The sequence below is a fragment of the Aulonocara stuartgranti genome, assembly GCF_965226115.1.
Source record: "Aulonocara stuartgranti genome assembly, chromosome: 2".
Classification (NCBI taxonomy): Eukaryota; Metazoa; Chordata; class Actinopteri; order Cichliformes; family Cichlidae; genus Aulonocara; species Aulonocara stuartgranti.
This window is the reverse complement of record NC_138940.1, coordinates 27,893,081-28,014,976: the sequence shown is the minus strand read 5'-3', so window position 1 is coordinate 28,014,976 and position 121,896 is coordinate 27,893,081. Positions and strand designations below refer to the sequence as shown.

Sequence of the window (121,896 nt, the reverse complement as noted above, 5' to 3'; positions counted from 1 at the left end):
TCTGTCATGGTTTGGGTTGCATTTCAGCCAGTAGTGCTGGAGATCTTGCAAAACACTGATTCATTTTTCAGTATGAAAATGATCCCAAATACACAGCTGTAAAAGGGTACCCGGAAAAGCCCTATGCAACACTATCATCAGCCATGGATTGGCCTCCCCAGAGTCCAGACCTCAACAAGCAGTGTGGGATTATAATGACAGAGAATGGAACAAAAAGGCAGCCGACATTCAGAGAAGAGCTTTGAGTGTCCTTCAAGAAATCTAGATAGCTATTCCTGAAAACTACTTAAAGAATTTACAAGAAATCTGCCTACAAGAGTTCAGGCTGTTTTGAAGAATAAAGGTGATCACACCAAATATTTAGTTTCAAGCTTGTTAGAATATAAAATATAATTCCATTTGTATTACCTATTAGCCATTTTGCTAGGAAAATATACAGAACCGAGGGTTGGCTCAAGCATTTTGCACAGTACTGTTTATAATAACAGCTGTATGAGCATCTCTGTTTATGATGAGAATTGAACAGGAAAATGCAAAAATTTAAGAGTCAATAAGTTTAATTTCACAAAGTAGACTTCACTCTGCTTTGTGCATTAAATAAGAATGTAACAGCGCTTTGTGTAAAAAAAAAAAAGAAAGAAAAGTTTTTACTGTTGAACTCGGTCTAAATTTATAACAAATCTGTTACACCAAGTAAACATCCTGAATTGGCTTTTGGCATATTGTAGATTTTTCGTCATTAATATGATATAAAGATTTTAGTTGGAAAGCAAAATCGCCGTGAGTCTCTTTTGTTTGTATGCAATTTGTCATTTATTTCAAATTTTACAAACCAGTTTATGGCACAAAACAGTTTCTACACATTCAATTATTTAATTAATTCATGATATAGAGTTAAAGGAATTTAAACACAGCAAGTTATGTCAAAAAATGACAGAAATGTGATAAATATATCAATAATCTGAAATTTGATTTGATTATAAAACTTAAACATTTGCTTTAACAACACATTATATTTCTGTAACATATATTAACTCCTGGTCTTGCAAATTGGACTGTAGTCACATGAATACTTATATTCATGTGCTTTTGTTGGAGAAATGATTGAATGCGTCTGTCCCGCTGACCAACTTTGTTGCATGAAACTTCCTTGGACGATCAGGATCCTAAGAAACAGAAGTAAAATAAGTAAGTAAAACAGTAAAACAGAAAAATACAAGAGGAAACTCTGATTCTTTCAAAACAGGGAAAAACGTCGGCCTTACCTCTGTGGGGTAAGCACAGGTGGGAACGTAACGGATCACAAACCCACAGCGTCTCTTTTGTGATGTGTTGGCATCACTTGCATGCACAAGGAGTCCATCATGAATCTATATGTTAAAGAAACAAAAGGTCATTCATTCAACATACAATGTCTTTATCCTCATTTACAGCCTTTTAAGTTAAGAATAAAACCGAACTCACAGACATCTGTCCAGCTAACAGAGGGCATAACACAGCTTCCTCCACCTGCACCAGCTCCTCTGGGATCTCCTGGTTCACTGACAGCATGTTCCCAGGGCGGAGGGCTTGGCGATGGGGCAACATGCCTGAGCAGTGGCTGCCTACAGGAGGCAAAGCTCAACACTGTGAGTAAGACTGCTGATTTTAGAAAGCACATTTTATAGCAAGTTGTATAAAAGAAAAACAAAACACTAAAGCAGATGAAATACCTGGGATAACCCGCAGGGCACCGTTTTCTTTTAGTGAGTCATCCAAAGCAAGCCACACAGAAAGAACAGGGCCGCCAGTGATACCCCAGTACCTGAACAAACAATTAGAGTTAGGCATAGGAAAGCAAAACAAACACGTGTTTGCTTCTTTGTCTGTTGAGTAAAATTTACCTCATGTCCTGATGCCAGGCCACGTATGGAAGTTCATCTTTTTCAGCGTGCCCATTGCTTTGGGCAATTGTTTCCTCCTTGGCTGGTTTGACCGATGCTGGGTATTTGCAGATGAAGCGGGAATCCAGCAGGATCACATCTGGGCCCAAGACGGCTGTGATCACTTGCAGGATGTGAGGGTGCTTGGTCAGGTTCATCACCCATGGATACTGGAGGTGAGCATTGTGAAGGCTGTACTGCGTGTACTCAGTACCTGGATATATGTATAAACATAACACAGCTTTCCTTAGAAAAAACAGGGCAAAATTTAGTCTACTAGTTTTAATTACTTTTATGCATATTCGTACTTTTAGAAGATAAATTCAACTCATTAATGATCTGTTGCTACTTTTTCCTCAACTGTCTTTTCTGCACTAGCATTGTCTTGTTACCCATCTCTCTTCATCGCTGTGTGCTACTTACCAAATTCCATCTCCAACTTAGAAAAGGCATCTCTTGCTTCCCTCAGCTCTGTCTCATTCAGCACAGGCAGTGCCGAGAGGAAGCCCTGCTGGTTGTAGCTCTCTCGCAGTTTCTCTGTGGATGCAGTCATCTCTGCAGGACTTGTCTCACAGACGATGGCTAAGGCTTTTTCAGAATTTATAATGTAGAAGCTGTTTGTTGAGGTGGTATTTAAGGGGTAGAGAAGATATAGAAAAGTTGGTAAGGCAAAACAGTTCCTGTTTTCCTTCGTGTTTTCAGCGACATAAAAATAAAAAAGTCCTGCCCACTTGCCATGATGGGTGAAAATAAACCATATAAACAATGTTTGTTCTGTGGACTAAAGCAAATTAAGAAAACACCCTACAGAGATGCAAAACTGACTTATTTTTCTGGAGTGGCAAAACCACAGTAAAAAACAAGTAAAATAAGAAATGTATAACTTGGTGAAATGTGGAGAATATACCACAGGGAATACAGCTGTTATTATTAACCATAACTGCTGGAGTAAATGTGTTAATAGCATCACACCTGTGCACTGTTCAGTCTTCAGTTGGTGTCTCTCCAAGTCTGGATCCTGGATGCTCTCCAATGCTTCTGCTGCACAGATTTATATAGTGTACAACCCACCTTCCAAGGACCTCCTCTCTGTGTCATCGTAAAACGTCTTTGATTTGAAATTGTGCCACACAGTGATTGTCACATTCCATCCTTTTGAGGTCAATGAATACCAGAGCAGTGAACGATTTTACCATCAGGAAAAAGAAATTGTATCTTAAAGGTGTGACATGTTGTGAAACAAAAACCTTTCAAGCAACATGAATTCATTGACTAAATGCCCTCGCTCATCACAACCTTTTGTTCAACACGTTCTTTTCCTTGTCAGGAATTTACAGAATGAGGAACCGATGAGAAAAAGACATACTTCATATTGTGCATAATGATGGTGTGAAGATGTTTTATTTTTCTCTGTCCTTTCCTATTATATCAGTGGTGCTGTGTAAAAGTTTTGAACCAAGCCTCTTCTGTCCTTAAACAATAGGTAAAAATCCATGAAAGATTTGAGACAAGATTTCAAGAATACATCTGGTGCTTCAGTTAAACCATCTGCTCTTCACTGAAGCCTCATCAGAAATGGTCTCTGTGAAGGGTGGCTGTCAAGAAGCTATTCATAATGAAGGGAAAGAGGGAGAAAAGGGTAAGATATCCCGAATTATATAAGAACTGGACTGACAGCTATGCCCATATGTAAACTTCTGAGCACATCTGTGGGCAGCAGGTCAAGATAGACGTAAAACAGTGAGTTTCTACAGCAATCTGTAACACACGGTGAAGGCTCCGTCATGGTTTGGGGCTGCATTTCAGCCACTGGTGTTTGGGCTCTTGTCCAGATTGATGTCAGTACCTCTTTTGATCCACCGTAAAACACCATCTGGAAAGCACCTGGTTGCGAACGGCTTAATTATTCACCATGGCAAAAAATCCCAAACACAGTGCCAATGCAATAAAAGCATAACCTTGTAACCATAACCATAACTTGTGTCATTATATTTCAATGATAAAAGCTGATAAAAAGACCAAACTAGAGTCAAGGTCTTGTGGGAAAATTAATAACAATATATTTTATTCATAAACTGGAAAACAGGGATAAATGAGCAGCGTAGAAGCAACCCATCAGTTTGAGGATGCAGATCGGTTTCAGTGTGACAAAGAGCAGCTTCCACAGTGACTTCCTTCTATCACTTTGGTGCTGACAAGCAATTGTCCTTTTAAATATATCTGTGAAAATCAATTAATCAGTGACCAAATAAACGTAACGACCCTTTAATACAAAGACAGGCAACCTTTCACAGTCTGTTACAAAAACCTAGAAGTATGCAGTGGAAAATCTTGTTTAGGAAAACCCCTCCAGTCACTCTTTCTGGTTTCAGTGACGACAAAGACCACTTAGCAGTAAAAACGTGCAGCAGCCCTAACTGCTTCCTTCAGACTGCAAAGATATTAATCTCTGAGGAAAAAAACCCACTCAACCTTCCTTGTACAACTTTCTGAAATTGCAAATAGGTTTGATGGTTCAGTGCAATGCGTCCACTGAAGAACCACATAAACGGCACAGCTGTGTTGGTATTCTGAATCAATGCGAATACATGTATTAAAATTGATCATCAAATCATGCTTTATTTTATAATGTTTACTAATTGGCTAATAACTGCTTTGTATATTAGCCAATTAGTATCTATGAACATTACACAGATAGCTTAATAAAGCCACAACTGTCATTTATGAATCCATATGAGAATAAATAATTTGTAATGCATATATAAGCATTATTATGATGACTAGTATGACGCTAAACCTTATGTTAATAACATAACATAACACCTTGTCTGTGTTTGTGAGATGTCAGGAATGATCATTGATCAGTAAAAGCATGAATGTACTACAAAACCACCAACACCATGGTATATGCAATATATGCCATTTAAACAATCTTTAATTACACAAACTAATAAAAATATAATTGTTAGTGATATTAATTATCTGTATCTTTAATTAAACATTATAGATATTAAATGACCTTTTACAAAAAAGGGTTACACAAAAGTGTTGCAATGAAGTGAAAGATTCAAAAGGCAACTTAAATATGTTAATCCTAATAAAAGCATATTTACACTTTATCGGAAACATGAAACGATGCAAGTGTGATGAACTACACTCATAAATCATGCCTGATTTTGACTAAACTATCTATACAGGCACATCTTCAATCAATATCAGTCCCGCATTGCTAAATTATTAAGTTATAAGTTAAGTTATGTGGGTAAGTGATCGAGTTAGCACAGCTGAAAACTGTCATGTTAAGTAACAACGTCATTATAGTTTCAAAATATTCCTTAAAAATAAAAGAAAGAACCTTCTTCTGAAACTTGTCTGGTTATGTTTGTTCTAAGTGATGATGTCATATGTACAGCAGTGTGTAGCTACTTCCTTTCACAAACCAGCACATTCGTGCACAAACAGTGAAGCTGTCAGCTGAGGATCTGTGATCTTTGTTTAGCTCAAACTACAGTTTTTGGTTCACTCATCTTCTCGCTCAGTTCTGGTCTCCTACTTCTCTTTCTGTTCTTTTTGTTTCAGTTTCTCTTCGGCTGTGAAGGGAATATTTCATAAGGTTGTTCTTTTTACACTATAAGGAAACTTCAAACTTGCAGCAGTGAGAGTTATGTACACACTGGCAAATGTTTGTGCTGAAGTGCTTAAAAAATTACATGAAGAGTTTTACTTTGTCTAATGATGCTTTTCCAGACGAGACTTAGTACTCAAGATCCTTTGCGAGCTGCTGACACATTTAGTGAGTCTGATGTTACCAGGCACTCATTTTCTGTAAACATGGCTCACTTTCCCTCTAAGTGTCACACTGACTCTTTGTCCCTGTTTGGGTGCTTTGGGCAGAGTGGGTGGTGCTGTTTCCTTTTCTCTCCATTTTGTGGTCTCTTGTCGCCCCCTAGCAGCTGCTGCTCATTATTACAGCGGTGGATGAGCACAGGGTTTTTGTTTTCAGACGTCTTCTGTAACAGCAGCCTCTGCAGCATCTGTTTGTCCGACCGCTCCCGTCTGAAGTCATCCTCATATATCTTAAGCTGATGAGAAAAACACACGAGATTCCAGTGACAAACACATCTTTAAGACATTCAGGTCGAAGCTGAAAGGGGTTTAATCCGTATATTGTTTTATTTGGAGCAGCTGTGGATTAATCATATATGCCTACTACAATATGTTTAAACATATTACATAAATAAAAATATGGCATTAAAGTCTCTAGTTTGACACTATAAGCCAAAAGAAATAACCAGTCACTGCATGAATTTTCTGTTTGTTCACATTTATTTTGCAAGGTTTGCATCAAGATCAGACAGCAGGCAGGTTTCATAATCTTTGCTTAAGGGATTTAAGTATGAATGTGGGTGTGTTCGCCTGTGTGAGTGTGTACTCTTGTGCATAGACAAAAACACTACCTGTTCTTGCAGTAGTGCCACCTGTTGGCGCATCTCCTCTCTCTTCTTCCTCAGCCTTCGGTTCTCCTGCAGCGTGTGCTTGTGGTCGTTGTGCTCTGTCTGATATTCTGCCTCATATATCTCAGTCTGCTGACACAAGACAAAAACACGGCAGCGAGCCATCGTTAAAGCCGTATTTTGCAATCTGCGGACGCTTATTATTATGAATGTCTGCGCGGCACAGAGCCACCACTTGGTGGTGCCGTTCACCGCTTCATTGAAGTCTCTTTCAGCATTAAGCAAATCTTTCCCTGGCAACAGTGAGTCGACATCAATTCTGCTCTCCTCTCATTAGAAACAGACACATTTCTGGAAGCTGTGCAGAAGAGAGCAGCCCACCTGACATCTCAGTGCCTCCAGCTGCTCTTTTAAATCATGCACTTCTTGCTTGGAGTTTTCCAGCACTCCTAGTGGGGAACTGCTGGCCTGGCCTTTTCGCTGATACTCAGCCTCTGGGCTGGTAGAAGCTGGGAAAAAGGAGGGTGAAGGGTTTTGCGCAGAGCCGCAAGACAGGTCAGGATGACTTCCGGGGCCCAGAGCTGGACCTCGCATCACAGTAGTAAAGCTTCCCTTTGATGAAAAAAAAAAAGACAAAGAGATGAGCAACACTGTGATCATACAACTGAAAAAAAGAAAAGAAAATGCACAATGCGATCAGGTACAGGTGAGACCCTCTGACAGGAGCAATACCGGTTTGGCAGGTGTGAAGTCTCTCCCTGGGTGGTGCAACCTGCTCTCCAGCAGCCTGATATATTCTTGCAGCTCTTGGTTCTTCTTTAGCTCCTGCATCAATGCTTGCTCATAGTACTCCTTTGCACTCTGCAATCCCAAATATAGCAATAAATATCACACATGCAAACCACATCTATTATCGATGGCTATTTAAAACAGCTGCAAGATAACTGTTTAGGAATCCCCTCGTCTACGACACCCACTTCTCAGTATATAAGCAAATGCCCGGAATAAGTTGTGCGGTGGTGGTGTGTTAGCGCTTGCATTTACCTGCTGATGTTCAACTTTGAGGAGCAGTCTGTTGTTTAGCTGTTTGATTGCGCTGTTCTCCAGCTCCAAAGCCTCCAGCCTGTGCTGTAGACGCAGCGTGGCACTGCGGTACACCTGGTCCCAGTCCTCGTTCAGCTTCATCAGCTGTGACACATCATCATGACCATCATCATCACACAACAGTCATTACTGCCAAGGCCTCCACTGCAGTAATCAATAGCTTCGTTCATTTAATCTTTACTGCCGTCACTCTGTCTGTCGTCACAACAATGCTGGCATCACAAACTGAAGCCGGGCACTTCATTCTTACTCTAAATGCATTAGTTACCCCCCCCCCTCGGTTTCCTTTTTTTTATTAAGAAGCAACTAATTAAAATCAGGAAGCCCTGGTTGTATAATAGTGAAAAATTGAACTCAAATGATGGTTCTTCACAGCTTTGCAGCAATTTTCACACAACACCCACAGTTCTCCTCTGGTTTTCAGAGAGAACTAAATGTAATTGCCAACATCAGCAATAAAATGCGGGCCAGTGGAGAATATGTGCCGGTTTTAATGCGATGCTGTACCTCCTTGTTGACTCTGCGGAGCTCAGTGTTCTTGTTGAGCAGCAGCAGCTTTTCCTGGTCAGTCGAGGTGACTGTCAGACTCTCTGTGATCAGAGTCACCTGCTCCTCTGTGGACAGCAGCCTGTCAGCCACGGGACTCTCCTCCTGCACCCTGCACACCGACACACAGATGCTGTTTACACATGCATACATACCAGAGGAGGATATGGAGTTTGCCTTAAATAAAATCACGATCAAGAACATCAGAAAAGGATTTCCATTAATAAGCCAGCACATGTACACTTAAAAAAAAGTCAAGGTACTTTTGAACGCCCACTCCCGTAGAGTGCACTTACAGGGAATCGAATAGGAGCCATTATGCACACCCACGCACACGCACACACACACACACACACACACACACACACAAATGCATAGTCACATTATGTACTCAAAATACTCAGGCACACACACACACACAGAGCGATGTTCTTCTCAGTGTCTCTCCTGGCATATCAAAGTTTGTTTACTATCCGATGTATCTGCGCATTGATAGCCCATGGAAACAACGTGGGTGATGATCCCTGGAAAATGCACTTTTCTATTGAACTGCACGCAGGAACGAAAAATATTTGCAAGGTCTAATTAGTCAAACTAGCTTCCTTTCTACCAGCTCTGATAGGAGCTCTACTTAAAAAGAAACAGCTAAGCAGTCAAAAGGGGGAGAAGAAGCCCGAGGGTGGGGAGGTGGGGTATCTGCTCACAGAGGAACACACAAAACAGTGAACGCAGGCCGCAGGGCTTCTTAACACAAAAATACTGCCGCAACCTCACAGAGCTAAGTACAACAAAGAATAACAATTTGCGATCATACCTCATTCCCCTCAAGGCTAAACTCCTCCGCAAACACATGCTTTCATCCACTTATGTTCAGTGTCCTGCTATGTGAAAATCTGTGTTACACAATTTCAGAAAGCAGCAAGGCAATAGCCACAAATAGGAACAAGGAAGTCTAAACATGAGCAAAATGGCACAATGGGTTAACTTTTGAATCAGAATCAGAATCAGAATCAGAATACTTTATTGATCCCTGGGGGAAATTATTTTTTGTTACAGTGCTCCATTTTAAACCAACATTAAGACAAGACAGACAATACGCTAACTAAGAATAGTACAATATATACATATATATACATACATACATACATAAGTCACTTATAAATAAATATTTGGAAAAGAAACATGTGTAGTTGTAGCAGCAAACAGTGTGTTAAGTGGATGCGTTGTACAGGGAGATGGCCACAGGCAGGAATGATTTCCTGTGTCGTTCAGTGGTGCTTTTCGGTAATCTCAGTCTCTCACTGAACGAGCTCCTGTGACTGACCAACATGTCATGGAGTGGGTGGGAGGTGTTATCCAACATTGTCTTTATCTTGGACAGCATCCGCCTCTCCGACATCACCTTGAGGGAGTCCAGCTCCATCCCCACAACATTGCTGGCCTTACGGATCAGTTTATTAAGTCTGTTGGCATCTGCGACCCTCAGCCTGCTCCCCCAGCATGCAACAGCATAGAGGATCGCACTGGCCACCACAGACTCATAGAAAATCCTCAGCATTTTCTGGCAGATGTTGAAGGACCTCAGTCGCCTCAAAAAATAGAGACGACTCTGGCCCTTCCTGTAAAGTGCTGTGGTAAAGTGAAGCTATTACTATTATTACTATTGCTACAAAGACTCTTTTTATATATAAATGTGATGTAATCTGTTAAAATAAATAAACCATACATCCATTTTCTTCCATTATCCATTTCAGGGTTGCTGAAGCTAGTGCTGTGCAATACTGCACACATGGTATCAAACTGATACCAAGTAAATACAGGGCCAGTGTTGCTGATACAGTACTGATACCTGTGAAGACGGCGTATGCAGGAGAGAGCAGTGTAGTTCTCTTCTCGTGTCTAGTCTGTTCCTTGGTTTCGTCTCTGCCTTGTCATCAGTGCCTCTTGTTTTCGTCTGTCTCCGAGTTTTGTTATCCTTTATCTCCCTGGTCATGTCCCCGTGTTTGTCTGATTTCCCTCTGCTTTCATGTTTATTCATCTGTGGTCCAGTACTATGTGAAATTCATGTGTCTCGGTCTTGATCGAGTGTGCTGTTTCCTGTTTTACTTTGGTAGCCTCCTGCCTGTGTACTGTCTCCCTTTGTTCTTTGCCGTGTTCTCCCTCATGATGTATGAGTTTACATCCATGCGTACATCCCTACAGTAGTTTAGTTAGTCGTTGTTCTCTGTTGTTTTTTAAGTGTTGAGTAAAGCTGTGATTTTTACTTTACTTTTGTCTTCCTAGTTCTGCATTTGGGTGACAGAAACTGGGATTTCTGGAGATTTTGGTGATCTGGAATGCAAATGTACCTTTCTCTAAAGCACTTTGGGTTGGCTTCTCTTGTTTAAAGCTGTAAATCTGCTATAGGCCATAAATAACATGTGTTATGTTTGTGGTATATTTCTTTTAATTTCCAAAAAATGATTATCTGGTTCGATCTGCCCACCTCTAGCTGAAGCCTATCTCAGCTGTCAGAGGTTGAGAGGGCGTAGTCAGGGCTGATAGAGATAGGACAGTGGGAATCCCCCCAAACCTGGCTACCAGGAAGTCAAAGTACATGTAAAAAGGCCCCAGCTACCAGATTCAAACCCTACTTGGACCTACTACTAACCTTTATTTAAATAGATAACTTTGCTGTCAGGTAAATCAGCTTCTCTAATGGGACTATACATTCTGTGTCCTCTCGTGATTATAGGAACAGTATTAAGGGAAGTTTTTTTTTTTTTATTATTTTCATTCTATGTCCAGTGTTACTAATTTTGGGCACCAGCAACATTTTAGTTTAGCTTAGCAACGACAAAACAAACCTCAAAAGTTCCTCCAAATACACCAGTGCCCTGTATAACCTCTCTTAGTAATCAAAGTTCATTTAAAAACTATGCTTTTCTAAGAACTGCTGAAAGCTCTGGATAACAAAATAAATGTTGTTAACAACACTCAGAACAGTGACTTTTCCCTTGTTCTCTGAAAAGGTGATATTTTCAAAAAACATTGAGGAAATTCTGCAAAAGTTCCTTTGGTACGTTTAAAATGCTCAAAGCCTGTTCTGAGATTTGAAACGGTTATTATACAAAAAGCAAGTGTATCCATGGTTAAAACTGCTTGTCTAATTTTACACTGTGCCATCTGTCATATTTCTGGGCTCAACGAGAGCACAAAGGGCTTTAGCACAGACTGTTTATGGTCACTAATAGGGAAATCAGCTACAATGAACCCTCTGCTCTGCAGTTTGGGAGGTGCAGTATGAGGGAAGAAGCTGTAAAGAAACACAATGAAATGAAACAGAGCCTAACTTTAGTGGCCACTGCGGCATTAAATACAAATGCACCCATGCCAAAAACCCTGTCTTGGCAAGCTAACACTGTGTATTCAGCCATCCCACTGAAGCAACTATGCTCCATGTCTCCCTGATACAGAGCTTTTTCTCTTCCAGCTTTGACAGTCGATACACACTCCGTGACCCAGTTTCACTAAGTTTTCAATCATATGCCATCTCGGAAGGACACCAAAATGCTACTGCCTTCTGCGGCAATATGGTAATTTACTGTCATGGCATATAATAAAGAGGTAGACAGAAAAAAATCTTTCCTTCTTGCTGGTAACCCTGACAAATATCACTCTACTTGTGCGTGGGGTGGCCACAGTTAAAGCCCCACAGGAGGAGGCGGACGAGGCTGATTTTAAGACTCATCATATGGGTAAATACTGTGATAAAGTGTACCCACCCCCCATTGAGAAGAAAGAATATTAGTCACACGCATATGTTTTATATGTACCATGAAATAAGTGTAAGAAACATAAAAGACACTTAAATGATACTTTTTAAAAGTTTGATTTCTTGACATTAAGCAAGAAATGACATTTTGGTGGTATTTCTATTTAAACCAAGTCTTGCGAAACAGTGAACTGAAGCCTACGTTTTTTTGGTGATCTCATGGGAAACTCCGCAGTTACTCTTTATTCCTCCTCTCGCTGAGGGGAACTTCCTCGTAAAACTACACAAATATCTTTAAAAACATGTCACTTAAAAGGTTTTTATCTACAATGGGACTTTGAGTCTTTTTAAAGCATTTCTAAAATTTATTGTATACCTCGGGGTCTGAAACTATGTACTTTTTTTTAGGTGGACAGAAACTCAGCACCCCTTGGACACTATAGGTAGCCATCTATGCAATCCTGCCTACATAAATCTTACCATGAGTGGATTTGAGGCTGTGATTGATAAGATAAGATAAGATAAGCTTTATTAGTCCCACATGTGGGAAATTTGTTGATTATGATTTACCGCATATTTTCCTGTTTTTGTTTCTATTTCATACGTAGAAATACACACACACGCACTCACACACACTTACACACTCACCATAACTCTTCTTCAGCTGATTTGGGTTCCTGTTGGCTCTGAGGAAGGCTGCTGTCACTTTTAGGTGAAGCATCTTTCTGTCCTCCTGTTGGTTCTCCTTCTGCTGCTGAAGATGATAACGAGGAGGAAGATGACAAAGACAGCAGATCTCCGTCCATTATAAATCGAATATGTAAATCGTCATGAAGTCCTCAAACTAGTTGTTCTTCATACAGCCTCCCCGGCGCGTGTGGTGGAAAGTAAATACTGTCGTCTAGTATTGATACGTAGTGAAAAGAGGAAGTAGCCGAGACCATGAGCCACATGATGCAACGAATAGGAAGTGACAAGCTGTTCCAGCTCTTTGCTGAGGAGGGTCTGTCCCACCGTACTTTAGCTGTTGAAAGTATTGTAACCCCCCACATGTGACCACACATTATTCAAATGTTTTCTCAGTTGGCCTTTTTGGTTTAGATCATTTGGAGAATTTGGGAAACTCCAGTTAGTGTCGATTGTGTGAGTCTGTGCATGTGGGTCAGTGTTGGGGACTGCGTGCCCGTTAGCTGAGCTGTTTCTGAATAAGCAATTCAGAAAAGAGCTAATAGGTGAGGAGCTGAATAGATATGCATAATTTATGCATGATTATGTATTGTAGGACATGTAATTGATAATAATGGTAATGCATACATTTATTCATAACGCATAATGACAGAGTCAGGCTGATTGCATTCACCAGTCTGCTCATTACTGGGACTGAGGGAAATTGGCTGCAACAGGTTAATTAGTAAATCACAAGTTCATCCAAGGGACAATCAAGTAAATTAAAGGATTTTTGTTAATTATGTTCCTCTTAGTCAGGCTAAGCTGTCTTTTATTAACACTAAGGAAATTAATTTGACAACCTAGTTTGCTACACACTGTTTCCCATCGTGTCCGAGAGATTCGAGGCCAGTCGTGGTAAAAAAATGAATTCCTGAGAAACATTTTACGTACATACCAAACTGCAAATATAGTATTTTAGCATTTTAAGCATTCAAAGGTCAATGGAAATAAATCTCCTGATCTTTTACCGTTAACTCATTAACTGATGACTACTTCCCAACTTCCTTTTTCCTTGTGACCAATAAATATTTTGTAACCACAAGAACAGTAGTGGCTCAAAGAGAGGCAGTTTCAGACTGTTTGTGTGACATTTTGGTCAAAGGCAATAAATCTCAGCAGCAACTTTTTGGCTAGAATGGGTCCCCCAAACATTTCATACACACACACACCGTGGTTCAGTATGAAAACTGTAAACTACTCTTTAAGATAATTTGGATACATTTAGATGAGTCTGTGCTTGAATAACTGCACAGCTCGTGGGATTCTCACTCAGTGTTTGTTTAGAGCTAGATATAGAGATATATATATACACATACAACACATGCCAGATCTGTGCCAGCTTGCTCGAGGATTCTGACTATAGTGTCTGACCCGTTTGTACACAGATTGCCTTCCTGTCCACACGGTAAGTTATTTCCTTGTAAAGCATGACTTTATAGCTGATGGTTAAGGTCTGGGCGCCTGATAACTCTTTAATGTTTTTAATACCTTTTCAAATGTCAATTTCCGGTCTCATTAGTACTCATTTCAACTCATTTCAAAAAACAGAAAAAAGTTTAACACGGGACCCAACCACTTTGCGTCACCAGTAGTTATTTTGGCCATTGTCACTCGAATGTTGTGGCTGTAGACCGCTGATAGCCGTTTCCATGGTGAATACCCCATAACTTCTGTGGCATTTTTTATTGTTGCACTTAAAAAAATACCAAAACCAGGAAACAGGAAATAACACTTCATACATCACAAGTTATTGTTCAACATTTTACTGTTACAAACATCTGTCTTTGTATATGTCGCAGTAAGTAATTCTGTTTAGCTGACTTTACGTTTAGTGACTATGCTGACATGAACCTAAACTATTGTTTCATTCCTAAACCTTTTAAACTACTTGTCTTAGTGTTACTTTGGTTTTAGTCATTACACGTGTAACTCAACCTAAGTATGGACCGGAATACTTAATTGTGTGATATGACCAAAATCTCATATCCCGATATAAGACATCTATCGTCCTGATAACGATATAAATCACAAAAATTTTACATTTTCTGTACATTCTGAGAATCGCGGGCAGCTCGACTTGCGTAAAGTGTTTCCAGCTGGGCGTCGTGTATCTGGAGTCGAGTGTTTTAACCAAAGCATGAAACTATACATTTTTAGACATAAGTTGTAACGGCCGCCGTTTTCTTTGTGAGTATTTATTACACGGCGTGCTGCGGGGAAAAGCCTGTTCTAACGTTTGAATCTAAGGTTTATTTTTTAGCACCTGGCAGCTCTTTTTTGCTTCTCATCCGTAAGTACTCTGCATACTCTTTTACATGATTACGTTTATTTTGAAAAGTCTCAACAGGATCTTGAGCTTTATTGTGAAAGGTTTATGTGGAAGATAAACAAGCGGACACGCGATAGATTTTGGTAGCCCGACTGGAAAAATTTGCAAGCCCTGTGTTACAGGCATGGCCCTTTAAGGATGAAGCCTGATGGGAAATGTATTCGGGATGTGTGTAGCGGGACTGCCTGGTGTGTGTGTGAAGAGAGAGAGCGGAGATGGGGAAAAAGTAACGGTTAGCTACAGAAGAGACGACAAGAAAATAAATAAAAGGAATATAATAACTCCCTCGACAGCCAGGGTTGTGTCGGCGATGCTCGCTGTGAGTAAACTGTTTCAGCCCACTGTACGCGGTGTTCGTGCCTTAGAGAAGAAATAAAGTTCGGTGAAGCAGTTTCCTACGCCTCCTTCGATCTTTTTGCTTGCGGAGTTGACCTGTATAGTAAGCTGTTGCCGGTGTTGTGCCAAAAAGTGATTGTCTGCCAAAAAGTGATTTCCGGTATTTGCCAAAAATTGATTGCTTGTATTTAAACTGCTATAAGTAACTTGTTGGGCTATAATATATGAAACAGATGTCAAATGCACCCCTCATGGATTACATATAGTCATCTTGAGCCACAAACAACATCCGTGTAACAAGGTAGAAGCCACAATCAGTTTTTGGCAGTGACTTTTATATAACCTTTATTTTTGCAGTTAAAAACAATCTCATTAACATTAAAAATGTCTTTCTATATATAACCCCTTTGTAAACCCTGTTCACCGAAGTCTATTTACGAACATACGTAAAGATATTACACATAAAAAAATACACGGAAACATTGGAAATCAGTTTTTGGCAGACAATCACTTTTTGGCCTACGAGTCAGTTACGGAACCTTCAAGTAACTGCCAGAGGTTTCCTTACTACGGTTCGGGGCCGCGGATCTGGCGCGGTAACACCTGTATCTGATTGAGGAATCACTCATCTTTGGAAAGGAGAGTTTATTACAGAGAAATGGCTCTTTCCAAAATAAAAGCTATACTATACGCTTCTTCTGGGCTATATTCTCAGCAGCATATTGTAGCGGGTCAGGGCTGTTCGGGGTTCTGTTTGTACAGTTATGTTTTGTTTATGTTGCCATAGTGACGGGTGACGCCTTCTCGCTGCGACGGTGTGTCCTTCCGGGGTCAGAGGGTGCCCTGTGTGGTGTTGTTGTTGTTGCTGTGCGGTTGCCGCGCTGAGCAGTTAGCTAGCGGCAGTGTTCTTCTGCAGATGTCAATAAACGGCTGTGCTCCCTGGCTAGCTCACGGGAAGCGAGACCAAACGATACCTCCGTCTCCTCCTTGTCTGAGCTCGCCACAATATTAAACATATCAGGTCCCCATAAGGAGAATCATGTGCTAACGGCTGTCTAAATGACTCGGGTAAAGTTTGTAGCAAGCATGCTTGTTGTTTTTGTCTGCTTCCACTTGTCTTTGCACTAGGATGATGTCGGCGTAAATGTGCAGTCATATTCGTTGTGTTCCCACTAGTGCTGTCAGCGTTAATCTCGTTGAAATGACGTTAACGCCACAACACAGCAAATCTCCGTTAACGAGCTACCCCTGCGTGGGGCTAGACGGCCAACACGTCAACGAGCTAACTGCGCTAACACACTAGTTCCCACCCATGTAATTGAGCATTGCGTGGCACATCCAACATACTGTTTTACTTTAGTCCATGACGCGCTTACCTTCAGGGTCATACCTCACATGAAAACCAAAATAATTCCAAACGCCAGATCTGAATGAGGGTGGGGGAGGTTCAATTTGCCATGTTGCCAGGAGAGCTTAACTTCTGTCTCGCTAGCTTGCCCTGCGCTCTTCCTTCTGCTATTTGTGTTGAACGCTCAGTGGATCTGCGCTCGACAGTGCAGCCTAGGCGGAGTAGTCGAACGCAGATTCACTGAGCGCTCAACACAGACAGCATCATCAGAAGGAAAGTTGATAAAATAAATTACACATTTTGTATTGTTCGATACATATGCGTACCGAACCGAAAGCACTGTATCGAACGGTTCAATATCGATACGAGTATCGTTGCACCCCTAACACATATGTATACATATATACACACATTTGGAGGTAAAGACCCTATAATTATTGAAGGAAACGACAAAAATCATACTACTTGCTAAGCAAGCCCTTGGAGACAGCAGAAAGGAAAAACTCCCCTTTAACAGGAACTTCTTATTAAAAAGGAAAGTTTTAAGCCTAATCCTGAGAGTACAGAGTGTCAGTCTCCAGAATCCAAACTGGGAGCTGGTTATTCTCTTGTGTAGCAACCCGTGTATTCCTAGAGGGTAACAAAAGCCCCTGCAAACAGCTTTTGGGTGGTTTACAGTATAAGCAGCCCTTTTAGCATTTGATGTGTTACCCTGATATAAAAGGGGGAGAGCAAGAAAATATGTCAGTGGTGCCCAGTAGCTCTGATTTGCTCCAGTGATTCCATTCACATGTCTGTGCCATCTATCATGAACTCCAGTCAGAGTATTGCTGTGCCAAGCAGAGGTTTCGCTGGGAGGCCAAACGAGGGAGAAGCGGTGCGGTGCCATTTATTGACCCACGCCACTATCAAAGCCAAGGACAAATGGGCTGCTACTCCACGATGGGATTGATTTTTAGTCTAACAAGAGATCGTAGAGAGGAACAGAGAGTGTCCCATAGAGTGAGGACGACCGAGGAGTGGATAGTTCTCCTGCTATGCGGCGGCCTCTATATGCATGTATGTGTGGGCTGAATTCTTTATAACCTGTAGAAAAAAGTCTGGCTCTAAAAATGGACTGGAACGAATTGGGCTCTTTAGCAACATGTCTCTCTAAAATATCCACTTTATAACCATAACAATTGCTTCACCTGTTTAATCACTCATTTAGTCTCCAGCTATCAAAATAAATGAGCTCTGATGTGTATGTCTCAGCAGCATGACTCTGGGGAGTGGAAAGGCTAAAAGTCCAGGAGAACTTCTGCTTAAATGTGGCAATTTGGTGTTGTCACAGTTCAATAGAAGGGGGAATGACACGTCGGGACGACGTCCCCCAGGCTGCCTGTTATTTATTTATTTTTCTTGGTTTTGTGTTGGAGGTGGGAGGAGCGGTATCGGAGAGTCCAGGGAGAAGAGAGACCTGACATCACTTCTGTGATTGCTATGGCAGGGTTCCGTCTTTAGTTCCCTCCTCACTATTTTCTAAATTATTTTATTTACATATTTTTTAATTACTAAGCTCCTTTGTGTTGTTCTTTATCTATTTTTTCCAATTTATTGAGCTCCCCTCTTGTCTGCATTTTTCTTACCTTATTTAAATATTTGTTTTGTTATATAGCATTTTAATTACTGAGAAAACTGTCAAGGTTGTGTTTAACAAACATTGGAAAACAAAAAGTATATCTTATCTCATCTTGCCAAGCATGAGCACTGCTTAGTATGTGGTTCCACTTTGCGTTGTATTATTTTATCTTTATTATCCTGTATAAATTTTTCCTTAACTTACCTTATCAAAGCACTCACAACACTACTTTCCCCCCTCCTTATATTTTTTCACAGTAATATTATTTTAATTAATTCAATTTGAATTCAATTTAAGATTATCAGTGTGGTATTCATTATTTGACTGAACTATGAGCCAGTTCCAGTTCAACCTGGAATACTGCATTCACTCACACTGATGCACACTCATTAAATGAACCAAAACAATGATTAATGAGTTTGGTCTACTGGCTTTGTGATGCAACCATAAGGTAGCTCTTAAATATTGAGAGTGAATTCTTTACAGAGCCACAAAAAACAGTTTTATCTAACAAAGTTACTTCATATGGGCGACACAATGTCACATCAATTTCATTTGCAACACAGAAAGCATTACCACTGATTAATGTGCTTCCCATTAAAACCGAAAGAAGCAACGGCAGACGGGGATATGGCATAAATCATTTGGATTCATCAAAGAAAAAGACATGTTAGCATGCCGATTTGAAACAGTTTAGGGTCATAATACAAATGGCTTTTTAATTAGGCATCAGATGCATCGCATGCTAGCTTTTCCCCGTTTATTACGCAGACGTGAAAAGAAAACCTCGCAAATGGGAAAGAAGTCGACGTTTAAAAGCTCCAGCCAAATTTTCCTCTGTTATGATTTTCAAAAACTCTTCTCTAATGCCAGGGCAACAATCTCCTGCAGAGGGTTGCATCAGCAAACACAAACCGGCGCCGTCATTCTGAACTGATATCGAGCACACAGATTGATGCACCTTGCGTTAAACAGTCCGCACAGGCCTTTGAAGAGTTACAGACGTGAAAAAATAACAAACGGCTGCAGGGTCAGAGACGAAAGAAATCAAGTGTTGTTGTTAAAGATAAAGCTTGAGGTTTGAATCGGGTGGGCAGGACATCGCTCTCTGTCAGTCTAACAGCTGACAGAGAGAAATTGGCTCTTGTGTGTTTTGTGCTCTCTACTTTGCAGAACAATGAAGGTTGAATTTAAAATTTTAAAACACCAACGGTAACAGAAAAAAAGCTCTATTTTCACCTGTTTGAGTCAAAGTTTGTGAGAATGAACTATAAAGGTGTCAATCTCCTCAGCACAACCTGACAGACTTCCTGTTGAGCCACACACAGTGCAGGAAAATTGGACAGTATTGAGAGGTGGACTATGAATGATTGCTTATGGGTTGTTTTTTCTTTCTACACTTTTCATGGCAAAAAGCCGAATGACACCATTCTCTCCCTGCAAAGCCTTCGAGTTGTTTGTTTTCTCTTGGGGATTTTCTTACTGCAGATCCAGAATACACTCTGATGCAATTCGCAAAGCCCTGCTCGCTACAGAAAGGCCGGCACACAGAGTTCAGCAAAGTTTAAATGTGACACTTGCTATTAATTTGGCCAGTTAATCACAAATGCTCACTATTCTCCATTAACTAAGCTTTTAATGCCCCCATTAAGAATTAATGTCAGCCTATTTTGCACTTCAACATGGGTGAGCTCATTAGAGACAATCGCTGAACATGGCTCTTCTCTGGCTGGCCATGACATAATACATTAAAGCCCTGCGTTCACAGTCTAGATTATAGTGTTGGCGAGTAAATCTAATCTGGTTCATTTAAGTCTGTAGCACAGGCAGGTCTATCGTTATATCCCTGTGCAGTTTAGCCCTCGGTTTCAGCTTCCACCATGCTCTTTTCTTTCCTTTCATTTGTCCTCTCTCTGTCCTCTCTTTTCTTTTTCTCCTCCAGCACGACAGAGCACTTTACATATCTAGTCTAGACCAATTCCAGGTAGCCTTGACCCCTATTTATCAGATGCAGGAATTATAACAGGTGTCAAAATGATAGGGCAGTGCGGAGTTCCTCGGTTGCTTACACTGTGAATCACAATCACAGCACGATCTGAGAATTACAGAGAAATGCTGCCTGGATCTCTTTTCGTTTAATTAGAAATGCTTGGGAGCCGAAGTCGAGCTGCCTATCACAACATCCATCAGCGCTAGAAAGTGTCGAGTGTGTGCTTACAATAAATATTGTAAAGGTGAAAGGGTGTGCGTAGGTGTGAGGGCAGCAGAACTTTGCAATATCACAGCAGGCTGCTTCCAAAAGATTTCATTTTCCACATCTCCCAGCACCCTAATCTAGGCGCAGGGTAGAGCTGCAGAGCCGAATTCACCGAGAGAAAGAAGGATTATATGGAACATGCAAAACGTTGTACCTGAAAGGATGTCAGGGGAAGGAATCTAGCAGAAATAGACTTTTGTAAAGATGAATTGCTGCACCACGAGGTACATTTGGCCCATTTCACTCCACCGCGTTCTGCTATACTCTGCCATTTAGAAAGTATGGTGATAAAACACTCCAATCATGATCTCATGCAAATTTGAGCTTTAATTCTGTACTTCCCCTGTAATACTTGTACGGGGAGCGGGGGGGTGTCAAAGAACACAGCTGATCTGACTCAGACAGTTTGAATCTAACACCAGGCGATAATAAGCCCGGCTGGGACAATCAGTCACTGTCACTCACGTGCTTATAACTGGACCATAATGTGACCGAGCCAAGACAGTAAGTACTCTCATAACTCTATACTGCTGTTGCTTCTGCTTAGCCAATCTCACAGCACTGTGAGGTGACTGTATATGACATTTCATACATCTTGGCCAGCCCCTTATTGTATTACAATTGCTTAGCTGTATGAATGAGCATACAGAGCAGCACATACTTGCTGAGAAAACAGAAATTCTCATTATAGTTATTTCAAAACAGCATGTGGTCATTACGGGGCCGGAGAGAAGCAAATAGAAATTCCACGACCTGTGAAATATGTATTTATAAGCCACACCTTGATTATGCGAAAAGCTCTGTGTGTACGTGCGTGTTGGCTAACGGAAAATGAACTGAGGTGAAATGTGTGCTGAAGGGGGCGGGGAGGCAGAGAGTCTGTAGGCTCTGGATCGGCCTGACAGAATCAATGGGGTCAATTAACATAAGGAGAGTACAGAAAGCAAACACAATATCAGATCTATCTGCAATCCACTGCGTGTTTCTTCTTTGTGTGTATGTGTGTGTGTGTGCGTGCTCTGACAGGCACATCAGAATGCAGCAACAGTCTGCATAACATATGCACTGGAGGAGAAAGTGAAAAAAGGTCATTTCCCCTTACTGGCTTAGAACAAGTCTGAGGTGAAATGTAAAAGAAAAAAAAAAAGAAAAAGAAAGAAAGAAAGAAAGTATTTCTAAAACTCATAATGCTGAGCTTGTGGAAAAAAGAAGAAGAGTTTTTTTCTTGTTGAAATAATTTATTATCTGCATCTTTATGTGGTGGACTGAAATCCAGATTGGTAGATGATAAAGAGATTAAGAAAAAACACATTACTTTATATAAGACTAAAAAAGGTGAATAAAGCCCTGATTGTTCAGTGCTAATTTTACTTCATAATCATTCTGTATTTTGCTTTTTGACTTCCCTAGGAATTCTTGTTTTTTCCTGTTCCCCAGTAGCTCCATGTCAACGCACCATTCAACTACCAACCCTGCTTATCCCGCTAACTGAACTCAAAGTGCCCGCCAGGCTTTCTGCTGTACAAGCCTCCTTCAGCTCATCCTATCCTTCCTAGCCTCACTACCTCTACTAGCCCCAGCTCACCATGAGCTGCCAGCTAGCTTAATATTGTTGAAAGTTCTTCTAAAAGCAAGAAGTTGTTGTATTTAGGCACTCTGTTTTAAACATGTGTCTAGAGCACATGTGTCAAAGTCAAGGCCCGCGGGCCACATCCGGCCCGGCGTACATTTATATCCGGCCCGCGAGATCATTTTATATAGATTTATTATTATTGTTATGCATGGCCCGGCGATATGAAGCGCTAATAACACACAAACTACAGATAATGCAGCGCTGCAGCCTCCTTGCCGAACGCTAGGCTACCTGGGAACATTCCTGCGTCAATTAAGTCAAACTTCTGTTACCTAGCCCCTCACAATGGCAAAGAGAAAAGCTGATTCTGAAAACAGAGCCTTTCAGCACCAGCGCAGGAGGCTGAATATATGTTTACAAACATTGCTGGTAAACTCGTATCTTATTTGTGGAGCTAATGTGGCTGTAATTAAAGAATTTAATTTAAGACGGCACTACGAGTCAAAACATAAGCTGAAAAACTGAAATGCAGAGCAGAAACTACAGAGAGTAGAAGAGCTAAAGAAGAATCTGACATTTCAACAGAAGATTTTCACCAGAGCAAAATCACAAAGTGAAACCGTTGTGAAAGCAAGTTTTATTGTAGCAGAGGAGACAGCCAAATCAGCCCGGTACCACTCTGAAGAGCTGCACGATAAAGGTGTACGGCATCTTGTGTCCAGACAAAATGCAGATTTTGGCAAATGTGAGCCTGATTTAAGAACACAGTTGTGTGTTCTTAAATTACATACTCTCTTGCTGTGGATGAAAGTACATACATGATGGACATTGCACAGCTGACCATCTTCATCCATGAAGAGGAAATATTGGAAATTAAATCGATGCACGGGACAACGACAGGAAAAGACATTTTTGAAAACGTATTTCAAAGTGTAACCGACATGAAACTGCCCTGGGACAACAGATGGAGCGCTGGTGTTGTGCAGGATGTAGGATCTAGTAAAGATGCAGGAGGAGAAATGTACCAGTGAGTTAACAGCAGATCACTGCATCACACACCAGGAAACGCTGTGTGGTAAAGTCCTAAAAATGGAGCATGTAATGACACCCCTGGTCTAGAGAAAGACACATGGTGTCTAATCAGATACTTACTTTGGCGTTACCTCTGCCTCCAGTGACACTGTGAGCAATCTTGGAGTCATTTATGATCAGGATTCGTAAACAGAGAGGTTCTTATATTTTCTATACAACATGGCTTTTATACAACTTGCCTCCTTACCCATTCACACCAGCACTTTCTTTTTTATATGCTTTTCCTGTGTAAGTGCTTTCTATCTAACATTGACACATCTGAACAACTTGGGGTTAGTATGCAGACTGGAGCACATGGGGACTGGACCGCCAATGTTCCAATTAGTAGGTGAACTGCTCTACCGCCTGAGCCACAGCCACCTTATATGCCCTGTAGCACGCACATTAAACAAACATATTAGGCCCGCCTTCATTCAGTTGCGCAATGTTGCTAAAATTACAAACATCACTCTCAGAATGAAGTTGAAAATCTAGTTCACGTGTTCTCGGCTCAACTATTGAAATTCATTACTATCAGGTTGCTCTAAAGGCTCGCTGAAGAGTCTTCAGTTGACCCAAAATGCTGCAGTAAGAGTACAGACAGGGTCTAGAAAGTCACTAGACTACATGCTTACTTATGGTTCCTACACAAGCCTCACGAACTACACAATCCTAGTTTGTTGTGCTGCACAACAAACATTAATTACATTTTTAAGGAGGTGTAGTCCTAGAGTGGTCTGATGTATTGGGTTAATTCCCCTTGCCTCTCAAAACCTGTACAAATTGTAGTCTCCAAAACTAAAATATCTGTGAGAACCCAAACAACCCTCGACTGTGATGATTAACTTTGACTTTCTTAAATCGGTAGGTTGTCCCCTTAAGGCCCGGCTGGACTGAACCAGTTCAATAAACCGAGATGTGTTAAATCGATAACAACCTTCAGTCAGTCATGTGGAAGAAACTGTAAAAGCAGCCATTTTGTGTATATCCATGGGTCTCATCGCATTAACACTTTTGAAGGTAACCTGGCGGAGAATGAGATAATGATACTCTGAGATAAATACCTGCTTTGGACCCGTTATAGTAAATGGTGGCATTATGCTTCCCAGGTTCCAGACAGTTAGTTCTGCCTTTGCCTTCTTCTCATTTGCTCAAATCCAATAGCACTATATATGCGGGGTGCTGGGAAATGATAAATAATAGGATGCTGCCTAATAAATATGAAATCCCTGGATCATTAGCTGGATTAGATTGAAGGGGAAAGTGCATAATCAGCCTATGGTTGCACTACAGGCGGGCAGTCATCGATGTTATGGCATCAGCTCCCCAAAGAGTCAGACAGAGATAGAGCGACAGTTAGAGACGGTTAGGGGTATAAGAGAGAGAAAAAAGGCCGTCTGAAAGGATTAATTCAGTAATAGAGAGCAGCTAGAAGCCATTACAGAATATGAGCATCTATTTAGTATTCAAATAGGCACTGTTATTACCATGGAAGAGCAGTTCTTTAGTCTTGGACCTTGAAGAACGCTGCAGGATGTGAAGTGGGGAATAGCTGGAGATTAAAAGATAAAAGTTCCCTGTCAGTAATACTACACAACAGCGAGAGGAGGTAAAACAGTGGAGATGAAGACATGATTTTGTGTTTTCAAATATACTGTGCTGACATCACTTCACACCCAGCGCTGCTTTTGACTTTTAGCCTCCAACTAAGGCTCAGAGATGGTGGAGAAGTGGTTCCATAGAATCCTGCAGCGGGCCATCCCTCCAGCCCGCTGACAGGCCAGTCGATGTGTTTAATCAACCAAAGACACGCTGTAGCGAAACAGGCCTTGCATCAAAGAAGTGCTGACACATTAATTCACCTCTCCTCCAGACATAACAGCACACTGCCTGAACTGGGGCAGCTGAGTGCACGCTCACATTTACAGTCATTATTACAGAGATGGAAAAATAACCTGAAAGGCAAAAATAATACTGAACAGGAAGCGAGGGTGCTCACCAACAGAAGATCAATACGGTATTCAAGTACTGCTGTGTTTTAACATCACATAGAGATGAACTCACACCATCAGTTTTGTACCAAAAGTGCAAATGTTGCACTACAACTGACTGTGTTGTTTAGAAATGATTTTTATTTGCATTTTTCTCCCAAGATCTAGTCATGAAATCTATACTGTTTTCAGTATCTTTAGTTTCACGTCTTTCATTATATATACAAAGTGGGACTACAAATAAATACAAAACTACTGCCCCAATTTGCAGTTTTTTTACAGTGTTGCTGATCACAGAGTAAACAAGAGTCTTCTGGATAAATACACAACACAAACACCTGTTTGCTGTTGTCTGCATTTCCTCATTAATACTGCAGAATCTCAAGGGGGCGTGCTGGGGAATTTCCATATTTGTAGAAGCTTAAGACCGTTAGCAGAAACACCACAGCGCTCTGTCATGCCAAGTTGTGTTTGTGCCATGATGAGCGCAGTTCAGCAGCTCCAGTTGTGTTTTATCTGCCTTCACGTTAGATTAGCAAAGGTGGGTTGCTGAATTTGTCAGCAGAGATGGGTGTCATCAAAGTGATGCTTTGCATGCTGTCAAAACTAAGCTCTTAAGTAAAGCACTGGTGTGTTGCTGATTTCTGTTGAGATTTTTGACATTTGACATTTCTTTAGTCATTCAGTCATCGCATATTACAGAAACTACACAAAACAATGAATATAAGCTCCATAGCTAAAGCATTGCTTATATTCATGTCTGACTTGGAATCTTATCATTGAAGGTACCCTACCTTTCAAGCAGGCAAAGGAAATAACATCAACAAACAGATAAGAAACCATATTTTCACCTGTTTTTGGTAGTGTTTGCCCTTTGTGCCTTTCTGTCTGTAAACTCAATAGCTTGAAAAGTTTTGAATCGGATTGTGATCAAACTGTGTAGGGCTGTAGGGTGGGTTCATGTTAACAGTCCATTAAGATTTGGCTCATTTCCACCAGAGTCTTCAAGGTCAGCGTAATGACTTATTGGCCAAAAATGGACAAAAAGTCTTATAAGACAGACACGATGCTTACAAGTGTGGTGTGTGTTGTCAACATACAGAAGGTATCGTATACAGATTTCAAATATCATGTCACATTTGACCTCTGACCTCTCTTTCAAGGTTAATAGACTGATCTTGATAATAATGTTTTATAGAGCTATTTAAAATTATGCTTTTTACTGCCATTGTTAGTAATGACAGCAAATAGGCAGCACATAGGGGACAAAATATGTGGATTCCAAATATCACATTAATTTGAACCTCTGACCCTAACCCTACATGGTCAAATATGGTCAAATTGCCTTTCTCTTGGAAAATGCCAAAAATTTACTACCTTTGTTTGTTTTGGCAACATTCAGGAAATGATGTAGGTATATGTAGATTTTTTATATCACACTATATTTCATATCTACATTTGACAGCTTTTACTTTCTTTTAAGTTGACCCCAAAGGACTTTTAGGACTTTTTACAGTAACATGTTAAAATCGTTTAAATGATAGCAATATGACAATTTCAACACATCTACAATATTCCTGAATAAGTCATAGTTTTTCTGAACACAAAAATAAACTTGTACAATAATATTCTTTTATATACTTAAACACTGCCCAGAGAGTGAGCTACCTTGGTGGAGGTTTGTGGTCTCAAAGTGTTTTTTGCCAAAAATATTGGTGTGTCACTTGGATATTACTCTCAGCTTAAATCCCAGTCAAAGTGCTATAAAAATAAATGTTAAGCTGCAATAAAAATAGATATCTGGAGCTGTTAAATGAGCTCTAACAGTTAAAAATATAATCAGAGAATTACTACAATTAATTAAGCTTACATGAGAAGAATATATCTTCACCAACTTTTTAGCAGTGTATGGAATATATAGCAAAAAAGCTTGATAGGCTGCAATGCTGACTGTGAAGTTCCTCTCATCTCCTAATTCCCATTTACATTTGGAAGCCCTTCACCAAATCATAAAGTTGACATATTACTCCTCAATGCACAGGCTCCATTTCACTTCCACTGTCTCCTTCTGGGGTTGTAAAAATGAGCAATAGGCAGTGTCATTCATGGGACAGTGACTTCTCCCAAGCAGCTTTCTTTAAGTAATAAAAGTCTTGAAATCTCTGAAGTAAATCTGCACTTACACCCTCATACAGCCCCTTTAAGCCTTATCTCAGGTCTAATTCACTTTACAGTAAGGTTATCATTCATCACATGAAAAGTGCTCACCTGCCATCAGGACTAACCTGGGGTGTAAGCATTTCACTAAAGGACACGCGTGTCAGAGGCCCGGGGATCAAACTCCCAACAGCGTGACTAGCATGAAATCCACTCTACCACATGAGCCACGGATGTCACGTTGTGTAAAATGATGTACAAGTATGAGCGACCAGATGTCCCTCTTTAAATGATGGCTGTACAGCATTTTTACGCCTTGTCCTGCGGTCCCCGTCTCTGCAGGACATGCACTTTCCTAAGTCTGGCTTTTAATCAATGCATGTAAGGGAAACTTTACAGTCAAATGAAGGTTAGCCTGTCTCGCGTTATGGCCATTAGTGAATGTTACACATTAACAGAAAGTCTTAAGCTTAAGTAAATAGGTAAATATGATGGAAACTACCACAAAGAAAATGAAGCAGCCAGTATATTCTAACAAACAGAGTTTTTGTCTTTTTTGCTAGACTCACTTTTCAACTTCGCTGAGGGGGAAAATATAATGCAAAGCAACACACAGTATGTGTCATAATTGGCTAAAATTGTCAAGTATAACTCAAAATAATAGGTATACCAATTTTTGGATGCATCCCTGCTGAAACCCAAAGACTGTTACTAGATGCAACAGCAGGTGAAATAACAGTGAGATAACAGAGAATACAGGACGGCATAAAGACTCGCATGAGACCATATTTAAAAACTTTTATTCTTATTGTGTTTACTTAGCAAAAGAGTTGGAAAAGTTACATTCAAATACAATACATCTGACTACTTCCCAGCATTGTATCCCACATTTAGTTTGTTGGGATGTGGTGGCCCAACAAACTAAGGCTTTACAGATCTTTGTCACACACTCATATTCCATCACATATACCTATCACAAGGTTTATTTCAGGTAAAACTCTGAATGCCATCATAGGAAATTGGTTCTCTAAAGCATCTCTCTCTTGATCCTGTGACACAGGCCTTCTTTTATATCTGCATTTCACACAAGCCTTTATTTTTTGTTTCATATACTCAAAGAGACTTCAGCAAATGCAGTTTTTTCTTTGAGGATATGTCCTGTAAGATTACATTTCCTCTTACATCATCCTTTTCCATCTGGTCTCTACCCTCCTCACAAAAAAGAAAAAAAATATGAGATGATGGAGCCCTCTAGGTTTCCTTATGCATTTCACTGCCCCTCTGCCTCAGCCCGGCATCGTTAGCTCACTGCAGGCCTAATTGGGCTGCGTCTAATAACAGCAGTCCCCAGGGTGTGCTCTAATGAACAGAGAATATAATTAATGCCATGGTGACGGATATTGGCTCTTGGCCCTCAGGCAGGACCTGCTCAGCATTCAACTTCTTCACCAACCTGTCTCTCTCAGTCTCACCATTCAGTCCACTGAGTCACATCCACCAGAGCCTATTCACCCAGGTTTCACCGAAAGGGCTCCGCTCCAGAGTTAACTGTTCTGAAAAAGCTACAGATGCATTAACTTCCATTTCCATATTAATCCCATTGTAAACAGCTTTTCGATTTGCAGGGCTTACTGTGAATTTTAAACATGTTTGTGTGTGTGCGTGCGATAAGCCAAGGGTGAATGCGCGATTGCGTTTGTGGGTGCCGGTGCTGTGTCAGCGCCGTGTGTCAATGGAGCGTCCAGGTGAATCCAACGAAAAAAAAAAAAAAGAGTGAACAGCCAGCTGCTCTGCCAGTCACTGAGCACGCCTACGGGCATCCATCTAGCTGCCTGCGACTCTGTCACGCCTCACAGGAAGACGCTGATTGATTCACCCTCGATCCTGCCCTTTCTCCTCTCTTGCGACGTCTCTCGTTTTTGCCCGCCCTCCTCCATCTGTCTACCATCTGCTCCATCCTTCTAAGTCTTTTCTCCCATATGTACAGTTTAATTTCACTCTTCCTGCATAGCCTCTTCACTTACATGGTCACACATGTTTGGGCTACATGATTTTACTTTTGGGTGGGGGGGCTCAGGAGGAACACTTGAAAGTAAAGTAGGGTTGAAAAAGCAAATTCTTTACGGCACAATATCACCCCTTGGTGGTAGCTTGCCGTAACTACACCAACACAGGTACAAGTACTTCCACTGGCCAGGCATTTGTCCAGAGTAAGCTGTTTAATGAGCCTCCGGGAAGGAACTAAATGAGATGAGAGCCGAGGTATTAGGTGGAAGGAGAAGGAGATAGAAGGAGAGAAAAAAAGGTTGGCAGGATTGAGAGCTGCAGTAAGTGGGGGTAAAAAAAAAATGATAACAAGGTGTCACTTCAATTGGCTTGGTGTTAAGCTAGGCTAGTAAGTAAGGCTTTGGCAGGGTTAAAGCAATACGTGCACACTGAGAGTCACCACAATAATGACCATGCCAGAAACTGACGGACAAATGACTGCACAGATCCGTGTATGACTGTTTCTAGGTGACGGCATACCTTTTGTTTTTTTTGTTTTTACGTGTGTTCAGGACATATTTGTTTGTCTGCGGTTGCTTTTGCCCTGCTTCTCCTTGACTGACAGGTCATTAATGCACATGGAAGCCCACATATCTATCTGGCTGACAGAGTAAAACCAAACCATTATGTTAAAACCATTAGCAGGAGGCAGATTTCATGACACGCATGGTTTCCACGCCAGATGACTAAAATAGCTATAAATGGATTAAATTAAATATGCACAGATCCTGACTGACACAGACAAAAAATGCTCCTACATTTATGATTTCAGCGCTGTAATACTGTGGGACGATAATAACGTCTTTGTTTTAATAAAAAATGAAGATTTCCTCTCCCTGTTGCGTGCTATCGTGGGTATTTGTGTGTGCACCGGCGCTGAGTAGGACAATTATGCTATAAAAGTGCTCATTCGACATCTTAACATCACAGTGCATTGCACTCCATTGCACTGACCTTGGCTGTAATTGCAGCAGGACCTTTTCTTTTATGCATTGGACACCAGGATAGAGAAATTAAATGTCAACCAAGCCTGAGGGAGGAAGAAGCAAGGTATTGCACTGTATCGGATTGGAAGCCATCCAAAATGTCCGACATTCAGTCCCACTGTTCTCTCTGCTTCCCTCAAGAGAGCTCCAGTCTTGTACACACACACACACACACACACACACACACACCATCAAGTACTTGGAAAGATGTCAGAAACAGTAAAACCGTACACTGAAATAGATACTAATGGAATTCTATGAGAGTCTATTTAACTGAGTACACACATCTATTCATTCAAGCAGACAAGCACAGAACTGCAAGACAACTGCATAAACAGAGTACACTCTACACACACACACACACGCAGCCACACACACACCTGTCCCTAAACTATATAGAAGACAGAGGGATGGAGAGTATTCACATTTGGAGGGGAAATAGAGCATGTGGTGACAGCAGAGTGGTGGGAGCGTCCAGAGGGAGTCAGTGATGTGCAGCTGAGAGGAACCGCTTTGAGTCAAGGTTTCTCGGAGTCACAGGGGGAGGAGCACAACACCAGGCTTTTAAAAATATTTTTTTACGATTCAAAAAGTGCTCACTTACTTTTTCCCCCCCCCTTTTGGGTACACATCATCGTCACACTTCAAGCGTTTAGGGACCAGAAATGGAGTAAAATATGATTCTTTCCTTAGATTAAGCACATTTCGAATATGCCAGCATACACTTAACTCTCATTTAGATAATGCAAAACAAAGTCATTTATTTTATATTACCATCCTCTCTGTGTCTATTTGTCATGCCACATGCAGAACATCACACATTTTTTGTCGTTAATCTTGTTCTACTTCATTCTTTTCCCAGTCCCATTTGGGATCACCATTACAAAAAACAGGCACTATTTGATATTCACTTGAAACTGATCACTCTTAGACTGCTCTTCAGGAAGTGGTGCAGCTGAAAGCTCCAGACCCCACGGCGGCCGTAGGGTGGTGAGGTGGTGGGTAGAAGAATATCTGAGAGGATAAATGGGCAGTTCAGCAAGGTACTGCGAAACGAGGTTGTGGATTGCCTTAAAGGTGAGGAGCAGAATCTTGAAATCAACACGATATTTAACTAGAACCGAATGGAGCTTCTGAAGGATGGGTGTGATTTAACTAAAGCAGAACAAGAATGGCAGTACTGTTAGGTGAGAGAGATGGACGGAGGCAATTAAAGTTCTGAAAACAGAAGTATGAGGACCTAGTGATGTTACTAATTTAAACTGATAATAGTTCTCTTTGCAAAAACACTATTTAATAGCATAACTTTTTAGATTTAGCTCAAAAGTAATTTATTTTAATAATTTATTTAAAGTAAGAGGACATTGGATAAATGAATGAAACAAAATGTCATCTTGGCTTGGTAAAAACTTTAAAAAGATCACTGTAAACGATGTGTAATATGCTCTTTTGCTATTATCACTACTTGGCAAAACACCACATGAGACTCAGTGGTTAGAAAGGCTCTTTCAAGGCTCCTCATCACATGTAAATGTCAAAATCCTGGGTATTATTCACAGACTGGTATTATATGATGAGTCATCATCCATATCTGAAGTGGGGAACTGAGTTTGCCCTTAAATTCCCACCAGACCTCTGAAGAAAGTTAATTCCATTGAACATGGCACTAGTTCATATTTCCACCATGCAAAGGCAGCAAACATTCATAATACCCCAGTGCAAACTTCCAATCCCTTATATAAGATCTCCAGCTGCATGAACACGCTTTAACGGAACAAACAGAAGCAGCCTTTTCATGAACGGCTTTAACAAAAACTGTCTGAACATACTGTTCTCGTGACAGTTTGACGCCTTGTCCTGCTGGGTGAGTCAGGTGCGCTTTTTAAATAAGCTGCGATTAGTATGCCATCGCTATTAAACATTCTGGGCACACGGTGTAGCAGCGGAGTATTTTGTTTGTGCGATTTTCCTTTTATCTTGAAATGTACTAAATTCCAATATTAAATTATTAAATTCCAGAGTGAAACTCAAGTCAGTTTGGCACACTTCGATGGCCCCAGCTTGTAATCACTTTATATTCAAAAGGTGTATGAAGGCAGGGAATATCTTTCACCAAAATCACCCCTTACTTTAACCCTCTCTAGCAGAGCATATTATGTGCAATTTACTATTTAGGACAGGAAATAAAAGTGATATGCATGAGTACTGCAAGCACATGGCTAAGTGTAACTTGTGAAAGGTCTGTAATATGTAAACATATTTTTCCACATGTGTATGCAGCTGTAATGCGGTCGTCTCATGAGTCTGAATGAACATTTTCCAATAGATATACAGTAATGTAAACAAGGTTTTCACAGGACTCTGCAAATCTGTGAAAAATAAAGTACACCCTATGGTTGGATGTGTCTGTGAAGCTTCTCAGTCATCCAGGTCATCGTAGTCAAAGGAGCTTGCAAAGAAAGGCGTCTGGACTTCTTTAAGTTGCTTGAAGACGTTTCACCTCTCATCCAAGAAGCTTCTTCAGTTCTAAGGTCAAATGGTGGGGAGTCCCAGATTTACACCTAGTGGGAGTGTCCCCCCACAGAGGGACAAAAGGACCCCCTGATGATCCAGGGTTTTGGGTGAGCTCATTGTGAAACCTGGCCCCACCTTATCATGCAAATTTCTGAGGTCAGATGGCCCAGGATGTGAGTCGGTGTTAAGGCGTCTGGGGAGGGAACTCAAAACTGGATTATAGATGGCAGACAGTTGGTGTCTTAAACCACCGCCTCTGTTCAAATTGGATTGGATGTGGAACCACCTTAAGCGGCAATAACTTGAACTAATTATTGTCTGTGTAACTTTGTCTCTCACATCAGAGACATTTTGTCCCAATCTTCTTTAGATCACCTCACATTTGACTCCAGAACAGTCTGGCTCACAGAGGAATTGATGGCTGACTCAGTGCCTGCAAGATGCTCAGGTTCCTGTGGCTGCAAAACAAGCTCAAATCATCACCCCTCCACTAAATACGCTTGACAGCTGGTAAGAGGCGTTTGTGCTGATAATCTGTGGTTAGGTTTTGCCAGATGTGGGACTGTGCATTATTGTCCAACATGTCCACTTCAGTCCGTCCAAAGGCCAATATGGCAGAAGTTCTATGGTTTGTTTCAGAGCAAGTTTGCAAACCTAAGCAGAGCTGCCATTTTTTCCCCTCTTGTCACCCCTTCAGACATACTCGTTCATTCTTTTTGTAATTCTATTGTCATAAGCTTTAAGATTTAACGTGTTAACTGAGGCCTGTGAAGCTGGCACAGTCTGACCTTGGGGTGAATTTGCTGGGATGTCCACTCCTAGGAAGTTTGCAGCACAGTGTTAAGACACACCTGAATGCTCCAGACAAGCAAACTGCCAAAACCTCTGCCTTTATACAGGTACTTGGTGATGATCAATTAATGAAGCACATTTCCCATTTCCTATGGAATTAATGAATGCATAGTTATTTGAAAACTTCCTGTAAAAGGTTTGCAAATTTCTACATCTATTTAATTTCAATTTTCTGTGTTCAGACATTTAGTAAGTAAATGTGATACACATGTAACAATATGAATGGAAACAGCATTTTTAATCAGTTTGCCACATTTATCAAACCCAATTTACTATTAAACATCCAGATTGCACATTTAAACTCTACCAAACACAAGTAATCCTTCACACTGTATCAATCAGCAAAACTGTGTTTTAACATTTGATAAACTGCTGCTCTTACATTACATTAAACATAAATATGTAGCATTTTTTGCTAATGTAATCCACTTGTTTTGGGCTCTAATAACATGTCAGATTCATTTAAGGTCAGGTTTATACGTTCAGAAGTAGATGCACTGCATGCTACATGCTCTCTGGACAGTGGAGCACTAAGGGATACCCACTTTTGGTAGATAAAGTACTCCAATGAGTTTTTCCTAGATAATGCGATAACATAACAAGTAACTTTTAAGTGGAAGTGATTTTGTAATGCAATTTAAAAGTCATGTTCAATGGAAAACAGTTTTGTAAAGTCATTTAATTCTAATTACAGGGCCTTGAAAAAGTCCTGTGTCAGTATTTTTCTCCACTGTTCCCCAAGGTCAGGAGTGGGTGCCTTTCTTGGATGTGGTAGGCATTTCTTAGGCTCCTTCTCCAGAATTGAACCCTAAATCTGTGTTACCCACAATCACCATGGTACGCACAAGATGTTCCATCGAAAGCTAATGGGGTGGACATTCGAATAAGATGTCCCTGGAGGGATTCCTTAGATAGGTTTTGGTCATAGATACCTGCAGGTCAGTCCTTATATGCATTTTAGCTCCAGAATTGTTATCCAAATAACCAAGGAGTGATCAAAGGAACCATAACTGATTTAATGAGCCATTCACAGCTTCACTGAGGCAGTTGCATGTACTTACACCAGCATGGATTAATCTGAGATAAGCATATACTACTGACAGGATCAATTAGGAAACCTCTTGGCTATCTTGGTCTGGCTGGGGAAAAAACAGCTCAGGCTGTGGTCTCTCCAGACTTCCTCCCCAAAACATGCATGTGGGTTAAATAGCAATTGTAAAATGGGTTCGGCGGGTTCAGGTTCCCTGAATTGTGGAAGAATAGTGACTGTGAAGCCTTGTAGCAGTGTTTTTTTTAAGTAAAAGAAAAATGCAGCATTTTAAGACCTCCTTTTCAGTCTTTTTAGAGCTGGGGGACGAATTATGTTATCCAGTCTGTACTTATGTCCTAATGAAAATGTTCTTTTCCTCTTTCTTATTGTGCATGCTGTTCTTTTTCAGATGCAGCTAATGGAAGACAAACAACTTTTTGATTAAGCTCAGTGACCTTTCATGCAAAATAACAGAAATGTGTGCTGCTTTAATGTGAACGACATTAATATTCCACATGTGTTATAGACACTGTGGAAACCCTGATTGTGAGTATAATTACGGTGATCATATCAGATTATAGTGTTTGCTGTGCTTGATTTCAGTTTGCATTAATTGCACCGCGGCAGCATATCAGACATACATATAAATCCTGAGTGCCTAAGTAGTTCAACCTAATATACATTTCTAAACATGTACAAATTGAATATATGTATATAAGTTTATTATAATATGCTAATCTGGGGCCAGGGGTGAAGAACGACAGCTCGAGGAGAGTGGGGTATGGGTGGGTAAAAGGATCGAAAAGTGGGTGAGTAGTGGGGAGATAAAAACAAAGACACATATTGCTGCACATACCAGTCCTGAGTGACACTGGAGAACTACAGTCTTCAGAACAAGAATGAACACAAAATTAGCACATATTATCATAATCCTTCCCTGTTTTCAATGTTTTATGACTTCAGCCTGAATTACTCTCTTTTCTCATTTAGGTCTTATTACTCAAATCCAGTGTCACTGCAAGTCTTTGCTTCCACAGTGAACTGTGGGGCCACATGTGTAAGTCTGCCCCATTTGTTTTTCTATTCAGGCTGATAAGAGCTACATAGAAGTAGTCGTTTGACAAATACAAAAAAAATAAATAAATAACTACATGTAACAAATTCCATATACATAACATTCATTAAAGGGGGAGCAACCCAGCGAGGAATTAGAGGATTACAGGAGAGACTGAGGACGCTGCTCTGCTCTGAGGTGAGTCACAGCGACTTATTGAGTAGCTGACAATCCCGACTCTGCTGATAAACGATGAATACCTGAAAACACGACTGGATTACGGATGAGGAGATGTGGAGCGTGTGTGGCCATGCGCATCCAGGTGTGAACAGCTAAGTGCAGCTAGGTACAGCAGTCTCAGAAATGGAGGGAGGAATTAAGGACTATTCAGACTCATTGTCCCCAGCTTCCCTATGACTACTGCAAAAGTTCTGCTAGAAAACCAGCTCCCAAGACAAACTCACTTTCCGGCATCTTATCCGACTTACCACCAGATGGACCACCGCTATCAGTTCACGCTCCTCTATTTGAGTATGTATATATGAGATTATCTACCACTGTTGCTAGTCCATCCTTATGCTTACTTGAACAGAGGATTAGTTATGGACTAACTGTGATTAGCACCGAAGCCCACGATTAAACAAATCCACGCATACCGAGGTTTTGCACCTGTTACCTACACGAGTCCCCCAGCACTACAACAATGTTGCCAGATGAGGAGCCTTCCAGCACCCCTCCCAAGGACTCCAAGAAGGCCACATATATTTACTGCTTTTATTTACAACCTAATCACAAACTACAATTAGAGCTGGCGCCTGACCTGAAGCTGCAGGGAACGGTTCAGGGAGGAGGATATTATTATTACTTGTAATTAAATGCTTATGTGATATATTAGTTAAAAAAAATATTACCCGGACCTTCCCATGTGAATATAATACCCCATATCTCTCTAACAGTAGCTACTCCTCTACTATGGCCAAATTTTATTCAATCAGAAAAAATTATTATGGCTTCACATCGAGGCTTAAGTTTAGGAATAATCCCCAACACATAAATAATATTGTTTATGGCCATATTTGAAATGTTTTGTCTCACTACTTACTCATTTTCAATGCAATCGATATCCATTTCTCGTGTAAAATGCTAGTTAGAACTCATTGCTAAAGTCTGTCTAAGCCCTATATGTATTTATATGGGGAAGCATAGAGTTTTGAGGTCCTGGGTTCCTGTGAAACACAGACCCTCTCCTGAAAGCCTTGTGAGTGGGGAGGCAGAATGAAGGTGGTAACAACCTCCTGCTCCTGCTGCCTGGCAACGCCTCTTCACTGGAGGACGAAAAGTGCTTCATTGTTTTTCTGCCATTCACAGCAGCTGTCTCAAGGTCCCTGTGTCTACAGGAGAAGAGGACTCCTTACTTTTTTCTGTTTTTCTATTTGTGCATCTGTGTTTGTGTCAATCTGTGTCTGAGGACGAGTCCAAGAAGCCATGTGCTGAATAAAACAAAGACAGCGGACCCCAGTGGGTAAAGGGTGATGTAAGGTCTCAATTAAAGCGTGCCACAGTTCCTCTGCTCACTTTGGTCTTCTGCCTCTCTGGGAATTTTTTTTTTTTTTAGAGTTTGAGACATATGTTTCAATCATTAAGACAGAGAAAGGCAGGGAAAAGTAGAAAAAATATAGAAAGGCACAATGGAGGAGGGGATGAAGACCCAGCCCAGTGAGGACAGAAAAAGCCCGTCGCTGTCACAATTTCAATATCCAGTCACGTAATGCTACCTCGCTCACGCTGCTGCTTAGCTCCAACTTGGCTGCAGATCAATAAAATGTCACCTATCACCAGAAGCGTGGTTTCTCATACTAACCTCGAGGACAACATGCCGCATCTTTAGCTCAACCACCCGCCGTATTTACACACACATTCTGTCAAACCTCCTTTCCCTCCCAAAGGCATTAAAGGTTTTAAACCAATGTTCTCCTACTCTTCTCCTTTTCTCACACAGCAAGGCCTTCGCTGAGGAAAGCTTCCCTTTCCTCACAATAATGAATGTTCTATGAAATCAGAGGGAGGGTTATTCTGTTTGATAATAAATACCAAGCATACACACCAAGGAATAAAGATGCATAGTGGCGAGTTTGCACACAATCCGACAGAGGCAAAGCAGTGAAGTGAGGGCAGACTCTTCTGTACTTTAAACCAATTGCACCAACAGCTTCAGAGCAGATAAAATGAGGTCTGGGGAAAAGAAATAAAAACACAACTCCATTTTTAAACCTTTAATATAAGTGCCCGAGTCTTCCTTTGACTCTCAAGGCCTGTAAATTGGGGAGCCTTATCTTCTTTCAGCGCCCTGTCACTCTTTTGTGCTCGTTTTGGTTGGCCTCAGAAAAACTCTTGTCTCTGATAATGGCGCTCAGTGTCAGAGTCTTTCACCTCCATTTAAAAGGAGCATTATTACTCATTCATGGTGGCTGGAAGAACTGGGAGCTGTACAGCATATGCCATAGGTACCGTTCTGTGCAAGTGTAGTTAGCAGCAAACAATAAAGCTTGATGTATGCTCAAAATATTGCAAGACAACAAACTTGGGTTAGCGTGTTTATGATGAATTTTGGCTCAATAAAGCAAGGGTGCAATAGCCAAATGAATTTTTTTTTTACTTGCTAGTTAAATAGCCACTTATAGCTCATGCTGTAAACACCGTTAGGCTGATTTATGTGGAGCTGCTTTATCAGAGCACAACAGGCCAACCAAGCACAATGGCAAAGATGGTGGGAATTAATATTTCCACGCCCCGTGCAAGTTGCTCTGAACTGGACTACTTGTAACACCGTAAAGATATGTCTACTTTTATTGCACTTCTCCTCAGATTTGATTTTTTTTTTAATGAAAAGTAGTTAATTGCAATACATCTAAGCTAATTTTTCAAACAAACATAAACTCAGATCTAGAAATAAGGCTCTCGTCTGTAATCCAAACAAAACTGCAGGATCTGTAAATAGTTTCGGCACATTGTGTAATGATTAAAGGTCACTGTTTTCGCTCTTGCAATCTCAGTTAATTGACTGCAGCTTTCCACCAGAATGGTTTAATTTGTGCTAATTACAATATGGAGGGAAAAAATAGAAGAAAGAAAAACAAATACCCTAAAAGTGGTTGATAAAATGTATAGCCTTTCTTCCCTTATACTGATAGTATTTTTTTTTTTAAATAATGCCTTGTAGTGATCATTTGCCTTGGTTGACTAAAGTGTATCACATAATTAAATCATGGTAAGGGCTTGTTAAATCTATAATATCAGTGAAATTGAGGGGTGATGTTAGCCTTAATCGACTTGCAGACTCGGACGATAAACAGTTTTAACAAATGACTGATGGCATGTCCTCGCTGCATTGGATATCTTAAATAAGAGGCACTTCTGCAGGAATCTCTTTATGGAGGAGAATCTATCCCACACACACTCTTTTGTACCAGGGGAGATGAAGATTAAACCCAAATGAATCTCTTGGCAAAGAGTCAGAGGACCATTAAAACCTCCAGCAAAGTTCAAGTTCTTATAATGAACTAAACACTTTTTTTTGACCTGCTTTATAATCACAGTTTATAAATGTGCCACAGGAAGCAATTACTCTGTGCAGCTAAAGCCTGATTTAGATGAGGAGATCACAGTGGGAAGTCTACTTTAGTTTGAAGCACTACAGCAACGATCTACTGGCATACTGTACACACCGAGGGAATATCTGGTCTTCTGTTTTGACTAAGTAACATGCTGCTGTTTGTATGTCGTCAGGCAATTCAATTAAACGAACCACAGAAAAATGTTGTAAATATTTGAAGGGGAAAAATGTAGTGAGCTCAAAGAATTGTTTAAAAAAGTTAAAATGTTTCATTATTCCTACTTATTACCTCTGAAGAGAGAAAGCACTTTAAAGCCTTCATAGTTTTGACAAAACCGCCATCTAACCTTTTTAAATATTCCCTTTTTAGTCTGCAGACCAGACAGCAAACCTGAAAACAGACAAATGATGGATAATGCCTCCATCCCATAATGAAACATAAAAGCTTTTCACTGATTTATGGGTGCAGTTAAAGGGAAAGCAGCTTTTTAGGCTGCCATCAGAAAGTAATGTTCTGAATAATGATATATGCTGCTGGCTTTAAGCACACGTTCTGCTACATCTGAATCAGATAAATTGAGAATGAAATTACAAAAGACCATCACGGAGTTGGTGCCTCGGGCATGCAAGTTAATCATCACAAACTGCTCATCAAACAATGTGTTGTTGCTGTGTGGGTCATCGCTGCAGCTGGGATCATAGAAAAAGAAGCCGGAGCAGAAATGTTGTTGGTTTTAGCTGACCAAAAGAAATTATGAATCAAATGCTTGCATCATGAATTCTTTGTAAAAGAAGGGGCTACATGCAACTACTCTAAATAGACACAAGTATTGGGCCACACCTCTTTATCTTTGAGGTCACAGGTGTATAAAATCAAGCAGCTACCATGCAGTTCACAAACATTTGTGAAAGAATGGGTCAATCTAAAGAGCTACTGTAATAGGACGCAACTTCCTGTGACACGTCTTCACTCCTACACTACATTGCCAAAAGTATTCACGCACCCTTCCAAATCATCGGATACAGGCGTTCCAATCACTCCCACGGCCACAGGTGTATAAAATCAAGCACCTAAGCATTCAGACTGCTTCCACAAACATTTGTGAAAGAATGGGTCGCTCTCAGGAGCTCAGTGAACTTCAGTGTGGTACCATGACAAGATGTCACCTGTGCAACAAGTTCAGTCATGATATCACTACTAAATATTCAAAAGTCAGTTGTTAGTGGAATTATGACAAAGTGCAAGTGAATGGGAATGACAGCAACTCAGCCACAAAGTGGTAGGCCATGTGAAATCATAGAGCTGGGTTAGTGGCGTCATGGTCCAGGTTGACTGCCCGTTTCCACCTCTGGGCGGAGCCATTCCATTCAGCGTTCTGTCCACACCTGTCAGCAATTAGGCTGCCTGTATTTAAGACCAGTGATCTCATCACCAGATCTATAGCTAACCTGTTTTAGTGTTGGCCGCCAAAGCTCTCACAGTTACTAGTCCCACTTACCTTGTTTGTTTTTTTCTTTTTCCAGTAATCTTGTTCACCTACTAACAATACTCATCTTTATTCGGACGCTGGTCTTCTCAGGAGCTTCACTGTAACAGTCCATGCTCTACTCCTCTCTTCATTCCATCTGCCTGCCTCCCTGCCATGGCTACTGGGATTCATGCAATCACGACATCTGACAGGAAACTCACCCGGACCTCTCTGACTGCTTTCCCCACCACGTTGTTCTCCACCTGCGAACGAGTAAGAGACTGAAAGTCACCTGACTTACTTACCTGACACCTCTTTGGAACTCTCCTGACATTTCTCTCCTCTCGTTGCAGTGACTCTGAGCACCTTCTCCAAACCACGACCCATTTCACCTTTAGCCCCCGTTCGTGGACTCTTTAATCTGTATAGTTTCATCGCTCTACGTCTGGCTCACAGTTCATGTTTGAATTATAGTGCCTCCGTCCGTGTCCGCGTTTGGGTTCATTCTCCTGGCCCTGACAAGCAGATGCTGAAGCACATAGTGTGCAGAGGTTACCAACTTTCTACAGAGTTAATCGCTGCAGCCCTCCAAACTTCATGTGGTCTTCAGCTCAAGAACAGTGCATAGAGAGCTTCATTAAATGGGTTTCCAAGGGGTAGTAGCTGTTGTAGGTTTTAGCAATATTGGCTTATCTCAACTGGCACCCTGTTACAGCCATAATCTAATAATCAGGCCCCATCTTATCTTAAAAACCTTCTAATAACATATCACCCCAATAGAGTACTTTATTCTATTCAGACTTACAAAGTCAAGATTTGTAAGATGAGGTTGACTGACATATTGTTTGTATATCAAACAATGCCTAGCTTTAAAGCAGCTGGCTTGACTTGGGTGTGGATACAAAAATAAAAGTAACAGTAAGTTTAAAAAATAATAATAATAATAATAATAATAATAATTTGATCAAGGTTCACAAACACAGCACAAAACAGCTGAACAAAAGACCACGGAAGTTGAATAAAACATAAGACAACGCAATAGCGGTGGAAAAAAAATTTGTCACAAAACACAAATGAAATATGCTTAAAAGAAGCAGAGGTTTCATTAGTGTTGTGAGGGAGAAAAATATGCAGTAATGTGTGTTCTTATTGCATGATTCATATAATACTGTAGATACAGCTAATAGCTGCGGTTACTTCCGCAGCTGTTCCTACATTACTGTCTGCCCAAAAACACTTTCATTTTATTTTGTTCAACCTTTGTGTTGTGTTGTATTATGATTTGTGTACTTTTGCAGCATTTTTCTATCTGCTGGAAGCTTAAGTTGCAGTGCAGTTGACTGCAAAGAGCCACCACAGTATGTCCTGGTTAAATAAATAAACGTGAAAAAAAAAAAAAAAATCATGACAGCCAGATAATGGAGCGTGCGCACATATATATATATATATATATATATATATATATATATATTATCCTTACTGTAAACATGCAAATGTTTAGTAACAAGATTTGCTGGTCTTTGAGGGATCTGTGGAATAAGTTTTTCAAAAAAACAAATACAAAAAAAAAAAAACAGACGCAACATTACAATAAGCTACCAGAAAAAACAGTAATACTGAAATCTGTGGAGAACACGCGCGCGCGCACTTGCACAAACACCGATTACACAAGGACGACAAGGACAAGCAATAAAAACCAGCTCCTAAAAGCCTAGGAAAAGCCCATACACACATACAGTACAGGGATATGCATGCACCTGGCAATAGCAACATTTATCCTTCCATTTTTATACCTGTTTATCCATTCAGGGTCACAGAAGTAGCATCATAAAGTCTGATCGCACCCATTAAGTCTCCATTAAAAATATGCCCAATAAATCATGTTGCTGATTTTCTTTCCTTTTTGCTTTTATTTGACTGCATCAAAATTGATTTGATTAATATTTTATTATGATCTAATAAAATTAGTCGATTTTCCTTCAGTTAACCTGAACTGTTTATCACCAGTGCCCCCACTGATGTCCTGATGCCAGTTTATATCAGACTGACAGCAAAGAAGAGTCTTTTCACAGCACAGCTTGTCACAGGTGAGGTGATGAGTGCCTTAGGTGACCATTCATCTTGGAAACTCTCTCATTGGGGCAGGTGTCAAGTGGTTCAACAAGTGATGGAAAGCTTCTCTTTGCAACCTCTCTTTTAAACTGCTGTACAAACAATGTCCTCCACGGTGGTGCTTGCTGACTGTATTAGGTCTGAATTAGCAGCTAGAGGGAAAATAGTTCAAGGGCTGGCATTTTTAAAACTGTTGGCTAAACTTGAACTTTCTTTATCCTAGTGTGCCTGGTGTTTTTTTTTTTTTTTTTTTTTCTTTTTTCTTCTCACATTACATAACCAGTTGCATGTGAGGTAGGTGGTTTCTCATACTATTCTTACTTAAAATCAAAATTCCAGGGTCACAGACATATAATTTAAAACGTTTGGTCATTAAAAACAATGCAAACAGTAGTGGTAAAAATAAGCAGCAAGTGTCAAATATTTTTGTGTCTTTCACAATGTAGTGCAGCCCAAGAATTCATTGATGGGGTGCAAGTGAAAACACAAGGACATTAAACTGTCTTTAGCCTGCCAGCTCCTGAGTACAGGACTTTACAAGTCTCTGTAAAGTGCATCTGTGCCCACACAGATAATGGTTTGAGCAATTCAATGCACCTTAATGTCACGTTTGCTGCCTCGGCAACCTCATCCCAGACAGCTACCCTGCTTAAAAACAAATAGTACTACCAATAGTGACAGCTGGTTTTAAAAATATTAACCACTGTTGTGTGGTACATGTAAAAACGAGCAACAAACCAACAATATCTAGACCTGATTACAGGTTTTACAAGTCATACAGTCCAAAACAAATTAAAAAATTGCACATTACAGCTTACAGTCATATGAAGAAGAAAGTTTTTATAGTACAAGTAGTATCTTTACTGCTTCCATAGGATTTAAGAGGGTCCTTTCAGGCAATGCCAATCATATCCCAGGAGTCTCTCTCTCTCTCTCAGTCAACTTCCTGAAGGCCTGAGTCATGGAGTGCACACATGATTATGGCCTAATGATGTTCACCTGAAAGGAGTTCTCCAATCACCCACTGATAGTGGGTTGAACCATCTGATGAGAGCTGAGGGGTGTAGTGGGCTGAATTTTCAGTTTGATTTGACTTAGTTAGTTTAGATATTGTTTAGCTGGGGGGTGTTTTGTAATCGGATATTTGTGAGGTGTGTCAAAATAACCACAGTATTTCACTGTATAGGTTTTTGTAGCTGGGCTGTGTCGGAGGGGGGGACTTTTTACATTTTATTGGTGATAGTATGACCAGCATCTATTTAAGGAGGAGTTTGTGAGGCTCGAGCGGGTATTTCTAGTAGTGATGGGATTTCCGGCTCTTTTTAGAGATCCGGCTCTTTCGGTTCGGCTCACTAAAAAGAGCCGGCTCTTTCGGCTCCGAACCGGCTCTTCAGGTTGTTTTGTTGCTTTAATTAATTTATTATTAACAATAATATAAAAGTATGCACAAAAGGAATTACTAACGTAAAAACAAGTGGTTTTATTTATATATGTTTATATATAAATATATGCGGTGGCCCCTAGAGACAAAACACATTTCTAGCATGAACTGAACTTCCAAAGCCGAGCTACTAGATCACTTAAATTACACAATTGAAAGCATGTGTGTATTGTTTGTGTATTTATACACAGGCACTCATATATATATTCAAATAATTTAAAAAAAAGTTCATTTACCTGTTACTACCACACACCAAATCCGGTCGTTGGTACTTGCTGGCTTGTGTAGCCACAAGATAACAAAGGCTCAACACTGCGCCCAGCATCCTGGAGCACTTCTGTTGTCTTTTGTACGTGTTTTGAGTTTTTATGTGCTTCTGAGTTTTTACGTGCTTCGGAGTTTGTACGTGTTTTTACGTGTTTTGGAGTTTGTACGTGTTTTTACGTGTTTTGGAGTTTGTACGTGTTTTTACATGTTTTGGAGTTTGTACATGCTTCAGAGTTCGTACGTGATTTGAAGTTTGTATGTGCTTTGTCTCTAGGGGCCACCGTAAATATACTTTTATTTATTCACTCCACATAAAATGTAATAAATAAATCATATAATATAAAAATCAACTATTCACATTTCAAGTTTTAACTATTTAAATTTTCAGCTTTTTCCTTTCACAAATTTAAAGTGAAAAGAACACAAAACACTGCAAACCACAACACAATTAAATATAAATTATAATATGAAAACTAAAAGAACATGCATATTCTCTGTCATATGGACCTGCATGAATAAACTTTCTCAATCCTTTATCATCTGCAACCGAAAATAGTTGTGGATGATTACTATACCTTTCTAATGTTGTTGTCCCTGCCTCTCTTTCTCTCTCTGGCTCTGTTCCTGTGCTACTGAGTGTAACTACCGCCCCTCCCCCCTCTGCCCAGCGTAAAGCACAAGGCTCGCGTGCAGAGTGAAGCGGAAAAAAGTGCGAGAGAGAGGCTGAGTAGGGTTGCCAACTCCCTGAAAAATAAATAAGGGACACCTCATGGCCAGGGCCGGGCAACCCAGTTGTCTTCACCCTTCCCAGTGTGGTAGCTCTTTTTTTTGTGTGTGAAATTATTTTTTAACCATTTGACTTGAATTTGATTTAAGCAGATGAATATTCTTTTTGATATGACCATATGGGAAACAAATGATCATTTAGCCATTTATTTTTAGCTCAAAATGACAACATTAACACAGTAAAACAGGTCTCTTTCTTAAACAGAAGCCTGTCATGCTTAACTTTTGAGAATATAAGTAAATCTTTCTTTAAAAGAACTCTGTCCTGCTTAACTTATTATATAAATTAATAGAAAGCAATAGAACGAAAAATATTCTTGTAACAGTGCACATATAGTGCATTTAGTACAATTGGCTTCAGTTGAGGTATTATGTTCTTCATGTGCCCACCACTAGAAGCATGCCTATGGAAAAAGTGCGCCGGCACACAGTGCAGTGGGCTTTATAGGTGTTATCGTGCATTTTCCCAGCCAGGTGTTTTCCTTTTCCCATTCTTCCCTGTACTTTTGCAGCCTTTTTTTTCTTTCTCTGAGGGGAACAAACATTGCTGCTCTAATGCTGGGCTCACACTGTGCGATTTTTGGTCCATTTTGAGCCGATTTTTGAGTCGTGCGACCGATTTGGTGATCGGCCCGTTTTTGGCCTTCATCGTGCATCGTTTAGTATACGTGGGGTAACGAGAAGCGGCTGTGTCACCACACCCGCTCACACTGCTCACGCGCAAACACGTAAACGTCGGTGAAAAAGACGGAGCAGCACGGCAGTGCAGCATGTGATCTGGACACAAGCGATGGAGGCACAACTTGTAGAACTTTGGAAAGCTCATCCGAGCCTTTTCCATGTGGCATCACAAAATTATCATGACCACAACAACCGTGAAAATAGTTGGATTTACATTGCTGCTCAATAACAGCTGCCTGATCATGTTTTTCATTAGCAATTTAGCAAAGTTGATGGTGTTGGTGTGTGTGTGTGAGTGAAAGACAGAGAGAGCGACAGATTTTCTGTTACAAGCTTCATTTTATGGAGGCACAGTGTGAGCTCTCAGGTCGCATCAGAGCATCGGGCGGTATAGTGTGAGACTCTGCATCGTGACCTACAAACTTCTAACCCCTGCGAGTCAATCGTGCAGTTTGAGCAGGAGCTGAATAACGTGACTGAAAAAATCGCACAGTGTCTGCCCAGCTTTAGGTGTACAGTCGTCCGAGACTTGCACCGCAGTGTCGGCGTTTGTTTCCCTGTTGGCCATGCTTCTTGTTATGGTCATCTGTTGTCTTCCGGTATTTTCTCCGCAAGCGACCTTTCCTCGACCAATGAGATGAGCGGTAATCTGAATTGTCATACTCGAATTGTCATAAGTGTGCTGTCAGCTCATTGGTCACAAAGCAGGAGAGGGGCTGGGAATTATGTTTTCAAACAAAGCGTTAATTCCATTAACATTTATAGACTACTTTTGATTCTCACTGTATTACGGGACAAAGTGCGTCCCTTATTAGCTCAATACGGGACGTGTACTTTTGTTTCGAAATACGGGACGATTCCGTTTTTTAAGGGACGGTTGGCAACCCTAAGGCTGAGAGAAAAAAAAAAAAAACCACGTGACGGCTCGCGATAAGGAGCTGGCTCGCGTCGTTCACGTCAAAGAGCCATTTTGTTCGCGAACGACCCATCACTAATTTCTAGATGTGTTGCTGGTGAGCATGACAAAACCTCTGTACCAGAAAAAAGAGAGAATATATTCAAATCTTTGAAAAACTGTTGAAGGCTCGTGTGGTGTTTTTTTTTTTTTTTTTTTTTTTTCCCCCCATTTGATCCCCTTCACATTGCCTTGCTACCGCTACACAGTCCAATTAGAAAAAGGTTAAACAAGTATGACTTGTATGGAACTGTTGCCATATTTGCATCAAAACAAAATCACAAGACTTTAGGAACAATGGACAGATGAGCTCAAAGCAGTAAAAACCAAATCAGCACAAACATCTCATACATCTGTCAAGCACTTGTTTTGCAGCCACAGGACACGGGCACTGACTTAAGAGAACTGTGCATGAACTAATTCCCCCAAATCTCAATGAACAGAAGAAACATTTGTTGCGAAATCAGTTTTACCCCGGTTCTTTTCATTCCTCGAGCGTCCAGAGATGGCACCGGACTCCGTAGTCATTTTCACAAAATCTTTATTCATCTTTACTCATCTTCATTTATCTTCATTTAAGCACTTCTAGAAGGGAAGACGAGGCCGGTGTCCCTCTGCAAAAAGTCTTCACCCCTTTGTTAGTTACAGCCAGCTTTATAGAAGTGACCCCATCATAAAACCCCCTACGGTGTGCTGCAAACTCTGTCTGTGTCTATGTGCACGAGCACATGAATGCCTACATGTGCGCGTTCCCTCGTGTCTATGTGAGTGCTTGTGTGTGCCTGTGTACGCATACCTGCGTGTAGGCGTGAGTGCACATGAGTGAGTGTGCGTGTGGATGTGTGTGCGTGACAGTTAAAACACTGTGGATGTAGGTAACTCCCAAGTCATAAAACCCCTCTCCCTTCCAAACCACAGTTATCCAGTTAGAAATGTTGAACCTAGAATCTTCTGATCCGTAGTCAGACGCATTATCCATTGCGCCACTGGCCCCCCTACCCCCTAGAAATGTTGAGACCCCACCCTAAGACTTCCTCTGGGGAATTTCCACTCAGTGGGGGAGGTCTCCTACACTCTACTCCTAAGTTCACGACACAATCAGCCTTTATTATATTGAGGGCCGTGTCAGTGTCTCTACAACACTTCTACATTATATTTTAACACATTTCTAAACTCTAAATCAGCTAAATATTCTACACATTGTAAAGAAAAGTGGGTCAAAATTCCTCCACAGTGATGTGAAAGACTAATAAAGTCAAGCAGAAAATGACTTCTACTAGTTCCATACATCCATTGATCCCTCTTATCCAGTTCAAGGTTCTGCTGGAGCCTATCTAGGCTAACACAGAGACAGACAATCATTCACATCTACAGCCAATTTAGCATCACCACTTAATTAACCTAACACATCTTTGCTCTGTGGGAAGAAGCAAAAGTAGAGAGAGAGAAACGACCGAGCTCTGTCGCAATATCAAGACGGAAAGGCCCTAGACAACCCATGGATTTAAACTCAGGAAACTTCTTGCTGTGAGGCAATGGTGCCAACCGCCACACCACTGTGGTGCCTTATTTAGCTATCAGTCACAATCACACTGGTTAAGTATCTTGGCCAAGGATACTTTGGCATGCAAACTAGAGGAATCAAATTCCTTGGAATCATTAGTCCGCTTGCCTATTAAACCTTATCGGTTGTTGCACATGTGATACAATGAGCTGATTTCCGTTCATGTGTTGGAGGAGGAAATATTAGAGTAGTTTACAGCATGGATATGGACATTACTTTTATTTTTGTTGCACAGAAGGACAAGAGCGTAATGATAAAGTGAAAACTGTATCCAGAACAGAAAAAACTGTAATATGCTGCTAACACAACTTCAACTCTTTGCAAGTATCTGCAGAGAGAGCTGATAATGGTAAGCTAGCCAAAAACCCAGAGTGATGCTGAAGCTGAGGGAATTCCAATCCCAGCCAAGGACTGGGGTCAAGTGAGCCGTCATTTGTGAGCTGCAGTGAAGCCAGTCGCCGCTGAACTTCATCAGGTGACAAACAGATAAGCAGTCAGGCCGCAGCCTTCGTTTCTACCTGCACATGTTTCTATTGTTCATACCTAAATACTAAGAAAAAGATCACGTGTGTCCTCATCAGGACAGGGATTTGTGTTGGTGTGTGGGACTGTAGCCTCAGGTCTATATTGTTAATGGTAATTATGAGCTATTGTGTTTCAAATAATTTTACAGAATAAGATCAAAGTAATGTTATGAGTAGCATCATGAATTTTTTCCTCCTTGGCGTAATTAAGTAATGTACTGCATCACTTTTAATAAGTGTTCTGTGTAATATGTGTACCACATTACTTTTTGTGAGTAATGAGCCAACACTGATCAAAACAAGGAGGGAAAACACCTCCAATATCCAAAAACATTTGACGTCACAGCATGAAATTCATGCACAAATGTAATGTCTTTGATATGCTGCTTAGTGATGGTGATTACTCTCAAAGCAGAGCTAGCAAGGACCCAATGAGAATCAATAAGAGAACTGATAACAAATCAAACCTATAAGTGACATTGATAATGGAATCAGAATCACTAGATACTTATCAATTCTCACCAGTTCCTATAAACATAACTCACTCAGTGTGCATGAGGTTCCAGATAAACTCATATCTCATCTCTTCTTGATATCTACGTGTAATAAAATTAAACTCACAGTTTGCTCATTTCACTCTAAAAGTGATTTTATACCCACTGAGGAACAGTTTCAGGACTGAGTTGGGCTTAAACACCATAATGCTTTAAAATATCTGCGTGTTTGCTATGTTTTTTTTTCCACTGTCCAATCCAGTGAACACTGTGCGTTATATACACAGACATTTCAGCTTTTCTTTTTTGTATTTCTTGCTAAGAAGGTACATTTAAGAATCGATTTGTACAACATAATTCAATCGAATGAAATCTATTGGCCACAAAAACAATGTCCCTTCATAGAGCACATGTTTTTTTCATTTAATTTGATACTGTTTCAGAGAGCTGTTAACAACTTACTATAGTTCCTAAACTGATTTTGTGTCATGCAGAGATTTCTTGCTCCACTGACAATTGTACTATTGCAAAACAGTCATTGGTATGCTACTCACCACTGATTCTTAAACTCCCGATGCTTGTATCCTCATGAAGTCACCCACCAACTGCCATCATTTTGATATATAAGCTACAGTCACTGAGCCGCACTTACACTGAAGAAACGAGAAAACACCAAAATAGCTGCAGGGTTCGCCATCTACGTTATTGTGTATATAAAAAGAGACATTTTTATTGTGCATCAATGCAGTACTGTATTTTGTTTCCACATTACCGAACAGATATTCTGTAGGGATTATAGATTGAATGTAGATTCATTATGTAAGTTCAAAAGAGTGAATCCGAGTTAAAATGTATGTGTTGTGTTGCTGTGTCTGCATACGGTATGTTGTATGCTGTGTTCCAGAAATTGCTTGGGGCTTCTGGTAAAGAGATGACAGATGCTGAGAGTCCAGGAGTGAAGATAGACTGAGTCTCTCAAATGCTAAGTAATAAGACATGAGTTTGAATGTCTTTTTTATATATATTTTTTTCCTGTCACTGAGTCACTCTACATGTGGGAGATATAGTCTCTGTGTTGGAGCTGTCCTCTACATTACCAAACACACCAGACTGAAGTTTGACTAAAGTGCAAGAAGAAGTGGTGGTGTCGTGCATGGGGTTTTAGACAGTACTCCTGTTACATAGCAATTTGAGTTAATATCTCAGGCAGCAGAAACCCAAGAAAGAGGAGGGAGACGAGGAACCATCATAGAAGGACAGGCCCCTGCACGGTATGTACCACCGGCAGATAGAGGAGGTGGCTGATATCCAGAAATCCTACCAGTGGCTGGACAAAGCTGGACTGAAAGACAGCACAGAGGCACTAATCATGGCAGCACAAGAACAAGCTCTGAGCACAAGATCCATAGAGGCTGGGGTCTATCACACCAGGCAAGACCCCAGGTGCAGGCTGTGTAAAGATGCCCCAGAGACAATCCAGCACATAACAGCAGGGTGCAAGATGCTAGCAGGCAAGGCATACATGGAACGCCATAACCAAGTGGCCGGCATAGTGTACAGGAACATCTGTGCCGAGTATAACCTGGAAGTCCCGAGGTCAAAATGGGAGATGCCCCCAAGGGTGGTGGAGAATGACCGAGCTAAGATCCTGTGGGACTTCCAGATACAGACGGACAAAATGGTGGTGGCTAACCAACCGGACATAGTGGTGGTAGACAAACAGAAGAAGACGGCCGTAGTGATCGATGTAGTGGTTCCGAATGACAGCAATATCAGGAAGAAGGAACACGAGAAGCTGGAGAAATACCAAGGGCTCAGAGAAGAGCTCGAGAGGATGTGAAGGTAACGGTGGTCCCCGTGGTAATCGGAGCACTAGGTGCGGTGACTCCCAAGCTAGGCGAGTGGCTCCAGCAGATCCCGGGAACAACATCGGAGATCTCTGTCCAGAAGAGCGCAGTCCTGGGAACAGCTAAGATACTGCGCAGGACCCTCAAGCTCCCAGGCCTCTGGTAGAGGACCCGAGCTTGAAGGATAAACCGCCCGCAGGGGCGTGCTGGGTGTTTTTTTGTTTTTTTTTATGTGTGTGTGTGTGTGTGTGTGTGTGTGTGTGTGCACACACACATATATAAAATACAATAAGTTATTTGATAACAATCTGTTATTTGATCTGATAATCAACAACCTCCACAGTTTCCCAGACTCCCCCAGTCAGGAGAACAGTTTGAAGAGTTGTGAAAAGTCTGCCCCATTAGGTTTAGTTGATTTAAAAAATATATCGGAGGTTTGCGAGTTTGTAGATGGGCATGAGTTCAGTAAAGAAGATCTATAATCACTAATCTGCCTAGTTTCCTGGGTATTTTTTTTACATCACTTACCCTTTCCCAAGCTGTCAACCTGAGCGGTGACATTACTGCCCTAATCCAATCATCTTCTTTCCAGCGTTCTTCAAGCTAATCAGCCTCCACTCAGCATGCTTTCAATCTCACTGCTCTTCTGCCTTTTAGACCCTCATTGGTGCAAAACAGCTCCTCTTTGCCTCACCCTGGTTACTCAGAGCTCCATCTAATCCTCCATCTTCATCTTCACCAGCGTCGAAATTCCACGGGGTCCTGTCCTAATCCCCATCACTGGCACCTGTAAAATCCCACAAACCCCAATGAAGCTCCTCATAATTACATTTTTGAAAACAGTCCAAAAGTTGGGATTGAAGATGAACTGAAGTTGAGACAAGCCAACACTTTGGGGTCCCAGTATTAGCATTAGTGAAATTACTTGATATTTTCCTGCTACTGTATATCTTCACAGGCTTCACAATGAAAAGTCAGGCTCCAGTCCCCGTGACCAAAGATGAATAGTGAACTAATGGTCTTACTTTTTCACTGTCAATCAAGCTAACTGGATCAATTTCCTATCCCTCCCATACCTCACACAATACGGTTAAATTTCAGCTAAATGTGCATTTTGCTCAAATTTAATCAAATACTGTGACCATATGTCTCAGCTGCAGGCATGTCAATTATGCTGATCTACAGATGCAAAAACAAAAATATCAAGGTACATTTCGACTGACACCGTTTAAAATCTGCGATGTCCCTTGCAGTTTTGTCACATCAGCCTCTGTACTGCTCCTTTATACTCTGTGTTCATGTACTGTATTTCCTCTATCACTGGAGAAGACTGATGAAATACAGTTCACTTTAATAGACAATGTGGAGACCTTGCTCTGATATAATGGAATCTAACTAAACAGATCTTGGTGATGGACACAGAAGCTGTCTCCTTTTATACACACAAATAGAGCTGCCATTTCTTGCTGAGAACCACATTTTAGTTTATCCACCCACAAGACTTCTTTTAAGGCAACCTGACATACAACAAGTGGTATGTGGCATTTTCTTCCTGACTGTCAGAGAGAGGTGGCAGGTTGAAGTGCACAATTAAAGCAGATCTGTTAGAAGAAAGGTACAACATTTGGAATCAAAGTGAATTGTATTAAAATGTCAGAGAGAGAGAACGAGAGAGAGAGGTAGCCCACTCACTGGCAGAGCTGGGAGAGGAGACCATCAATTTTCTGCATCCCATTAAGCAGGGCTTTAAATCCATCAGCACACTTGAATAAGCCGAGGTGCCTCTGAACACTTAATTGCTCCTTTTAGGCACTAAAGGAAATCCAATCATAAAAATTACACATACAGGTACAGTACATGTGCAGAAATGTACTGTACAGCTGTCATATATTCAGCTGTTCTCCCCGAAATCCTGTGCACTGCGATCTGTAACGCCATCTCGCTAAGTGAATTCTATAAGAGATTCACATTTAGACTGTTTATCTATGCATATGAAACACCAGGAGTCAGCATATTAGCATAATGAACCACTTTGCATTTCAAATTCTATTTGAAATCTAAACATTTCATTTAAGCAAGACAGCCTAAGGCTATTGATCATAAGAATATAAAGAAAGCAATTTGGGCCTTTGACAATGTTTCTGTGTTCTGTTTTCAAGGTCGTTTAGCACTATTCATAATGTTGTAAAACAATTAAAAGAAAAGCCTTACAATTTTATCACTGTGAATTCATGCAGCGCCACAGTGCTTGTGTGTTGTTTTTTATTCTTGTTTTTCTTTTTTCATGCACACTTACAGTTAGGCCTGAGCTAAGCAGAGCTTTCAGACCTTTCCAAGAGCATCCCATAGCCGCTGCCACCGGCTACCACCTGTAATCTCCTCTATCCTCCATTATATGTGTAGAGACAGCATAGAATGCACACGAAATACATGTATATATGTTGGACAGTCAAACAGCACACAATTTGCCACCGATATTTAGTTCTGACCAATGAATAATATTCTATTATTAGGACCTTGCAGTATCCCCAACAGGAACAGAGCCTTTGACACAGTGCACGCGGTGGTTTAAAGCAACAAGCTACAATCCTTTTAGCAGCTGTAAAAACAGCTGCCAACAAGCACTGATCAATTACAGGGAGCTTCAAAGAGAAGGTATTGAGTTATAGCAAACGCTTAGACAATAACGTCAGGGCTAAAACAATTTAGTCCTTGCAAGAGCTGCAAGGACTAAAACATGTTGGTTAATTCATCTTCAATTCATTCAATATAATTCCATGTAATTATCGAAAATATTTGGATCCATACATATGCATAATGCAATAGATGCATTCATATCTATACGAATCTGGATGGCTATTTCATATCCTTGTGGAAAGCCTTGTATGGTTCAAAAGGCCTATCTGGGCATATGGTCTGTTTACTCTAAGAAGAAAAAAAGGTGTAAATTGCCTGTGCATAGTGATGTAATGCAATTACTCTGCTGGAGTACTTGATTCCTCTTGGGACAGATAAAACAGGACAAGTTTTTTTTGTCCACCAGCCTGCTTGGTTAAATATTGATGCCTTCAGGGCCATCTCAGTCTATAGTCAGGTTACACAGTTGCATCTCGAGGTTTGTAAACAGGCTACCCCTGTTGTGCCAGCTAACGTGTCAGCGGTGTCAGTCAGACTAATCACCAGCTGCAGCCTTTTTGTTCCCCATAATGCAGTGCCAACAGCTGATGAAGCCTGTTGTTTGATTGCTAAGCGTTTAATGTACTTGTCAATCACAAAATCTGTAGGTGTGGAAAAGTGAAAGCGAGGCTTTCTACTTTGTCCAATTTAATCAGCCTTTAACCTACAGTCATAGTAAAAAGAAAGTACACCCTCTTTCAATTCTAAGGTTTCATGTATCAGGACATGAAAATAATCTGATCCTTAACAGCCCCCAAAGGTTGCTGGTCTGGAGCATTCAGGTGTCCGTTGGCACAATGTTAAAGAGAAAAAGCGCCAACAGTGATCTTACAGAAGCAATTGTTGCTGGCCATCAGTGATAAAGATTCAAGACAATCTTCTAGCAAATTTGCACTTAGGTCAGACCATTTCTACCAAGCCAAATTTCGAATGGGCTCTGGGTCTACTCCTCCCACTTAGGGATGACCGGAAAACCCCCAAAAGGAGGTGCCCAGGAGGCATCCTGACCAGATGCCCAAAACCACCTCAGCTAGCTCCTTTTGACATGCAGGAGCAGCAGTTCTGCTCCATGAGAACGCCATGGCAGCATGGATTAGGTTCACAAAACTACATTTGGAAAAACCATGAGACTTCTGCTACAATGTCCTTTGGACCAAAGAGATCACTGTAGCACTATACTTGGTTATAATGCACAGCAACATATCTGGTGAGAACCAAACACATCATATCTGCAAAACATCTTATACCAACTATTAAGCACCAATGGACCGGCGATGATTTGGGTTTGTTTTGATGCAACAGGACCTGAACTCCTTGCTCTCATTGACTTGTGCATAAACGCCTCTATACACCAAAATATTCTTCAGTCAAATGTGAGACCATCTGTCTGACAACCTTGACTGTAATTGGGTCTAATCCCAAGCTCAGCAGAAAATCAATAACTTAGTGTAAGAAAATGAAAAGAACAAAAGGTGCTGCAATGGTCCAAAGTCACGGCCTCAACCCCATTTGAATAGTGCTCTGAAGGTCTTCTCACAGTATGCATAAACAAATCTAAAATACTGCCAAACCTCAACATACCGAAGCAACTTATTAAAAAGGGAGTGTGCCAAAATTCCACCACAGCTATGTGAGACACAGATAAAGCTGTACAAAAAGAGTATTTCAAGTTACTGCTCCTTAAGTTGAAACCGAAACATGCGATGTACTTTGTTTCTGACACTTTATATTTTGGCTACACTCCGGTTTGGTGTTGGTCTCAGCCTGTATTTCAAGACAAGATGATTTTTTATTTTATACCAATATGTAAAAAATTACAACTGAAAGGTGGCATACTTAAGATTGGCTATACAGTCATTCTGAAATTTATTTATTTATATATTTTTTCATATTTCTTAGCTCTGCACCGTTTCCCGGATACAAAGAATCATTTTTTTGTAATTCAAGCCTCAGCTTAAAGGAAACCAGCTGCTCCAACACCAATACCCATCTGATAAACTATCCAGGGAATTGGCTTCATTCAGACAGGATGTCCTTGCTCACAGCACCAGAAATGAAGGCCTCCACACTGATTGGCATTTTTACATCTTACTTCCTCAGTTTGATGTTTCCCCAGAGGATATGTTGATCTGGAGGCAGATTTCCTAAAATGTCTATTTTCTTAAGTTTCACTTGACAAAACATGTTTTCAAATCCATCATCCAGCTGAGGGAAGCTGAAAAGGGGCTGATTTTACAACTGTGTGGTGAACTTCAACTTCAACCTTCCACTCTGTAGCACTCAAGATGTAGCAGTGAGCAGTGATTTCATGTGAGCTTGCCGAACAAAAAAAAAAAAAAAAAAAGATACACAAAAAGTCTGCTCTCTTATACTGAAAATCACAAGGGGAGTGAATAAAGCTTGTTCACTTTGAATGATGAGGTCATTAGCAGAGATAATAGGACTTTGCTGTAACGATCTTAAAACTGGGATAACACATCACATTTTAAAAAGCTGAACCGCACAACCATAAGTCACAAGTCTCATTTTCCCGGTCAGATCTCCGCCAAATCTCCCCACTGTCATTTTCATACAGGGCCTAAATTTAACACCATTCCCTCAACGCCCATCTGAATTTCAGAATCTTTGACAAGGTGAATAATCACCACCCCCTGATGAAACATCTGACACTCAAATTATTTCTAAGTTGAGATAATGGCAAGGTAGGTCATGCATACTGGAAGCTGTAATGTGTCAGTGGAAATGGTGTTCTACTCTTTCATACTCTTTTTTGTGTGTGTGTGTGTGTGTGTGTGTGTGTGTGTGTGTGTGTGTGTGTGTGTGTGTGTGTGTGTGTGTGTGTGTGTGTGTGTGTTTGTGTTTTTTAGGGGTTAGAAAGGGCCCAGAGTGAACAGCGCAATTGTTCATCTGTGTGCATATGTGAAAGGTGTGATGGCAGATATCATCATGAAAACAGACAGATATGAAAGCCAGAGAGTCGCTCTCTGAGAGAAACAGAGCTTAAATGAATAAATAAACAGCCAAGAGAGCTGTTCAGTCATATGTAAAGGTGTGTGTAGACAGGCTTCCACATGTTTGGAATATAAGACATAGTTGTGCACACATACTGTACCAGCTGAGATCAGAAATGTATGACTCACAAGTCCTAAATGATTTGATCCACAAATATCCAAATACACATTTTTGTTGGTTTTCTCCACATATCTAATGGCTTGCCAGGAGTATTGTTGAAACTCTTATTAAAATGGACCCTACAGGGTTTCATGTTTGCTTGGCAACCGCACAGTGAGAACATGACTACAGGAAAAAAAACGAGACCTTTTTAATACTTTGTTCTTCATGTTCAGACTAAGAGCCTTGGAAGCATACAACTGACAAGCTCAATTCGAGATTTCAAATTCCAGAGGACAGGAGAACACAATCAGTTTGTAATTGGAACAACATTTTTGCCAGCCACCGTAGCTGGACTGATTGCAACACATGTATACCTGTTGTGACAAATGATCTGAAGTGAAAGGTCCGCTGATGGGCTCTTTTAGAGGGAAAATGGCTTTTTGTTTCTTTCAGCTGCCGACTGTGAGAACACAGCTCCCTTTACTTTAATGTTGTAAGGCTTTCAGTGAATATTCTAAATTTTAAATTGTTTTCCGAGCTGCACAGAATGCAAAGCTAGATTTCTTCTAGAAATGTTGTTAGACCCTGCTCTGCAGACGGGCGGGTTAATGAAACAGTATCCACCTGCTATAAGGCATACTGTGTGTTAAAGTCGGAACAGCAGTGCAATGCACCCTGGTGCAGTTTTCTCTGCTTCAGACTTCAGATGTAGCCTATGAGACATGTAGAGATTGGCCACTCCAAGCTAAGAGACATGGCAGGGAAACATAACATTCATAGAAAATTGATCAATGGATTGAACTATGAAGCAAATTTTTTACTGCAAAACAAATCTACCTAAGGGTATCAATAAAGGAACCTGAACCTGACTACATATCTCAGACTGTTAGGGTTTGAGCAAGTTTGGGGTTTACTCAGTTTTCTTTCTCCTTGTTCTCTTAGAGCTGGGCTGGTTTGTGTTCTGCCCATGGGCCGAGCTGTGCTTCCCAAGCTTGCACCGTCACACCTGTTGTGCCTCTACTGACTGTAGCTGTGTAGGACCGGCTGTGCGCTTGGCTCTCTTAGTCTTGCGTTTGTGTTAATGTGCTTTGTCCTGTAACCCAGCATCTTTGTTTCCTTCCTGCTGGAAGATGGCGCCAGCAGTATGCACGACGACACGTCTGTCAACTCTGCTAGCTTTGCTTTGGCTTTCGCTAGCCTTATCCTTTTCTATTTTATCCCAAAATGCCCTCGCGCTGCGTGTGTACAATCGCCAGTTACTCTTAGAAATCAAAGCATCGTATGACCCGGCTCTTAAATAGGGGTGCAACGATACACAAAATTCACGGTTCGGTTCGGTTCGATACTTTGGTGTCACAGTTCGATATTTTTTCGATACAAAAAAATGTTCATGCATTTTTAATTTGTCATTTATTAAAATTATAAATATATATTTTAACTCAAAAGTACAGTTTTTAAATTTAACCCTAACCCTTGTGCGTGTTTTTTATTTTGACAGCGAATGCGCACCTGCGGACCACTTATGTGCAGCCCTGGTTATTTAGCTCGTCATATTGCAGCCACAGAAATTCTTTTGTCCATGAAACCATAAAGCTGCACTTTCTTTTTGCCTTATAGTCTGATTTGTCATAACTTCTCCGTTTTGTGGTAAGCTTTTCTTTGGCTGTCACTTCTTCACCCTGACCTGTCTTATTTGGCTCAGCAGAACTGAAATGCTTTTACACACTCACTCACATAAGCTCAGCGATTCTCTGCGCGATCAACCTCTCACATGTTTAAGCTTGCTGCGGGAGATTTCACTTGTCATGTTTGCATAGTAAGCTAACGATTAATAAGACGATGTCAGAGGAATTGGTGCACAAATTATCATCACTCACAGATCAGTGCTGTCGCTCTCTATACACAGTTCGCACGATTGCAAAGTGAAAGCAAAAAAACAAGCGCAAATTCAAACGCGATTGCAATATGTCACATATTGACAGTGGCTCACCGATGCCAATGACATAATTACCCAGCTACATTTCTGAAAGAATGCAAAAGCATTGACATATATTTTTCCTACAATAGCCCGACGGGCAGGGAAGAGATAGATTTTGGTAGCCCGACTGAAAAAATCGCTAGCTCCGGGACGTCGGGCTAGCGATATTGCGAGCCCTGTATCTGATTGAGGAATCACTCATCTTTGGAAAAGAGAGTTTATTACAGAGAAATGGCTCTTTCCAAAATAAAAGCTATACTATCCGCTTCTTCTGGGCTATATTCTCAGCAGCATAAGGAGAATCATGTGCTAACAGCTGTCTAAATGACTCGGCTAAAGTTAGTAGCATGCTTGCTTTTTTTTGTCTGCTTCCACTTGTCTTTGCACTAGGATGATGTCGGCGTAAATGTGCAGTCATATTCGTCGTGTTCCCACTAGTGCTTTCAGGTTAATCTCGTTGAAATGACCTTAACGCCACAACACGGCAAATCTCCGTTAACGAGCTACCGCCGATCGCTCCGTGCATGGGGCTAGACGGCCAACACGTTAACGAGCTAACTGCACTAGCACACTAGTTCACACCAATGTAATTGAGCATTGCATGGCACATCCAACATACTGTTTTACTTTAGTCCATGACTCGCTTACCTTCAGGGTCATACGTCACATGAAAACCAAAATAATTCCAAACGCCAGATCTGAATGAGGGTGGGGGAGGTGCCCTGCGCTCTTCCTTCTGACTATGCTGTCTGTGTTGAGCGCTCAGTGGATCTGCGCTGGACAGTGCAGCCTAGGCGGAGTAGTCGAACACAGATTCACTGAGCGCTCAACACAGACAGCATCGTCAGAAGGAAAATTGATAAAATAAATTACAAATGTTGTATTGTTCGATACATATGCGTACCGAACCGAAAGCACTGTATCGAACGGTTCAAGATCGATACGAATATCGTTGCACCCCTACTCTTAAACAAACGGAGACAGTAGATGATTATGGGCCTCCTCCACCACTTTTTGAGCCCTGTATTGTAATATATCTATATCACTAAAGCACTTCTGGATGGATGCAAACTGCATTTCGTTGCCCTGTACCTGTGCATGTGCAATGACAATAAAGTTGAATTCTATTCTATTCTATTCCGGTTTATCTGTGCCAACACTCCTACACCACTTCCTGGAAGAAGCGCCCGAGGAAACGAGGAAAGCGGGCTGGTACACTCATCAAAGTCCGAGCTCTTCTCCGTGCTTCTAGTGGAACTACTGGACCAGCAGAGTGCATCTTTAGATGGATCCTGCCTGTTGTCCCTGGAGCTCCCACGACACTTGATCCCCCGCTCTCAGCATTTTATTTCCCTAAGCGGCCTCGGACCCGTGGATGCGGTGTGGACCACAGAAATCTTCGCACACTTAACCGAGCTGGAACGTCTGATGTTAGGATCTACACACTCCAAATGGCTTTACTAAATGTAAGATCATTAGCAAACAAGACGTTTGTATTAAACGACTTCCTAAAGTCACAACAGTTGGACTTTCTATTTCTGACAGAAACATGGCTTCAACCCAGTGAGTATGTAGCTTTTTCGGAACTGGTTCCTCCTAATTTCTCATTCTTCAGTCTCCCTCGGCCCTCTGGCGGGGGGGAGGCTTAGCCACCATGTTCAACACTCGATTTCATTGCCATCAAACATTACAGCACGACTCATTTTCTAGTTTTGAACTCCAGCTGTTTGAGTTACACCTAAACTCTGCTGCGCCTTTGCTGTGTGCCCTCATATACCGTCCTCCCAAGTTTAATAAGGATTTTATCAAAGAGTTTTCAGGTTTTATGGCTGGAATTGTTCTTAAATTCGACAGTTTTTTAATCCTTGGTGATTTTAACATCCATGTCTGCTGTGACTTTAAACTTTTGGTCAAGGACTTTTTGAATATTATTGACTCTTAACTTGACCCAGTGGGTTACCGGTCCCACGCATGAAAAAGGTCACACACTGGACTTGGTGCTCTCCCACGGGCTGGATGTCTGCATCACGGAAATATCCGAGTTGCGCATCTCCGATCATCTTCCTGTGTTGTTCACTCTAACGCTGCGCAGCTCGGTAGATAAGCCATACGTCCCAGCGCGCAAAAAGCGAGCGCTTAATGCTCTAACAGCGCCGCTTTTTCTGCTGCCTTTATGGATTCTGGAAAATGAATTCCAACTGTAAAATTGTGACATTCTTCATTCTACCTGCACTGATATCTTGGACTCTATTGCTCCGCTCAGGACTGTGTGCACTAAATATTTATCAGAGCCATTGCTGAATGAACATACGCGCTGCCTCAGACGTGACTACAGACGCACCGAAAGGAGATGGAAAAAGGACAGATTGTATGTTTCCCTACAGATTTTAAGGACTCGTCTTTCTGCTCACCAAGAAGCTGTAAAAACTGCAAAGACTAAGTTTGTCTCAAACTTAGTGTCAGTAAACAGTCACAGGCCTCAGGTATTTTTTAATGTCCTTAATCGCTTTCTTGGTTCACGTGATAATGCTGAAGTCATTTCTTCACCAAACATTTAGCATTTTTTAATTTAAAGATTCTCTCAATTAGGGCCCTTGTCTCGTCGTCTGCTGCTTCAGATCAGAGTCTTTCTCCTGTGTGCTCAGCTGTCTTAGAGCAGTTTGATCCCGTCTCCCTTAATGACTTGACCGCAGTAGCTAGTAACCTAAGATCATCACACTGCCCCTCTGATTGTCTTCAATACTGTCGGGCCTTTTATCCTGAGATTAATTAATACGTCCCTTGCAACAGGCTGCGTCCCATCATGCTTTAAACAAGCTATAGTTCAGCCTCTTCTTAAAAAACAAAACCTGGACCCAACTGCTCTGTCCAATTACAGGCCAATCTCAAAGCTTCCTTTTCTATCTAAAGTCTTGGAGAAAGTGGTCTACCTACAGTTGTAGGCCCACCTTGATTTTAATATGATCTCTGAAAAATTTCAATCTGGTTTTAAATCACTACATAGCACTGAGACGGCTCTTTTAACTCTGGACTCTGGCAGCCCTGCTGCCCTTTTATTGTTGGACCGGTCGGCCATGACATCCTGTTATCACGGCTAGAATTTCATGCTGGCCTAAAAGGATCTGGCCTACAGTGGTTTCGGTCCTATTTGTCAGAAAGGTCTTTTCATGTCAATATGGGCCCCCACAACTCCAAAATAGCCCCTCTTAAATACGGTGTACCTCAAGGCTCTATTTTGGGTCCTGCCCTGTTCGCACTCTATTTGTTGCCATTGTGCTCCATCTTCTCTTGGTTTCATTTCACTGTTTTGCTGATGATTTGCAGATTTATCTACCTTTAAAAGCAGGGTCAGACCATCCCCAGCTCTTATTGCGCTGCCTTGACGATGTCAAACAGTGGTTGTCATTAAATTTTTTAAAGCTAAATGAAAATAAAACTGAGGTTGTCATTTTTGGCAACTTTAATCATATCGACAGCACTCTGGGCGCCCTTTCCTCGTATTGTAAAACACATCTAAAAAACCTCGGTGTCTACATTGATGGTTCTTTTAAATTGAATAAGCAGGTGGGTGCAGTAGTTCAGTCCTGCTTTTTTCAGTTAAGATAGCTAGCCAAGGTAAAGCCATACCTCCCGGCTAATGTCTTTGAGCGTGTTATTCACCCTTTCCTTACTTGCAGATTAGACTACTGCAATTCATTGTATTATGGTCTAGATCAGGCCACCATTCATCGTCTTCAGATGGTTCAAAATTCAGCTGCTTGCCTGCTAACTGGTACCAAACGGAGAGAGCATATAACCCCAGTTTTAGCTTCCTTACACTGGCTTCCTGTCTCCTACAGGATCCAATTTAAACTTTTACTAATTGTTTTTAAGTGACTTAATGCCCGAGCCCCTCCTTACCTGTCTGAGCTCATCTCTGCCTATGCTCCAGGAAAAACCATGAGGTCTAGCTCAAAACTAATGCTGTCCATCCCACGGACTTATCTCAAATCCCGTGGTGATAGATCCTTCTCTGTGGCAGGTCCCAGACTTTGGAATAGTCTCCCCTTAAATATTAGATCTGCACAAACACTTGAGCAATTTAAAGCATTACTAAAGACACATTTCTATGCCCTGGCTTTTAACACACTATGACCCAAGCATTTTGGTCTTATTTGAATTAGTTTTAGTTATTGTTTTTGTCACGGTTTGCCGGGGCAAGCCGTGTGGAGTTGTAGAAAGGACCAAAAAGGCGGCAGCTCTGGTGCAGGCGAGTGTTTATTTACAGGGGTGGGTAAGTACAAACAGCAATGGTGGCAAAACATGAAACTGGAAACCTAAACTGGGTAAACTAACAAGACAAACCAGAAACGAGGATGCAGGGAGGTCCGGGGAAATACATACGGAGAGACGCAGGGAGACCGAGGGGAAACAACACAGACGAACCAGCAACTACCATGACAGAAGAGACAACTTAAATACACTCAGAGAACACAGGGAGATTACACACAGGTGGGGAACACAGCTGGGAGTGATTACGTGACGAGACTAGGGAGGCAAACTGAAACACTCGCATAAGACGCAGACCTTCACAATAAAACAGGAAACACATACACGCAATGACATAACACACCAACTTAACACAGACTGGGGGACACAGAACATAGGAACATGAACCATGAAACAGAAGAGTACAAACACCCAAGGCAACCAAAACCACAGAATACTAATAAACTAAACATAAACACGGAGTCGCAGACTCCAGACCATGACAGTTTTAATTCTTTTATTGTCCTATTATTGTTTTTTATTGTTATTATTGTATTACATTGTTGCTTTTTAATGCCATTTTTATATTGTTAAGCACTTTGTGCAGCATCAGCTGTTTGAAATGTGCTATATAAATAAATTTGACCTTGACCTTTGTCTGTTTCCTTGTTTCTTGCCTGAAGTCTGCCTCCTGTCCTTTGAAAAAACATCAGCCCGTGTTCCCTCAAGGAGTTGAGAGTGCAGGGCCTTCTTTGCTCTCACAGCCAAAAACACAGCTCAGATCTCCTACACTAACAAGTAAGACCACAACCTGTCGACCCTCTCTTCGTTTTAGAAATTGTCTGGATCAGACTGGCCTTATCTAATAGTCTTTCTCCTTTTCTAAAGACGCTGTCCAAATACTCGAGCAGTAATTAAAATTTGTCCCGTCTCCCTACCGGCGGTCACTGAACTCTTCTCATTTCCAAATAAGCCTTTAAAAGTTTTAGTTGTGATTCATCCGTTGCTGTGACTGCAGAACCTTCTTTTGTGGAGTTTGGTCCAACATCCTTCCTCAGTCCAAACAAATGCACAATAGGTTAAGTGGTGATATATGTTAGCCCTGCAACGGGCTTTGTTTTTGTGTCCCAAGTGTTGCCCAGTGACAGCTGGGATAAGCTCCAGTCCCTTAAGACCTGAGTTTGATTAAAAAAGATTGATGAATGGATGATATCTTGAGTTTGAACAGTGTATGTGTATCATTTTCAATAATTGCACAATGTTAATTGTGATATGAAAACTTTACTTTTATAAAATAATGCACCAGCAACAAACACTACAGCCATCATGTCAGATTCTAGTTTCTACATAATCATCAAATGTGTGTTTATAGCCACACTAGGGGCTAATGACTATAATGTCAGTTGGTTAGTGCTGGTCAGCACTAGTCCAAGTCACGAGATTCATGATATCTTGGTCATCTGAGGAGCAGCTGTACTCTAGGCTGTACATTTATATTAATGCATAAGCTATTATGCTATTATACTAATGTTCGAAATAGTAACAGAACTGTTATGAAAGAAAATGAGATGCTATCAAAGTACAGTGAATTCAAAACGAAAAAGCTGAGTTTCATTAGCTTTAATCACACGATTCTTCCTCAGAAAGAGAAAATGCAAGATGGAGACGAGACCTTCGTTCTGCCTCTCTCCTTTTCTCTCCGCATGAAGTCCAATGACACCATGTGCTGGTGTTCTGAAGCGTATATGGACAAGATGTTATTTTTATGCTGAGCACAGACCCATCCCTTTGTAGATGAGAGGTGAGATTTTAGACTGCCAATTACTTTAGGCTGCAGAGAGGTCAAGCATAGTGGCCAGAATCCACCAGCTCAACCGGCTTTGTGTGGACGGCTCCTGGGAACGTCAGCGCAGTTAGCTGAACTCCCAAAACAAGTGGAGGAAGTGAATTGTTGCAGAACGGCCTTGTTCACACCGGACGAATTACCTGGGACCTCTTGTGAATCTGAATTTAAGTCAAATATCCTGTCTTATTGAACATTTTAGTTGTTGTGTTTGATGTTTATGCTTTATGTTTAGGTGTGAAGATCATCAGTTATAGCAAACCAACAGCAATAACAGTGGAAGATCATCACTTCAGCTATCAGTGCAATTCAGGACATTACATTTTTCCATGCAACAGAAAGGCCCTCCTATGCTGATTAACATTATGTGATTTATGAGGAATAAAAGCTAAGGCTGTACGGCATTTATGGTACATTGCTCATGAATCTTATCTTTTCTATGGGTATGCCTCAGAGAATGACCTTCTCAATGATATTCTGATTCAGTGCCTGTAAACCAACATCACAACCACCCAGTACAAATGAATGAAAGGGTAACTAGGCGCAGAATAAACAAGTGAAAGTTAATATTAAAGAATCAGTGTGTCTACCAATAGTTAGGAGTCATCTACTACTAATTAAATACATTATAAGAACACAAAAGGAACGCAAAATGAAAAAGGCTACCTGTTAGCTAGCAAAGGTGCTCACTGTGGTGCATTACCTTTGACTCTTCAGTGCGGAATCAAGGGAAGGGTGTGATTTCTCTTTCAATGAGTGAGAAGGTCAGCACACCACTGGGGACCAGGAAGGTCTCCTGGCCTGCGAAGGTGAGAGCCAACGGCCCCTTTGTGGCAAAAAAGCAACGGATAGCATTTCAGAAAGGGCAGGGTATGCCCTTGAGGTATGCAGATTCAGCTCCAGATGTAATATGTTGGCTCTCTGATTGCACTGTGCTTCCTTGTAGTGCCCTGTGGGCATGCTCACACTAGTTATGCAACAGTTTATTCACACACACAGGAGCATATATTTTACTAGTTTGGATTATTTTGAGAGGGCAATGCCACACCGAATCTGAACAGGGCTATACCAAGATTATATGCATTATAAATAGAAGCACTAATGTATTTTTTTTACTCCTGTGGAGTCTGGGCTGACAAGCTGAATCAATTATTTGTGTTTAAGATTCATGCTGACTTTTTTTTTTAAGCTAAATTGTGTGGTAATCAGTGTCCAGGTGAAATGCTTTAAAAGTAATAAAAAATTAAACAGTGATGGCCAGCTTAGTAACAGGCCAGCAAACCCAGTTTATCAGATCCATTCATCTTGTCAGTGCTATTGGTGATCCTAGACTGTATGATAGATGATGTGACAAAGACACAACAGGACTTACATCCTACCATTAATCACCAGACTGGTATTTACACACTAGGAGAGCTGTTAACAAAGACAGACGAGGGGAAGGGTGGATTAGCTAACAAGAGCATTTCAGAATACTATTCTGTCACTAAACGCACTGTAAATTTCATGTGTATGTTGCGTAATTATTGAACGTTGCAGTGCACGGAGAGGCACACCTGTTTTTATTCTGTTTCAACACAGCACCATGCACATGTTCACGATGGCACGTACACACCATCTGGCTCTGGCACTTGTGAAATCCCACTAACAGACCGCTGGGCTGCAGGGAAATAAAGATCTAAAAAGTCTCGCTATCAGCACCAAAAAGTACGTCAATATGAACCGTAGAACTCTTTGTGGATGATTTGTCATTTACTGATACTGTTTATTATATTTGTAGCAAAAGCACATAGATCTTCTTTGTCTTTTCAGAGCTGTTTGACAGTTTTACGTCAGTGCTAACGACTGTAAGTAAATGACAGCTGTCATTTGATGTTTTCTTTATGGATTCAAATATTCTCTGTGACCCTGAGGCCAAATTTATTTAAATGTCAATGAATAAATGTCATTGTGTGTGTGTGCATCTGTCTATCTGTGTGAGGCCTGTCCAGATAAAGATTAGGGAGACAATACGCCCATATGAATGCCAACGCTCTTGGTCTCATTTCACAGATCTATCTGCTTTGTAGTCACCAGCCAACGCCTTTAATCTCTCGTTATGTTAGATTCTATTACTAAAGAAGTGACAAAACCTTTTACAGACAAGTTGCTTTAAAAGTTACTGTATGTGAAATGCAGAAGCCCAGTGCATAAATGCAAAAGGCAGACACTCGTGGAGGAGTAGATTACATCCATGGGGAAGAAAAGGGGCGATTGCTAACCAGAGTTAGCCACGCAGACATGTTGGTGGTAAATATCTGATCAAAACATGTCCTGTCAAAACAGGATCCTTCACCTAAACAAACAACAATGAATGATTGATTTACATCATTCAGTATAATCAGGTAGGCATTTAATTCTCAGTTATTTAGACAGTATGACACTGACCCCACATAGCGCTATCTTAAAAGAATAAAGAATGGATAGTTTCTCTCCACTAAGAGTCACATATGCCATAAACAGAAAATGCAGGGAGCTTAAATCCAAAAAACTGTGTCCTTTTCTTAAAACCTACCCACCAATAGGGTTTTGGTATATAATATCTAATATGTATAATATATAATATATAATAATACTGGAACAGATTTCTACATGGAAAAAGTGTCATCATAGTGCCATATCATTACTATAGCAACTCCATGTATTTAGGTTTGCTAATGCGCACAACAAGGAGACAAACTCAGAAATGTCTGATAGATAGAGCAGTGTGTCTGCATTCGATGACGATTTCATACATTTCATACGTTTTGCTACTTCAGACAAAAACATATCAGGGAATACAATTAGAGTGCAAAGGCACACAAATGGCTCAACCAAGCTTTTTTAGAGCACTTGCTAGTTAGACTCTGTATGACAGATAGAGAGACGGTGGATGGAAATTACTGATGCAGTTACATATTGTTGGGCCAAGTATGTGATGCCATTTCAAATGGTGGATAAACACAAACGCTTGAAAATTCGGCTCAAGTTACAACATCCCAGGTAGAAACTTTTTTATTTTAAATTTTGTAGTTTTATTTTATGACAATATTGTGTAGGGTCCAGAAGAACTGCAAAGTCAAGTTGCTTATTTTTAGACTAAAATGTTAAGCAGTTCCCTTTTACTTCTTCTTAAAATCTCCAGGGAAAACAGTACCCAGGCTACTTTTGTCCTTACAGTTGACTTACGTTGTGCCCCTGTATATACTGCTGTCTCACTATTGCACTATAAAGCTGCTGCTGACACTTTGCGGCAATATATTCACACTTCAAATCAGGTAGTCTGTCATCAGTGACAGTAGCTCATTAAAAAAGAAGGATGAAAAATGTCCTTCATTTTATTCGCGCTAATAAATGCTTCTTTCTGCAAGCTGCAATCATCAATAAAACTTTCAGTTTATTTTCATCTATATCATGAGAAATATGAACACAAATTTAGTTAAAATACTGTGATATAATTTTGAGAAAATATCGCCCACCTTTTCCCTCCAAGTGCCTTATTAGAAATGTGCATAAATCGATCGTGGCTCAAGAGCTGGGAGTTCGCCTTGTAATCGGAAGATTGCCGGTTCGAGCCCCGGCTTGGACAGTCTCAGTCGTTGTGCCCTTGGGCAAGACACTTCACCCGTTGCCTACTGGTGGTGGTCAGAGGGTGGTCACCAGTGGCGCCAGTGTCCGGCAGCCTCGCCTCTGTCAGTGCGCCCCAGGGTGGCTGTGGCTACAATGTAGCTTGCCATCACCATGAATGTGTGTGTGAATGGGTGGATGACTGGATGTGTAAAGCGCTTTGGGGTCCTTAGGGACTAGAAAAGCGCTATATAAATACAGGCCATTTACCATATATTAATGGAAATGATGTTTTGTAGTATCAATACCAGCTAAAATGAAGCAGAACACAGTCGGGTCCTTTCAGTGTTGACCACCTCTGCCAGCTACTGTTGCAGCGCAGAGCTCTGTAATGTGAGCATCACTCAGTGAAAATTACATGTGCAAATGAGAAAACCGTTTGGTTGCTCTGCTGATTGTGTCTGTTCTGAGTCAGTCGCTCACAAAATATGCAAAGCTGTTATTCTTCGGTCTTATTGATAAATGCGTACAGTTGTGATCATAAGTTCAAACACAATCATTATGGGTATGAATGTTATGATAATTTTAGAGCTTTTACTGATTTCTTTGAATTGTTCTTTCTCCAGGGCGGATTGATTATACAGCAAACATCTTTAATGACTTCAAGAAAACAAGAATTCGGTGCAACAATTTGAAATTCTATTTGATGTTCTCCAATCCACACAGGGTCAAACGTAAACACGCCCCACAATAAAATTAAATGTCCCTCCTGTGGTCAAATATTCAGCCAGAATTGTTCCACAAGCTTAGTGAAGGTTACCAAAAGCATCTGGACAAGTAACTGTGTTTTATTGGGAGTGTATATATACTTTGAGCCTGTGTGGATTAGAGAAAATCAAACTTGTGCACCCAATTCTTATTTTTTAAAGCCATTAAAGATTAAAGAACAGTTCAAAGAAATTATTAAAAGCTCCAATGAGCGGATATCAAACGTTTGACCACAACTGTATACAAAATGCTCCATCTACTCAGTAAGGAATTTTATATACTTAACAGGAAGTGACTGCCACTTTGAAAAAACTGACTCAAAATTAGTGCAGGCAGCAGGTTTATTAATCATAAGCGTACCACCTGCAGCAGATGCATAAGAAAGAAAATAACTCAGACAAACAGCAGGTGCTGAAGTTATGTGAGATATGCCTTAAGTGTATGGTGACACAGGCGCCTCGCCAAAGATCGTTTACGAGGTAAATCATCACACTCATCATCAGCTGAAATTAGTGTTTATGCAGTCTCGTTTTTGACGCCAAGAATCTTTCTTTCCTTCTTTCTCTCTGCTAAACTCTCATTCATAAAACATAAATAACCTTTTATTATCAACTTCAGTGTTTGGCTCCAGAGGCTTGTGAAAAATATGGTGGCAGGACTTATCAGCAGCATGAGCAGACATGATATATTAAAGGGATCTGAATCGAGATAAAAAAAATAAAATAAAATAAAAATTGAGCATGACATCCCAACCTATTTTTAATGTATTTGCTTCAGAAGGTTTGCAGCGATTTTAAAAGAGCTGCTGATTCAGAGGCAGACCACACTAAACACTGGGATGTGTGTTATGTTGATATAACAGGCAAATGTGAGCATCCTTCAGTGCATAAGGATTACGTCTAATGAAATGATGACACTAAAATTTCCTAGCTTACTTAAACTCAGTGACAAAAAGTGAATTTGCAGCTGCTTTTCTAGACAAAAGATCAAGAGAGTATTAAGGAGAATCAATATAAGCAAGATTGCTGAGTCATTTGTACACAGAATGACCACCTTCTGTCCAAACGGGCCTTAAAATCAGTAAGCAGTGGGATCAGTGAATCAATGGTCAACCACCTTGTGAGTAGATGTCCCCAAATTACACTCTTGGTATAATTAAAGATTAAGTTCACATTACTCTTTTTGCTTCCAACTTAAATGTACTTGAGAGCATTAGCAGGGCAAGTGTGTGAACATCAGATCTTTGCAGGACTTTTACAAACAAGGGAAAAGTGTCTTTATCTCCTGTTAGAAAGCGCAGAGAAAAGAAAACAAAAACTCAAGGAGCATTGCATCTGCTCTTTCACAAAACCAGTCCAGTCTCATGAGTTAATCATGCTGTGAGAAGCATCTGGTCCCCCTTCCTGGACAGCAGGTTAGGAGGCAAGTCTGGTCACAAATCAGATAGCTGATTCCCAACCTGGAGGCTAATTAAAGAATGTGACATTTAACCAACAATTCAGAGGATGAATGATGGCAGTCGTGTTAATAACAATCTTTAAAAAAACAGCCACATCGAGGGCAAATTGAATCCAATAGAGTAAAGAAGAAACCAGTCCACACCATTATTTCTCCATTATCTGCTATCATGGTGAACGACAGAGTTAATAAGGACTCATCATCTGTGCGAAACTGTTTTGACAGATGGCTGTCTTATTCCGTTTCACGTTTCCATTGTTATCCAGAAGGCTTGGATAAACATGCCAGAAACTTACCGATGATAAATATTAAAATGCACCCTACACTGGTCACCCACAATCTGAGCACTACTGCTCAGTCATACAAGCTGTGAATACATTAAATTAAATATAAAACAGGATCATTTACTATTTAGTTTGCCTTTAGGTTAATGTAGCAGCACAGTATCATAAGTGACAGCTTTGACATGAGAGGCCAGAGGAGAGCATGTGTGTGTATGTTGAAGCCAGTGAAAGAGTTAATCACCAATAGCCCGGCAGTGATAAATGAAAGGTCAATGGGCCTCATCTCAGCGGCTTTCCAACCTTTTTTTTCTTTTCTTTTTTTAAATCCTGCCGGCCTCTTTCCCAATCCCCCCTTTGACTTTCTTTCCTGGCATTTTGTCTGCCTGTTACCAGCCTATGCCTTCCCGCTGATTTCCTCCCTTTTCTAAAAGACTGTACATAAAACTGAATATAAAACACTGATGTAGACTTTAGGTGAGAAAAATGAAGTCAGTGCACTCAGTGCTTCTTCTACTTTCCAAAAGAAGTCAGATTATATAAAAGTCCATGGGAAAAATCACCTTATTCCTCACTTGATTTATAACTTTAATAAATACTTTCCAGACAGTTTTATGATCCCAATAGGCGATCTCAATTCTTCTTCAATACAGCATGATGTCCATTTTGTAAAGTGCGGACCCCTTTAGAGTAAAAGAGACAATAAAGCAGGGTCACGTCCTGTTTAAAAAAAGAACAGAAAGGGAAAATAAAAAAGAAAGCTCAGCTCGAGGCTTCAATAGAGCAGTATCCACTCCATTCATTTTCTCTTTTTTTTATACAAAACCTATAGTCTAATCTATTTCACTGCTCTTGAATTGATTTTGGAGATATGGGTCTGCAAAATCTGACCCATGCTGGACCGGTCAGGAAGTCCACATCCCATCTATAAAGGTCTGCATGTTCAATATCAATCTTTCCAGCTGGTGATATTTTTCAGTCTGGACCATCCACTGCCTGCTTCATGCTCATCATGACAGCTCATCCCATTCAATGCCATGGAGTGCCAGATCTCTTTACAGAAACCTTTTTGTGGATTACTTATTACCGAGGACTGACTAATGTATCTGCAGCTAACAGGTAAGATGGGGACAGATGGTGGCCAGTGAGAGAGCACGTCTGCTGTCATCAACTTACTGCATCAGGCTCAGACAGCCTCAGCTCACCATGAAATACCAGACCTGTCTTTAGGAATTAAAATCAAACATTCATCCTAAGACTCAATCTATAAACACACATAAAGACACACTTCTACCCACTTCACCTATGGTCAGTGTGTGTGTGCATGGGTGTCTGTGTGTATTTTTTTTAATATGTTAGATATTAAAATTCAAGAGAAGACCTGCCAGTCTCCGAGCACTCTGAATTCCTGCCCATTCTTCAATTGTTGGACTCAGTGAACAGCTTTGCATTGAAACTGCTTTCACCGCTTCGCTCTTGTCTCTCCACATCAGTCACTGCCAGAGCAGAGAGGACGTAGTCGACACCAAAGATAAAGGGTCACATCAGAGACGCCGTGCTGCTGAGGCCAGCGCTGTGTGTGAACTACACCGCACTCCTCAAACTTCTGCCAAACTTGTCAGCGCATTTAACAACTGTTATGAAAAAAGTTAGGCGTGCCCGCTCGGATGGCATTTTCCAATTACTGATGGGAGACGACAACTTTATTGCTGCACTCTTTGTCTCTCGTTGTTTGTCTTCATCTTGATGCCGTCTCCATGTCTCAACTTTTCTTTCTTTCCTTCTCTTTCTATGGCGCTCTCTCTGTCTTTCCTAGAAAATCAATAATTTCTAATAGATTCAAGACATGATTGAGTGGAGGCGTCAGTTCTCCCTAGGCTGGAGGAGAAGCATATTAATCACAGAAAATGTCTTTTTATTATTTTGCATCATAAAATCCTGTTGCGAGCCTCAGGCGAACTGTATGTGTGTGTGTGTGTGTGTGTGTGTGTGTGTGTGTGTGTTTGAATTTTGAAATAAAATCATGTCATAAGAAAGATGAGACACACAAAACACAAATTGAAGCTATTGTCACATTAAATACTTATTGTTATTTGGTATAGATGAATACTGTTTGTGTATGTATATATATGTATATCAATAAGCAGCCTTTAAATAATGGTTCAAGATAACTACAGAGAGCAAACCTTCTTCTGCTTTTTCATTTTCCACCTGTGTTTCTCTTTCTCAGTCTCTCTCTCTCTCACACACACACACACACACACACACACACACACACACACACACACACACACACACACACAAAAAAAAACCTAAAGGAAACTCTCTATCATGAGCGTAAAAGCTTTTAGTCTAAAATATCCAGGAGGTGTCAGGGAGAGAAAGAATATCTGTGGCTCTCCAACCTTTCCACTGCATGAACCATATTTACCAGAACAGAACAGCCCAACTCTGTACAACATTGAAATCAAGATCAGAAGAAATATACGATCTACCTACACAGAGAGTAAAAAAAGAACTTGAATGGGTGAATAGAAAAAAACCCCAACAAATTCAGATGCTTTAAGCTAGTGGTGCAGACCACTAGCTCAAATAGGATCTAAATCTATGAAGGAAACTTAGTTTAGTTAGTTTTGTTTACAGCATCGCACATCAGCAGAAATGCATGTGTACACCGTGAAAAGGAGAATTAGCATTGCATTCAATACACCAAAAAGTTAACTGTGATTGATGAGCAAACAAACACTGATCTGGAGAGTCGACAAACATGGAAAAACAGGGTTGTGGTTATATTTAATTTTGCTGAACTTGCTTTACCATTTATTAGGATTTTTGTTTTATATAGCAAAGTAACATAGCAAGTATAGTTTGGCTAGGTTTTTTTTCTTTATTTTTAATTTTTTGGTGCCAATGCAAATACATGGGACAATACGTTGCTTTTTATTCACAAATACCATCACATAATTTTGATCAAATGTGTTATCCTGAAATATTTGTTCATTTAGAGGCTTCAAGGTGTCCTTTGTCTGATTGCTTATTTACGTTTCCTTCTTCGGAAAATTTGTCTGGATTAAAAAAAGATGTTCTTGTTTGCTTTACCGGCTTCTGGACTGATGTTAATGTTTTCAGATTAACAGCACCTGTGCATGACAATGAGCTCACACTGTGAAGCGTGGATGAAGAGAAGAAAGAAACTAGCGCTGTAAAGTACCGTAAATTACACCAATATGCAGTACGGACTCTCATGCTGCGGTAGAATAAGCTAAAATAAATTAGCCAAATAAATACGCTCTTCATTTGTTTTATTGCTCCCACATTAGGTTATGTTTACTTAAGTTATTTAGCAATTGCATCTAATCACAGTTTGGTGTTGGTGATGCTCAAAAGCCAGATATTTGGACAGAAACCCCACATATTACAGCCTAGGTAAGACAATATGCCATTTCACCACTATGCAATCCAGCTGAGAGCTGATAAATCCTTTAGTTATTGGCCAGCCCGGTTCCAGTGTTGTGTTATATTAATTCACCATTGCTTTACAATGCTTCTCAAGGCAGATGTTCCTGCCTCTTAAGAAACCCATGGGACGATAGAACAGAAATTGTAATTTTGAAGGCAGATTTTGTCAACAGTGGTAGCAGGAATCTCATTTTCAAACCAGTCAGACACAGAAACCAAGAAGCCAGCCAGAAGCTTTCCCTTCAGGATTAGCGACACAGCGTCTCACTCAAGGACCCGGCGACAGCTTGAGCTCAAGCCCTTTGATTAAACAACTGTGTATCGCTGCCCATGCTGCTGGCCTGCTGCAGCTCTGAAAGGTGCACGGGCTGTCAGGTGCAACACAACAACAACACAGCACATGCATGCCGACTTGCAGTGTGTGTTAAGAAACGATGCAGAAGTGAGAATTAAAATCAGTCAGAAGGTACAGCAGCCTTCCTCAACAGAAAATGGCCTCACACTTGGCCAGACCACATGGCAGATGCGAAATCAGTGGATACTAACTAGCTCCTGCCAACAGTGCCCATTATCTGCTGGGCACGCAAGCAGGGCACAAGGTTAAACTAACAGGCCTGCTTGTCCCAGATTGAGCCTTGCTGACTAAACACACACATGAAGGCATAAACAGCAAGTTCAGCACACTATTCTGAATATACAGGAAGAAATCTTGGTTTTGATTAATTTCAGTGTGTGCGTGTAGAGATTGGTGCAGTCTGTAGCAAAGGGAAAAACAGGAACGCATATAAATGGCATGCATGCATGCTCTATAGACCCGCATGCGTCAGAAAGAGAGAGGGGGTTGCTGTTTGCATGTAAACAGTTCTATTAGCAAGCTGTCCTTGAATGATTGAGAGCACCATGGCCTCCACAGGATGTCGTTCTCCGGTGTTCTGACTAACAACCCCTCTTTCTTCCCTCTTCATTCTGGCATCACAAGATGGCACATAATGGAATACTTAACAGACTGTGGGAGCCTTTATCGTTTTCCTTGTCATCTCTGATGCATCCACCTCTCACTGCATGGCGCAGGAACGACCGCTAGCTCTGACAAACTGTTGCTAGCCTTCTGTTCAGACGTCACTTTACATTTCCCCCTTCTTTAATATTCAACCACCGCCTCATAATTACATTACGGTCAAAAGCCTACTTTGTGTCCCATGTGTCTCATGATCTCGTTTTTCTCTCTGACAGTGAGCTGGCAGTAAAATGAGCCTCGTTCTGTTCTCAGGAGAAACGGCTGAAGATGAAGAAGAGCGAGGGACACAAAAGGCAAGGCAGGAAAATGGGGAGGGCAAAAAAGAAAAAGGAGACATGGACAGAGCAGGAAGGAGAGCCAAATGCAAAGGTTTAGGGATCCATTTTTATGCCAAGGCGTCAAAGTGCTCAAAGATAATTGTCAGATCGAGCTCCACCTTCAGGTACTCTGCAGTCTATTAGTTCACATAAGACCTCTTCTAATCTCTTACTCCCCTGCTGCTTGCACATGTTCGGCACCACTTCATCATCATCCAAAGGGCTCCACCGGGAAAAAAAAGATAAGAGAGTGGGAAATCTTTTTTCATCAATGCAACTCTGATGGGGCAGAGCACACAGGAATGCAAACATTTAACCTTGGAGCTGTCTTTGGTTAACATATTGCACCATTACCTCCTCACACTGCAGTACAATAAAAGACAGACGATAAGACCTGATGTTTGTGCGTTCATGTCTGTTTTTGGCTTAAATTTCAAACTACCTGACAGCCCACTATTAGCCTGTTTGCAGGTGAAAACATATTTTACATGGGAAATCTGTCTTTCTTACACACACGCACACACACACACACCAGTTGCTGATGTGGTATCTCAAGCACTGTCACCGAGACACCCCTTCTATAACATACATCCAAGCGGCGTAGGCCAAACACATCCATACAAGCACACACAGGTGTTCAGATGCACAGCCCAGGGGGAAGAGGCGGGGAAACAGACAGAAGCATGCTCTCATGAGAAACGAGCTATGTTATCTCTGTTATCTCTCTCCCCAGCTGGGCTGGCCGAGACACAATAACGTTGTCGCAGCGATCGATGCATTTTCACAATTCATAGAGCTGATGGAGTAGGTGTCAAACTCTGTAACTTACTTTTTACATCCCATTCCCCAATGCACGCGCACGCAAACACCTGCCTACGCACTCCCCAGAAGTACTCAATCAAAAGTCCTTATCTGAGTTATGTAGAAGGTTAAAAACATCAAAGGTCACGGAAGATTGTGGATGTGTTGGGAAGAAGCTTTATTATGTTATTATGTTGCTTGGCAGCTTTTATATGCCAGTGATGAAGGTTGTGTTGTGCCACAAAAACGTATTTCACCCGGGAAGAAGGAGTGATTGCTCAACTGCTTAAAGCATACCTTGCATACTGAATATCTCAAGCTGTATAGATGCAAAGTGCTGATTGATGAGTCATTTCACAGAAAAGCTATTTTAACAATCTGTTAACCACCAGTCATGTTTTAAAGCTTCAAGTTTTAGATGTTCAGTTGTGCAGGTTTGCCGTTTTTCTTTAACATATGTGAATGCCAGAGGTGGCAAAAGTAAAAAACATCATTCTTATTTTAAGTAGAAGTTAAAAATCCTTGCTTAAAGAAATACTACAGTAAAAGTTGTACAGGCTCTGAACACACTCAAAGTCAGAAAGTAAATAAAAAAGCTCCTTAAAGGACAATTCTACCAACTCTTTTTAAGAAAAGGTATCTGAACCTTATGCCATATTAATATAATATTAAAATATTACTAGAACACGAGAATACAAAACGTTACTCCCATTTAATTTCTAATTCTAATGAATGTACTTAGCTTGAATGTGTTGTGTGTGACACAAGCAGTGAAGGAGAGTTAAAGAAAAATAGCAATTTTATTTTCTGATGCACTGTCTGGGGTTAATTTAAGGTTCGAAAAGTGGGGAAATGTTGACATCTGCATGTACAGAAATTCACATTAATTTTCAATGAAAGTCCAGTCAAAACCTCACAGATTCAAAACAGAAATTCGGAAATTTCAGAATGGCAACTTAACTGCACAATGACATAGAGACGTTGTTTTGAATATAACCCATCCCAGCTAATCAAGTCAGATCCCCAACTGCAGAAGAGTTGGACTCTGACTCAGCCAGACAGTTGCAGTCAGGATTTCTAAATTAGATGGCAATTTTTTCTGAACCTCCAATTTCAGCCCAAGTCAGACCAGAGTTAGTTGGACACGAGTGTCCTTCCACCAGGTAACCTGTCCAATTGCCTTGTGACCAAAAGTGGTTTCCATAACTACTTACAATTGGTTGCTGAATATGAAAAAACTCAATGTAATCACTGTGCAACCACTGAGTTTTTTCCTAGTTTGAATCCTTGCTGTCCTGTTTTTACTCTAGTGTGATATTATCAAATATCCTTCACAACAGTGGAGCAGTGAAAACTATTGTAATTTCAAGAATGATTTATTTATTTGCCTCAGTGTATTGAAACGGCCCAGGCCACAAGGGAGTACATGACTTTCCTCCTGTGTGATTTTACATCTTAGAACCTCGGCAGAGACAAACAGGGTCTTGTAATGAAAAAGAGAAAAAACCTCAGGGACTCGCTGTGGCAGGTGGTGTCAGGTTTAGTTTGTAGGTTTCACCGTGCAAGAGGACACACACTTACACACATTTGATTTTTGTGTGTGTGGGTAGAGAGTGTTTTATGCTGTCAACATGTGTTTGAACATACATTGTCTGTGAGTGAGAGAAAAAGAGGAGGGGGGGGTTCCTGGATTCTAACACACTGGTTACAGCATTCGGGCACGTGACATTTCTTGATCTTGATCTGGGCTTCAAAAATTAAAACACTTTAACTTGCTGTCTCCTTCTGTTTTGGCTCTTGAGGATTTTCCTATGCCTTCCTCTCTCCCTCATTCAACATCAACCTGAAAAAAAAATCCACTTTCAGCTACACAAATTTTGCATCCTGCTTCATCCCAAAAGGCCACATAATTTTAACTCCTATTTGCAAGAAAATATTATTTTTAGTGTTCATTAATTAATATTATAATATTAGGACTTAGAGGTTATTTATAGTAAATATTATACTAGGACTAAAAGGATGGAAGCACTGGGGAAAACGGAGAGCTCCCTCACTGCAGAGTAAAAGAGAAAATAAATTGAATCAGGGACCGTCGCATGTGTAGTCAAAGAACAGTATCTTCCACTTAGATAATTGAATTTCCCAGAAACTCTCTTTATTCCCAGTAGACAATAAAAAAGAAACCTGTGATTAAGTTGAAGGTGAGTGTGGAGGAATGGAAAATAAGTTCTGTAATTAGCTGGCACATTAGATTTAATTTGAATGGCGTTATACAGTATTCCCACGTTTCCTAAAGCGGAGCTGTGGGTTAACTGAGACAAATGCCGGCAATCATTTCGTGGAAGCATCTGTCTTGTAAAACGAGTACAAATCCTGTAGCGTTTAACAGATTCTAAAAAGGCATGAACATTTAAACTGCTAGAGACAGATAAAGAGCAATATTATAATATTAGGTTATACGAGTGCAAGAGTCATATTACCAGTATTGCAGTTGGCCTCTTATTTACTCCATTTAAAAAGTGTGGTTTAGCTGAGCAAAAAAAAAAAATGGCTAAAAGGAAAAATGAAGAACCTTGTGTGTTGAATAGGAAATGAATGGTGCTAGATTACGTTGGGCATGTGTAATGGCAGCATCTGGATGTTTGAAAAGTCAGCATTGTTGCAAAGATGTAGACATTTGGAAAGATGCATCCATGATTCAGACAAAGAATTATAATCCAGCAAACGCCTTATACATACTCATACTCAGGGTTTTACCAGTTGTTGAGATGAAATACAGTGTCATTAATTACAATAATCATCTTAACCTTAGGCTAAAGCCCCACACACTGGCACAAATCCTTGTCTTATTAAAGAGTACATGCAATAAAGTTTTCCTTTAGCGTTTAAATACAAACACAAATCCAACAGCAAAGTTGATGGAAACGAGCTTAAAGAGTGCTTCAGAGAAAGAAACTTTTGTGTGGTAAAAATTGAAGCCGTGTTTATATTTTCACTCTGCAAAAGATGTTGATTGTTCTATTAGTTTTTTCTCACTTTACAGGAAATTGCAAGTCCACAGGAGTACATTTGATCTATCACTTAAGGATATATATTAAGGACTTATGTAACACAAGTAATGGTATAACTATTTGCCAAGTAAATGTCATGATTACTCATTTAAGTACAGTAATGCACTAAATTACAGCAATACTGAAAAATGCAATGAGATTATGAGAATGCAACTATTACCCACTAATTTGCGCATGATTTGTTTTATGATCTCTTAAATAATAAGAATACAAAAAAATAAGAATAAGAAGAATAAGAATAAGAACTTTTAATTTAAAAAAAGCATTTAATAAAAAAAGACTTCAGATATGTGAGGGAGGTGCTAGTTTAGCTCATAAGGTTGAGCAGGCAGCCATGCATACGGTGAATGTAAAGGCACTACTACCTACTAAGACAACAAGCAGTAGTATAATCACCACCTGTATGTGTAACTTCATCTATATTAGGTTGAATTAAGATTATATTTTGGTTAAAGTTTGGCATTGACCAGCTAGAATATCAGGCCAATTACTGACTCAAAGCCATTTTCACACATGAACTGCAGCCCTGATCTTTTCTCGATCTGCTGGAGCTGCATGTCAGAACACAAACTCACTCACATCAGACATAAAAGTCTTTTTCTTGCCAATTCTAGTACAAAGTCTGTGTAATGAGCCCATAGATGTCATGTGTCTTGCCTCCTGTGTGCTCTGCTCAGGTGCCAAACCCAAAAGAAGTATTTATAGCAGAAGGCATCTGATATGTACGATCCCCTGCTGCGTAGTACATGTAAGAAGAGCCACCATGAAAAAATATCAGGACACGATTCTACAAAAAATTTCTGAAGTTCACATGTGAAAATGCCCGCGGATCCTTGGAAGGAGAAAGAATGCTAACAAACATTCTCAGAATTAAAATCTCATGCATTATTAATTCAGTCACACACTCACTCACCCCAACATCCTCAGACACGGGATTCTCAGCACGCTAACATACCCGCACAGGCTTAAGATGTTTCTTATGTGAAAATAGGTATTTTATGTTGAAAAATCGATAATGTCTTCATTGCTTCCCCTGCAGCAGCTGAGTAAACATTAAAATAGGTCTGTTTCTTTTGAGTTACAAATTTAAGGTTATTTTTATTGCTTAAGACAGAAAGAACAGGTAAGGAGAATCCTGTGCTGTCTGTTCCCGCCTGCACATTTCTAAACCCACTGTGGACTTTCTGTCTTTGATTAAGCTGCCAAGACGCTGAAAGCAAAGCTATTGGGTACTGCCTGCAGGGAGAGACGAGAGATAATGTGAAAGATAACGGGCTCTGAGGTGTTCAGACTTCTTAATGCTGCTTTTTTTTAGTGTCTCAGAAATGAGAGAATTTCTCTCTTCAACTTATTACAATATGATCAATGCTTTGAAATGCAGCCGCTTCCTCTGATTATAAACTAAACATTATGTGTATAGATATATAAAACACAGCAAACTAGACCAGCACAAAGACCTAAAGACTAATTTGGTTCAGACTTGCCAACTGAACCAGTTACAGGTGTAAGACATCCTCTGGCTGTATGGGCCAGTATGCACCAAAGAGCCGAAACTCAGTCCAAATCAAACTAAGAATGTGTGACAAGGATTTTGGATAGGTTACTTCCAAGAAGTGGCAGGCAGAACTCAAAGGAAAACATGAGCCACAGAAGCATGTGGTAAGAGGATATTAACTGTTTAATCTGAGGATAATCCAGTGATGGTATAAAAAGTAGTGATTGGAAGTCTAGCAGCAGCAGTATTAGTGGGAATCAGTAGAGAACTGATTCCCACTAGTTCAATTCCTTGGAATTCCTTGGAAGTCTGCTTGCCTATCGATTCAGCTTATCTGTGTTGCTTGCACTTTTTCTATAGTCAGCGGATTTCAGTTCATGTGCCAGAGTTGAAAGCATGGTTATGGACATTACTTTTATATTTATTACACAAAAAGGAGAATTGCAAATTGCATCCAGAACTGAAACAGCTGCTTTATGCTGCTAACACAACTTCAGCTCTTTGCAAGTATCTGCACAGACAGCATGCTAACACTAACTAGCCAAGAACTCAAGAGTGATGTTAACGCAGAGTGAATGCCGATCCCAGCCCAGCAGTCGGGCTTTTTTTGGTCTCCGATTTCATCTGTTCATGTTTCTACGGTAGAATCACAATGGGGATTGCAGGGTATCCTCATCAGGATAGGGATTTGTGTTGGTGTTTGGGACTGCAACTCATAGGTTTAAATTGTTAAATTGTAATTATACGCCAATGCATTTAAGGTCATTTTACAGAAACACATAAGATGTAGTGTAACTAATTACTTTCTCCTGGAAGGGATTAAGTAAAATACTGCATTATTTTTACTAAAATGTGTTCTGTTTGCAACATGCACAAACATGTGACTGCACAGCATGTAATTAATTTTTACAAATGTAATATCTTTCATATGCTGCTAGTGATTATGGAGTCTCTCAAAGCGGAGTGAATGAGAACCCAATGAAAATCAATGAGAGAATCAATAAAGGATCTAATCAATAAGCAATATCAATAATGGAATCAGAGCTGTTAAATTCTTATCAATTCCTATCCCTAATAAAACCTAAATGGAAAAAAAAAATATATATATATTTCTACTGTGGGTGGTATGAGAAAGAGAGGGCACTGCACTGTGAACTAATAAGCCGAAGCAATCATGCGAGAATCTCAGTGGGATCAGATGCATTACTGGTAATATTTCAATGTAGTAAACCTTTGCAATGATCAGGATGGATTAGATTGCATTCACTGTGAAAAGTTTTGAGTTTGATTACCTGTGTGAATATGTCACTGACCTTTTAAGACACTATTTATTTTAGGCCTGCAACTGTTTTTAATCAGCACTTAGTCTAACAGGTAAAAGAGAGCCTCACCAGACTCCCTGCAGTCAGTGAAAAAAACACACCTAGTGACTCGGTAGCTTGTAGAACCACCTTTAGCAGCAATGACTTGAAGTAATCGTTTTCTGTATGATTTTCTTCAGCGTCTCACATTGTTGTGGAGGAATTTTGGCGTACTCTTCTTTACTACATTGCTTCAGTTTGTTGAGGGTTTGTGGGCAGGTCAGTTTGAGGTCTGGACTTTGATACTGGGGCATTGCGATGCCTTGATTGTTTTCTTTTTCAGACATTCTGGTATAGATTTGCTGTTATGTTTGGGATCATTGTCCTACTGTATGATCCAATTTCTGTGAAAACTTATTTTTTCACATGACTGTATAGTCACTAATCATATACACGTCTAGTATACAGTAATGAACGTGACAAAAGAGCACATGATGACTTATTCAGTGTTTATTTTGTTTAACCAGCATTGTAAACTTCCCTCTTAGCTATAATATGACAACCGAGCAATTAGCCTCATTTAAGAGGCGGTAGCCAATAAAGGCTTAACATTTGCTTAGTAATTGCTAAAACAGTTGACTCCTCATAAAAATAATTTAAATTAGCTATTCAAATTACTGAATATTCAATGCTGTTTGTTTTAAAATAACCTTCAGACAGCATTACATATCCGATAAATATTATGATAAAGTAGGTAATATAATAATTTTTGCACTGACAGTGATTTCAAATAAGTCTTTTGGTTTAAGAATTTTTATGTTCATAAACTAGTGTGACTTTGTTATAACATATGAATTTTAAAGACCGTGTCTCTACAGCTGGAGGGTTGGCAAAGCTTGCCGAGTCATTCTAGGGCTTTTCCTTTCTTCTCTTTTCATCTTTCTCTAATGTCATTAAGGTTCAGGCATACCTAAGGCGCTTACAAGTTCTCACTAAGGGGTCTAGAGTGTCTGAAAACACAGCATAAAAGCTGTTACAGGCTCCTTGGACAATAGGCACCAACATCATCTCTGTAAGATAAAGGAAAGTGGCGCTAAAGGGGAGATGGTCTAAATCCTTATTAGAGCAGGCCATTTGTGAGCTGGGAATGAGTAGCTTTGCCTTTCCTGAATAACGAATAAACTCCAAAAGGGACATCTTTTGGAGAGTTCTCATAAAATTCTTCTTAGTAAGCAAAAAATGTTTGCCTCGCTTTGCAGAGGACAGGGAAAGGCAGCTGACTATGTTAACAGATGAGCCTTAGCTTAACTGTTATTTTGTCTTTTTTGCTATGCTTCATTCAAATAAATGAGCTTGCAGCTGGCACCTCTGCCGGCTGCCAAGGATGAGTATGTATAAGGTGTTTGCTGGATTATAATTCTTTGTCTGAATCATGGATGCATCTTTCCAAATGTCTACAGCTTTGCAACAATGCTGACTTTCCAAACATCTAGATGCTGCCATTAGACATGCCCAACATAATCTAGCACCATTCATTTCCCATTCAACACACAAGGTTCTTCATTTTTCTTATAGCCATTTTTTTGGGGTCAGCTAAAATGCTTGGGTGGATGAACCACTCCAGAATTGCCAAAAAGCAACTATGACTTATTCAGACTGTTTAACGAGCATTAGTTCGAGTCATTTCATGCTATACCAGCGAGTAATTAGCAACTGCATGTCTAACCTAGACTAATAATAGACAAAAGGAAAGGCTGCTAAAGTGGAATGAAAAACATATGTTCAGAAAAACAATCACACTGGGTTCATAATTTGCATGCACTTAGACAAAAGCATATGTTGAGGTGCCGTTGAGGATAACTACTGAGGAGCATCAGTGAGGAGCGATTCATAAATGAATGAATAAACATTTTGACACTGTTGACTTATTCATGCTGAGCTTTCAGGCGCAGACATATATTTTCACATTTGGCTTTCAACGATTCTCAGCTGGTATGAGAAAACTCAAATGGCTCCATGAAAAATGAATCCCCTTCTCTTCCTTTCACTCCAAGAATAACACGAAGTGCAACAAACAGACTAACCTTGAGTTTATAAAGATGGCTGACCAAGGAGTGGTGCTCCTCTGAACTCTAATGTCATTTTACAGTCACGCAGACATCAGCAAAGAAACATTTGTAGGGGGTGGAGGCACAATTCTGTGCTTTACTTTTAGCATGTCGCCGTAACCAGCAGTTATCTACAGCAGTGATATCACTGATCATTGATTGAATCGCAATGCCAGTGTCAGGAAGAGACAACCTTGGTACAAGGTGGTCCCTCTTGTTTTCATTTAGTGGAGCAGACTGAAGAAGAACACCATGATGATTTAAATATTGGTCGAAAGTGATTTACACTTCAACTTCCAAGCATGGAAACAGCATCGCTCTCCACACACAGCAACTCTCTTTTGTTCTTGGGATGTGCAGCTCTAAAAAATAAACAAACTAAACTCACACTCACACACTAAAGGCAACTGAACACTTGAAGGTGATCACCAAGTTAGGCTAGTACCAGGGTCTAAGACAGACTATAGAGCCTTCTGGAAATTGCTATGAGAAACAAAAAAAAAAGCACCAGCTGCCAATCAGAAACTAACAAACTCCTGAAAACTTTTTCTTTTTTTAAAATCCTGCAATCATCAAGTAGAAGATGTCGAACCTGTTTTAAACTCTCAGTCAGAATACTCTTTCTTGAGAAAAGCCCAAGGGATTACTTCAAAGGCACATTAACATTTGCAGTGTCACTATAAGATGGAAACAAATTTAATGTCTTAGCACTGATTCGAATTTGGATTTGACCTGGCTACATAAAACTCTCCAAATGCAGTATTAAGCATCTCCGGCTAAAACATTTATAGAGGGACAGACCTGAAGGAAGAGATTAGAGGTTAAAGTTTTATGTCACAGATAATATCAATTGCTTTCAAATTCAGTGGTGAAGTGATAATGGACTTGTGTAATGGACCTGAAATTACATTGTCCACAACTGCTGTTCAACCCTGTTGGTTTCTAGGCTATCCTCTTGCAAAATTGATTTTGAACAATAAAACATATATTTAGGTCATTTTGAAGAAGAATATCATAAATAAGGAAGATAACAGAAAAACATAATTATAGCATTACCTGATTATTACTTTCACTGTATCCAGAAAACTGTCCAAGAAGCACTCCAGTCCATGTAACTTCTAAAGTCCATGCAGGTCAGATTTCCAAAGGGAACCATAATGCTTAAAAAAAAAAAAAATGAAAGTAGTAGTCTGCGTTATTTTGATGTTAACCTTGATGGCTTGGTTTTCTTGCTTAATGCAAACTAAACTAGCCTGCAGACAGAAGATAGATTCACTAGTTAAATGCCAAGTGTTTCTCTTTTAGCTGTGTGGCCTGTGACTGATGCAGATCCAGAGTTGGGAATAATGAGAAACTCTTCTGTGTATAAAGCAGTGGTGTCTTTTACGGACCAACAAGTGGATAAAATGAAACAATATCTACAGGGGATGAAAAATATTAATAAAAACTTTGTTAGGTAAACAACTATGCTGCAGGTCTCTCAGCTTTCCCTGCTCCAGAATTTGATAACTGGACACCAAGATGAGAACAAGAAATGCTATAGATTACACTTCAAACACAGCCAATCGAAATGTAGCCACAGAATAGCAATAATTTAGTGGATGGATATTAACTGGCAGTGGGAGATCTTATATGGGACAGGATGCTGTTTGAGATTTAAGCAGAGATTGATTTTGCATTGGTAGGTTTCAATTGATGTCTGTTATAAATTTTATAGATTTCAAAGGACAAGCACTGTTTACCTTTCTTGTCCTGACAGAATACCACGATGTCAACTTTACTGGTTACTTAAAACAATATTTAGTGATTCTCACTATATAAAATGAGAGCATCACTCTTATTTTGACAGTTCAGCCATTCCTAACCAACAAGCCTCAGCCTTACCCATCATGCTCACAAGAAGAGTTTGCAGTCTTGCAACCAGAAGGCCTCCAACTCTACCAACATGGACTTCAGCACTACAAGTCCACTGTGACTATTTTAGCAGGCGGAGTGCTGCTTCACAGGCCATGATGCCAAATTCACTGAGACTCCAGAGCAGCTGATTATTGTGCTACTGTCACAAAATATATAAGTATTATTTAAGAACTTGATTAAGGAAGCCTGCAAGTCCTTTGTATGCCCTCCACTTGTGATTAACACAATGAATTAAATTTGTTTCCTAATTGCAGGAAACAGGGATATCGATATTATGATTATTTAACTCACTGGCATCAAAGTATAACAAAAAATGTCTAACAGTATGCATCTTAAAAACAAGTCCAAAAAAAATAAAAAAAAATAAAACAAAATCTTTCTGTTGAGTTAAGGCTTTCCTCTTTCCATGTTCTGGCACTAAAGGGAAAGTTGTGAGGTTAAATCATGTTAGAACGAGGCTCAAGAGACTTTCGGTCTTCTTGTACAGCACGGGAAAATGAAGTACAGCAATACAGGCTGACACATGTAAAATTCACCCCAGACTGTAAAGGTCATTCCAAAACGTGATGTATTTATCCTCATTTGTACAGATCTAGAAACCCCTATAGAATTTAAGACTTTCTTCAATTCGGGGGAAGGAATGCTAACCTGCAAAATATTTTTTTCTCTAAACTTCAACTTGAATTAAGAGAAGTTGAGTGTGAGCGATGATTGTGTTGGTATCGCTCTACTGGCAGACAATGAATGTACGCTCAGAATCCAATCCAGGTGAAAGAATTCAGGGTGCACGGTGCATATCCCACAGATGTTGGAAATAAACAATAACCATTTACCAGCTCGGATTACCTTGACATCAAGGCTGGATCAGTTTGATACAGATGTTAACCTTGGGCTTGAAAGCAAAACTTATTAGGTAAGCAACAAACATCATCATTAGCATCATTGTTCTAAACACCATGAGTGTTTAGAACAATATAATCTATTTTATAGTAATTAAAATGCTGTGGTTTGTTTTTTAAGGATCACAAAAGTGAGTAAAAGCAACAATCTTGTTTTTTGGCGATATTCTGTATTGCGTTTGCAACACATGTAATGTCAATATATCGCATAAGTTTAGCCCTAAAGGTCTGAAATATGACAGCTTTGGATATGAGGATGCAGAATTGTTGCTGAGATTTCCTTGATAATGACAAAGATATGGCCTATAAAACTCAAGGCTCCAAAAAACATTTTGAGTGTGATGTTTGAGCTCATTTAGCTGAGGCTTTGCTTTAACCACAAGCTAAACAAGCAGTTTTTCAGAAACAAGAAAAAGTTACGTTTGAAATGAATTATTTTATATGATTTAAGGCTCTACAGTTATTATAGAGCTTTTTTTCAGCTGGGTGAAAATTTAATCAAAACCAGGTGGAAGGCAATTTATTTTTTCCATCTGACAAATAAACATGTATTTTTTTGCTCAAGTTACAGTTTTTGCTTTTTTTTTCAGTGCAACACCTACGAGAACTGGCTAAAAACAAAGAGCTTACACCAGGTATAATCCAGCCTTCATAACTTATTAAGATAATTAATTAATTATTAATAACACTAATTATTATTCATTTTTTCATGTTAAATACAGGTAAAATCACTCTGCCAGAGGGACTAGTTAGAATTTAGCCAATTAGCTTTACTGGCACATTTTAAATGTACGATATGAATAACTAGTCTGTTATGTGATTAAACAACATATACATACACCACAACCGACTTTCAAATGGGTCATCATCTTTTCGTTTTTCTCTCAAGTGAGAGCAGGTCATTAAAACTAGTTTTCAGCTTCCTCCAAAGTATTCCATAATTATGGTTTAAGTGTGCCCAGACGGCCCAATCGTATCTGTTTACTGCAGGCAAGGCCCAGCTAATTCAATGTTCCCATAATGAACTAGACTTTTCAGAATTAATATGCTCTTGCAACAAATAGCATAAACCGACATTGTTTATAATGTCATGCATTCCACTTCAGTGACTAATGAAAAATAAAAACAGGCAAATCATCATTAGCTTTGGGAGGCACTCTCAATTTACTCATGTTTAAAGGAGGGTTTAATCACAGCCAAGTTCTCAAAACACCTTTCAGTAAGCCCAAGGAGAAATTCCTTCAGGAACTTTTTGGAGAAAAAAAATACCATCAGGGTAAGCTTGCAGCTTAGTTTCTCCTAGTGAGAGAAAAGGTGTGCCTGTTTTATAAATATAGATCTGTTTGTTGAACAGTATAGGTACAGTTGTGCTACAGGCCCCCTGAGCCCAAGTATAACTTAACCTCATGTAGGACATTTATATTGTTTTCTTACTCCAATTGTAACAGTTGCTGCACTTTATGGACCCATAAAAACTGGAAGAAGACACTGAGGTTCATCACAGAAAAGGTCAAATGTGCAATTCCATGGGAAGGTAGGTAAAGATGAGAGCAGCTGCTGTATCAGCTGAGACAAGGACCGCCACATAGGATGGTACCAAAGGTACTTTTACCTTTATAGGTAGAAGCACCTTTAGGTCATCTGTGACAGGAACTGGGAGACCAAGCACAACATAAAGCAGGGGTGTCAAACTCAAATACACAGTGGGTCAAAATTCAAAACTGGAACAAAGTCGTGGGCTAACATTAATATTTATTGAAATATATTTATTCCTCCAGATATAAGAATGAATCTTTTCTTATGGACTCAAACACGTTTTGCTGAAAAACTGAATATGGAACAAGCAAAGCTTAATACTAAACAATATATATATTAGCTGTATAATACCAGTAGGCCAGCTCTGATAGTATTTTTGGTATGGCTTCGTGGGCCAAATGTAATTAGGCTGCGGGCCAAATTTGGCCCGCGGGCCAGAGTTTGACACCTATGACATAAAGAAACGGCACTTTTTATTAGCAGCATATTGTGAAGGCTGGGTGACGTAGCTAAAAATCATGTGCCTCAATAAGTTCAGGGGATACATTGAGATAAAATCTATTTTAGGATTTTCATTGCAAAGTTAAAAATATCAGAGTTTATTTGTAACACAAATTTGACAGTTCTGTATTTAAAAGTAGTTCCTGTAAATAAAATTGTGAAATATAAGTCAATAGAACTAATGTGTTATTATATGAAGCAAATGTTAAGAGTCACACTTGTGGGAAAGGAACAACTCTCAGTGTGTCATTGTGTGAGAAGTAATGCTGCCCCAGAAAGCCCCAGCCTCTGTAAAGTGCATGTCGACAAGGGAGAATTACTACAATCAGCCATGAAAAGTGCAGAAAGGCTGCAGTTCCCGTATAAAAGTTGTCCAAATGTTGTGCACCATGTGCAGCAGCAGAAAAGGAAATAAAGGCCCAGTTCATGCAAATTTATCACAGCGTCTCTCTGAATCTGCCTTATCACTGCAGAGTGGAAAAGCTAGTTACCATCTGCATACTAGAGGAAAGACAGTTAAGCCATCTAGCATGGCTGTGCAGTCTGGAACTTGAAAAGTCAGTGTACAACGTCAGCGTCTGCATTTCACCTGTGTGAGCCTATAGTGCAGGTAACTGAAGCGCAAATATGCAGAAGGTGGTCATTTTGTGACCAACCTCATGCTCCATCTATCAATTTCTGGTACTGAGACTGTATATATGCAGATTTCTTTCTCCTGTTGTGTATTAGACATAAAGTTGTTTTGTTTTTTTTTGTGATTCTACCAACCCTTAAGTTCATGTACGAAAATGATATCAGCCTAAAATTAAAGGTTTTCCTTCTATACTCAGGAGTTACGGATCTGGGTATTGTGTGTGCATGCCAAGATAAACTTAACTTAATTGATAAATCAATAATTTTCTTTAAAAAATGTTTTCACCTATTTTGAATCGGTTCATAATGTATTCTTATCTTTGATATTTTACCTAGCCTTCATTTAAGCTTGGGATTTTTGACGACAACATTACACTGTTGCAACAGTTCATATGCAAAAACTCTTTAGAGCATGCGTTTCACAAATCCTCTGAAAGTAATTTGCGCTGCAGTTTATCTCCTGTAGGAATTTAAAATCAAGTAGAAACCTGTCGTATACAGTGGTCAGTGGTCATTTCATACAATGTGTGGACCGTCACAGTGTCAACCCGAGGAAATCACAGCATCTTACTAACCCAGAGCACTAGTTAAAAAGTACATCGTAAAGTCCAGCAATCAGCATATCCTGATTATCAGAAGAGTGTGTTGCCACTAATGTAAATGCTAAAGAAAGACTTACAGAGCTGCTACTGCAAGAATATAACACTGTGCTTTAAGTTGGTTGGAAAATGATAATTAATAGGGGAGCAAACACAAGCAGCTCAGTGCTGCCCCTCTCGTTCTGCTCCATTAGAGGGAGAGAGCATCATTGCCCTAATGTGCCCAGAACCAGCTGTAAAAGAAGAAAGAGATGTCTGGAGTCCAAGTGGATGCACTAATGAGCTGCTTTTAAAGACACAGCTCTGCTACTGGCCAACAGACTGAGGCTCCAGAGGATAACAGACACACACATGCACACACATTCGAGCATGTACACATAGAAAATGGTCAACTGGATACCCAACACTAGGCCTGTCTCCTCAGCTAATGAGAGGAGAAGAGGGAACAGGATGTAAGGAGACAGCAGGGTAATTGTGTGAGTGGAGTGAAAATACTTTGGGAAAAAAAGGGCAGAAAAAGTAAAAGGAGTGTAATGGCTACCGGATTGGAACCTTCCTCCTCGCTGCCGCCGAACCCTCCCCCCCAAAAATTAAAAAAATTATATAGCACAGAGCGATGGCTCAGCAAACCACAGGACTATTTCATGCTGCACATTCGTCTTAACCTCCCTGAAGAATAACATTTTTTATTCTGCTGAGAGCTGCTGATGATGAGACTGTTCAAAAATCAAGGACACACACAGAACAGCACAAACAAACAAACATGCCCTCGAACATGCACTGAGATATACATCCACCCACACATCCAAGAGCAAAGTGATCCATAACAGTGACATTGCTGTGTAAGGCATGACCTCCACGGTCCCAGCAATCCCTTTAAGCTGCTCTCTTGGTGGAAAACCAGAATTTCCTGCAGTGTTACAGTAGGGGTCATTTCCCTTTTTTTTTTTTCTTTTTTTGCGCTCCTGCCCGACAAACTTTCTGTTCCCGGTATTATTCTGTATTTTGAAAAAGGCCACATTTATCCAAAGGTTTGCCAAATTTTGCAGCACCTCATAAGTAACAGCCATCTATAACACTGGTGTCGTCTTGCTTGTCTAACATTAGTATTTTAAAACATTTTAGGTAAACATCAGGTATATTATTCACAGGGTTACTGAAAGAATGTGGTTATTTTCTCAGCAAATTTTAACATTTTAGTCTGAATTTATTTTTTTCATGATATATGGTTACATAAGAACTGTGACTATTACTATGTTAAATATTTCCCTTGCTTTTAATTAAACAGTATGTTGTTTTTAGACAGCTGCATCAGAACAGTAGCAATATTGAAATGTATTGACTTTTGTATAGTATTTTTTTCTCTCTTACTTTTTTTTCTAAATGTACTTGTATATTGTTTACATGTTTGAAATAAATTAGCAAATAAATAAATAAATATGAAGTCAAGCTAATACTTAGCAAATGTGTCAACAGAGAATATAAGCGGTTAAAATTACATCAGATCAATACAGCAACAGTTACTCACCACACATCTGTAACAAACTCATTAACTTATGCTGGGCAAAGCAATGATAATGCAGCAATATGCAGCATTTTAGAGTGAACTGTCTTACCTTCATCCAAGCGTTTGTTCTTTTGCCTCTGTTGGTGCCAAAGCATTTGCCCCTAATTATAATGGGCACAGACTTAATTCATTCTTTAGACAACATATTACAACTCCAAAAACTTGACTGGTCAGCCTGTTCTCCTTAAGCTAGCTGACTGAGTGCTGAATTTTTAATCAAGACCAGCTGGCACCAGCAATGCTAAATAACACCAGCTAGTTTCACTGGCTCCAGCTTTTATCCCTCTAGCTTGTTCTGCTTAGTTTACTTCCACTTTTAATTCACTTCTTCTTTACAGTAAATGAGCAAATTAACAAATTAAGTATATTTCCACCAACTATAGTTGGGCCCATCTGTTGTTCCACTTCATGAAGCTAAGCTTCTTAAGAGAGCCATTCAAAAAAGCTTTTCTCATAACAGGATCATCGATCTTTAACTTGGGTGAGATCAACAGTGACACCCAGTGGCACAGTAGCGAACAATGAAATGTATTATGGCTAATTTATCAGCTATTAGCGCAATCGTTCCTCTTAACTGTTGTTGAGCTAAGCTTGATCATGTGCATCATACACTGAGAATGTAACTTCCCCCCAATTTTGTTTTTTGGTGAAAGCGCTGGCTTTAAAACAAATATTTTGTATGCTAATTTCACAAATATGAACAAAAGAACTGAGCCACGTACACATTACGCATAAACAAGCTGCTAATCAATGGAAACCCACACCATGCAGCTCCGAGTGCACATTTTTTGTGCTGATGTTAATGCCAGAGGATGATTGGAGCTCTAAAGTTGCAAGATTTGAAATGAATATATCAGAGGGCCAGCCCAGATCGAGTAGTTTTCAGACAGATGGTTTTGACACGTGTAGAGGAGGGATAGTGGATGGAAGTATATTGGAGAAAGGATGCTGAAGATGGAGATGCCTGGCAGGAGGAAAAGCAAAAGATCACATATTCAAAGATTAATGGATGTAGTGAAGAAGAATGTCCAGAGGTTTGTTGTGACAGAAGAGGATGAGATAGGGTGAGATGGAGACAGATGATTAGCTGTCTAAGGAGAGCAGCTGTAAGAAGAAGAAGAATTTAACAAGCGTGTATAGGCATTTGACTGATTTTAATTAGCTTGGTTTTGAGCTCATCTGGAAACATCAGCCAGAAACAAACTCTGAATGTATCAATATTACATCATGCATCCTTGTGTGAAAGAAATGTCCAACTTTTTATTCATGCCAAAACAAAAATCATTCTCTATAAATCACAATCTTATTATTTTTGAGAACCAAAAAAAAAATCTGATATTTTTGCCAAATTTGTGTAAAAATTGATGTAAAATGAGCGAAATATATGATGATCTAAACACTTATCTTTCTATCTGCCAGCCTCACTTATGTACAGGAGATGAACCGCACAATACCACACATTCATTATATCTTAAACTTGAAAAATGTTTTATATTGGAAGCATCCTGCCTGAATTACAGAAAACCTCCGCACTTCTTTATCATCTCACAGCACCTCTGCACTACTTTCACTCATCCTAACTATGACAGACCGCCCCTTGTCTTGTCGGAGTGATTTATTCTTGGATGACTAGAGTCATAACTTAGGACAGTTCAGTGACCTCAGATTTATGTCGTTTTAGTTAGTGCAACATCAGCCTGAGGGTAAATTCCACCAGAGTACTAGCTATTCAAGGACTGAAATGCAATAATAATGGTCAAGTGACACCCCTGTTTTGATGTCAGAGGAACAAAGAGCCAAGCCCCGAGGTAAACAGTAACAGCCCCAATAGCGGTCCCAGACAAATGGCTGAAGTCAGAGGAGTTTAGAGAGACTGAAGGTCTGTGACAGACCACTGAGTCTGCCGGTTGGTATCGTAGCATAAGCATGTCATGTTAGCTGAAATACATGAACACTGGGAGTTTAGCTGCCAGTTTAAACTGAGGTGCAAAAGAAACATAAGTATACCAGTGTCAGGCATAATGGCTGAAATGACGCCAAAGACAATCTGGGCTGACTGCTGGGTGACTGACAAATGTTTCTTGCAATACTTAAACACTTTGCTCTATGTCTGTTTTTTTTTTTTTAATTAAGCCTGCTCTTGGCCTTTTGAATTATCCCTAATTGCAGAATAATTTAGCATCGATCAGATCATTAGCTTCGATGTCAGGCAGCAAATAAATGTCAGAAAATCGCTGCCTTTTCAGAAAAAGCAGCTCCTACAGTGAGAAAAGCATTAGTTGAAAACAAAACAATTATTAAACAATACAGACCTCACCACTTGTCATATATTATTTTAACATTAAGGTGAAACTAAATAAACTAAATGTAGTTATAGCTATATTAGTTTTACCCTTAATATCTTTATGTCACAACGTAGAGACAGCCGCTGGAGTTTCATACAGTAACAAATTGAAATCCCACACTGTCATATGATTATCCTTGAGGCCAAACAAAAGTATATTTCCTAACACAGCAGCTCCCCCCCTTTTTTCACACATGGCTGACTTAGTAACTAATTGTGATCGCAATCTAGGTGTTTAAAGCTGACTGATGTAAAATTAAATGTGAAAAGCAGGTGTGATCTTTTTCTGTCTGGCTTGTCTGTCATTTCCATTTTAATCCATCTGCAGTGTTACGCCACTATCTGGTCTACTACACTTGCCTTTTATGAAGGTAAAAGCAATTACACTGTTAGAACAAGTGACCTTGAAAAAAAAAACATTTCACTTTTTTTTTTTTATCCCGAGATAACAAGATAATTAATTTAGGATCTTGAGATTAGAGGAGTTGAAAAGCATGTGAAACAATGAACTGCTGAGGTCCCAGATCTGTGGCAGAACAAAACGTGACTGCTAATGTAATGTGTTTAATGGTTAACTTTAAATGGCCGAGAAACATGGGGGGGGCTTTGTCTTCACTTTCTTATCTCATTTACACCTGATGTATGCAGCAGTCTTCAGAAAACGAATTAATGGGTTCTTTGTAATGAGACACCCTAATTATCACAGCTAAAACAAACAAACAGAGTCTTCCCATATACAATGAGATACATTTTTTATGCAGTACAATAAAACAAATGGCAAGAAAGCAATCTGTCTTTGTTAGCACATTGTGGCTGACGGATCATTCTCTTTTAGGGTTCAGACTGTGCTGATAAACAGGCTTCTGAATCAGACTAGTGCAGAGTCATTCACAGGTAGTGCAGCCAGTATTTGCCCAGCTAACTCGGTCCCAGGGTGTGTGTGTGTGTGTGTTCCTCAATGCAAATTATCTTTGATAATCAGTAGTTGTGTTCAGAAGTTTACATACACTCCAGCAATTTCCAGTTCATGGCCGATTTGAGCCTTTGGAGGTTCCTAGGTTGTTTTTAGACATCAAGACCACTTTCCTCTGAGGGTGACAAGTGGGTCTTCTTCCAGACCTTGGCAAAGTTGTGACATATCCAACTCGCCACGGTTGGCCACGGTTTTAGTTTTAATGGTACCAGGTACTAAAATAGTACCTCCCCACCCGGGGTTCCAAGCAATCCAAGCAGGTACTAAAATGTGACTTTGTCAGACTGCATTTCACTGATTGGCTCGTCAGTAGCATAACTCAATGAGTCATGAGAGCGTCTTCTATATGAAAACCAAAATGACTAGTTTTGAAACCCAGCAACGGGGCAAAAGCTACAAAAACAACGTCCTGGTCCCTGAATCTGATGAAAAGCCACCGACCGAGCAGCAGTATAGTCTTGCCTCGACGTCCACTTTTTGTTGTAGCGTTCTTGTCGCATATTAGTTACCCTGTAGGAAACTCACATGCATTGCTATGACAGCAACAGCGCACATTAGGAAGTACTCAACTGTAATGGAAAACCAGTCAATCTGAGTCGAGTTGTGGCGCGTAGGTACTAATGGAAAATGGGCTTAGTACTTTGGTACAATTGTTTGAACTGATCATCTTTAGAGTTATTTAGGCTCCAAAGTACCTTCCCAAGTTGTACAAATCTAAAATTCTCTTTCTTAGATGTGTCAAAGAATTTTAACTATCTGTGACCATAAACCATAAACATATTTTTCATGACTGTGTGACACTAAGTAGGCCCAAGAAATTCTTAACCCCAGTTGTCACATACTACAGCTTGATTACAATCTTTTCGAATCACAGATGAATCCACCTAACAAGGTAGTATCCTGTCAGACAAGGTAGTGCAGTAGGATGCAGGTGTGGTGGCCTGGACCACAGAACTTTGAAAGGGTAAGAGTTTTGCATCCCTTTTGGACTTGTCATTTTCCGTGGTTAGATTTAGGCACCATGGGAAAAGATCATATTTCTGATTAAAATACACGCTAACACCTGCATCATCTCATGGATGATGAAAGGTGGTTCTGCAACAGGAAACAAAGAACATTTGTAGATATCACAGACAGACATCAAGGGACTTCTATTGGACACTATCAGACTCTTCTGCATCCTGGATAATTATGCATTAGTGAGTTCAAATGCGATGGCTGCCTAACCAAGTGTCAGTGCGTGATGACTTGGGAGTTGGACCGCAGTATTTGGCAGGCTGCAGTGTGCAAGACTGAATTCAGCTCTGCAAGAGTGCCAGTTGTAATCAGTAATAAACAGACCTCCTGTTGTTCTCAGAAAAGGAAAGAGGTGTAAAATTGTTTTGTGTAGGTTAAAAAAGAACCACAAATTGATCTGGGACCCAGGATCCCAGGAGCCCAAGGTTATGTACTAACAAGCCTGTTTTGTGTCTCTCTGTCTAATATGCTGGCGGAAGTCCCTGAGGCTATTTTTAGACTCACTCCCATGACAGTAACAGTCAAGACCTTGATATGTCTGGGCAAAGACCTATTCAAAGAACTACCCTGTACAGTCTTTTAACTTGGACAACAAGGACTGACTTCTTCCTTTTAAAGGACAGAGGCCCTCGGTGGCATGCTTTTATCGCTTTAGTGCAGCACAATTGGCTTAACCTAAAACAAAAACACACAAGCGCACAAAACATAGCATCATTGTTCTTTCTGACAGTTGGGATTTGGTAGGGAAAGCTTTGGACAAAACTCAATGGGGACAACCAGGCTTTGAAACAACACAAATTATTTCTTCTTTTAAGGTTCTTTATATGCCTTTGCACAAATTATAGAGGATAAAGTTGGTAACAAATACCAAGTGAGATGACGGCCAAAATCTCATAGAGGCCTGTTGTGAGAAAGCCCAGTTTAGAGCTTTTGGTTATTGAACTAAACTGCCCAGTTGCCATGTGCAAATGAAAGCATTGTGTGTTCAGGTGGTAAATTCAAGGTAAAAACAACATAATGTAACTTGCAACACTTGCCACATAAGAACAAGATTATCATCAGTGGGAAGAAAATACAGAAATTAAATATGTGTCTTTTTTTTGCATTTGGGACATGAAATAAAAATGTACACGTTTTAACCTTCCATCCAAGATGAAAATAGACATGTTTTAAGACCTGAATTGAATTGAATTCAGTATGCAGCAATTACATTAACCGACTTTTGTCATAAAAAATAAAAATAGACTTTTAGATTAAATACTTAAAAAGTCCTGGAGAATGAAAGCACCAGCCTATTATTTATCATTAGTGGAAAATGTAAGAGTCTGAATATTATAGCTATAAATCATATAGCTCCAAGTCACAACAACAGTCCCCTCAATGTGGTTTGCATTTTATGGTAAAGACCCTACAATAATAGAGACAGCTGTATAGGAAGTGAGAAGAATTCTTCATGTTTAACATTTACTTTACAAATCCCTACTTAACAACTCTATTAGAAAATCTGAGTGTTTGCTTTTTCTTTGTCTTTTTCCCTCTCGAGTCTGTATGTTTTTTCATCAGGCCTCAAATTACACAGTAAACAGTCAATATGTCATTAGACTGTACAGCTGGCCATCATGTCAGGTCAACCTAAGGTCAATGTGGATATTAACAGTCTTACTTCTCATTCTGTTTTGATTGCTCAGCCACTCATAAATCCAATAGATGCAATGAACACCAGGCTGTGTAACACATGACCCCTGAAAATGATGGGGCAGATCGACATCTGTGTTCACAAACCTGAAGTGCAAATTTGACCGATGATCGAGATGATGGAGCCATTATCTTGCAGCGGGGCATGTGTGTGCAGCATCTACTGCATGTGTGGGCTATACAGCTTTGTAGATCACATGGATCAGATGAGATCAAAGGGTTAATGAACTGTTAAGCCTTCATTTTGTTGAGATCAAAGACTTGCAAGCGTTACGATCGCAATCAGCACCTTCGCCGATGCCGAAGTCTTTCCAGCAAGGTCACCGCTAACAGAACTTGGGATACGTTATTCTGGGTTTTTGTGAATCCGTGTTGATGTGTGCGTGTGTCATTCTGTATTCCTGCCATACCATAAGCAATGACTTTTTTTTTTCCAGCATCTGTTTACATGGTGAAATAGTGTGAAAATATTACACATTTCGTCTGTTGGGAGACAATCAAATCAAATCAAATGGTTCATTTCTTGTATGCTTGCTTCATTAAAAATAAAATTATGTAGCCAGGCAATCATAAAGTAAATAGATATGTATGGAAACAGACAGGCCCTGATTGAAATTACTATTATTCTTTTTTTTTCATTACTATTATTTTTAAATGGCGTCATTACCTCAAGATTGGGAGTTAATTATTTTGTTATCTCAAGATAAAAAAAAAAAAGGTTGTTTTCTCATCGGTTAAATTATGTCATTATCTCAAGAAAACAAAAGGCAGATGTCTTGAGATAATGGGATCATTTATCATGAGAAACTGACTTTTGTTTTTTTAAGATCACGCCATAATTACAGAGAACTTGGTAGCCCTGAAGACAGCTCGGTCCCCTTATCTTTTTACTGATAGAGTTATCAAGCAGGATCACTAAAGTGGCTGTGAAGTTGTGGTGGGACTAGTGTTCTTTTTAAAGGATGAGGATTGAACTTTATGTTATCTCCAATAGAAAAACACAATCCAAATCCTTCCATTTAGACTTTGACTGATCTGCAGTTTGTCCATCCATCCATCCATCATTTGGTATTATATTTATTATAGATATTGATTAATTAAATCAGTTGCTTCAGTTGTCATCTGTCAAAGCAAGCAAGCGAGACTACACTTCACCTTTAGACAACCTGACTATGTGCCAAAATGGACAGATACATGATTTCTAAACCACTCTATTCACTCAGTTCAGTTCATATTTATCATTGCTCCCATTAATAGGAATAGAAGTAACACTGATAAGGAAAGAGATCAGATTAGCTCATGCTTCAGTTTCAAAATAAGTACCACTCTGTTTTCTCTGCTTTAGATGAGAAAGAAAAAACAATAGAGCTCATGTTGGTACCTTTATTTAAGTAAGATGAAAATCATTCTCATGCATGAATCACACACCAATAACAGCCTAATTATATGCATGACCGAGAGGAATTAAGGCATAAAGAAATGCATGTTGTCAGTCATTCGAAAGACCACAAAAGACCCCATAAGAAGGAGAGCTCATGTCTTATTAAGAGGACAGGAGCTTTCCTTTGGCTCCCCTGCAGTTCACACCCTGCTGTCTTGGCACTTCAGATCTCTTATAAATGAAGTGGAAACAACCTTTTGTCTCCTTGTGATAACTAAATAATGAACCCATTACCACAAGAAGCATGCCATGTTATCTCAGCATAATTAGATAACTTAAACAGTTTAAACTAAATTAAACAATTATACGTACACACGGTGAACAGATACATTTTAAAAAAAAGGTGTATATTTATTTATCTATTTGAAGTGACTGCAACGTCTAATTATAGTTGAAAATAATAATATATTAATATAACTTTTTTGTGCAAAGTGGTAACTGTATAGCAGTGGTTGTTTAAAGGACCATACACCAATATTATTTGTTTTGTTGTATTATGTGTGATAATCATTACCACTGCCAGAAATCACTGGCTCCTTATATACTGAAGGAAGCAGTGCAAACATTTGTTTTGATTAAGGCATGCACATGGGAAAGCAAAGCAGTAGTGCTACTTTGTGCCCTCGGTGTTGCAACAGTTTTTTAAAGTAGATAGAGTTGAACTGTCAAACTGATGTGCCAATCAGAAACATAAAAGAAAAAGCATCTAATTTATTTGGAGTGGTGCTGAAGGGTCATGGACAATGCATACTCTCTATTACGGCTAAACACTGCAAAAGTGTATAACCATAATATGATTGTTGTGCTGTTTTTCCAAAGCCAAGAGCAGTATAGAGCAAAATAAATATAAAAAAATAAAATTTTTAGAGGTAACATAAAAACTCTCAGAGAAATGTTTCATGGTAGTACTTCACTGTCACAGGAATTTAACCTCGGTTGCAATTATGCATAAATTTAAATCAAATTTAAAGTGATTATTTTTATACATGCCTTAAATCGCTTTTGATCTGATAATAATTCTCTCTCTAGAGAAATTATAATTAGCTATAATTTAGCAATACACAGGAAATATTTCTAGGTTTTTATACTAGCCTCTAATTATTACACTAAGATTGTAATTAACTTATTTTAACGTTGCACTTAAACACCATAATTCTGTATATATAACAGTGGGGTGGGGTAACAGAAAGGCAAGAAGAAACAAATCATCCTCAATTGTTAAACAAGACAAACTGGAACAGAGGAAAACAGGCCGTTTTATTATTTTCATTATTTATGTATTCATTGTCTCGTTTAAATGCCTTTTCTGCACTGATTCATGGATCGTGGAACTGTAAAATATAATTATTTCTGCATTTAATCAACTAAGAGATTGTTTGCAGACAGTAATCTGAAAATGTTGGTTGGACTTGCAACTGTTGAACTTACATTTTTTATTAAACAGGAAATGGCAGGTTGATCAAGGAACTCCTTACCAATGGAGGGGATAAACTACCAAGCTAAATAAGTTATTAAAAATTTCACACTATACTGTAACTTATCTGTATACATGTTAACCAAAATGGTTAGCAAGAGAAAACTTATCTGTTAAGATGATAAATCACAGGAGCTTTTTTTTTTTTTTTTTTTTTTAATTATTGCTAATGCCAGCTCTTTATCCAGAAATGGATAGGTCGGCCTATCAAATCAACAGATGATTCCATTGGTTAGTAGTCATGTGTTTTTAAGCCTGCTTCCAAAGAGAATAGCCAACTGTGGCAACAGGGTAACAATAAATTAAAGAATGGATGCAAACATGAGAAACATTCTGACAGAATACTGTTGTAGATGCAAAGAAAAAAATATTTTTTTTCTTCTCTTTTAACTGATGTCTATGTATTTAGATTTTACTGGACATGCAGTACTTGCTTTGCTTGCCCTGACTGAATGCATCTGATGTGTGACATGAAAACAAACAACTAATTTGTAATCCGCAGCCTGGAACCTGTGAGAAATAATATGAAAGATTACTTCACATTTTCTCTACAAACAGCCCTTTTTTCTTTTCATATTTGAGCAAGTTACAAGAATTAAAAGGAAGACGTATGCAGAAGGGCTTTTGCCCTGCTGGAAACCATCAAACCAAAACAGAACAAATTCAACGCAAGAAGTGGAACGAGGAAATGTGAAAAAATGAGAAAATATTACTGCAATTGTCAAATATGTGTCATTCCTGAGCCACACTGTGGCAGACATTAGGAAAAATAACTGAAGAATGAAATGAAAGAAAAATCTGGACGTGTGTGTGCTTTCATGCAAACTGTAATTGGAAAGTCACACTGGACAGCAATTTACAAAAAAAAGAGAAAGAAAATCTAAATAGCCCCTGCTGATAACAGAATAAATAAATACAAAGTGGTTTCTGGGATTTTAGATGCAGAAGCTATGCTCCTCTCCATATGATTGATAACAGTAATCCTAAGAGACACTGTGAGAGAGGTAGAAAGTTGGTCAACATGGTCTTACAACCAAATATTAAAAATGACCATCTTACATTGTGATTAATTTGTATACTAAACAAATAATCAGCCAAATTTGCAGAATTGCATTGATGCCCATATTTCACTTTCATCCTAGAGTGTGTATTAATTTATGTCAGTGCTGTAACTGAATTTTCCTACATCCATTTCTCACAGTATAGCTGGCAATTAACTAACGAAATTTCACTGCACACTCAGATGCTGACCTGCACTGTTTGGGTTCAGAATTGCTGGAATGGATAAGATATCTACAGCCCCGAGGTCTTCCTCTGATGTGCTGACTGTTAAAACAAACTTCCTTCTAACTTTGTGAAAAAAGCTCAAAATTATCCAAAAAAAGGTTTCTGGGAACTCTGGAGCTTCTCTCTTTGAACTTCTAGTCAATGTCTGTTTTTTTCTGTCTACTGCTGGTGCTCCAGACAGAAAGTTGGAGCTTCTAAAAGTCAGACTGCACTTCTATGATCTCTTTACTGTGGCAAGCCCTCGCCCAGAAGCTTCAATTCCTGCTTTAAAGGCGGCCTTTGCTTTGAAAAGCTTTTCTTAAAAGTAGACGTTCAGGTGTTCGTCTCCTACTCCATCAGCTCATCAGACAATCTTCGCAGACGCTGTGACTACATGACAGAAGAACAAGGCTGTCAGAAGTTTCACAGCAGTCAGGATAGTCGAGGTTCTCCCCTGTCAAGAAGGACGTTTTCTTACTTCGTTTAAGCTGGAAATTCAGCCGATGAAAGAGTGAGTGATGGCTCCATCCCCTCCTCCAGTCTTTTCACAGACATGTAATTTTACTTTGACTGTTTTTAAACTCAAATTGTTCTTTAGAGTTAGCTGCACTCAGAGTCTGTCCCAAATTATCATACCTTCAGATAGTTACAGAGACCATCACTAGTCATAGAAAAGGAGAAGATAGATTTCACTTTCACATTTCATTTTATCAGGAAAACAAAAAGGTGATGGACAATTGTGTCTTCAACTCATTGAATTAATTGAGATTTTGCAAGAGCAGATGGCATGTATGTTGTTAACAATCCATTTTCATTTATAGATAATTGCTGCCTAATTTATTGCTCTTTGTGTTTAAACTATAATAAATATAAACTGCTCTGAATGATTACCAAAATACAGACACGTCTTTGTCAGACATTTATTCTCTGTGCAAAGAACCCAAAGAGTTTAATATCTAACTTCTCCAGAACATTGTAATGTGTGTGCTGTGCAAGAAGGCAGGTTTAACACCCCAATGTTCAGAAACAAGTAGGTAAACTCAAAAAATCTGCTTTATTGCTGGGACTCACAATACGTAGAACATAAACTGTGCAGGAAGCCGTGACCACAAAACCAGGAAACTATAAGAGATGACACAACAAAGAACAAGGGGAGACTCAAGATGTATACACAGCAGGATAACGAGAGGAGAGACATTAGCTGGGACACGCAGCTGGGAGTAAAACTAGACACGAAATCACAGAGGGACGATGACCACAAGAAATAACAGATGGTAGACCCATAAACGAACTAAACGGGGAAAACAAACGTGGACTACATACCAACGGGTAAACCAACACAAGACTGACTTTACACATGAGACTAAAGGACTAAACATAGAGAAAACGCGAGGCAAGGACAGACATGGGAACATAACAGAGGCAAGAATACAAAGTGACACAAGAAATAAACTGAAATCATGAACAGATTAAATAAGAAACTAGACCTGGGAAATATAATGAAACAAATGCACATAAAAGATACAAAACTCGAAGGACTCAGGAACCATGACAGTCATACCTTTTAGCTGCTTCATGTGTGTGGTGGTATGCAGCAAAGATACCACAAGATTTTGGCAAATTTTACTGCTGAGAAAAACAAAGCATTAAAAAAAAAAATTCTCCACGGTGCTTTCATAGCAAGGGTTTCAAAAATAAATCGGTTGCAAAGTGGGCTCAGGGGCTCTGTAAGTTTCATTAGACACGTTATAATTGCATCTGACATCAGCTGACTCCTCATGACTAGTTAGAAAGTGAGAAATCCGTCGGCCTTTATTAATGACTCTCCATAACCACAGTACAGATGCCTTATTAGAAAGTAAGGCCTATTACCCTATATTAATGACTGACTTTGCTAACTGCAGACTTCAGGGTTTATTAGAGACTTTAGAGACTTTTCACAGTGTAATGCTGAAGGATAACCAATGTATAAGAGTTTTCTTCACAACTTAGAATCAAGTTTGTAATCTTATATAATCCTACTCTGCACCACCGGATTATTCTGTTTCGCTTCCAACTGCTCCTTAAATGTAGCATTAATGCAAAATGGATATTTAAGCTAAACTCGTGGGACTGTCGTAGCACATCTGGATATGTGTCAGAGACACAGACACAGCGAGGAAATGTATAGATATAAGCTCAGCTGTAATCCAGAGGTCTGCCAGGAGTGCAGGTGTGACAGGGATTTAGCATCTGTTAGTCCTCTGCCAACATCCAAAGCAGTACTAACCGTTATCCTCATGCATAATTACCCCTGCACACACTCCATGTGGCTGATTCTTCTCCACAAGATTGCCCCAGTTGCTGTCTCAGCTCACTTTTAGAGCCTGATTTAGCAGCAGATTACAAAGTTAGATTAACACCAGCAAGCGTTGGGAATTACTTTCAAAAGCAGACCCCAGATCAGCGCAGAACTGTTTCTGCTGCAGGATCAGGTCTGGATTTTCTGAAGGCTACCTAAGCTTTGCTTTGAAATTAATGGGGAGATTGTAAAGGAATATTTAACTGTTGTTATTCAGTTTCTTCCCATTGTTATAAAATGAACCTTTAGGAATTGTTATTGGTCAGGTTTTCTAATTGGATTATATATCTATCTGGCACATGGGGTTAGACGGAGGTCAGGTAAAGAGAACTGATCGTATTACCTTTATTATCTGTATAATTTGTAAATAGACAAAGAAAAAAATTAATCTCTCTTTTCATGAGTGCCAGAGCATCAATTGCCTGGCCTCAATTTGTGTAGGAAATAGAACAAATGTGGAAGCGTGGTCTACAAATTCAACTGTTGGAGCCACATTACTATATCAAGCACAAAGTCAGTAACATGAACCTAAAGTGCAAAGACTTTTGTATTTCCTTCGTGATGGGAATTTCTACGGCTATCCAATTACTTTTTCTGGGAAATAAATAAATAAATAATGTAATACTTTTGTGAAAAGTAACAAGTAATGTACAATATAATGATTTTTTATATTGTAAAGTTTTTTGATGTTTCCATAGGCTTTAAGGGGGGAAGGTAGCAGTGGGATGCTGATTATCAAAAGCACTTGATTAATTGATCATCAGTAAGTGTGAGCAAGCTCTGTAAAAGCGGAAGTTTTGGCCACTGTGTGTTATCAAAGAACTAAAGAGGAAAGATTTCAACTTTAAACATTAGAACTGAAAGAGAGAGTACTTTGTTTTTATCATGACAAAATGCGAATCACCCAGATTTCCTTTCCTAATCTGGTTGATTCATGTATAATCCTCATCACTAAAGCATGTGTCATATTTAAAGTGTCTTGATTGTCTCATAATGTAGGAAGATATTCCTGCTGCGGAGTCAGGGCGGTCTGCCTCTCCCCACCGCAGGGAAAAGGGTAACACCACCTGGGTCTGGGTGCAGTTCCCCCCTCCAGGGGCAAGGGTACCTAGACCCGGTTCGTAGAGTACGCTTGGGGAGTGTGATCGTGTGTACAGCGTCTCTTTATGTCTGTCTCCACGTTGGTTGAGTGTGGAGTAAGTGCTATGAGAGCATGAGGGTGGGGATGGATGTTTGTGTGTGTGTGTGTGTGTGTGTGTGTGTGTGTGTGTGTGTGTGTGTGTGTGTGTGTGTGTGTAGGCAGATGAGTGAATAATTCTCAGGTATTAATAATATTCTCAGTTATCATTAATTAAAATCTGATTAAGTGCACATGATTGGACTCAAGAAGGTGTAAGCTGTTTTATTTAATCTTTACTTTGCCACAGATGTGTGTGGAATTAACGTGCCACAGTCTTAAAGGTTTTCTAAGGCTTTCGGAGTACCGCTGTGGAAGCTTGAGGCAAATTGATTTAAACCAACCTCCAAATGATTTGAAATCAAACATTTCACTGTAAGGAAAACTCTTTTCAAGAATGTATTTGAAAATCTTCCCAGGACTGGCTTTTCTAGCAAATTCACCACAAGAGCAGATCATTTTACTCAAAAACAAACAAACAAACAAATAAATAAATAAATACATAAATCACCAATAAGCCTCACATTTATTCTCCAGGTAACTCTTGCCACTGTTAAAGCGTACGGGGCTGCAATCATTAACAGACTGCAAAAATTCGACCTGCAATGGAGAAATGCCAGCAAAAGGCTTTGCTGTCCAAAAAGAACATTAGTGCAAAACTACAATTTGCCAATGAACATGTAGGCCAAGACCACATCTATTGGTATAATGTGGTCTGCAGAGATGAATCGATGTTAAGAGCTGCACGGCCACAGTAACAGCAGTCACTTTGGCCCAGATGTTAGGGAATAGTGAACAATTAGTCAAAAAGGCCTGGGAAGTTTTTTTCTTACAAAAAGGGGCTTTTGAAGCCTGTAAGTCACTTCCAAAGTTTACTTGTCTGCAAATATGTGGGGAACAAAATAAAGATTAAAGGAAAGAGCTCTATCTTTGTCCCCCTGCAGTAAGGGGATTTGGTGCCTCTGTTTAGTTGCCAGGGGATTTTTCTGGCATTGTTTGGGTAAACGTCTCCCTTTAGAGCAAAGAGTCCCTGCAAATCAATACAAAGTTAGACAGACTGATCACCCTTATCCTGTGATGAAACAGTTCTTTTATGATGGGAGTGATCTCCTCCTGCATCACAATGCTTTCATCCATAGGGCACAAAGAGTCACTGAATTGATGTGATAAGGTCTTTACAGTCAACAGATCTCATCACCAAAACAAGCGAAATGATGGCTTAGTTAATGAGGGCAGACAAAAAGAGAGGAAGTGTGGGAGTCTTCCACAGACAAAAGCATAACTACAGAGGAAATAAGCGCATGCATGACTTATATAAGACCATGCATGCGCCACTCACCAGTGGCGGTCCTAGCCTGTTTGGCGCCCCGGGCGAACACTCCCTCTGCCCCCCCCCCCCCCCCCCACACACACACACATTATACATTAACATAAAACTGTTGTCGAAACCATACTGAATTTCGCCAGAGACACACACACACATATGAAGAGAGAGACAGTATGCATTGTATGCAAATGGCTACCAAACAGCCATCATAATTTGTCATACACTGAACAGGACAAATCAAAAATTGACAATGACTAATTAATATTAAAATCTGTAACATAATGTATTGTTTGGAGTTTAGTCTGTTACTGTTACTATTTTTACCATTTCTTTTTGGAGCAACTGTAATCCACATTATTTCCTTAGGGATTAATAAAGTATTTTGATTCTTATTCTGATTGTTTCAGGATGACCTGCCATTATCCAATGACACATCTGCTTTCCTGTATCTTTTGCTCTTTTCTCCTCCTCTTCTTTTCTCTTTTTTCTAAACTGAGCACCTGATGGCTTTGAACTTTTCTTGTCCATCTTGGTTTTAATTTTACACTCCAGTATGAACACAAATCCCCCAACTCGAGGATCGCCACAACATGACCTAACAAACCTACACCTTAGTTCACAGATTCACTTTGTCTAAGGTTTATTTCTGGGATTTCGCACAACCCAGGATTCAAATCATGAATAGATAATGGGCTTGGATTTACACCATTATGAATGAAATGTGCTCTATTTGGAAGCAGCGGGTCTCCCTCCCCTTTTGATGGGTTGTGTGTGAGACTTTAAATCAGCAAACTGTAAATTATAAAATTTAAATTGTTATTGATCCCTTTACTCCTGGTCCTAAAGTGTATATTTATTTTCTTACTTATCTTATATTTATTGTTTGTTTACTTGCACTGCTATAACTGGAGCCTCGTCATCTCGTCTCTCTATATTAAACTGGACTGTATGTAGCGGAGATGACAATACAGACAATACAGTTTACTTTGACTTCAGCACCGAGCAGGCCGCCCGTGTCGCCCGTATCAAAAACCGCTACTGTCGCTCACTGTCAATTTCAAAGGCCCTTCATCCTATCGCCAGATCTTCATTCTTCTTCATTTTATCTCCTACTGCCTCACTCTTTAATTCTTTAGGCAGTCAAAGCATAGCAGACAGCATGCTCAGAGAACAAAACACTGTGGGTGAAATTGAGCCTCAACATTTCACCTCTTGTCTGTCTTATTTTCGTTCCACTTCCTTCCCTTTCCTCTCTCTAATCAAACGGCCCACCTGCCTTTTAGTTCTTTTCGGAGGGGTGTCTCACTGCAGGGGATTTTATTTTTATTCCTCCCCTCTCTTCACCTCTCCTCTTCTCTCCAGAGTGTTGAGCTGTGATATATCATTCCCCTGGGCATTGGGGAGGCAGGTAGCCTTTTAAGGCTGTAGGTTCTTAGGGCTTGTTGATATAGTGATAGCCTGAAGAGATACTGAGCTTCTATTTATGTGTACCCTTTTTTTATGTGCATTTATTTTAATATATATGTGCATTTACTCTGTACCTTTGTGTGTGTAGATGCCTGGTTGTAAACTTCTCAGGAAGCAATTTTATGCACACTAAAAACACACGAAAGCTACACAGAACACAAACAGGTAACCTCCTAATTTCATGTAAATATATTTGCAAGAGGACCTTTCAAATAGTCTCCTTTGCCATTGTCCCTCCCCTGTTCCCACATGCACCTCTTCCTTCTCTCTCTCTCTCTCTCTCTTCCTCTCTCACACTGCCTCAGCATCTCATCTCGGTGCCACCAGCAGCATTAACAGTGAGGCAGTAGGCAGACTCTTTTTCCCCCCACACACAGCACAGACAGGAGCCGGCACTGATGCGCAAATGCACAGAAACGCACACACTCACATGCACTGGAAGCAAACAGGAACCGGACAGAGACTCCAGCTGCAGCATGTCCACTGGCTGCAGTCAGACATGTAGGAGGAGGAGGTGCTCTGCTCGCTGTTCCATGTCCGTTTCAGTCCTCTAAGCACCTCCCATCCCCCCGCGTTCGCTCCCTGGCTCTGCGGTTGCTGAGGGGCTGGCTGGAATGACCCGGGAGAGCGGGAGACACAAGGAGATGCGCTAGATGGGGCTGCCGGCTGGGAGGACTCTCTGATCCTTGCTCCCTCCTCCTCTCCATGCCGACAGAGACAGCAGAGCTCTGATCTGTCCCACAGATGTATGCCCATATAGGAGGGCATGGCTGTGTAACGCGAGGGTCTTCAACAAGCACAGCTTGAGAGGAGGACCACCACAGAGACACCAGGTAAGAGGTGCACAGCTGGGGCTACTCTGTTGGATTTCCATCTATATTGATCTACGCAGATGTGAAGGAATCGGCAATGTGTCTGAGATATAGAATATGTCATTGGGTTTTTTTTTTCATCCTCATCAGTGCTCAACTGTTGGTTTGGTTATTTACTAAAGGTTTGTATCTGTTTTGTTTGTGTGTGCCTGCTGTGCTGCATGGCCATTGATTAGAAGGGAGATGGGTCTGTGGATGAGCACTGTGGCAGCATAATAATGGAATATGTCTCCTGGAGGACATGGTCTGATATCCATCTGAGGAATGTCAGTGGGAATGAAGAGGAAACAACAGAGAGGTAGCAGGAACGGGGAAGAAAAAGCAAAACAGAACAAGTGATTGAAAGTCCATGACATTTCGTATAATTTATATGACTGTCATATACTGTGGGCTTGTGCTGCTTTGGGGCTGGGAGGGGGGACCATTTTGCTTTGTTTGTTTTTTTTCTCCTACTGCTTCATTTGTAATTCATATATTCATCCCACACTCCACATTTGGACAGTTTTTCAATTACAGTCTAAACTAAAGGCTGTAATTCACAGTGTGGCAGGGTAGCTGAAAGTGCTCATGTTGAAGAAATGACGCAAAAATGCCACATAGGACTTTGAAGAAATGATGCCGACTTGCAGAGCGGGACTGGCCCCTGGGTACGAGTATGGCACAGATGAGGGTAGAAGTTTGGGTATGAACACAGGAAGAGCGATGAAACTGCAACAAACACATGTTGAAGCCGTGTGAGGTTAACACAGAGGATGCAAGTGAAACTGAACAATCACAACTATTAATACGAAAGATGAAATGGTGGTGGCATCCCCTGCAGACCAGGGAAAAGGTCAGTTTACAACCTCTGCTAATGAAGGATCTTTCCCCTGAACTCACCTCTAACACTCATTACAGGACTTTAAAATGGTTACAATGCCTTTATTTTTGTGTGTATATCAAAGACCAGGGGGCAGCAACAGCCTCAAAGTGCATTTCAAAGATTGGCTCTGGGTGAATGTGCTTATGCAGAGGTGCCTGTGGCTGACAGAGATGAGCTGTCCGGTACCGTTGCATGGAGCATACATCACTGAACGCAGGGCCATGGACCCAGGAGGAATCAACAGAAAGAAATCCATTACTTAGATGACCAGGCATCTCTGATCTCATCATTTGACTAGGCAGGCTATAGAGACAGTGGGAAGGAGCAAATAGAGAGAATGAGAGCATTGAGGGAAGCCAGTCAGATGTGGAGAGAACACTTGCTTCAACGCCATGATTAATTCTAGAGGCAGTATATTCAACATGTGCCAAGAAATATCAATATTTTCCATTATGCGGCGTGTTTAAGAATGGACGGTGGCTGATTTAAAGGTTGTTTTTAAAAGCCATACTGCAACATCCATCTAAATGCCACTCAGCTCACTCAGTCTGGTTAGACTGGGGTTTGATAGAGTGGATGTCTGAGGTTGATTAGGTGTGCTTTTGCGGAAAATATATGCGTAGGTTGATTGTACGGCAGTAAACAAGAAACACTGGTGTAGACCACAGTTTATCAGGTAAATTTTACTTCAGAAAAAACATTTTTTATGAATTTATAAAACACGATTTAAAGCCACATTAAAGCCCAGTAATATTTTATATGATCTTGTTGTACATTGCGCTTTCAGATGCAGCTGCTATGTCATCTTATCTGCCAAGTTCTGCTTAGTCATTAGAGGAAGCAATACAGCCCCAAGGTTATCGACTACAGCAAATTAACAAAACTTGCGATGCAGCCATTGCCCAAGTGCACAAACTTATCAACCTCTCATAATATGGCTCATTGAGAGATCCCCAGTAAGAGGCCCACCACTGACAAATACACAGCCTGGACATGCTTTCAAAATCCAATCAGCTTCATGTAAGGAGAACTAGCTGGCACAGGCTGGCAGTTCTGAAGAGGCACATAAAAGCACAGTTAACAGACTTGGCACTAGATAAAACCTACCGATTACACCAATTACAGTAGAGGGCATTTAAATGAGTGGAAACAACATGCATTATTTCAGTCTCATGAACATTTTACCCTGATAGTTGAGCACAAGTGGATAGCTCTGTTGCAAGACACGTGGGCACTCCAGAGATGCACATGAATAGGCACACTTGCACCAGCTGCTTTGATTTTAAATCTAAGCAGTGATGCCTATCTACAGTCTTGTCAGGCACAATGATTTCTGTCCAGTTTTCAAAGCTCTGCAGGACTTCAAAGCAACAATGTAGAGTGGAATTAAAGGATAAGGGTAGGGATGTTTTATATTTTTATTGCAATCAAATGTGGTTTAAAAAATGAATGACATGGTACAGCGGGTATTCCAGAGATCAAAAATATGGAGCTATTACAGTCTTGTTGAGATAAACTATCCCTGTCTTTCCTGTTATGTTGGGATGTGCCGATCACTACCACTGAATTGATTTTATTGACATCCAGCTGCAATATCAACCATCAGGGCAAGTTTAGGTCTCTAAACTCACCAAAATAGCTCTGACCAGTTGAGACATCATCGACCGAGATGCTGAGGGTATGCCATCTGTGGGTAACTTGTGGGGTCTCTGTGGACTGGACTTGTTCCAGCCTGTATCCTGCTGATGCTTCATCAGATTGGAAGTGGGGAGTCTGCAGACTAGGTGAAGGCCTTAGGCTGTTTATCATGTACAAGCCATTTCTGAGCAGTTTTTGTGCATTGCCCTGCTGGGGGTGGCTGATGCCATTGGGAATACTGTTGCCACGGGTGGTGTGCTTGATCCGCAACAATGTTGCAGGTGGGTGGTATCTATCTATCTATCTATCTATCTATCTATCTATCTATCTATCTATCTATCTATCTATCTATCTATCTATCTATCTATCTATCTATCTATCTATCTATCTATCTATCTATCTATCTATCTATCATGTTCTGTTACTGTCACCCTTGACAACCAGCTGTTCTGTTCTGGTGCTGTATCTCAGGGCCAGTTTGGCCAAGCTGGAGGCCTCAGACGCACACACGACAGAAAAACGTTAATAAACTGGCAATGTTACTGTGGTAATAAATATCTGAGTAACAACATGCATATTAATTGGTCTTTTGTGCCAGCAGATTTCTGAGAATCATGCTATTGCTTTGCAGAAGAGCAGTGCAGTGTGAAGTCATTGCTTAACTTGGCCAGGATCCCAAACTATCAATTGGGAAAAGGAAGCATGTGCAGCATACATAAAAATAAAGCAGACTTTGAACGCTGGATTATAATATGTCTGTGTCCTTACGGTCAGCCATCCACCTCAGAACCATGCTTCTCTTAACCTGTGGACTCACTATTAACCTGCTTTCAAACCACCACAGTTTTTTATTGGTTGGGATACATTACTTCGAGTACCCGTCTAATGAGACATGAAGATTATCCAGCAAGTCCAGTTTGAGAAAAACATCCCTGGGTGTGAAGGCCTATTAGATGCCAAAACACAGAATTTTTACACCTCTGGAAAGTTGTCACAGTGATGGTGATAAAAATGTCTTCCATCAAAACACTTGGTAACTAAAGCGTAAAGCAAAATGTTGCTTTAGAAAGTCAATCATAGCCCAACAGGCAATTTGCACAAAAGTGAAAACTCTTTTGGGAGGTCTATGCTGCACAAACACTGAAGCTCCATCCACACTGGCACTGGTGATCAGAGGACCTAGAAAGTCAGTGACACTGGGTGACTTCAAGTAACTACAGGTGAAATAACCAAGACAGATACAAAGTGGGCAGATCCTTAACCTTTCCCAACTTTAGAGTGAGGACTTGAAGTGCCTATAAACAAGAATGCAGGCTATTGTTGATTGACACATTACCTGGTAGTAAATATATTAGAGGGCTATCTACAGTAGGCGTACCAAAGCTTGCAATGCCTGGAAAAGTGACCAGCTGTCAGCTTCAAAGCCATATGTGTGGAAGCAGCTTAAGAAAAAACTTTCTGTGGTAGAAGACATACTGTATTCTGTAAATAAGCTTGAGTATATCTTTGTTAAATGCATATTCATCAATGTGGGAGGAAGAAGGGCAATTTTAACCATTTGTCAGTAAAAAAAAAAATACACAGATTCAATGTATGCAAGTTAGAATTTATGCATTTAAACAACGCCTCCTTGTGCAAGCTGTAGTTGCAACCTACAAAACCCACTCTTGTTTTTGTTTACAATTAAGCAACATAAGTGGGCATGCAAACTGATGAGTGCATGTTTGATATGTGAAAGGTTTGAGTGGAATTTAACTCTTAACCCTGTGGTTCAACTTAACTAAGGAGGGAGTGAAAATAAACGATAGCAAGTAAAAACATTTTTAAAAAGTCTCGTACTCCAAGCTCCGAGTCACCTCTCCCGCACCTTAATGTATCCTTTAATGGGGTCATTTCAGATAGCAGAAATAAATGACGCCATTTAGTCGGAGAACTTGTTGGGTCTATAACAATAAGAAGCTTTTAGATCCCTTTTGCTGACTGTGTGAAACAGGAAATGAGCAGTTGTATATCTTGTTAAAATTGTGTTTTTTGCTGAGTCACCCATCCACCTCAACCCTTTGTGGCACTTCTGAAATGACTAATTTCATTTTGTCGTTGTAATTCACTCTGACCTCGCCCTTCATTTTGTACATTTTGAAGCCAAACATACCGCATCACTTTTACCGTTAGCATACGGTGTGGAAAATAACATATAAAAAAATTAACATATAAACTGAAGGAATTAACTCTAACTCTGAATGCAAGAGCTTTCAAGCCAGAAATGGAGGATTCAAATCTGTAGCACTGTACCAGCAGTATGCTGAATATGCTCAGGGTCATGAATCATCATTGGAGATATGTGCAGCCTTTGAGAACATTTGCATTCTCTCAAACATAATATAATTTTGCATCCTTTACACACACATATACACATTCGCACAAGTCAAAATATAATCATCATTGGTAGGATCGTGTTGAAGATTTTTTCTTGTTGTTGCAGTTGTTGTTTTGCAGGATACAAACATAGCCAGGGGCCATAAAGTTAATTACTTTTTTAACTGTGGCGTCACGTTCCTTTTTCTGTCACCATAGCATGCCAAAGGCAGCATTAAAATATCCATAGCATTTCATGGTTGGGCCTCACAAATTTCCCATCTAGTCCACTCTCTGTGTCTCTGTGTCTTCCTGCAGGTTTTACAAAGAAAACAGATGACTGCAGTGTTTCTTGCAGGTTTGCTTTTTCAGAGGTTTTCATTTTTTAGCGGGCAGAAAAACAAGGATTTTAAGTTTGCTACATTTGTTTACTATAAAAAACTCGATTCTGCAAGTGAGGTCACTTTTAGAAAATTAGCCATGTTGTGAGCAGAGGGAAGGTGGCCATATGGCCACTGAGGAACAGAGATGGGCAGTTACTGAAATCCGATTACTTTTTTCAAGTAAGGGATTACTATTGCAAAAACGGTAATTAGATTACTGTTACTTTCCCGTAGGAACGCTGCGTTACTGCGATTTTTTTGCGAGAATGTCTCATGACAGTGACGTAAGCGAGTGCGACGTTCGTGACAACAGCTGTGTGCAGATCAACAATGGATAATATATCGAGTGCAGGAGAGAGTATGAGCGTGCAGCGTTTAAAGCGTGGAAGTACTGACCTTACTTTGAGTTTGATTCCATAAAAAGTGACAAAAACATTAGTGTCTGTTGTGCGTGGGAAGAAAACTTCTTTTTACAGCGAAAAAAAACCCCTAAACTTCCGAGCTACAACGTAATGGGAAATTCACAGAGAAACTCGTGGATTCTTCAACTGACCGCTGCGGCACACCTGCACCAGGGCAAACCCCCGCCTACCCTACTCCTGCTTTAAAGGTGAAAATAGACAAATAGGACCGCTAGTCTTTGATGTTATTTATTTTCTGCTGTGTTTTACTTGCATCTATTTGAAAGACTGAGTGTAAACACAAAAAAATATTTTATTTTATGTGCTGGAATGTGCAGAAAATTTAAATGTTAAACAAATTTCTTCCAGTCAGAAAATGTTGCATATAATTACATTTTTGCTTGATGCATAAAGTTAAAAGATTAAAACTAATAAAACAAGTTTTAAAAAGAGACTTTTCCATTTGATTACATTTTGTATGATGGATTATGGAGAAAAAGTAGAATTGGGCTGAAAGATCTATCGCTTTATCACCTATTCAGGTTGTAAATCGTGTTTTTAAAAAGTAACTAAGTAACTAAGTAATTAATTACTTTTGAAAATAAGTAATCAGTAAAGTAATGGGATTACTTTTTGGCGAAGTAATCAGTAATTAGTTGCTGATTACTTTTTTCAATTAACTTGACCAACACTGCTGAGGAATGAGCGGATCATTGAGGGAGCCTAAACTGAAGAGCCATCAGGGCCTTTTTTTATCATCATCTACAGTCCATGCCACATGTGTAGAAAACAGAAGTATTTACTCAATATTTCAAAAGGATTTAATGGATTTTACTGATGCTGTCCCTGCGTCTCTCTTTCAACCCCATCTCCCACCTCTCCCACTTCTCAGGTCCTGTTGTGTTGTTCCTTTCTATTCATGAAATCTTGTTTATACTTGCGTCTACACTGTCGAAATACTAGAAAACACGTGGAACAACAATGTTGATTATGCAAGCTTCAAATGGCTGCAGTTTTACATTTTTTAATTTGTAAAAGAGCTGATCTGCACAAGCAAAGGTTGAAACATTTTCATGAATATTCTTAAGTAAGTAAAACAAAAAATCTAACTATTATCTAAACCTTTACTGTAAGCACTAAAACTGTCATAATGCATGTTTTCACAGTCACTGAAATGTGTATTATACACAGTGCTGTGCAAAAAGTCTTCAACCACCCCTCATTTCTTTACATCTTGCTCAGTAGGAGCCATGCTTTTTTCTCATTTTTATACTAGTCTTGCATAATACCTTCCTGGCATTTGGACGTTTTTTTTCCTTTTTTAAAAATGTTTTTCTTTAGTCTTTGTTTTTTCAATTTATTTCATGTTTTCTTTTGTTCGTATATGACGCAGTGTCATATCTGCCCATACAGTAACAGACAACTTGGCAAATCATCAACTATAAATTGTATCTTTAGACACTAGCAGCATGACACAAAAGCACATCTTTTGTTCCCATTTCATGAGTGGAATCTAAAATGATATTCTTAAGAAACAGGAAAGAATTCAGCAAAAGACCTGACAGAGTTACATCTGGCCATTGTACTCCTTACTAACAATGAGAAAAGGGCTCAGTGGCTGTCAAGAAGTCCTTCTTAAAGAAGGGAAACACCGAGCAGGTGAACAGGTGTTAGTGGCAACAGGTCTTACGGACTGATAAATCCAGCTTTGGACTTTCTGGTTTAAATCATTGTCACAGCAGAGGTCAGGAGAGCAGTACAACAGCAGCTGTTGTAAAACACGGTGGAGGCTCTGTCATGGTTTGGGGCCATATTTCAGCCAGTGGTGTTGGAGATCTTGTCAAAATTAGTGGAATTAGAAAGCAGAAAAGTACCTTTAGATTTTGACCCACCATGCAATACCATCTGAAAGCATCTGATTGGAAACAAAGCCATTTTTCAGCATGGCAATGAACCCATACACACCACCAATGATGTAAAACAACAGAAAAGCACACAGAGGAATGCCTCTCCTCTTCTCTCCTCCCAAAGTGTGCGATCATCATCTTGTCAGAGGACAAAACAAAAGCAAACATCTAACATACAAAAAAAGAGGTTTGAATGTCCTTGAAGAAGCCCAGAGAACTTTGTTTGAACACTACTTACAGAAATTATAAGTTTTCCTAAGAGTGTTGCTATGTTGAAGAGTAAAGGTGGTCATACCAAATATTGACGTTGAAGCTTGGAATTGTATAAACTCTGCTTTTCCCTTCTATACTGTATTTCCACGTAAGAGTGCACGTGTTTGAATAAATTGGAAATGACCATTTTCCTAACAAAATATCAAGAAATGAGTGAAGTTTTTTTGTATTATTTGAATAGAGGAATTACTCTTTTTTTCATATAATTTGAGTAAGTGACAGAAGTTGGATCAATATATTTTATTTAAATGAAAAAAAGTATGTGGCGTCACAGATGATGGATGGTGCTCGTTTTTCACTGCTGAGATCTAAAACTGCTAGAAAGTACATTTTGACAGCACATTTCCAGCATTCTTAGATGAGGTTTTAAATAAATACTACAAATGCATGAACTGCTTTTCACTTCCACAGACAGCAACTTGAGCCCTGCCCCACTTTATGCATAGTTCAAGCCTCGAGAAGCCTCTTCTGGTATTTTAATTGTCCCACAGGTAGAAACACTGGGTTGCTAATCATGATCGTCTCCAAATGTGGGGCATTTCCTAACAAGCTGCCTGAAAAGAACTGCGTCACTCTTAAACCAGATATAGCTCTGTGAAGTGGAACCTTCACATCAGCAGAGAGTGCAGCTCTCCAAGATTTTTCTAAATCACAGCCTGCAGTGGACCTGCTGCCTCTTTCACAAAGCACCACTTTTAATAAATCTCTAGAAGTCTTGAGAAAAGCGCAAGATTTCCACGTCTGCTGCCATTGCTGCAAATTGGAAGCCTTACAGTTGCTCGTAAGATGGAGATTTGAGATCAGGAGATCGCACAGACACAGGATCCGTTATATAAACAACAAAAAGATGATCAGGGGGGTCTCACAGCTCATAGTTGTTTTATTTTTAACACTGCAACCACTTGTTTATTGACAAAATTGAACCATTTATGTAAAAGAGTACAACAGATCATCAAATCACTGATTTAGTGCAGAACTAGAAATTGCATGTTGCTGTTCTCTGGCTGGACTGCACGCCAATAAAAAAAAAATCCACCTCATAACAGTCACAAAATGGAGGCCAGTATGCTAGCGTGTGAGCAAAGGATTTTTTATAATTCTCCCCAACCATCCAGAAATGATTTGTTTCTCATTCTACACAGTGATGCAGGATTTCCCACCGTGATTACAGACAAGCTTGAAGTAATCAGTCAAGTCAAGAAGCAGAAAGAAAAGAAAGAAAGGAGAACCAAACATAACACCGGAGTATTCAGCTGCATACAAAACTGCATTTTGTTAGAGGAAGCCTGTGCTAACTGTACTGCTGCTCCATTTGAGATCACAGAAGATTACTTTTCACATTTGCATTTTTTTTTCTTGCATCTGCTGCTTCACAGTCGTTTGTAGCGAAAACTGTGTTTGACCCCAACCTCACCACTGTGTTCTGACAATATTGTGCCGCTGAGCTAGCTTCTTCTTCTTTTGGCAGTGCAGTAATGCTTACAAACCACACAGAGTAAGCCTGGCGTTACCAACAGGTGTGTGATCTGTGGCGCAAAGTCAAACGTCATTTTTAACCCGTGTTGGACTATCGGGGTTGCCCATCGTCTCGCTGTCTGTTTAGGGAGCCTCAGAATTGTGCCTCTGCTTTTTTGTAGTTGACATGGCTCTTGATGTCTTGTTCTCTTGAAGTCCGCATGCAAAGTTGATGCGTTGTAATGTAACGTCTCTGCGGATGAATCTGTGGAAACACAAATAACACCCACTCTTGCTCACTGCTGGATTAATTGATTGATTCAATTTATGTCTCTCCGACTCGAGCGGACTCGGAGACTTGGAAACTTTGTTAATCAGCAGCATCTCGATCTGAGGTCATCGTATCTCAGGATTTTGTTCACAAGTAAAGATAAGATGAAGCGAGGCGGACCAGCAGGTGGTTTGTCAGTACAGCTGAGCAAATAAGGAAGTGGAGATGGAAGATGAACACTAGCATCCCCAGGCTTCTACCTTTCTACCTATAAAACCCGGAGAGCAGTCAAATGGTGGAAGTGGAAGCTAAATTGGCTAGTCATTCATATGTATATTAGGCTGTTAAGTAGGAATTCTGGAGGGAGGGGAGTGGGGGTGTGTGATTGAGGGGGTGGGGGAGCTGCTAAAAGCTGTGAACTTCCTTTTGTGTTTCATCTTGATGCATTCTCAGTCATCCAGGGAAATAAATCTCCAAAAGTCACCAACTTGGAGTGTTTCAGTTTGCCGTCTTAGGGAGAAATCAACACACATGGGTGTATTTCCTTTGTTGCTGAGATTTATTGATAAAAACAGTACAAAAAAACCAACCATTTGTACACATATTTACAAATAATAATAAAAAGTGAGTGAGTACATTTCAACATTATACCAGTGGTCTGATTGATGCCACAATGGAGCAAATCGAGCAACCGGACCTCCTCTCCAAGGAAAGAAAATTCATCGCCCTGAAGAATCCTCTGGTGTACGGACCTCCTCTCCAAGGAAAGAAAATGCAGAGAAGACTCACCACTCAGCAGGCCTTGGAAATGATCCTGACGGAAGTCGACCCTTGTGACTCGGATGGAGAAGACCTAGCAGTTCAGCCGGATTCGGACTCAGAGCTGTCTGATCAGTCTTCCGGTTAGTTTCATTTCATGTTATTTCCTTTTTCATTTCAAACAAGTAAGTGGATGTAGTTAGTAAGTAAGATATTTCAGACATTATTCTGATACAGAGGAGGAGATACTGGAATTATAATTAGTATCTATGCATGCATTTGTGATTTTGTTTGACCTTCCCATTTTGCTCACAATTTGAATTTGTTCACACTGCAGATGAGGAGACTGCTTCTCCACCGAAAAAGAGACCTTGTTTGGGGACTGAGACAGCGAAAGATGGCACAGTGTGGCGTGAAGAACATGTGGGGGCCTGTCTCCCTTTCACCCCAATAGAAGCGTACGCTGCAGATGGAGAGCCAACGGCTAAGGCCAGGAGAAGTATCTCGAGTCGCCTTCAGAGCTTCCTGTGTTTTGTCACTCTTGACATGCTTCGTAGCATTCAAGAATGGACTATTCAACATGCACAGCAAACGGAGCATGTTCATTGGTTCATGGACCTCCCTGAACTAATGGCATTTATTGCAATTGTGATCTTGCGGGGGGTTTGCAGGCTTCCATCTGTAAATGACTGCTGGTCAGCAAACCTGGGAAACCCACAGATAATTGGAATTATGGCACGAAACCGCTTCCAAAACATCATGCAACACCTACGCTTTGATGACAAGTCCACCCGCTGTGATCGAGCAAAGACTGACAAGTTTGCTGCAATTTCCAGTGTGTGGGGATCATTTGTCACCAACTGCATCACGTGCTACAACCCTGGTCTACATATCACCATTGATGAACAGCTTTTCCCATCAAAGACTCGGTGCTGTTTCCTGCAGTATATTGCAAGTAAACCTGACAAGTTTGGGATCAAGTTTTGGGTGGCTTGCGACCTAAAATCCAAGTACATTTGCAATGTCTTCCCATATCTTGGCAAGGACCCCAGTCGTCCCACTGGGGAGAGACTTTCTGAAAATGTAGTAATGAGGCTGATGGAACCATTCGTAGACAAGGGCAGAAATGTTACCACGGACAATTTTTTCACATCGCTTTCACTGGCACAAAAACTTCTTAGATGGAAAACCACCATCCTCGGCACAGTCAACAGGATTCGCAGGGAAATTCCTCAATCCACTAGACAGACAGATCGCAATGTATTCACCACTCAGGTATGTTGCAGGTCTTTTGTGGTTCTATGTTTATGTGTTTCATTGTGTGTAAAAGGGCTATGAAAATAACAATTTATCTTATTTCTTAGGTGTTTTCAACCTCTGCTGCCACGCTGACGGCGTATGTGGCCAAACGGAAGAAGACAGTCTATATTCTTAGCAGCATGCACAGCGTGGTTCAGACTGATAACACCACCAAAAGGAAGCCAAACACTGTCACCCTTTACAACAAAACAAAGTGTGGCGTGGATGTGATGGACCAGATGGTTCGGGAGTACACTGTCCGCAAAGGAACACGGCGCTGGCCAGTCGCCGTGTTTTAT

At 40.1% G+C, this 121,896-nt stretch overlaps 3 protein-coding genes across 5 annotated transcripts in view; 1 reads left to right on the top strand and 2 right to left on the bottom strand.

The window, feature by feature from the left end:
* Positions 1 to 880: 880 nt before the first annotated feature.
* On the bottom strand, positions 881 to 2,944 carry LOC309714946 (L-threonyl-[L-threonyl-carrier protein] 4-chlorinase). Its single transcript, XM_082547684.1, has 7 exons — positions 2,895 to 2,944; positions 2,346 to 2,536; positions 1,884 to 2,136; positions 1,713 to 1,804; positions 1,465 to 1,604; positions 1,266 to 1,370; positions 881 to 1,166 (listed from the first exon to the last, which is right to left on the bottom strand). The coding sequence occupies exons 2-7, from the start codon at positions 2,473 to 2,475 to the stop codon at positions 1,080 to 1,082; spliced, it is 807 nt and encodes a 268-aa protein (XP_082403810.1). The 5' UTR covers positions 2,476 to 2,536; positions 2,895 to 2,944; the 3' UTR covers positions 881 to 1,079.
* A 1,013-nt stretch (positions 2,945 to 3,957) lies between these two features.
* Positions 3,958 to 93,040, bottom strand: LOC309716260 (uncharacterized protein). Of its 3 annotated transcripts, XM_082549958.1 has the most exons (9): positions 92,650 to 93,040; positions 40,978 to 41,019; positions 12,429 to 12,534; positions 7,988 to 8,138; positions 7,421 to 7,564; positions 7,109 to 7,237; positions 6,758 to 6,988; positions 6,380 to 6,505; positions 3,958 to 6,004 (listed from the first exon to the last, which is right to left on the bottom strand). In XM_082549958.1, exons 1-9 carry the CDS (start codon positions 92,693 to 92,695, stop codon positions 5,777 to 5,779), a joined length of 1,203 nt encoding a protein of 400 aa, XP_082406084.1. In that variant the 5' UTR covers positions 92,696 to 93,040; the 3' UTR covers positions 3,958 to 5,776. The 3 variants fall into 3 exon arrangements, with proteins under 3 accessions (XP_082406084.1, XP_082406085.1, XP_082406086.1); XM_082549959.1 differs by lacking the exon at positions 40,978 to 41,019; XM_082549960.1 differs by lacking the exons at positions 12,429 to 12,534; positions 40,978 to 41,019; positions 92,650 to 93,040 and adding an exon at positions 8,841 to 8,864.
* A 26,990-nt stretch (positions 93,041 to 120,030) lies between these two features.
* Positions 120,031 to 121,896, top strand: part of LOC309715756 (uncharacterized protein) — a 2,301-nt gene continuing 435 nt past the window's right edge. Inside the window, exons 1-4 of the mRNA XM_082549130.1 lie at positions 120,031 to 120,441; positions 120,636 to 120,825; positions 121,480 to 121,573; positions 121,663 to 121,896. The exon at positions 121,663 to 121,896 is cut by the window's right edge and continues 435 nt beyond it. Of these exons, the coding sequence (XP_082405256.1) occupies positions 120,213 to 120,441; positions 120,636 to 120,825; positions 121,480 to 121,573; positions 121,663 to 121,896 (747 nt within the window). The 5' untranslated portion in view covers positions 120,031 to 120,212. The remainder of the gene's footprint in view (positions 120,442 to 120,635; positions 120,826 to 121,479; positions 121,574 to 121,662) is intronic.

Bases quoted from the DNA above. Each gene is read 5' to 3' on its own strand.
- LOC309714946 (XM_082547684.1), bottom strand. From the start codon at position 2,475: ATGACTGCATCCACAGAGAAACTGCGAGAGAGCTACAACCAGCAGGGC. The intron at 1,805-1,883 runs GTAAATTTTACT...TTGTTTGTTCAG, and splicing joins GCCTGGCATCAGGACATGAG to GTACTGGGGTATCACTGGCG. The intron at 1,605-1,712 runs GTATTTCATCTG...TGCCTCCTGTAG, and splicing joins TGCCCTGCGGGTTATCCCAG to GCAGCCACTGCTCAGGCATG.
- LOC309716260 (XM_082549958.1), bottom strand. From the start codon at position 92,695: ATGCTTTGGCACCAACAGAGGCAAAAGAACAAACGCTTGGATGAAG. The intron at 7,565-7,987 runs GTACAGCATCGC...GATGTGTCACAG, and splicing joins TCCGCAGAGTCAACAAGGAG to CTGATGAAGCTGAACGAGGA. The intron at 7,238-7,420 runs GTAAATGCAAGC...TTGGGATTGCAG, and splicing joins TCAAAGTTGAACATCAGCAG to AGTGCAAAGGAGTACTATGA.